Source organism: Caretta caretta, chromosome 8 (assembly GCF_965140235.1).
Source record: "Caretta caretta isolate rCarCar2 chromosome 8, rCarCar1.hap1, whole genome shotgun sequence".
Classification (NCBI taxonomy): domain Eukaryota; kingdom Metazoa; phylum Chordata; order Testudines; family Cheloniidae; genus Caretta; species Caretta caretta.
In genome coordinates this window covers 636,871-757,694 of record NC_134213.1, presented here as the reverse complement: position 1 = coordinate 757,694, position 120,824 = coordinate 636,871, and the positions used below count along the sequence as shown (strand labels likewise).

The window sequence follows — 120,824 nt, the reverse complement described above, 5'->3', positions numbered from 1 at the left end:
TGTGTGCGTGTGTGTGTTAGCGCGCGGCGATTGGCTAAGCCTGGCCCCTGCAGTGTCAGAGGAGTCTGATAGGTCAGGGAGCTGCCAATCATCCTAACGCAATCTCAGTGCTTTCGCGGATTGGACAGTCATGAGCTAGGTGAGGAACGGACCCCGCCTACCAGGCGGAGCAGACACCTGATTGGAGGCCCAGCTGCCACTCTGCCGCGATGCGGGTGTGACCCCCCCATAGGAGCCGGGGGACGCGGGCACCTGGGAGACGGGCCGATAGATCCGAGCGTCGGGGCCGCAGCCCCTGCCCCGGCGGCCTGACTGAGTCCGGCCCCCCCGGCCCCCCGCTGCCTTTCCCGCCGCTCCGGGGCCCGCTCCGGGACCCGCTCCAGGGCCCGCTCCGGGACCCGCTCCGGGGCCCGCTCCAGGACCCGCTCCAGGACCCGCTCCGGGGCCCGCTCCAGGACCCGCTCCGGGGCCCGCGGCCGGTGTGCACCTTGCTGCTCCAGTTAATGGGTGAGTTCCCCAGGTGCCCCGAATCCCCCTCTTCTTCCTGCGGCTGCGCACTGCCCCGGCTGCTGCGCTGACACCATCGAATCCTCGAAGATCCGGGTTGGAAGGGACCCCAGGAGGTTCCAGTCCCACCCCCTGCCCAGAGCAGGACCATCCCCAGTTAAATCACCCCAGCCGGGGCTCCGCCAAGCCTGAGCTTAGAAACCTCCACCACCTCCCTAGGCAACGCATTCCAGTGTCTCACCACCCTCCTAGGGAAACAGTGTTTCCTAATATCCAACCTGAACCTCCCCCACGGCAGCTTGAGACCATTACTCCTCGTCCTGCCCTCTTCCACCACTGAGAACAGTCTAGAGCCATCCTCTCTGGAACCCCCTTTCAGGTAGTTGAAAGCAGCTATCAAATCCCCCCTCATTCTTCTCTTCTGCAGGCTAAACAATCCCAGCTCCCTCAGCCTCTCCTCATAAGTCATGTGTTCTAGACCCCTAATCATTTTTGTTGCCCTTCGCTGGACTCTCTCCAATTTATCCACATCCTTCTTGTAGTGTGGGGCCCAAAACTGGACACAGTACTCCACATGAGGCCTCACCAATGTCGAATAGAGGGGAACGATCACGTCCCTTGATCTGCTCGCTATGCCCCTATTTATACATCCCAAAATGCCATTGGCCTTCTTGGCAACAAGGGCACACTGCTGACTCATATCCAGCTTCTCGTCCACTGTCACCCCTAGGTCCTTTTCCGCAGAACTGCTGCCTAGCCCTTCGGTCCCTAGTCTGTAGCGGTGCATTGGGTTCTTCCGTCCTAAGTGCAGGACCCTGCACTTATCCTTATTGAACCTCATCAGATTTCTTTTGGCCCAATCCTCCAATTTGTCTAGGTCCCTCTGTATCCTATCCCTCCCCTCCAGCGTATCTACGACTCCTCCTAGTTTAGTATCATCCGCAAATTTGCTGAGGGTGCAATCCACACCATCCTCCAGATTATTTATGAAGGTTATTTATGAAACCCCCTCAATAGTCGCCCATCTTAGTGCGTGCGGCAGAGTCAGGCTGGGGCCCATGAAGTGGGGCATGGGGAGAGGCAGGGTGGTAACTGGGGTGTGGGGAGGGGCAGGCGGTAGCTGTGGGGCAGAGCAGGCAGTAGCTGTGGGGCTGGGTGTTGGGAGGAGCAGGTGGTAGCTGTGGGGAGGGCAGGGTGGTAACTGGGGTGTGGGGAGGAGCGGGCGGTAGCTGTGGGGCTGGGGTGTGGGGAGGAGCGGGCGGTAGCTGTGGGGCTGGGGTGTGGGGAGGAGCGGGCGGTAGCTGTGGGGCTGGGGTGTGGGGAGGGGCAGGTGGTAGCTGTGGGGCTGGGGTGTGAGGAGGGGCAGAGCGGTAACTGGGCTGTGGGGAGGAGCGGGCGGTAGCTGTGGGGCTGGTGTGTGAGGAGAGGCAGGGCGGTAACGGGTGTGGGGAGGGGCAGGTGGTAGCTGTGGGGTTGGGATGTGGGGAGGGGCAGGGCGGTAACTGGGGTGTGGGGAGGGGCAGGCGGTAGCTGTGGGGCAGTTTACGTCTGCAGAGCATTTACCTGGGGCAGCTTTGCTCGGTGGTATACCTGTTCTGGGCTCTGCAGTGACTGATGGACAGCACCTCACTGTTCATTGTCTGCAGAACTTCAAGATGACAAAGGCCAGTTTTCTAGAAATCTGCACAGCACTAACCCTGGAGGGACGGTGTGAGAACATGAATGTGAGAGCTCCCCTCAGTGTAGTGACACATGCTGCCATTGCCACCTGGAAGCTTCCCACCCCCGATTAGCTACTTCCTCTCATACGCAAACATCCCAGCTCGATGTCCAGTGTTTTGTAACCACACGATGGCTTTTGTATTGAGGGAATCTAGGCATGGTAGACGGCCCTCCAGAGGTCGGTGTGACAGGTTGGACCTCCCTTCTGGGGTGCCTCCTGATGTACTGGGGTTTCACTGAGCCTAACTGCTCCACTAGCCTGGGCTCCCTGTTTTGCTAAATTAGGCTCTCCAGCCTCAGGCAGCACACACACGGTAGGTAGGGATGCATCAGTTGTACAATCATTACACAGAGTCTGCAAACAGCTCTCTATGGGATGACTCAGCTAGGAAATTGCCCAGCACTCACGTGCAGATCCCCTCTGGAAAGTACACCCAATATACCATTGTCTTGCATGGTAGAGAAATCTGTGCAGTATAAGCACATAAATTCACCCCCTTCCTCAATGTGGAGGAAGATAAGCACAACTTCTTGCCCCCCGCCCCCAGTTATAAATGGCACAAACTGTGTTTACTAATAAACAAAAACAAGTTTATTACATATAAAAGGCAGATTTTAAGTGATTATAAGCAATAGCAAACAGAACAGAGCAGATTACTAAGCAAATAAAACAAAAGACACATACTAAGCATAAGATCTTAAAGAGACAGGTTTCAAGAAGTGGTAGCTGTGTTAATCTGTATCAGCAAAAACAAAAACGAGGAGTACTAGTGGCACCTTGGGAGACTAACAAATTTATTTGGGCATAAGCTTTCATGGGCTAAAATCCACTTCATCAGATGCATTTGTTAGTCTCTAACGTTCCACTAGTACTCCTCATTGTTTTTAGAGGAACAGCCGTGTTAGTCTGTATTCGCAAAAAGAAAAGGAGTACTTGTGGCACCTTAGAGACTAACCAATTTATTTGAGCATGAGCTTTCGTGAGCTACAGCTCACTTTGGTTTCAAGAAGTAATTTTTCACCCAAAATGTTGTTTTAGGCAAGTTGAAGAGTTTCTGTAGCTTAGAGTTCCCCGTATTCTCTTTACAGACTAGATTCCTGTCTTAAAAAGAAAAGGAGTACTTGTGGCACCTTAGAGACTAACGAATTTATTTGAGCATGAGCTTTCGTGAGCTACAGCTCACTTCATCAGATGTTTACCGTGGAAACTGCAGCAGACTTTATATACACACAGAGCAGACTTTATATACACACAGAGAATATGAAACAATACCTCCTCCCACCCCACTGTCCTGTCTTAGTTTGGACTCAGCCCTTGCCTTTCGCTCAGCTCAGTTCCTCTGTCTTGTCAGGTACTTTCAGCAGTCTGTCTTCTTGGGCAGGAAGGCAAAGGAGAAGAGTCCTGTTCGCCTTACTCCCCAGCCTTAAATAGAATTTACATAAGGCGGGAAGCCTTTGTTTCCAGTGGAAAAGTACCAGCAGTGTCCAGGGTGGTGTTTAGTACCAGGTGACAGGACCACCTGACCTAGTAGTGTCACAGCTACGTCCCAGGACCCCTCTCAGTAAGGAGAGAGATTAGTATCTTCAAAGTCTCATTGTTTCTTCCTAGTGGTCCATCAAGGCTGATGGCCTGTTGCCTGGTGGGTGTCTCCCAAATACACACACAGTTTTAATTGTTACATAGTCAATATTCCTAACTTTAGATACAGAAATTATACATGCATACAAACAGGATAATCACATTCAGTAAATCATAACCTTTCCAATGAAACCTCACATGACCCATCTTGCATGAAATATATCTGCTATGCCATATTCATATCCTACGGATATTTCCATAAAGAATATGGAGTATAGCGTCAAATCGGGTCGGGCACTTTTCCACCCTGAGTTATAGTCTGTGATGCTGCCCCATACTCCGCATGGGAAGGAAACCAGGCCAAGTGAGTCCATGGTTGTGGCAATTCTGGTTGAGCCAGAGAGTAGCCTGTTGAGCTTGGTCCAGCATCCACAATCAAGTGGACAAGAAGGCAGGTGCAGTGATGGATTCCTGAATTGACACCGAGGCTTCCACTCTGTAGGGACTTGATTTTCGGTTCCCTGGTGGCACTGATCATCCAGGCACGGGAAAGAGCTGAGAGTGTGTGAGTGGCTGTAGCATCCGATGAAGTGAGCTGTAGCTCACGAAAGCTTATGCTCAAATAAATTTGTTAGTCTCTAAGGTGCCACAAGTCCTCCTTTTCTTTTTGTAGCAAAGGAGTGTCAAGAGATCAACCTCAGCATCCCATCCTGGACCACAAGGGTGGATGCCTCTCCTGAATATGAGCAGCCCTTTGAGCTGACAGTGTGGTGTTCCCTGTCTGAGAATGGGGTGGAGATAGCGATAGGATTCGTAGCGTAATGGAGATGTAATTGTGTGCTTGGACAGCAGTGACAGATGAAAAGAGACTTAACAGCTGGCAGAACTGTGTGCCAGCACGTACAGACTGGAGTTGGTGTATAGTTGAAACAGCCACTAGCAATGCGAGGTGCTAAATTCATCTCTGTCCTGAATCAGACGAAATACCTGATCTTGGGTGCATCATCCCCTTCTGAATCCAGCTGGATCAACCACCTCATGAATCTGCATCAGGATTAGTTCTTCCCTCAGTTTATGGGGGAAGACAGCAGATAAATCAGGCAGTAGCTCATTGGGTCTGTCAATGGTTTCCCCATCTTGAGAACAGTTATGACCTTTGCTCTATGCTGGGCTTTTGGGATGCTGCAGTTCTGGGTATAACCAGCTTTTGGTGACTGGCCCCAAATGAGAGACAAACTCGTTGTGGATGTTATCTAGCCCAGGAGCCTTGTTTGGCTGCAGTTGATGTATAACTATGTCGAACTCTTGGTCAGTGAAAGAAGCCATGAGGTTTGTGTCTACACTCGGAGCCTGCCATCTCTCATCAACCACTATGTCAGCTGGATGGCTGAAAGCTTTGTCCTGATTAGGAGCCCTGCCATTGGCTAGCTGGGATGTGATGGAGTTTGCAGATTGGGTATTCCCTCTTGTCCAGATGAGAATCTCTGCACAGTCTCTTAATCATTTCCCAGGTGGTGTAGCTGGAATGTGTGAGATTCAATTTGGACACAGTTTCTATCCTGCACTCTTGCCTGGTTTGATCTAGAAGGTGAAAAAGGTCTCTACTTTTGTCAAAAACTTCCTGTTGAGTCTTGGTGGATTTAAATGGTTGATATAGTTTGGCTGCAGCAACCGGTTGGGTGATGGTAGATCAACTATCAGGGCTGTTGTCACGGAGGTTTGTGATGCTATGAGGAAGATGCTGCTGTTCTGGGTCAAAGCTTGACAATGCACAGGAAGCTATTGCTGGTTCTGCAAGGATAGGGTTCCCAAACTGTCTGGGGCTGTTTAGGGGACACACACCCTTATTCTTTGTCCTCTACACCAGGCCAAAGACAATTAACAGGAAGGAGTGTTTCTCCACGGTGTTGTAATGTTGATCACCATGGAAGATTCACCAGTGTTAATGTGGGGTGTCTGGAAAGATCCATGATACCAGGATCTATAGAAACTCGGGCTTGCTTGCTGCATAGACCATTATGGACATTAGCGGAGTTATGATTCCTCCTGTCATTCTGGAAGACACAGCTTACCCTTTGCTTCTTTGGCTCCTGAAGCCTTTTAATGGATGCTTTGCAAGAGAAAAGGAGTACTTGTCGCACCTGAGAGACCTAACAAATTTATTTGAGCATAAGCTTTCGTGAGCTACGAAAGCTTATGCTCAAATAAATTTGTTAGTCTCTCAGGTGCGACAAGTACTCCTTTTCTTTTGCGGATACAGACTAACATGGCTGCTACTCTGAAATCTGTCGCTTTGCCAAGAGAAAGTGGTTTAATTTTACCTAGAGTAGCTGCAGAATGACAGTGGAGTGTGTGTTTGAAGGCTGAAGGGAGGGTGGTGGTGCCTCATGACAAGGCTGGATGTTTCTCATTATGGGTCTCATGTGATAAGTGCCTTCTGTATTTTGCATAACATCTGTGAGATTCATAGATTCTCAGGCCAGAAGGGACCATTGTGATGATCTAATCTGACCCCCTGCATAGCGCAGGCCACAGAACCTCCCCAAATAATTGCTGCAGCAGATCTTTTAGAAAAACATCCCATCTCCATTTAAAAATTGCCAGTTATGGAGAATCCACCACACCCCTTGCTAAATTGTTCCAGTGGTTAATTCCTCTCACTGTTAAAAATGTATATCTTATTTCCAGTCTGAATTTATCTAGCTTCCACTTCCAGCTATTGTGTTATCCCTTTCTCTGTGAGATTGAAGAGCCCATTATGAAATATTTGTTCCCCTTGTTGTTACTTATAGACTGCAATCAAGTCATCCTTTAACCTTCTCTTTATTAGGCTAAATACGGTAGAACCCGGTTTATCCGACCCTCCATTATCCAGCTCTCTATATTAACGGAACCGCCCGCTCACACAGGTCCAGAAGCAGATCTCTCGTGTGGCCACTAGATGGCACTGCAACCTCGCATTTTTCCGGATTATCCAAATTTGTGATGATCCGATCTGGCCCCATTCCCAATTAGATCAGATAAATGGGGCTCTGTTAGAGATTGAGCTCCTTGAATATATCACTACAAGAATCTTTTCTAATCCTTTGACCATTCTTGCAGCTCTTCACTAAATCTCTCCAATTTAGCCACATCCTTCTTGGATTATAGACACCAGAACTAGACACAGTTCCAGCAGTGGTCGCACCAGGGTCAAATGTGGAGGTAAAATAACCTCCCTGCTCCTACTCGAGATTCCCCTGTTGATGCACCCCAGGAAGGCATTAGCCCTTTTGGCCACAGCATGACACTGAGAGCTCATGTTCAGCTGATTAGCCACCATGACCCCCAAATCTTTTTCAGAGTCGCTGCTTCCCCAGCTAGAGTGTCATCCTGTCCCCGCACCCAGTAAGTATGGCAGACGTTCTTTGCTCCTAGGAGTACACATTGACAAGTAGTCAAATTAAAATGCCCATTGTTTGATTGCGCCCAGCTTACCACATGGTCCATATCCCTGTGAATCAGTAACCTGTCCTCTTCGTTATTTACCACTCCCCCAGTTGTTGTGTCATCTGCAAACTTTATGTAACCCAGCTTTGCAGTGTGGCTGCAGCCTTCTCCCTTTTCTCCTCTGGGGTTTGGGTCCTGGGCTCACCTATAAGGGTGCCTGGTGCCTCCACCCAAGGAAACCCCTCCCAGTGCAGAGAACAAGAGGGCTTGTCCCTTGGGAAAATATCCAACACCCAATCTCATCCAGAGGCATGTCAGTCAGAGCACAACAAACTCAAATAGCTATCCCAAGGCCCAGAGTAACTGGTGTAGGGAACTCAGGGCAGGGGACAATGAGCAAAGGGATCAGGATGATAAAAGCCAAAATGAACAATACACAAACTCTGCCCCTCCCAACATTTACAGCCTGTGCCCCCTCCCAGCACCTGGCTGGGGAAGCAGTGAGCTCAGGCTCGGGCTCTGAGGGATGGTGCAGCGCTGCAAGCAGGGGCTTCTTAAAACAACAACAAACTAAACAACCAGGGGTGTTCTTACAGTGTCCCTCCCGATGGTCAAACCGTCCTTGCGGCTCTCCGGTCTGGGTTCCAGTGGGCAGCTAGGCCATGGCCAGGACTCGCCTCCTGGGTGTCTGCTCTCAGCTGTGATGACACTGTTCAAACCCCCACAGGGCTCAGAGTCTTCCCTTAGGATGGGCAGAAGCCCCCCCCCCCGCTGTGACTCGTCTCTCCCTGTTCCACTCCAAACACAGCCCACATGGAAGGTAAAACCAAACCCTTGTCTCTAAGTTCCAGCACATCATTGGTTCTGGTGGTGCTGCCAGCTAGTTCTAGCTCCGCCCTAAGCCTGAGGCACTCTGGGAAATGGAGTCCTGAGCCTCTGCCACCATTACCACTGTAGACCAGGGGCTCAGAGCACCCCTGCCAGAGGGGTTACATTTAACAATGCTGGCTTTACGGTTTCTTTCAGGTTGTTAATAAATACGTTCAATAGCACAGGACCAAGAACTGATCCCTGTGGGACCCCACTAGCATGCACCTGCTCCATGCTGATTCCCCATTCTCGATTACATTTTGAGACCTCGCAGCGAGCCAGCTTTTAGTCCGCTGAATGTGGGCCCTGTGAATGTCGTACCTTTCCAGTTTTTAAATCAAACGCCATGTGGCACCAAGTGAAATGCCTTGCAAATGTCCCAGTCTATTACATCAGTGATTACCTTTATTAACCAAACTAGTAATCTCATCTAAAAAAGATATCAAACTAGTTTGACAGCATCTACTTTCCATAAACCCACTTTGATTGGGATTAATTATATCACCCTCCTTTAATTCTTTATTCATCCAGTCCTGGCTCAGCTGCTCCATTATCGTGCCTGGGATCAATGTCAGGCTGACAGGCCTATAATTATGGAGGTGATACCATTTACTCTTTTTAAATATTGGCACAACATTAGCTTTCTTACAGTCCTTTGGAACTTCCACAGTGCTCCAAGACTTATTGAAAATCAACATTAATAGTCCAGCAAGCTCCTCAGCCAGCTCTTTTAAAACTCTTGGATGTAAGTTATCTGGACCTGCTGACTGAAAAATGTCAGGGATGCTGTTTAACATCATCCTGAGACAATGAATGTAAAGAGTGTTATCACATGATAGGACTACAACATCTGTTTTTTCCCCCTAATACTGAACAGAAATATTTATTGAACACTTCTGGCTTTTTTGCTTTATTATTGCTAATTCTACCATTTCCATCTAGTAATGGACCAGTACCAGTGTTTGGATTATTTTTGTTCCTAGTTTACTTCAAAAAATACCTTCTTATTGTCCTTAACTCTGCTCGCTGTAGATTTCGCCTTGTGTCCCTTTGCTTCCCTTATCAATTTGCTACAATTCCTGTCTTCTTGAGTTATATTACAATCAACTTATAGAATCCTAGAATGTCAGGGTTGGAAGGGACCTCAGGAGGTCATCTAGTCCAACCCCCTGCTCAAAGCAGGACCAACACCAACTAAATCATCCCAGCCAGGGCTTTGTCAAGCCTGACCTTAAAAACTTCTAAGGAAGGAGATTCCACCACCTCCCTAGGTAACACATTCCAGTGTTTCACCACCCTCCTAGTGAAAAAGTTTTTTCTAATATCCAACTAAATCTCCCCCACTGCAACTTGAGACCATTACTCCTTGTTCTGTCATCTGCTACCACTGAGAACAGTCTAGATCCATCCTCTTTGGAACCCCCTTTCAGGTAGTTGAAAACAGCTATCAAATCCCCCCTCATTCTTCTCTTCCGCAGACTAAACATCCCCAGTTCCCTCAGCCTTTCCTCATAAGTCATGTGTTCCAGTCCCCTAATCATTTTTGTTGACCTCCGCTGGACTCTTTCCAGTTTTTCCACATCCTTCTTGTAGTGTGGGGCCCAAAACTGGGCACAGTACTCCAGATGAGGCCTCACCAATGTCGAATAGAGGGGAACGATCATGTCCCTCGATCTGCTGGCAATGCCCCTACTTATACATCCCAAAATGCCATTGGCCTTCTTGGCAACAAGGGCACACTGTTGACTCATATCCAGCTTCTCGTCCACTGTAACTCCCAGGTCCTTTTCTGCAGAACTGCTGCCAGGCCATTCGGTCCCTAGTCTGTAGCGGTGCATGGGATTCTTCCGTCCTAAGTGCAGGACTCTGCACTTGTCCTTGTTGCACCTCATCAGGTTTCTTTTGGCCCAATCCTCCAATTTGTCTAGGTCCCTCTGTATCCTATCCCTATCCTCCAGCGTATCTACCTCTCCTCCCAGTTTAGTGTCAACTGCAAACTTGCTGAGGGTGCAATCCACACCATCCTCCAGATCATTTATGAAGATATTGAACAAAACCGGCCCCAGGACCGACCCTTGGGGCACTCCACTTGATACCGGCTGCCAACTAGACATGGAGCCATTGATCACTACCCGTTGAGCCCAACAATCTAGCCAGCTTTCTATCCACCTTATAGTCCATTCATCCAGCCCATACTTCTTTAACTTGCTGGCAAGAATACTGTGGGAGACCGTGTCAAAAGCTTTGCTAAAGTCAAGGAACAACATGTCCACTGCTTTCCCTTCATCCACAGAGCCAGTTATCTCGTCACAGAAGGCAATTAGATTAGTCAGGCATGACTTGCCCTTGGTGAATCCATGCTGACTGTTCCTGATCACTTTCCTCTCCTCTAAGGGCTTCAGAATTGATTCCTTGAGGACCTGCTCCATGATTTTTCCAGGGACTGAGGTGAGGCTGACTGGCCTGTAGTTCCCAGGATCCTCCTTCTTCCCTTTTTTAAAGATGGGCACTACATTAGCCTTTTTCCAGTCGTCCGGGACTCCCCCAATTGCCATGAGTTTTCAAAGATAATGGCCAATGGCTCTGCAATCACATCCGCCAACTCCTTTAGCACTCTCGGATGCAGCGCATCCGGCCCCATGGACTTGTGCTCATCCAGCTTTTCCAAATAGTCCTGAACCACTTCTTTCTCCACAGAGGTCTGGTCACCTCCTCCCCATGCTGTGCTGCCCAGTGCAGCAGTCTGGGAGCTGACCTTGTTCGTGAAGACAGAGGCAAAAAAAGCATTGAGTACATTAGCTTTTTCCACATCCTCTGTCACTAGGTTGCCTCCCTAATTCAGTAAGGGGCCCACACTTTCCTTGACTTTCTTCTTGTTGCTAACATACCTGAAGAAACCCTTCTTGTTACTCTTAACATCTCTTGCTAGCTGCAACTCCAGGTGTGATTTGGCCTTCCTGATTTCACTCCGGCATGCTCGAGCAATATTTTTATACTCATCCCTGGTCATTTGTCCAATCTTCCACTTCTTGTAAGCTTCTTTTTTGTATTTAAGATCAGCAAGAATTTCACTGTTAAGCCAAGCTGGTCGCCTGCCATATTTACTATTCTTTCTACACATCGGGATGGTTTGTCCCTGTAACCTCAATAAGGATTCTTTAAAATACAGCCAGCTCTCCTGGACTCCTTTCCCCCTCATGTTATTCTCCCAGGGGATCTTGCCCATCAGTTCCCTGAGGGAGTCAGTCTGCTTTTCTGAAGTCCAGGGTCCGTATTCTGCTGTTTTCCTTTCTTCCTTGTGTCAGGATCCTGAACTCGACCATCTCATGGTCACTGCCTCCCAGGTTCCCATCTACTTTTGCTTCTCCTACTAATTCTTCCCGGTTTGTGAGCAGCAGGTCAAGAAGAGCTCTGCCCCTAGTTGGTTCCTCCAGCACTTGCACCAGGAAATTGTCCCCTACATTTTCCAAAAACTTCCTGGATTGTCTGTGCACCGCTGTATTGCTCTCCCAGCAGATATCAGGGTGATTGAAGTCTCCCATGAGAACCAGGGCGTGCGATCTAGTAACTTCTGCGAGTTGCCAGAAGAAAGCCTCTTCCACCTCATCCCCCTGGTCCGGTGGTCTATAGTACACTCCCACCACGACATCACCCTTGTTGCTCACACTTCTAAACTTAATCCAGAGACTCTCAGGTTTTTCTGCAGTTTCATACTTGAGCTCTGAGCAGTCATACTGCTCTCTTGCAAACAGTGCAACTTCCCCACCTCTTCTGCCCTGCCCTGCCTGTCCTTCCTGAACAGCTTATATCCATCCATGACAGTACTCCAGTCATGTGAGTTATCCCACCAAGTCTGTTGTTCCAATCACATCATAATTCCTTGACTTTGCCAGGACTTCCAGTTCTCCCTGCTTGTTTCCCAGGCTTCTTGCCTTTGTGTATAGGCACTTGAGATAACTTGCTGATCGCCCCTCTTTCTCAGTATGAGGCAGGAGCCCTCCCCTCTCACGCACTCCTGCTTGTGCTTCCTCCCAGTATCCCACTTCCCCACTTACCTCAGGGCTGTCTCCTTCCCTTTCTTACATTTGTTTTATATACATGTTTTTGCTTTTTATAGCTGCCTTCACTTCCCCACTAAACCAGATTGGTTTTTAACCAATATGGCCTTCTTCCTCAATTGTGGGATTGTGGCTTTTGGAGCACCTAGTAAAGTGTTCTTAAACAACTGCCAATTACCATTCATATTTTTCTGATTAAATTCTTCCTCCCAGCTGATTTGGCTCAGAAGCTTTGTGAACCTGGCCTTTTTAAAGCACAAAGTGTGTGTGTGTGTATATATATATATGTGTGTGTGTGTGTGTGTGTGTGTGTGTATATATATATATATATATATATATATATATATATATACACACAATACATCTCTTACTGATCTGGACTTTACTCTGTTTGCACTTTATAAATGTGATCAAATCATGATCATGTGTAGCTAAGTTACCATTAATTTTTAGTTCTTTGATCAGTCCCTTTATCTGTAACAACAATATTAATATTACGTCGTCTCATAGATTGTGAACACTTAAGTGATTAGATGCTTGGAGGTCAGTTGATGGAGGCCACATTGCAGCCGCTGGGCCCGGAGCGCCCGACGCCGGCTCAGGCTTCCTTGGTGCGTAGTGCCCTGGAGCTATCAGGAGACCCAGCACCGGCGAAGCACCATAAACTGTTGGCCCCAGAGCACCAGGTGAGGCCCCGGCACCGATCGTCTTCCCTTGTGCGGCCCGTGGTGCAGCCTAAAGGAAGACGGGGTCATTCCCCGCACAGGGGGCTGGTGCCTCCCAAGGCACTGAGCACCGACAAGAGCAGGAAGGACACGGTACTGGCGCTGACATAGGCGGTCCCGGCGACACAAGCTCCACTGAGCCCAGACCTAAGTGAGCTCAGTGCGGACGGTGGGCAAGTCACTCAGTGCAGCAGTCCCGGTCCCTGCACCAACATCAGACGGTGCCGGAAGCAACAGTATCCAGGCCTCCAGCATCCCCCCAGCTTAGACCAGAGAGTCTGGCACCGAGCCCGGTGCTGTCCCATGGACTCCGCCCCAGCCTGAGCCGGGGGCCCCTGCCACAGGAAATGGGGAGCAGGAGGACCAACCAGAGGGGGTCAAGCAGCAGCTAACCTCGTCTTCCCCCCATGAGGCAGTGGCAGGTACAGAGGTATCTGGCCCCCCGCCAATAGACCATAGAGCCCACCAGGAACTGCTGCACAGAGTTGCCCAAAATTTGGGATTGCAGGCTGAGGAGACGGTTGAGCAGGAGGACCCCATGGTGGACATTTTGAGCCCCGAAGGTCAATCCAGAATAGCGCTCCCGCTCATTAAAACCATTCAGTCCAACTATAAGACTATATGGTAGACTCCAGCGCTCCAACGGCTAAAGGAATGGAGCGTAAATACTTTGCCCAATCTAAGGGCTATGAGTTCCTCTTCTGCCGCCCTAGTTCATGCTCCCTGGTGGTCTCGGCAGTGAACGAAAGGCAGTGCCATAGACAGCAGGCCCCAGCTCCTTAGGCCAGGGAGGTGAAACGCCTGGACCTTTTTGGCAGAAAGGTGTACTCATCGGGGGGCCTTCAGTTGAGGATTGTGAAACAGCAGGCCATCCTCAACCGGCACAATTTCAACTCCTGGGTGGCGGTGGGGAAGCTTAAGGACAGCCTCCCGCAAGGTTCCCAACAGGAGTTCACGGCCCTGGTGGGCAAGGCAGTAGCCAAGACCTCTCTCCAGGCCTCCCTGGATTCGGCAGACGCGGCGGCTAGAACAATCGCGTCAGGGTGGTCATGAGGCGCTCGGCATGGCTCCAGGAGTCAGGCCTGCCCCCTGAAGTCCAGAATACACTCCAGGACCTCCCCTTGGAAGGGTCCGGCCTCTTCTCTGACCAGACAGACGCGAGGCTGCATAGTCTCAAGGACTCACGGGCTACGCTTAAGTCACTGGGTATGCACACCCCGGCGACCGAGAGAAAGCCCTTTAAGCCGCAGCCTCCCCCTCAACGCTAGTACCAGCCTCGCCGTAGGCATGAGCCTTACCGTAGGCGAGGCAGGGATAACAGGCGCCGGTGTAACAATAATGCGCCGGGCAGAACCAAGGCCATCACAAACCCCCGCCGGGCACTAAGCCAGGCTTTTGAAGGTGCACTCGAGGACAGCACACCAGACCAGTCACCGGATCCGTCCCTTTGTTTCCTGAACCGCCTGTCCCGTTTCTCCCGTGCATGGTCCACCATTACGTCAGACCATTGGGTCTTACGCATGGTGCGGAACGGGTACTCGCTGCAGTTCGCCTCCCTCCTCCTCTCCCAGCCCCCTTCCCCGTCCCTCTTCAGGGACCCCTCTCACGATCATCTCCTAGAGGAGGAGGTCCGCTCGCTGCTACGGGCTGGGGCAGTAGAGGCAGTGCCTCTCAGCCTAAGGGGGAAGGGGTCCCGGTACTTCCTCATCCCCAAGGCCAAAGGGGGCCTTCGCCCCACGCTAGACCTGCGCGGGCTAAACAAATTCCTGTCAAGGCTCGGTTCCTCATGGTCTCACTGAGCACCATCATCCCTTCCTTGGATCTGGGGGACTGGTACGCCGCCCTCGACATGAAGGACGCATACTTTCATATCACCATTTTCCCAGCACGTCAGCGGTTCCTACGCTTCACCGTGGGCCGAGAACATTATCAGTTTGCGGTTCTCCCGTTCAGTCTAGCTGCGGCCACAAGGGTGTTCACGAAGTGCATGGCGGTGGTGGCGGCCTTCTTACAGAGGCAGAGAATCTGGGTGTACCTGTACATCGACGACTGGCTCCTGGCGGGCCAATCCGAGGCGGAGGTGCGGGGCCATGTGGAGGTGGTTCTCAGGGGGCTCTATGTTTCCCCACCCAATGGTGGGGCGGTTTCTTAAAGGGTTGGAGAGGGTGTTCCCATACTCCCGCCCCCCAGTCCCTCCATGGAACCTTAATCTGGTCCTTTCTAAACTCATGGGACCCCCTTTCGAGCCCCTCGCTACCTGTTCCCTCCTCCACCTTTCCTGGAAGGTGGCGTTTCTGGTTGCTGTTACCTCGGCCAGAAGGGTGTCTGAACTGAGGGCCCTCACCTCTGAGCCACCGTACACAGTATTTCACAAGGACAAGGTGCAGCTCCGGCCACACCCCAAGTTCCTCCCTAAGGTGGTGTCCCAATTGCATCTGGGCCAGGACATTTGTCTGGCGGTGTTCTTCCCGAAACCCCATACAGACCCGAGTTACTGCAGCTTGCACACGTTGGATGTGCGTCGAGCGCTGGCGTTCTACTTAGAGCGCACCAAGCCCTTTCGCAAATCCGCACAGCTGTCTGTGGCTGAGAGGTTAAAAGGCCTCCCAGTGTCGGCACAGCAGATTTTGTCTTGGATTACAAGCTGCATCCGGGGGTGCTATGGGCTCGCAGGTGTTCCGGCCCTGGCCGTCACGGTCCACTCGACCAGGGCGCAGGCAACTTCCACGGCGTTCCTGGCACAGGTCCCGATCCAGGAGATCTGCAGAGCAGCCACCTGGTCTTCGGTGCACACCTTCACGGTCTTCGGTGCACACCTTCACGGTCTTCGGTGCACACCTTCACGACCCACTACGCGGTCAATTAGCAGGCCAGAGAGGACGCAGCGGTTGGCAGAGCAGTCCTCCGAGCAGTTGTTCCGTGACTCCTCCTCTCCTCCAGAGGTAAGCTTGTGATTCACCTAATGTGGAATGGACGTGACCAAGCACTCGAAGAAGAAAAAACAGTTATTTACCTTCTCGTAACTGTTGTTCTTCGAGATGTGTTGTTCACATCCATTCCACCCCCCCACACACACCCCTCTGTTGGCGTCGCTGGCAAGAAGGAACTGCAGGGGGTAGGGCCGGTGGGGGTATCTATGCGGGGCTCAGTGGTGCCACTCGGGGGGCCCCAACAGAGGCCGCTAAGGGAAAAAGTTTCCAACGCTTGTGCACGCAGCGCGCGCACCTAATGTGGAATGGACGAGAACTGCACCTCTTGAAGAAGAACAGTTACGAGAAAGTGAGTAACCGTTTTTTCTTTACGCAACACACAGTCAACTTGTGGAATTGGCCAGGGGATGTTGCGCAGGCCAAACAAATAACAGGGCCAAAAAAAGTACTGAGTAAGTTCCTGGAGGAACAGTCCATCCTGTCTCCCCCCCCCCTTCTCCTGCTGGTCACAGCTCACCTTCCCTGATCGCTCTCGTTACAGTCTGTATGGTAACACCCATTGTTTCGTGTTCTCTGTGTCTATAAATCTCCCCACTGTATTTTCCACTGAATGCATCCGATGAATTGAGCTGTAGCTCACGAAAGCTTATGCTCAAATAAATTTGTTAGTCTCAAAGGTGCCACAAGTCCTCCTTTTCTTTTTGTCAGCAGACAGAATACTGGGCTAGATAGCCCACTCATTTGACCCAGTGTCAGAGGATTGGTGCTATGGCCCCAGCTTAACAGTATCGAGGAGAAACCCCTTCTGTGTGCCAGACCCGCTAGGGTAAGTCTCCCAGCTTCATCACTTCCTTAGACTGGACCTCTGGGCCTACAGCCCCCTGCTCCATCCCGTGAGCTCCCGGCAGCACGTCCCACCGAGACAGACCCTGCTAGAGACTGGTCCATGCACTTCCGCAAGCATTTGCAGTGACATTCGCACAGCATTATCAAAACAGCAGGCAGCCTTGGGTAGCCCAGAGGAAGGAAGGGTAAAGCACAGTCCAATCTGGCCAGCCCAGAGCCCAGCCAAGCTGCACTGAACCCCTCAGTTCAAGCTCCATCTCTGTCTGACCTGTGCCCCGACTGCTTCCCGCAGCCCACATTTCACACCCTGGTGCCCCCAGTCCTCCGCTTCTCAGCCCAGAACGAAGCAAGCCACATCCCTCTGGGGCCTTAGTTGCTAAGTGTCAGTGTCCAGGCCATTGGATCTGCCATTGTCTCCTCAGATGCTCCCCAGATACGGGGACGAAGGCCCAGCCACTTGAGCACCATTCACACTTGTGTCTTAGCCTGTCCTAAAAGCAAACAGACACCTCCCCCACACTGAGTAACAATGTAGCATATAGGGGAAACTGAGGCATGCACTGGCTCTATAGAGATATTACAAACGATTCCCACTTGGTCACATCCAGTATGGCCCTCTTATCTCTGTAAGCAATATGATCCCGCCTCCCCCCATTTCTCACCACCCGTCCCCCTTCCCAGCTCACCCCTGTGCGAGCCAGCGCAGCTCGCAGGGCAGCTCAGCCCCTCCTTTGCTGGGCAGTTCTGTGGTGTCAGGTGCATCCATTCAGGAATCAGATTGCTGCACCCCCAACTCTAAGCACTGTGCTTCGTCCCTCCCTGGGTGCCAGCCCGCCCCTACACCGCTCCCGAGGGGACTCTGGCCTCGGGTCTGAAGCCCCATTGCTACATGGACCAGCCGGCCTCCTTCCAGCGCAACCAGGAATGCAGGTTGGCTCCTGTGTCTCCCCTGCACAAGGAGGTGTGGACAGAACTGGCCATGGACAGGAGCCTGAGTGAGAGAAGCGCTTTTGGCAGCTCAGTGAGGGCGCCGGGTTTCCTGGCTGGGAGCAGACACTGATGCCAGGACACTAGGCATACCAAGCATGGGCTAGGGCTTCTGCTGCATGAGACAAATTCAACCCCCCCCCTCCCCCACCCCACCCCCCACACACACCCTCCCCAGGGCCTGTGACCATTCAGCCATTCAGCAGCATAAGCCAACCCAGCTCCACAGGAGGGAAATCTAGGGCCCAGCTAGTGACAGATCCCATGGCACCAGCTACATGGGATAAAACCCCAATGGAACACCCCAGGACAGGTTCTTTGAACAACCTGCTGTGGGCCCAGGGATCCCAGCATGAGCGGCCACTGAGCAGGACCTAGCCGGTTCCCCCCCTCATTGAGGAAGGGGCCTGCTCCACCCACTGGTCCAGTGCAGAACAGAACGGTCAACTCCAGCCACCTCGACACCCACAGCAGCAAACCGCGCGACACTGCCCAGCACCGGCGAGTCGGCAATGAACCCAAACGGAAACCCAATTCACCCCTTTCCATCCTCGCTGCTCGGGAGCAAACTAGCTCCAGGGATGCTCCCACTGACAGGCCAGCAGGTGCCCCCAGTCGACGGGGCCCTGGGAAGAACAAGCTGGATCCTGCCCGGAAGGAGACAGTCACAGCGACCTGCCCACAGTACTGGGTGTCAAGTTAGTGTAAGCGAGGGACGGTCCCGCTATTGTAGGGAACTTTCCTGGCTTATACATGATCCCAGGGAAATGGACTAGCGAAAGGATCTGAGTCCTCGCTCCCCCTTCCTTTACCAAGAGCCCTGCCTGATCTCAAGGGCTCCCCTTCCACTCTCCTGTGTGGCAGAGTCCTCGTAACCCCGACAAGGCTGGACCCAGGATTCCTGGGGGGCTCAACCCCCAACCTTGCCGTGGTCACTTAGGGCAGGGGCTAGGGTGTCCCCACTCCAGCGTGCTCTCTCTGCACTGGACACTTCCCTGACCCACTGATCATTACCTACAGTTCAAAGCAAATACAATTTATTAAACAGCAACTAACTAAAAAGGAAAAAATGGGAAAGGTTGAAGGAAAACCCATCACCCTGCTCTGTGGGCTCAGTGGAACCATGTGACGAAGTGGGACTGTTCTTAATGTTTCCTCTGAATAGTGTGGGGGTGCCTCAGTTTCCCCTAGGCAGTTCTTAAGTATCTAGGTGATGGGGTAAGGGTGTATGACCACTGCAGAGCCCTAGAGGGCAGGTGTGTGCAGGAGTCTGGACACAGAGAGAAAAGGAGTACTTGTGGCACCTTAGAGACTAACCAATTTATTTGTCTCTGGAGTGCCACAAGTACTCCTTTTCTTTTTGCGAATACAGACTAACACCGCTGCTACTCTGAAACCTGGACACAGAGAATGGCCGACACCCTGTTTCCTGGCAACTGATGGCCTGGGCCCTTCCCCCCTGCAAGGTGAGAGCTAAAGGGTTGGAGAACAAAGGAACCAGGTGACCTCCTGGCCTGGGAAAGGGGAAAGCCCAGGGGAGGAGGGGCTGGAGGGAGTTTCAGTTTGGGGCTGGCTGGAGACATGGAGTGAAGGGCAGACGTGATGGTCTGGCTCACTGCCTCCAAAATGGACCCAGCTGAGGGGTCCGGTTCTCTACATCTACAAGCTCTGTTTTAGACCATGTTCCTGTGGTCGAATAAACCTCTGTTTTACTGGCTGGCTGAGAGTCCCGTCTGACTGTGGAGTTCGGGGGCAGGACCCTCTGGCTTCCCCAGGACCCCGCTTGGGTGGACTCGCTGTGGGAAGCGCACGGAGGGGCAGAGGAGGCTGAATGCTCCGAGGTCAGACCCAGGAAGGTGGAAGCAGGGTGAGCTGTGTGTCCTGCAGACAGTCTGCTCACAGAAAGGAGACTGCCCCAGAGTCCTGCTGGGCTTCATGGGGAGCAGATCCAGAGCATCTCCCAGGGATTCCGTGACAAACCCCAAACAGCCGGGGCTGGAATGTCAGGGAGGTTCACGGTCTGTCCCTCACACAACCCAGGCCTCCTGCCCAGGCCCTGGCTGTGCTTCAGGGATGCTGCAGGCTAGACACTTGCTAGGAGACAAGGGAGGCTGCTGAGAGCTGGCAGAATGCCTTGTGGGCACCAGAATGGCGCCAGCTGCAGGGGCTGCTTTGGGCAGAGGGAGGGAGTGGGGAGGAGTCAGAGCAAAGCTGCACACTTCCACAGAACGCAGGCAGCAGGAGGCTAGTGTCACTGTCTTCACGTGACAGCTGGGGAAACTGAGGCATAGAGAGGGGAAAGCTTGCCTGGGCATCCTGCAGAGACAGCAGTGACTAGCCTCAAGGAGCTCGTTCCCTGCCTGCGTTAGCCTCTTGACCAGTCTCCCTGCAGTGTAGCATAGACTCGCCTGTGCACCCTGGAGGGTAGAGCTCCTGTTCCGAGGTGGGGCCAGCCCCTCCCTCCTTTGCCCCCCAGGGTACTGGACAGATCCTGGTGAGGGGGCTAGTGCACTGGAGCAGCCCCAGCTGGTACCTCAGCTGAGAGGCGCCGCCTCTTCTCTTTCACCAGCACCTGCCCCACTAGTTCTTCGCATCATGATTTGCTCTGAGTCTCAGCTGCACAAATTAGATGCTGCAGCAGCTTTAATCTGACCAGTCAGGGTTCCCGGCTGCGGGACAGATGGGCCCAAATTAATCTAAGCCTCAGGAACCAGCTGCCCAGCCCTCCAGCCTGCTCTGCATGATTATGTGTGGGTGCTTCCTATTATCCTCCGGCAGCCACTTCCGGACCCGGGAGCTGGGGGGGCCAGAGCCAGGGGGCTGGGGGAAGGGCAGTCTGCGCCCCTACAAACAGTGTCAGTGCGAGGCCGGCTCTGCAAGCCATACCTGGGACAGCCCCACAGAATCGCTGTCTGTGTGGGGCCAACAGGGGCCAGAGCATGCGGTCTGCCCGGCCTCCCCCAGGGACTGGGCGGGAACAACATTAGTGCCCACAGGGACCCTGTAGCACCAGCACTTGTCCTAGCCGACTCGCCCCGTCCCAGGACCCATGGTCACATGCGCTGTGCCTGGTCTCAGGGGGCAGCTCCTGGCATCAGTGGGGCGGAGGGGCCAAGCACAGCCTGGGGAGGCCGGGCCATCCATGGAGGGAGTGCTCCTTGCTCGGCTGCACCTGCCCTGCACCGTGCCCCCGTCAAACACCCTCAGCTGCCGTGGGTATTTTTAGAAGCAAAGTGCTGTTTAACTGTGAACTGCAAAAGACCAGCCATGAAGGGAAATGGGGCAAGGGCCGATAGGGGAGTTAATTCCTGGAAGCACCTCTCTCCCTCCCTGTGGATGAGCAAGGCACCACGGAGCCAGCTCTGACCATGGGGCCAAGGAGCAAGGCTCTTCCAGCTGCACAGAAGGAAGGGTGGAGGGCATGCCATGCCAGTGCCATGCAGGGGAAGAGGCTGTGGGCTGCAAGCAGGGCCAGAAGTGTCAGCACAAGCCCCCTGCCCCCTCTACGCCATCCCAAATGGCCTGGCTCCCTCTCCCACTGACCTTTCTCTGCCACTTAGGCCTGGGGCAGCCATGGCTCGGGCTTTGGCCGGGACCCAGTGGGGCTCACCAGCTGTGCAGGGACCGGACAGCACTTGGATTGCACTGGGGAGGCAGCTGGGGCCCTGCACTCACCCCCAGGGCTCCCCAAGGGCCAGGCCACAGCAGAGCTAACATCCCCTCTCTGCCCCCTGCCCATCCATGCCCTAGCTTACCCCTTCCATGCCTGGGGATTGGCCCAGGGAAGATGCTTCTACAGGAGAGTGGGGAGGGGGAGTGGAGACCCTGCAGATGGGAATGTAAGACTGGGGGGCACTGGGGAAAGACCGTGAACAAGGAATGAATACAAATGTGGGATCAAAACACTCCAGAAACATGACCCGTCAGGAAGGCTGCAGGAGGGTGCCAGGTCCTTGGGCCAGGGGACTGGACCAGGTGATGGATGGTGCCAGGTCCCCGGGCCGGAGGGCTGCAGGGGGCCCAGTCCCTGGGCACAGCATCTGGGTAATGTCTATGGTGCACCCCCCCAGCTAGTGGCCCAGGCAGGATCCAGGCTCGGTACTGGGTGGGGGCTCTGTTGTGCCCAGGGTGAGCTCTTTTGGAATGATGCTAGAGAAGTGTGGTGGGTTTTCAGTGCTGATGCTGCAGTGGCCTGGAGGCAGCCCCACCCAGGCTCCTGCCTCCAACAGAGGCTGGGGCAAGGGTGGTGCCAGGAGCTCTGTAACAAGCAGCCCCTGGGAAGTTTGCTTCCAGCTGGCTGGTCAATGGGTGGCCCAGGCCTGGCAGGATGGGCCCTATCCCGCTCCAGGGCAGCGGTGCATTGCTGGAAGGCAGGCCTCAGCCAGCCTGGCCCTGTAGAACGGCTCTGAGCCATGGCCTCTCTGTGCTTGGCAGGGGAAGCCGGCCAAGAACATCGCAGACCCCAGGAGGACCTCGCCATGGAGCCCCCCAGCTAACAGCTCAGTGGCCGTGCTGTGCGTGGCGGGGACGGAGGTCCAGTATCTGGTGCTGCCCATCATCTACTGCACGGTGTGTGTCCTGAGCCCGGGCAGACCCTCTGCAGCTGCCTGGACAGCAGGGCCCAGGCACTGCCCGGCTGTGTCTTCATCTACACCCTAATCCTCATCGACCTGCTCTTTGCATTGTCACGGCCACTGCAGACCATGTACCACGCCCACCGCAATGACTTGCTGTCACGGGGTCCCCAGGCGATGCTCTGGATCTGCTCCCACAAAGCCAGGCAGGACTCTGGGGAAGTCTCCTCTCTGGGCGTAGCCTGTCTGCAGGACACACAGCTCACCCGGCTTCCACCTTCCTGGGTCTGACCTCGGAGCATTCAGCCTCCTTGTGACGAAGTGGGACTGTTCTTAATGTTTCCTCTGAATAGTGTCGGGTGCCTCAGTTTCCCCAAGGCAGTTCTTAAGTATCTAGGGGGTGGAGTAAGGGTGTATGATCATTGCAGAGCCCTAGAGGGCAGGTGTGTGCAGGAGTCTGGACACAGAGAATGGCCAACACCCTGTTTCCTGGCAACTGATGGCCTGGGCCCTTCCCCCCCTGCAAGGTGAGAGCTGAAGGGTTGGAGAACAAAGGAATCAGGTGACCACCTGGCCCGGGAAAGGAACAAAGCCCAGAGGAGGAGGGGCTGGAGGGGGTTTTCAGTTTGGGGCTGGCTGGGACATGGAGTGAAGTGCAGACGGGGTTGTCTGGCTCACTGCCCCCCAAAATGGACCCAGCTGAGGGGTCCCGTTCTCTGCACCTGCAAGCTCTGTTTTAGACCATGTTCCTGTCGTCTAATAAACCTTCTGTTTTACTGGCTGGCTGAGAGTCCCGTCTGACTGCAAAGTTGGGGTGCAGGACCCTCTGGCTTCCCTAGGAGCCCCGCCTGAGCGGACTCGCTGGGGGGAAGCGCACGGAGGGGCAGAGGATGCTGAATGCTCCGAGGTCAGATCCAGGAAGGTGGAAGCTGTGTGAGCTGCGTGTCCTGAAGACAGGCTGCTCACAGAAAGGCGACTACCCCAGAGTCCTGACTGGCTTCATGGGGAGCAGTTCCAGAGCATCGCCCAGGGACTCCGTGACAACTGGTGGCAGCGGTGGGATGTACTGCACCCCGTGGATGGTGCTTCCTGCAGTAAGTGACTGGGGAGCAGTAACACGAAGGGGGATTGCCGAGGACTAGGCCTGCTGAAGGCTCAGAGAGGAGCAGTTTCGGGGGGCGGTTAACCCCTGGGAGTGTGTGACCAGCGAGAAGGACTGTGCAGTAGCAGGGTTCCCCTGGGGATTGCAGCGAGCAGTCCAAGGGGCGGAGGAGTCTGCTGCTCGACCCTGGCAAAGAGGGGGTGACCTCGAGAAGGGCTGGCACACTAGGGGTTCTCCCTGGAAACCGTGGGGAGCTGAGAACACACGGACCTGTGAGTCCACAACAACTTGGGAGGAGCGGAGTGATGGCCTGTCACTGTCTCCTTAAGAAGGACATTGTAACCCTGTGCAAAAAGAGAGGGTTGAGCTTTGGAAAGTTCACCAAAGCAGAGTTAATCGTGCAGCTGGAGGAGGATGACCGCTCTAAGGAACAGATTCCTGACCCCAACTGGGGCTATAGCAGGATCTGGGAGCAGCTGGAGCGGGAGCCAGGCATCGCCAAGACTCCTGTCCCCGATCGGGTTCCCCATCGGGGGATCGGAGACGGACGGGATTGGAGCTGAGTCTGAGAGAGCAAGAGGACTGTGAGAGACAGCGAGAGCCCGAGAAAGAGCTGCAGAAGCAGCAGCAGGATGAACTGGCGGTGGGGGAGTGGAGAGGCCTAGGGGACCTCCCAGGGGTGAGTGGGGATAGATCCCGGGGGGCCAGTTCCGCAGGGAACCTCGAGACTAAATTGCTGCCCCTGGTTAAGGATGGGGGGGAGGTGGATCCCCACCTCACTGCCTTTGAGCAGGCTGGAGATTTGAACTAGGGGGACCCTGCGGAAAAGCCCCGGTGTCTAGCTCCCTTGCTGGGTCCCAAGGCCATAGACTCCGTCGGCCAGATGGTTGGGGATGTGGACAGGCTCCCACTCCTGACCCCAACCTATATGTCTGTGTGGAGTTTCCTGGGGCCAGGCCCCTCGGACCTCCAGTGGGAGCGGAAGGTGATGGTCAATGGGGAGACATTCTTGGGGTGGCCAAAGGGCATGGGCTGCATAAACCTTCCCACATGCGGCCTGCGAGTGCTATCGACCACCCCTGACCTAAGGGAGGGCGTGAAACTGGAAGGGCCTGGTGTAACTCCTACCAAGGAATGGGAGAGATGCTGGGGCATCCATGGGAACGTTGGTGGCTTCGAACTTCCCCAGGTCACCGGCTAAAGTGACCCCGCTCAGTTCGATCTCGAAGGGGGGAGAGATGTGACGAAGTGGGACTGTTCTTAATGTTTCCTCTGAATAGTGTCGGGTGCCTCAGTTTCCCCTAGGCAGTTCTTAAGTATCTAGGGGGTGGAGTAAGGGTGTATGATCATTGCAGAGCCCTAGAGGGCAGGTGTGTGCAGGAGTCTGGACACAGAGAATGGCCAACACCCTGTTTCCTGGCAACTGATGGCCTGGGCCCTTCCCCCCCTGCAAGGTGAGAGCTGAAGGGTTGGAGAACAAAGGAATCAGGTGACCACCTGGCCCGGGAAAGGAACAAAGCCCAGAGGAGGAGGGGCTGGAGGGGGTTTTCAGTTTGGGGCTGGCTGGGACATGGAGTGAAGTGCAGACGGGGTTGTCTGGCTCACTGCCCCCCAAAATGGACCCAGCTGAGGGGTCCCGTTCTCTGCACCTGCAAGCTCTGTTTTAGACCATGTTCCTGTCGTCTAATAAACCTTCTGTTTTACTGGCTGGCTGAGAGTCCCGTCTGACTGCAAAGTTGGGGTGCAGGACCCTCTGGCTTCCCTAGGAGCCCCGCCTGAGCGGACTCGCTGGGGGGAAGCGCACGGAGGGGCAGAGGATGCTGAATGCTCCGAGGTCAGATCCAGGAAGGTGGAAGCTGTGTGAGCTGCGTGTCCTGAAGACAGGCTGCTCACAGAAAGGCGACTACCCCAGAGTCCTGACTGGCTTCATGGGGAGCAGTTCCAGAGCATCGCCCAGGGACTCCGTGACACTCCTCTGCCCCTCCGTGCGCTTCCCACAGCGAGTCCGCCCAGAGGAAGCCAGAGGGTCCTGCCCCCCAACTCCACAGTCAGACGTGATGCTCAGCCAGCCAGTAACACGGAAGGTTTATTAGACGACAGGGACATGGTCTAACACAGAGCTTGTAGGTGCAGAGAACAGGACCCCTCAGCTGGGTCCATTTTGGGGGCAGTGAGCCAGACCATCATGTCTGCCCTTCACTCCATGTCTCAAGCCAGATCCAAACTGAAACTCCCTCCAGCCCCTCCTCCTCTGGGCTTTGTTCCTTTCCCTGGGCCAGGAGGTCACCTGATTCCTTTGTTCTCCAGCCCTTTAGCTCTCACCTTGCAGGGGGGAAGGGCCCAGGCCATCAGTTGCCAGGAGACAGAGTGTCGGCTATTTATGTACCTGGCCCTTTGCTCTGCAACAATTACACTGTCACGGAGTCCCTGGGCGATGCTCTGGAACTGCTCCCCATGAAGTCAGTCAGGACTCTGGGGTAGTCGCCTTTCTGTGAGCAGCCTGTCTTCAGGACACACAGCTCACACAGCTTCCACCTTCCTGGGTCTGACCTCGGAGCGTTCAGCATCCTCTGCCCCTCCGTGCGCTTCCCACAGCGAGTCCGCTCAGGCGGTGCTCCTGGGGAAGCCAGAGGGTCCTGCACCCCAACTTCGCAGTCAGACGTGACTCTCAGCCAGCCAGTAAAACAGAAGGTTTATTAGACTACAGGAACATGGTCTAAAACAGAGCTTGCAGGTGTGAAGAGAACGGGACCCCTCAGCTGGGTCCATTCTGGGGGGCAGTGAGCCAGACAACCACGTCTGCACTTCACTCCATGTCCCAGCCAGCCCCAAACTGAAAACCCCCTCCAGCCCCTCCTCCTCTGGGCTTTGTTCCTTTCCCGGGCCAGGTGGTCACCTGATTCCTTTGTTCTCCAACCCTTCAGCTCTCACCTTGCAGGGGGGAAGGGCCCAGGCCATCAGTTGCCAGGAAACAGGGTGTTGGCCATTCTCTGTGTCCAGACTCCTGCACACACATGCCCTCTAGGGCTCTGCAATGATCATACACACTTACCCCACCCCCTAGATACTTAAGAACTGCCTAGGGGAAACTGAGGCACCCCCACACTATTCAGAGGAAACATTAAGAACAGTCCCACTTCGTCACATCTCTCCCCCCTTCGAGATCGAACTGAGCGGGGTCACTTTAGTCGGTGACCTGGGGAAGTTCGAAGCCACCAACGTTCCCATGGATGCCCCAGCATCTCTCCCATTCCTTGGTAGGAGTTACACCAGGCCCTTCCATTTTCACACCCTCCCTTAGGTCAGGGGTGGTCGATAGCACTCGCAGGCCGCATGTGGGAAGGTTTATGCAGCCCATGCCCTTTGGCCACCCCAAGAATGTCTCCCCATTGACCATCACCTTCTGCTCCCACTGGAGGTCCGAGGGGCCTGGCCCCAGGAAACTCCACACAGACATATAGGTTGGGGTCAGGAGTGGGAGCCTGTCCACATCCCCAACCATCTGGCTGACGGAGTCTATGGCCTTGGGACCCAGCAAGGGAGCTAAACACCGGGGCTTTTCCGCAGGGTCCCCCTGGTTCAAATCGTCAGCCTGCTCAAAGGCAGTGAGGTGGGCATCCACACACCCCCCCTCCTTAACCAGGGGCAGCAATTTAGTCTCGAGGTTCCCTGCGGAACTGGCCCCCCGGGATCTATCCCCACTCACCCCGGGGAGGTCCCCTGGGCCTCTCCGCTCCCCCACCGCCAGTTCATGCTGCTGCTGCTTCTGCAGCTCTTTCTCGGGCTCTCGCTGTCTCCCACAGTCCTCTTGCTCTCTCAGACTCAGCTCCAATCCCGTCCGTCTCGATCCCCCGATGGGGAACCCGATCGTGAAGACCCCCGTCTGGTCGGGGACAGGAGTCTTGGCGATGCCTGGCTCCCGCTCCAGCTGCTCCCAGATCCTGCTATAGCCCCATTTGGGGTCAGGAATCTGTTCCTTAGAGCGGTCATCCTCCTCCAGCTGCACGATTAACTCTGCTTTGGTGAACTTTCCAACGCTCAACCCTCTCTTTTTGCACAGGGTTACACTGTCCTTCTTAAGGAGACGGGGACAGGCCATCACTCCGCTCTCCCAAGTTGTTGTGGACTCACAGGCCCGTGTGTTCTCAGCTCCCCACGGTTTCCAGGGAGAACCCCTAGTGTGCCAGCCCTTCTCGAGGTCACCACCTCTTTGCCAGGGTCGAGCTGCAGACTCCTCCGCCCCTGAGACTGCTCGCTGCAGTCCCCAGGGGAACCCTGTTACTGCAAAAGTCCTTCTCTATGGTCACACACTCCTAGGGGTTAACCGCCCCCCGAAACCGATCCTCTCTGAGCCTTCAGCAGGCCTGGTCCTCGGCAATCCCCCTTCGTGTTACTGCTCCCCAGTCACTTACTGCAGGAAGCGCCATCCACGGGGTGCAGTACATCCCACCGCTGCCACCAGTTGTCACGGAGTCCCTGGGCGATGCTCTGGAACTGCTCCCCATGAAGTCAGTCAGGACTCTGGGGTAGTCGCCTTTCTGTGAGCAGCCTGTCTTCAGGACACACAGCTCACACAGCTTCCACCTTCCTGGGTCTGACCTCGGAGCGTTCAGCATCCTCTGCCCCTCCGTGCGCTTCCCACAGCGAGTCCGCTCAGGCGGTGCTCCTGGGGAAGCCAGAGGGTCCTGCACCCCAACTTCGCAGTCAGACGTGACTCTCAGCCAGCCAGTAAAACAGAAGGTTTATTAGACTACAGGAACATGGTCTAAAACAGAGCTTGCAGGTGTGAAGAGAACGGGACCCCTCAGCTGGGTCCATTCTGGGGGGCAGTGAGCCAGACAACCACGTCTGCACTTCACTCCATGTCCCAGCCAGCCCCAAACTGAAAACCCCCTCCAGCCCCTCCTCCTCTGGGCTTTGTTCCTTTCCCGGGCCAGGTGGTCACCTGATTCCTTTGTTCTCCAACCCTTCAGCTCTCACCTTGCAGGGGGGAAGGGCCCAGGCCATCAGTTGCCAGGAAACAGGGTGTTGGCCATTCTCTGTGTCCAGACTCCTGCACACACATGCCCTCTAGGGCTCTGCAATGATCATACACACTTACCCCACCCCCTAGATACTTAAGAACTGCCTAGGGGAAACTGAGGCACCCCCACACTATTCAGAGGAAACATTAAGAACAGTCCCACTTCGTCACATACACCCCCTGCCTTATCCCACCACCTAGAGACATAAGAACTGCCTAGGGGAAACTGAAGCACCCCCACACTATTCAGAGGAAACATTAAGAACAGCCCCACTTCGTCACACCTGCCTTTCGAGGATGGCCTGTGCAAAGCCACCAATGCCCTCTTCCTGGCCAACACGTGCAGCTGCACCCTCTTGCTGGTCTGCATATGCCTGGAATGCTACCTGGCCGTGCTGCACCCTGCCCACTTACCTGCAGCCCAGAGGCTGCTGGGCCGGGTGGCTCTGTCCCTCGCCATCTGGCCACTGATTGGGGTCAGGCTGTTGACTGTCTTCTCGTCTGGCTCCGTGACCAACCGCTTCCCAGATGCATGCACAGACGGCATGGAAAACTTCCCTGCCCGCATATGGAGCAGGCAGCTGGCAGCCACGGCCCTGGCTTCCGCCGCACTGGGCTTCTTCCTCTTCCTCATCATCCTGGCCTGCTACATGGCCATCGTCTGGCACATCCTCAACCTAAGCAACTCCTCGGCCAGGGCCCGGGCCCTGAAACAACGTTCCCTCTGCTCCATCCTGCTGGTGCCTGGCCTCTTGGCCCTCTGCTTCCTGCCCTTCCACCTCGTCCATGCCCTGCACACCTTGGGCAGATCGACGTCATCCCAGCGCCCAGGATCCCGGGCTCCCGCGCTTCACCGGCACCGCTCAGCGTGCGGGCATGGCCCTCGCCAGCCTCAACTGCTTCCTCAACCCGCTGCTCTAGGACTTCAGCATGGGGAGTGTCCAGTGGCGGCTGCCCTGCCAGAGCAGAGCCTCCATGGGCCTCGGGGCTGGGCTGCAGCCAGGCAGGGAATGCGATGCAGCAGCCCAGACCGGGAGGTCCCCTCTGCTGGCACGGCTTGGCCCGCTGAGGGTTCTGGGGCGGCAGAGGGGCTTAATAGCTTCCCAGAGAACCGTCTGGCATGAGTGGGAGAAGACTGAGGCTCGCCAGGGCCCCGCTCCACCGAGCACAGGGGCAAGCAGACAGGCAAGAGGCCAGTGATGGCAGTTAGGGCCGCAGGGAGGCCGAGCACAGGAGGACCAGCTCACGTGAGGGGGGTTGTAGCAGCTGTGCCAACAGGGCTCCGTGTGTGCAGCGCTGGGGGGCTGGGCTGGGCCTGCAGCCCCACCTCCCCACCCAGCACCCACAGAGCACTGCTGAGTAAGATTCTTCTTCCTGCTCACTGGCTCCCGGCTGCCTCCTGCTCAGGGCCGGGGGGGAGGGGAGTCACTTGGCACCTCCCTCACACCAGGCCGGCCTGGGCAAGTCCTCTGCTCTTTCCAGGAGCAACAGTGACGGACACGGGCACAGAAGGCAGGGGGCACAGGGGCTGCAGCACAATGGGCAGCCAGACATGCAGGGCAGGGCATGCCCTCCGGGGTATGCTTGGTGCCCAGCATGGGACAGCCTAGCCCTGCCTTGGGTGCCCAGGGGCAGGGGCTTCCTTCCCTGGGGCAATGGAGCACCGGCCCTCCTTGCTGCTGACCCCACTGTCTGTGCAAGGCTGCAGTTCCCGTGGCTTGCAGAGCTGCCTCCCCAAGACAGGCTCTAGCTCAGCCAGGCGCACGTCAGACAAGCCCTGAGCCTTGCCCTGCCCCAGGTGTGGCGCTGAGGTGATCTGCTGGCGTCGCTTGTGGGGCAAGTGGGCCTTGGCACTGCAGTCTGCTTCTATGGCTGCATATTCCAGCCAGGCAAGAGCAGGAGCCAGGCAGATGCTGGCCCTGGCCAGGTCAGGGCAGTGCTCTTTCCCCATGCCACAGCCTAGCACCCCGACAGCAGCAAGCCGGTCTCGGCTGGCAAGGGGCATCTCCCAGGAGCTGCCAGCTCCAGGGCAAGGGGAAGGCCAGCCCGGCCCTGCCAGTTGCCTTGTAGCCCCTCGCTATTCTGGTGGGGTGAGTCCTTGTTTGGTTGCTGGGCAGTGGGCAAAGACAGGGTCACAGCACCCCAGGGCTGGCCCTCTGTGGCCGTGCAGCGCAGATTGCTCTCCCAACCCAGGGCTGGGGGAAGCTGGGACCATTCCTCAGCCCTTCGTGAACATTCACCAGCTCATCCCCCAGGCCCAGCACTCTCATTTTACAGGTGGGGAAACTGAGACAGCGAAAGGGGAAGGAGCTGGTGCAGCGCACGGGGGCAATGAGATTGGGGCACAGGACTTCCTGTCTCTCAGGCCCCTGCTGTCACCCTGGAGCACACCCAGACACAGCCCCCGCTATCCCTGCCCCCCAGCAGCCCTGGTTAAATCCCACCCTGTCACGGAGTCCCTGGGCGATGCTCTGGAACTGCTCCCCATGAAGCCAGTCAGGACTCTGGGGAAGTCTCCTTTCTGTGAGCAGCCTATCTGCAGGACACACAGCTCACCCGGCTCCACCTTCCTGGGCCTGACCTCGGAGCATTCAGCCTCCTCTGCCCCTCTGTGCGCTTCCCACAGCGAGTCTGCCCAGGTGGGGTCCTGGGGGAGCCAGAGGGTCCTGCCCCCCAACTCTGCAGTCAGACGTGACTCTCAGCCAGCCAGTAAAACAGAAGGTTTATTAGACGACAGGGACATGGTCTAACACAGAGCTTGTAGGTGCAGAGAACAGGACCCCTCAGCTGGGTCCATTTTGGGGGGGCCGTGAGCCAGACAACCACGTCTGCCCTTCACTCCATGTCCCAGCCAGCCCCAAACTGAAACTCTCTCTGGCCCCTCCTCCTCTGTCCCTTTCCCAGGCCAGGAGGGCACCGGATTCCTTTGTTCTCCAACCCTTTAGCTCTCACCTTGCAGGGGGGAAGGGCCCAGGCCATCAGTGGCCAGGAAACAGGGTGTCGGCCATTCTCTGTGTCCAGACCCCTGCACACACCTGCCCTCTAGGGATCTGCAAGGATCATACACCCTTATCCCACTGTGACGAAGTGGGACTGTTCTTAATGTTTCCTCTGAATAGTGTGGGGGTGCCTCAGTTTCCCCTAGGCAGTTCTTAAGTATCTAGGGGGTGGAGTAAGGGTGTATGATCATTGCAGAACCCCTATTCTCTCAGGGGTTCAGCTTGCAGGGATCTGCAGACAGAGAGCGGAGTCAGCTGTGCTGGATGTGACGAAGTGGGAATGTTCTTAATGTTTCCTCTGAATACTGTGTGAGTGCCTCAGTTTCCCCTATGCCTTTCTTAAGTATCTAGGTGGTGGGATAAGGGGGTGTGATTGTTGCAGAGCAGAGGGCCAGTGTGATGGTGTCTGCACAGAGAATGAACTGTCTCCTGGCAACTGATGGCCTGGGCCCCTCCTCTGCAAAGATGCCAACTGAAGGGGTTGGAGAACAAAAAGATCAGGCGGCCTCCTGGCCTGGGAAAGAGACAAAGGCCAGAGGAAGGGTGGGAGAGTTTCAGTTTGGAGCTGGCTGGGGAAATGGAGGGAGGGCCAGATGGGGCTCTAGCCTCCCTGACCCCCAAGATGGACCTGACTGAGGGGTCCTGTTTCCTGCACATGCAAGCTCTGTGTTAGATCATGTTCCTGTCGTCTAATAAACCTTCTGTGTTACTGGCTGGCTGAGAGTCACGTCTGACTGCGGAGTTGGGGGGCAGGACCCTCTGGCTTCCCCAGGACCCCGCCTGGGCGGACTCGCTGTGGGAAGCGCACGGAGGGGCAGAGGAGGCTGAATGCTCCGAGGTCAGACCCAGGAAGGTGGAAGCCGGGTGAGCTGTGTGTCCTGCAGACAGGCTGCTCCCCGAGAGGAGACTTCCCCAGAGTCCTGCCTGGCTTCATGGGGAGCAGTCCCAGAGCATCGCCCGGGGACCCCGTGACACTGGAGGCCCCAGAGGGCGCAGGTACAACGGCTCAAGGCTGGGGGGGCGCCAGGGCCAGGATCACCAGGCTCTGCCGGGACCTAGCCCTGAGGCCTGGACGAGTGCCTAGGAGGGAGCTGGTCTGGGTAGAGCAGTGGGAGGGGCCGGTGGAGCCTGTTGTGGGTCCAGGACTGACTTAGGGTTGGGCGACCCCGGGTGACCGCCCAGGGACACCATAGCCAAGGGGGCGCTGTCAGCGTAAAGACAGAAACTGCTCCCGGCTGGCAGGGGAGCGCCATGGGGGGAGAGTGCCCAGATTTCTCCCTGCTTCCTCCCGGCGGAGGAACATGGGGTGGGGGGGTGAGTGGTGATGCACAGATGCTGCTCGTCCCACCGCCAACATTCCTCTGTGCCCCCCAGGGGGCTGGGGGTGGGGAGGAGCAACACCAAGCGCTCTGGCCATCCAGCTCACTTTTCCCACCTGGGCTGGGCTGAGGCATCAGGAGCTGCTGCTCTCTGCCCTGCCCTTAGGCAGGGAAAGTGACCTGGCTGCAGGGAGCCCTGGCAGCGCTCCTCACTCCCCCCTCACAGCCCCCTAGGGGCGCGTGGGCTGGAGGAGCAGCGTTCGGGGGCGGGGGAGTGAGCAGCAATGCCAGCAGATCCATCTGTGCATCCAAGTCACTTTCCCCACATGGGTGCAGGGGTTAGGGGTTCAGGGGGGTGGGGCACCCCCAGGGGCAATGGGGGGCATCATGCCCACAGGGGGACAATGGGGGGCACCATGCCCGTGGGGGCTAGGGGTGCAGAGGTGCTAAAATACAAGTTCACCCAGGATGCCATTTTCCCTAAGCCCAATCCTGGGTGGGTTAGCGAAGGGCAGTGGGACATGTGGCTGGAGCAGGGAAATCTTATTCCCCTCCCACCCCCCCGGAGGGGTCACTTGGGCTTGCATTGGCCGCCGCACCAGTCAGTCTCTTGTCCTCCCCACAGCGAGTCCACTTGTGGTCCCGGTCGTAGTTCTTGGTGGTGGCACACCTGCCGTGGGAGGCGACAGTGAGGAGGAGGAACAGTGTGCGGCCAGGGTGCTTGGCCTGGTCCCTGGCTACACGGGAGCTCTCTGGGCATTGCGTGGAACATGCTGCCCAAGGGGCCTGTGGTGGTGCCAGGCACTGTGCCCTCGCCCTGGGGCCGAAGCCCTACCCCAAGGATGTGAATCCCAGCTCCCCAGAGGGCTCTGGTCTCCCTGCCTCTCCCGCCTGGGGCTGCTCGTGGGCATGGAGAGGGCAGCTGTCCTGCCTGCCCCCACACTCTGCCCAAGAGCACTCTGTCAGGATGTCACCCTCCCGCAGATGAGGGCCGAAGCAGGGCCCTTCTTTGGCGTTTGGGGTGCAAGGACGGGGCAGAAGGCTCTTACCAGGACTGGCAGCCATGCAGGCCGTCCCGGAGGCAGGAATGGTGCATCTTGCGCTGGTAGCGGAAGGGGAAGTGGCAGGGCTCCCCACTGGCTGCTGTCAATGCAAGGCAAGGGCAGAAGCAGAGCTGTCCTGAAACAGTCCTCCCCGGGGGGCTTCAGGCCCCTTCTCTCCCCCACCCCTGGCAGGAGGGAGGGATGGACAGTCTCCCTCTGCCCCCATCTCACCAAGTGGAAACCAGTTCCCAGCCCTGCCCCAGCCCCGGGGGGAACTGCTCCCAGGGGCTGCCTCTGCTGCCCTGTGCTCGTGCCAGTGACCTCCCCCAGGGCAGCCCCTCTAGCCCCGCCCCTCTAGCCCCCAGTGTGGGCAGGCCCAGGCAGCAGCGGGCACGTGCTCTGGCATCCAGGACCCCCAGGCGCCAGGCTGGAGCTGCTCTCACCCATGACAGACACTCACCCTCGCCCTTCATGCTCGGCGGGGGCTTGGCACCCCAGTCCTGCGGGACAGAACCCAGTGAGCACGTGCAGCGAGCCTTGGCCGCCGGTGCCCCTGTCCTGTGTGCCCCTGGGGACAGGGCCTAGCACGCACCTGGCTCTGAGGTGCTGCTGCTCTCTGTGGCCGTCTAGCTCTTCCCCCCCCGGGGGGCCTCATGCCCCCTTCTCCGGGGGCAAAGCAGGGGCCGTCCCTGGCCAGAGAGGAGTTGAGAGCAGGAGCCAGGGCCAGCGGCTGCCTGGACTGTCCCTCTCCAGCTGGAGCCAGGTCAGAGCATCCCTCTGGGCTGGCCCCCCACGTAGCACTGGGTCGCCCCAGGGCCCCCAGTCTCACAGGTGCAGGTGCTGGCAAGGAAGGAAGCCGGGGTCGGCATGCAGGCCAGCCCTGGGGGGGGGGGGCACAGCAGGGAGAGCTTTAGTGGGCGGCAGGCTCTGGGGTGCATCTGTGCTGGGAAGGGCAGACCCAGGAGAGCAGCCTCCTGCCATGGCTGGGGGCCCAAGTGGGGGACGTGCCTTATGTAGGGCAGTGCCTTGGCTCAGAGGGGTTGGGGGAGATCTTCATGCTCAGCGGACGAAGGCTCACACTTAGCGGGGGAGGGGAGGGTCCCTTGGGCACACACTTAGCGGGGGAGGGGAGGGTCCCTTGGGCACACACTTAGTGGGGGAGGGGAGGGTCCCTTGGGCACACACTTAGCGGGGGAAGGGAGGGTCCCTTGGGCACACACTTAGCGGGGGAAGGGAGGGTCCCTTGGGCACACACTTAGCGGGGGAGGGGAGGGTCCCTTGGGCACTGTCACGGAGTCCCTGGGCGATGCTCTGGAACTGCTCCCCATGAAGCCAGTCAGGACTCTGGGGCAGTCGCCTTTCTGTGAGCAGCCTGTCTTCAGGACACACAGCTCACACAGCTTCCACCTTCCTGGGTCTGACCTCGGAGCATTCAGCATCCTCTGCCCCTCCGTGCGCTTCCCCCCAGTGAGTCCGCTCAGGCGGGGCTCCTTGGGAAGCCAGAGGGTCCTGCACCCCAACTTCGCAGTCAGACGTGACTCTCAGCCAGCCAGTAAAACAGAAGGTTTATTAGACGACAGGAACATGGTCTAAAACAGAGCTTGCAGGTGCAGAGAACGGGACCCCTCAGCTGGGTCCATTTTGGGGGGCAGTGAGCCAGACAACCACGTCTGCACTTCACTCCATGTCCCAGCCAGCCCCAAACTGAAAACCCCCTCCAGCCCCTCCTCCTCTGGGCTTTGTTCCTTTCCCGGGCCAGGTGGTCACCTGATTCCTTTGTTCTCCAACCCTTTAGCTCTCACCTTGCAGGGGGGAAGGGCCCAGGCCATCAGTTGCCAGGAAACAGGGTGTTGGCCATTCTCTGTGTCCAGACTCCTGCACACACCTGCCCTCTAGGGCTCTGCAATGATCATACACCCTTACCCCACCCCCTAGATACTTAAGAACTGCCTAGGGGAAACTGAGGCACCCCCACACTATTCAGAGGAAACATTAAGAACAGTCCCACTTCGTCACATCTCTCCCCCCTTCGAGATCGAACTGAGCGGGGTCACTTTAGCCGGTGACCTGGGGAAGTTCGAAGCCACCAATGTTCCCATGGATGCCCCAGCATCTCTCCCATTCCTTGGTAGGAGTTACACCAGGCCCTTCCAGTTTCACGCCCTCCCTTAGGTCAGGGGTGGTCAATAGCACTCGCAGGCCGCATGTGGGAAGGTTTATGCAGCCCATGCCCTTTGGCCACCCCAAGAATGTCTCCCCATTGACCATCACCTTCTGCTCCCACTGGAGGTCCGGGGGGCCTGGCCCCAGGAAACTCCACACAGACATATAGGTTGGGGTCAGGAGTGGGAGCCTGTCCACATCCCCAACCGTCTGGCTGACGGAGTCTATGGCCTTGGGACCCAGCAAGGGAGCTAGACACCGGGGCTTTTCCGCAGGGTCCCCTTGGTTCAAATCGCCAGCCTGCTCAAAGGCAGTGAGGTGGGCATCCACACCCCCCCATCCTTAACCAGGGGCAGCAATTTAGTCTCGAGGTTCCCTGCGGAACTGGCCCCCCGGGATCTATCCCCACTCACCCCTGGGAGGTCCCCTAGGCCTCTCCGCCCCACCACCGCCAGTTCATGCTGCTGCTGCTTCTGCAGCTCTTTCTCGGGCTCTCGCTGTCTCCCAGGGTCCTCTTGCTCTCTCAGACTCAGCTCCAATCCCGTCCGTCTCGATCCCCGGATGGGGAACCCGATCGTGAAGACCCCCGTCTGGTCGGGGACAGGAGTCTTGGCGATGCCTGGCTCCCGCTCCAGCTGCTCCCAGATCCTGCTATAGCCCCAGTTGGGGTCAGGAATCTGTTCCTTAGAGCGATCATCCTCCTCCAGCTGCACGATTAACTCTGCTTTGGTGAACTTTCCAACGCTCAGCCCTCTCTTTCTGCACAGGGTTACAATGTCCTTCTTAAGGAGACGGTGACAGGCCATCACTCCGCTCCTCCCAAGTTGTTGTAGACTCACAGGCCCGCTCCCCACGGTTTCCAGGGAGAACCCCTAGTGTGCCAGCCCTTCTCGAGGTCACCACCTCTTTGCCAGGGTCGAGCTGCAGACTCCTCCGCCCCTAAGACTGCTCACTGTAGTCCCCAGGGGGACCCCATTACTGCACAGTCCTTCTCGCTGGTCACACACTCCCAGGGGTTAACCGCCCCCCGAAACCGCTCCTTTCTGAGCCTTCAGCAGGCCTGGTCCTCGGCAATCCCCCTTCGTGTTACTGCTCCCCAGTCACTTACTGCAGGAAGCGCCATCCACGGGGTGCAGTACATCCCACCTCTGCCACCAGTTGTCACGGAGTCCCTGGGCGATGCTCTGGAACTGCTCCCCATGAAGCCAGTCAGGACTCTGGGGCAGTCGCCTTTCTGTGAGCAGCCTGTCTTCAGGACACACAGCTCACACAGCTTCCACCTTCCTGGGTCTGACCTCCGAGCATTCAGCATCCTCTGCCCCTCCGTGCGCTTCCCCCCAGTGAGTCCGCTCAGGCGGGGCTCCTTGGGAAGCCAGAGGGTCCTGCACCCCAACTTCGCAGTCAGACGTGACTCTCAGCCAGCCAGTAAAACAGAAGGTTTATTAGACGACAGGAACATGGTCTAAAACAGAGCTTGCAGGTGCAGAGAACGGGACCCCTCAGCTGGGTCCATTTTGGGGGGCAGTGAGCCAGACAACCACGTCTGCACTTCACTCCATGTCCCAGCCAGCCCCAAACTGAAAACCCCCTCCAGCCCCTCCTCCTCTGGGCTTTGTTCCTTTCCCGGGCCAGGTGGTCACCTGATTCCTTTGTTCTCCAACCCTTTAGCTCTCACCTTGCAGGGGGGAAGGGCCCAGGCCATCAGTTGCCAGGAAACAGGGTGTTGGCCATTCTCTGTGTCCAGACTCCTGCACACACCTGCCCTCTAGGGCTCTGCAATGATCATACACCCTTACCCCACCCCCTAGATACTTAAGAACTGCCTAGGGGAAACTGAGGCACCCCCACACTATTCAGAGGAAACATTAAGAACAGTCCCACTTCGTCACAGGCACACACTTAGCGGGGGAAGGGAGGGTCCCTTGGGCACACACTTAGCGGGGGAGTGTCCCATGAGCTCACACACTCACTGTGCTACACAGAGTTGATGTGAATTGCCCCAGCGAGCCGGGGGTGGTGCTGGGACTAGAACCCGTGCCTGGCTCCTAGCCCTACACGCAGCGATCCAGGCCACAGGCCTGACCTGGGCACTGTGAGCCAGGACTAGCCAGGGTCCAGTGGGACGCTTTGGGGATTAAGGTTGCATGGGGCAGGGAGGGACTGGGGGTCATGGTCGGAGGGGCCTGGGGGTCAGCAGCTTGGGGGCGCTCGGCGTGAGGGAGGGTTGAAGCCAGAGTGAATTGTTGTGATCCTCGGGGGGGAACCTTGCCGGGACGGTTGCCCCCGGACTGAGCAGCAGAACCAGCAGCAGGGACATCATGGCGCTGTGCAGGGCAGGGGCTGCGCCCGGTCCTACGCAGAGCAAACAGTCCCCAGTCCATCCAGCCCAAAGCAAAGGCATCCCGACACACAGACCGCCCCCCCCGCCCGAGACCCCCCCACTGCCCGGCGTCCCGACACACAGACCTTCCCCCCGCCCCCCCCGAGAGACCCCCCAGTGCCCGGCGTCCCGACACGCAGACCTTCCCCCCGCCCCCCCGAGAGACCCCCCCAGTGCCCGGCGTCCCGACACACAGACCTTCCCCCCGCCCCCCCGAGAGACTCCCCAGTGCCCCGCGTCCCAACATGCAGACCTCCCCCCCCCGCGGAGACCCCCCCACTGCCCGGCGTCCCGACAGGCAGACCGCCCCCCCCTGCGGAGACCCCCCCCACTGCCCGGCGTCCCGACACACAGACCTTCCCCCCACCCCCCCGAGAGACCCCCCAGTGCCCCGCGTCCCAACACGCAGACCTCCCCCCCGGCCCCCCCCCGCGGAGACCCCCCCACTGCCCGGCGTCCCGACACAGCTCCCGGGCAGGTGCTGGGGTGCTCTCCGAGTACCTGCAGGAAGCTGTGCCCCTCATTATCCCCCACGAGCAGTGCCGCTCCCCCGGGCTGCATGGGGCCAGGGTCACCGCGGACATGTTATGTGCCAGCTACCTGCAGGGGGGCACCAACGCCTGCCAGGTGAGACAGCTGAGCAAGAGGTGCCGGGGGTGGGTCAGCTCCGATCTGGCTGCAATTCAGGAAGGGGCAGCCTCTCCAGTAGCCCCTTTGTGAGCTGAGACACTGCTTTGTCACGCTACCCTGAGCACCCCCACCCAGTGCTGGGCACCCCCATGCCAGGGGGAGGAGCCCTGGGCACCCCCATGAGACAGACCACCCTCTGCACCTGATTCACACGAGCGGGCCTTGCTCTCCAACTCGCTGCCAGTGACTGGCAGTGTGCGGCAGGGTGGCGCTGGCTCATCCTTGGGGAATCCGCCTCAAAGGGGAGAGCCAGGGGCTGATTTCCCAAGGGCACTGGTATGCCCTCTCTCTCCCTGCTGTGCCCACCCTAAAGCCATCAGGGGCCCCCGTCTGCCGCGCCCACCCCCAGTGCCAGCAGGGCTCCTGTCTGCCACGCCCACCCCCAGTGCCATGAGCCCCCTTTGACTGCACTGCAGGGTTCCCCAATGCCATGGTGCCCATGGGGAGGGGCCAGCCCCAGGCCTGCCAGCTGCTCTGAGTGGTGGAGCGGGGCCTGCCTCCTCTGACTGGTCCCCTTGTGCTACAGGGAGGCTCTGCCGTGCCGTTGGTGTGTGAGGAGCAGGGCCGGGCCACGATGCACCGGATTGTCAGCTGGGGTGTGGGCTGTGGAGAGCAGGACAAGCCCAGGATCTACACCAACGTGGCCCGCTACCTCGCCTGCATACAGGGTCACGTGGGCTGGGGGGCCCAGAGCAGGATCTGCCCCCTATGCCCACCCAAAAAACCCCCTGCCTGGGGGCTGTCACACCCTCACTTGGCCTCTGCGTCTCTGGGGGCACACCCCATCAGCTGCCCAGGTGCCAGAACCTGGTGATGACTCGCTCCCTGGTTAGCGCCCGAGCCCTGGAGCAGCTGGTGCTGGGAGCTGGAGCTCAGGGAGGGACTGAGCAGCTGGAGGGAGCCACCTCTGCCCTTTCAGAGCAGCAGGGGCTGCGGGACCAATGGATGCTTGGTCTTCACACTCTGGGGGCTGCCGGGCCCATCGGGGCAGGATGCTCTCAGGGAGCCGAATGGGGAAGAGCTGGATGCGCAGGTGCAAAGTTCCCCAAGCTCCAGCCAGGATCGAGACTTGGCCCCTCCACGCACGCCCAGCCTGGGAAGTCTCTGGGTGTGCCTGGCCGGGCGGGCAGCGTGCGGGGACACTGGAGGCTGTGGAGGAAGCTGATCCTGCTCCCCATGGGACAAGGGATTGTTCCCTGGCGCCGAGCCCACCCTGCCGCACCACAGGGCCTGGGAACTGGAGCAGCCAGGATCTTGGAGCTGGGCCTGTTTCCACGGGATCCAAACTTCCGCGCTGGCAGCTGGTTTTAGCCAGAGGAAGATTTGATGCTTGGGGATTTTCTATTTTGAGCTACAAAGCTGGAGAAGCTGGATGGTGACTGACCCCTGCATGTCTGAGCTGAGCAGCCAGGCCGGGCTCTGATTGCAGCCCAGCCCCCAACTAGCCCGGCCTGGCCCCGATCTCAGACCAGCCCCCAGCCAGCCTGGCCATGATTGCAGCCCAGCCCCTAATTGACCCAGCCCAGCTTCAGTCCTAGCCTTGGGTTCAGCCCTGGCCTGCACAGTGTAGGCTTAGTGCAGACCCTGTCCTGGCCCAGTTCAGACCTGGGGGGTGAGTGGTAGGGGTAGGGTTTAGGGCTGGGCATGTGGGAGGTGGGGGCAGGGAAGTCCTACAGAGCAATCTCCTGAGCAAACCTTGCACTGATGTCACATGCTGCCCCTGGCGGGCACAGTCCCGGGCATCACTACCCCAGCTTCCTCAGGCCCCGCTCCCCTGGCCTGCCTGGGCTGACCCCTCCCTGCACCCTCGGGCGCTGGCAGCTGCTCAGAGACTTTCCCTTTGAGATGTTTACAGGATGCACGTTTCAGCTGTTGCCAGAACCCTGTCCCCGTGGAGACAGGGCCTTCCAGAGAGGGGACCTGGGGGCATGGTTATCTGCCCCCACACACGCACACTTTGGGGAAGCAGATCTCCCCAGGAAGCTACCCTGCTGGGCGATGGGAAACAGCCCAGGTAGGTGAGCCATGGAGCCAGAGTGGCTGACTCCTTGCTGCCCGGAGGCTGGGGAGGGGGTCACCTGGCCTCCTGCTGCTCAGAGATGGGGGGGTGTCCCAGCCCCACGCCGCTATTTAGGGTCTCAGGAGAGCCCCAGGTGCTAGGCTGCTGACAGGGCCCAGCCGTGGTGCCGTCACGCCAGCCCAGCTCCCTCTCTGGAGGCACTTGTGGTGTGCGCCCCGTTCCAGGCCCTGCTCTCCGTCCAGAGCCCAAAAATAGCTGTTGAGCTGGACCCAAGGTCAGAAAACGGGGCCATGCATCTGTGAGCTGCTGCCCCTGTTCCCCCAGGCCTGAGGGACTTCTCCTGAAGCCCCCTTCTGCCCCACCGTGCCTCAGCCGCTCCTGTGCCCCCCGCCCAGCCGCTCCTGGCAGCTCTGAACTCCTGCAGAGGGGCTGCGGCACAGCAAGCTGGGGCCTGGGGTTCCCGTATTTCGGATTCCCGCAGAGAGGACACTGCCTCGGGGAGGGGAGCTGGGGGCATAGCTGGGGGGTATCTGTGGTGGGGTGACTCGCTGGAGGCGGAGGCCAGCGTCACTCCCTGTCACGGTGGCAGGGCGGCTGGTGCAAGCCCGGGGTGCAGCACCAGCTGTCAGTCAGCGCCTCCTTGCCGGGACCTCCCTCCCCAGGGCTGGGAGCCGGGCCCTGGGTGGGCAGAGCTGGCAGCTTTGGCGGCAGGGGAATGGACCAATCAGCCGCAGAGGCAGGGGAGGGACCAATCGGCACTCTGCTCTGTGGAAAGCCCGGACATTGCCCGTTATTTGACAAACCTGCCAGCCAGAGAAAAGGGGCCGTGTCTGGAAGCCCGGATGTGGGGTAACCCGGCCTCTGGGCAGCTGGGTAATTTGGGCTAAGCTCTGCCCAAGCCCATGAGGTGGGCAGGGAACAGCTCCTGGGGCCTTGTTCCCACCTGGGGGGCAGCACAGTTTATACCACACACCGTTAGCCTGTGGAACTCCCTGCCACAAGAGAGCATTGGGGCTAAGAAAAACTAGGCTTCAGGGCAGACTCAGCTGTTGCCCTGGCCAATGAGAACAGCCATGGACATTAGAGAGTAAAAACAGAAGGGCCATGTTTTTACTCTGTAATGACCAGCTCCAGGGCACGAGCCAGCTGCTAACTCTGTGGGCAGGTTCCCCCTCCCTGTCAACTGCAGGGGTCTGGCACCTCCCTCTGCAGCAGCTGGTGCTGGTCTGTCAGTGACAGGACCCAGGACTGGGCGTTCCTGTGTCCCTCTGGAACAGCCTGCAGGAATCCCTAGGGCTTAGAACCCCCTCCCCCTCCTGTAAGAGGGGCTGACCAGGGCAGGCTCAGGCCTGGCTCCAACCTGCCAAGATAATTGCCCCACACCGGAGGGGCAGGACATGCCAGGGCTCCCCGAGCCGCTGGACGTGTCCCTCCCTGCGCCAAGCCCTCCCCACACTGCAGGGCACTCGGGCCGAGTCCAGGCGCACGGCCATTCTCTGCCGAGCAGAGCCTGCTGCAGAGAGAACAGGGCCTTTGGGGCAGATGGAGGGGACGCCCGTGGGGGCCATTGGTCCCCTAGGCCAAGCACAGGACCAGTCTGCTGCCTGATCTCCAGGGCCAGGCTAGGCCCAAACACCTCCACCCTGGGACTGTGAGACCCCCACACCCTCCCCGCCAGGGCTCAGATTCAGGCTTCTCCCTGTGTGCCCCTGAATACCAGGGTAGAGAGAGCTCCTGCTCCCAGTGCTGCCTCTGCTGGCTGGGCAGGGGCACCCTTCCCCCAGGGGTGCTCATGCCAGTGCTCAGCTGCTGCCTGGGACCCCATGGGCCCAGCCTGGACCAGGAACCAGAAATGGAGCCCCAGCCCAGCCCAAGAGCCAGCTGGTGGAGTCCTGGCCCAGCCCAGGAGCCGGATGCTGGGGCCCGGCCCTGCCCAAGAGCCAGGCCTGGCCTGTGATTCAGTCTCTTTTATTAAAATACCCAAAATCTGCATTTTTGAAAATACCTGAAAACTAAAATTGGCAGCTAGAGTTTCCAGCCCCCCTCCACTCACAGCCTGGGCCACCCAACCCATAATTCCAGAACTCCTAAACCCCAGGCCAGGACACCAGCCCCACACCCAGGCTTGTCTCCTGTGTCATATAGCCCAGGACAGGGAACCCCAGCATGGGGGCTGGAGGCCAAGAGCAGTTTGGTACCCAGCTGGAAATGATCTCAGCCCAGCACGGGGCAGTGGTGCAGGGGCCTTGCTGGGGTCTGGCCCGGCGGGGGAGCAGTGCCAGGGTCCAGCCCAGGGCGGGGGCACTGCGGGGCCTTGGAGAGGAGCCTGCGGAAGGCTCTGCGGAAGGCTCTGCGGAAGTCCCTGTTGAAGACTGTGTAGATGACTGGGTTGAGGCAGCTGTTGCAGTAGCCAATCCAGAAGAAGAAGCTGAAGAGGGGCTTGGAGATGCGGCAGCCGTCCCTGCACAGCGACCCCAGGCTGTAGGTGAAGAAGAAGGGGAACCAGCACAGGACAAAGGCACCGATCACCAGGGCCAGGACAAAGGTGAACCTGCGCTCCCGCGCCTGCACCAGCCGGCTCCTGGAGATGGACATGCTCTGCTGCTCACTCCACCGCCGGGGGCCTCGAGCCAGTGCCCAGGAAGGCCTCCTGGGCCTTCTCAGGCTGGCATTGGCGCCATTGGCCTCCTCCTCCGCCCACTGCCTGGAGGGACGAGCTGGCCCCAGCTTGTGGGCACAGTGGCTGCCCTGCTCTGTGCTTGCGTCCCGCTCTGCAGGGCTCCGGGTGGCAGTGGGCAAGCAGGAGCTGGCAGGGGAGGGGCGCTGGCCCATGCCAGGCCTGGCGGAGATGATGCCAGAGCACCTGTGCCTGGTGATGTAGTAAATCCTGCAGTACACAGCGAGCATGATGAGGCAGGGGGCGAAGAAGGAGGCGGTGCAGGAGGCCAGCACGTACCAGGTGTCGTCGTTCAGCAGGCACTCCTTGGCCTGTGGCTGGGCCGTGAACAGGGCCGGCAGGGAGACCAGGCCAGCGATGGCCCACACGGCACCGATCATGCCCTTGACTCTGCTGCGGCTCCTCTGGAGGTTGAACCTGGCGGCCCTGGTGACGGCCCAGTAGCGGTCCAGGCTGATGGCGCACAGGTGCAGGATGGAGGAGGTGCAGAAGAGCACGTCCAGCGCCAGGTAGAGGCTGCACCAGAGGCTGCCGAAGCCCCAGGAGCCCAGCAGCTCGTTGGCCAAGGAGAAGGGGATGATGAGGGTGGCCACGAAGATGTCAGCCGAAGCCAGGGACACCAGGAAGAGGTTCTGCGGGGCCTTGAGGGCTCGGCTGGTGCAGACGGCCACCACCACCAGCGCGTTGCCCAGCAGCGTGGCCAGGATGACAGAGAGCACGGCCAGCAGGATGAGCGCCGAGGCCAGGGGGGAGTGTGGAGCCACCCCCAGCTGCCCTCTGCTGCCGTTTCCTGATGTGTTGAGGGGAGCAGGGGGGGTGCTGGCATTCTCCATCCCAGCTACATTCCCAGGCCAGGCCGGACCCTCCATGCAGGGAGCTGCCCCTGGGAGGGGGCAGCACAGCCCATGCCCGCCTGGCAGGCCGTAGTGTCCTCACCTGCCGACAGCCCCGTGTACGCCAGAGGAGCGGGGCCAGCCCAGCGCTGCCTTTCCTGGCCTGGGTGCCCAGATGGCACGGTGCCGTGGTCAGATGTCTCCAGTGCCCCAGGGGGAGGGGGTGGTCCCAGCACGCAGCAGAGCCAGTGGGGGTCTCACCCAGGTGCTGGAAAGGTCTGTCCTCCCGAGGGCTGCTGCCCTCTTCCTTCCCGTCCCCTCCTGCTGGGGGAGCCGGCGTGCAGCGGGCCAGGGGCATGTGGATCCCGGCAGCACTGCTCCAGCAGAGCCCTCAGCTCTGAGCAGCCTGGGCCCAGCCCCAGGACGGGAGGGAGGGGCTGACATGACTGGCTGGAGACCAAGCAGCTGCCGGCAATGGGGAGGAAGTTTGCTGCCAACATTTAAAGGGGCCGGGAGTTCCTGCCGTGCCCCCTGCCCCCAGGGCACTGGGCACCTCCAGCCCCAAGGGGGGCAATAATGGGGGGAGGGGCAGAGCAGGAGGATGATACTGGGGCCTGGGCAAAGCTGGTGGGGGGGAACAATACTTGAGGGGAGGGACTGGGGAGCTACAGAGGGGGGGTGATACCAAGGGGATTGCAGTGGGGGGCTAATACCTGAGGTGTGGGGGAGGGGCCCAGTGAGGGGGATGATACTGGGGGAGCACAATAGGGGGACAATATGCAAGGGGGAGGGCCCCAGTGGGGGGCAATACTGGGGCTGCACAGTGGGGGGGACAATACCTGAGGGGGAGGGGCCCAGTGGGGGGATGATACTGGGGGTGCAGCACAGCAGGAAAGGGCCCCAAGGTGGGATTCTGCCTGGCTGACCCCCCCATCCCCGCACATTGGCGGAGGGTTGCCCAAATTGGGGGCTGGGGGCAGCTGGTTTGGGCTAGGAGGAGCGCACACTGCCAGTCCTCAGGGGACCCTGGGCACTGCCAGGGCTGTCTGCAGCTCCCTGCTGGACAACCCCCTCAGCCATTGGCATGAATGGGAATGCAGCAGCCGCAGCTCTGGGTCCCTGCACTCTGGGGGGCATTTGGGGGTTGGCCTGGGGCAGTGGGTCTGGGGTCTGAGCTCTGCCCAGCCCTGGGGCCCTGCTGGGGGTGGGGGCCACATGGGGAACAGCCCTGGGGCTCCTCTGCATCCATCCCAGCCTGAGATGGGACACAGGGCTCAGAGAACTGGGTGGGGGGCCCTGGGAGCTGGACGGGGGTGTGGGGAGCTGGGCGGGGGCACCAGGAGCTGAATGGGGGGCACTGGGAGTTGGGGAGGCAGGGTGCAGGGAGCTGGGGGGGGCACCGGATGCTGGGGAGGGGGGTGCAGGGAGCTGGGGGGGGGCACAGGGAGCTGGGGAGAGGAGTGCAGGGAGTTGGGCAGGGGGCACCAGGAGCTGGGGATGGGGCGTGAGGAGCTGGGCAGGGGGCACCGGATGCTGGGGAGGGGGCACGGACAGCTGGGTGGGGGGCATGGGGAGCTGGGGAATGGGGTGCAGGGAGCTGGGCGGGGGGCGGGGGGAGCTGGGTGGGGGGCACAGGGAGCTGGGGAGGGCGCACCAGGAGCTGGGAAGGGGGCACCGGATGCTGGGGAGGGGAGCGCAGGGCGCTGGGTAGGGGGCGTGGGGAGCTGGGCGGGGGGCGTGGGGAGCTGGGTGGGGGGCATGGGAGGGGACACCAGGAGCTGGGGAGTGGGTGTGGGGAGCTGGGCGGGGGGCATGGGGAGCTGGGGAGGGGAGCGCAGGGAGCTGGGGAGGGGGCACGGGAAGCTGAGGAGGGGCCCTTTCTGTGACACTGTGGAGTGGGGAGGGCTCAAACTGTTTCCAGGGCACCTCTCTGGCCGGCCGGAGACCGGGGGGCATGGCAGGATGGCAGGGAGTGGTGGGAGGGCGGAAAGGGTTGAAAAGCAGAGGGGAAAGCCCAGCCCCCCAGTGGGTGAGGGGGCAGTGCCCCGGCACCCCTCTGCACTGATTGCCCTGGCAGGGAGTGAATAGCGAGGGGGGAACACTGCCAGACAGGATGGACAGACAGACAGACATTGCCCTGGCAACACATGCACCGCGGGCGCCAGCTAGGGACACGTCCTGCCACCAGCACGTGGGCAGCTCCTGCCCCTCAGGTCTGCTCTGGCTGGGCAGCACGAGGCACAGACGTGTCCTAGGGGCGCAGAGGAAACAGGCTAAGGGCTGACACAGCCACCTCCATGGGGCAGGCACCCCACCCCGGCCACTGCCCACTGCCCGGCCACCCTCAGCCCCCGCCTGGGCACTGCCCGGCCACCCTCAGCCCCCACCCATGGCTCTGTCCTGCCACCCTCAGCCCCCACCCAGGGCTCTGTCCTGACACCCTCAGCCCCTGCCCGGGCACTTCCCGGCCACCCTCAGCCCCCACCCAGGGCTCTGTCCTGCCACCCTCAGCCCCCACCCAGGGCTCTGTCCTGACACCCTCAGCCCCTGCCCGGGCACTTCCCGGCCACCCTCAGCCCCCACCCAGGGCTCTGTCCTGCCACCCTCAGCCCCCACCCAGGGCTCTGTCCTGCCACCCTCAGCCCCTGCCCGGGCACAGCCCTGTCACCCTCAGCCCCCACCCATGGCACTGCCCGGCCACCCTCAGCCCCTGCCCGGGCACTTCCCGGCCACCCTCAGCCCCCACCCAGGGCTCTGTCCTGCCACCCTCAGCCCCCACCCAGGGCTCTGTCCTGCCACCCTCAGCCCCTGCCCGGGCACAGCCCTGTCACCCTCAGCCCCCACCCAGGGCTCTGTCCTGCCACCCTCAGCCCCCACCCAGGGCTCTGTCCTGCCACCCTCAGCCCCTGCCCGGGCACAGCCCTGTCACCCTCAGCCCCCACCCATGGCACTGCCCGGCCACCCTCAGCCCCTGCCCGGGCACTTCCCGGCCACCCTCAGCCCCCACCCAGGGCTCTGTCCTGCCACCCTCAGCCCCCACCCAGGGCTCTGTCCTGCCACCCTCAGCCCCTGCCCGGGCACAGCCCTGTCACCCTCAGCCCCCACCCATGGCACTGCCCGGCCACCCTCAGCCCCCGCCTGGGCACTGCCCGGCCACCCTCAGCCCCCACCCATGGCACTGCCCAGCCATCCTCAGCCCCCGCCTGGGCACTGCCAGGCCACCCTCAGCCCCCACCCATGGCACTGCCTGGCCATCCTCAGCCCCTGCCTGGGCACAGCCCTGTCACCCTCAGCCCCCACCCATGGCACTGCCCTGCCACCCTCAGCCCCCACCCATGGCACTGCCTGGCCATCTTCAGCCCATGCCCCTCTAGAAGCTCCTGGCCCCTTTCTGGGCTCGGGGTCCTTGTGGGTGCATCCAGACCCACCTGAGGCTTGCCAGGCACATGGCCCGGGAGCAGGGTCTGCCTGGTTCCTGGCCAGGGCAGGCTCCTCGGGGCTGAGACAGCGAAGGAGACGGCAGGTACCTGGGAGCCGCTGGCGTCCTCCTGGCTGGGGAGAGACTTCTGGGGCGTGTGGAACGCCTGGGAAGAGAGCACGGAGCGCACAGCACGGGCCGCAGAGCCAGAGCCCCGCCAGCCCCAACCCGCGGGAGGGGAGAACCAGCCCAGCCCGGTGTGGGTCCTCAGAGCCTCCCGCCATGGAGAACCAGCCCGGACTGGTGTGGGTCCTCAGAGCCCCCCGCCCCGCCATGGGAAACCACCTCGACCCGGTGTGGGTCCTCAGAGCCTCCCACCCCGCCATGGAGAACCAGCCTGGCCCGGTGTGGGTCCTCAGAGCCCCCCGCCCTGGAGAACCAGCCCAGCCTGGTGTGGGTCCTCAGAGCCCCCCGCCATGGAGAACCAGCCCGGCCCGGTGTGGGTCCTCAGACCCGCCCCCTCCGCCATGGAGAACCAGCCCAGCCCGGTGTGGGTCCTCAGAGCCCCCCGCCCCCAGCACCATGGAGAACCAGCCCGGCCCGGTGTGGGTCCTCAGAGCCCCCCGCCCCCAGCACCATGGAGAACCACCCCTACCTGGTGTGGGTCCTCAGAGCCTCCTGTCCCGCCATGGAGAACCAGCCCGGCCCAGTGTGGGTCCTCAGAGCCCCCCCCCCCCCCCCCCGCCATGGAGAACCAGCCTGGCCCAGTGTGGGTCCTCAGAGCCCCCCCCTCCCCCGCCATGGAGAACCAGCCCGGCCCAGTGTGGGTCCTCAGAGCCCCCCAGCACCATGGAGAACCAGCCTGGCCCAGTGTGGGTCCTCAGAGCCCCCTCCCCCCCACCATGGAGAACCAGCCCAGTCCAGTGTGAGTCCTCAGAGCCCCCCCAACCCCATGGAGAACCAGCCTGGCTCAGTGTGGGTCCTCACTCAGAGGCCTCCCCACCCACGGAGAACAAGCCCTGGCTAGGCATGGAGTCCCTGCTCAGAACCCCTCCCACCTCTCCCGGCACTGAGCATCCCATGGGGGCTGATTACCTTCTTGGCAGCCTGGATCTCCTCCATGGACTTGGAACGGCCTTTCCCGCTGTCAAAGTCAGATTCAAGACTCACTGAATTTGTCAGACCACTCTGTTTATTACCAAAGCGCTTTGCCAATGCACCCCCCTGCAAAAGCTCAAACTAACTTATTTATACAAAAAGAAAAGGAGTACTTGTAGCACCTTAGAGACTAACCAATTTATTTGAGCATGAGCTTTCGTGAGCTACAGCTCACTTCATCAGATGTTTACCGTGGAAACTGCAGCAGACTTTATATACACACAGAGATCATGAAACAATACCTCCTCCCACCCCACTGTCCTGCTGGTAATAGCTTATCTAAAGTGATCATCAGGTGGGCCATTTCCAGCACAAATCCAACCCAGGAACTTATCCTTGCAACAAAGCCCGTTGCCAATTGTGCCCACATATCTATTCAGGGGACACCATCACAGGGCCTAATAACATCAGCCACACTATCAGAGGCTCGTTCACCTGCACATCCACCAATGTGATATATGCCATCATGTGCCAGCAATGCCCCTCTGCCATGTACATTGGTCAAACTGGACAGTCTCTACATAAAAGAATAAATGGACACAAATCAGATGTCAAGAATTATAACATTCATAAACCAGTCGGAGAACACTTCAATCTCTCTGGTCACGCAATCACAGACATGAAGGTCGCTATCTTAAAACAAAAAAACTTCAAATCCAGACTCCAGCGAGAAACTGCTGAATTGGAATTCATTTGCAAATTGGATACTATTAATTTAGGCTTAAATAGAGACTGGGAGTGGCTAAGTCATTATGCAAGGTAGCCTGTTTCCTCTTGTTTTTTCCTACCCCCCCCCCCCCCAGATGTTCTGGTTTAACTTGGATTTAAACTTGGAGAGTGGTCAGTTTAGATGAGCTATTACCAGCAGGAGAGTGAGTTTGTGTGTGTATGGGGGTGGGGGGGATGTGAGAAAACCTGGATTTATGCAGGAAATAGCCCGACTTGATTATGTAAAGAGTTGTCACTTTGGATGGGCTAGCACCAGCAGGAGAGTGAATTTGTGTGGGGGGGTGGAGGGTGAGAAAACCTGGATTTGTGCTGGAAATGGCCCACCTGATGATCACTTTAGATAAGCTATTACCAGCAGGACAGTGGGGTGGGAGGAGGTATTGTTTCATGATCTCTGTGTGTATATAAAGTCTGCTGCAGTTTCCACGGTATGCATCCGATGAAGTGAGCTGTAGCTCACGAAAGCTCATGCTCAAATAAATTGGTTAGTCCCTAAGGTGCCACAAGTACTCCTTTTCTTTTTGCGAATACAGACTAACACGGCTGTTACTCTGAAACCTGTCATTATTTATACAAAGAAGCCAAAGCCAATTTAACATAGGAGACAAAAGGAAGCAGAAACTGACAAATATACATACGTATCTTATTTGCATACTCGCAAAAAGAAAAGGAGTACTTGTGGCACCTTAGAGACTAACCAATTTATTTGAGCATAAGCTTTCGTGAGCTACAGCTCACTTCATCGGATGCATAACGTTTACCAATCTCCTAGCTCAGTAGGAGCTCTAAGTTAATTAGTTTGAGGACCCATTGTCTCACACTCCTTAATGTTTCTCTTCCTGACAATTATATTTCAACAAACTCTTCAAGAAGCATTTCTTTTATAATTTCAAAATAATTCATTCTACTTTCACACCGCCCTGCCTCTGTGGGGAGCTGGGTGGCTGCTGGGGACACAGGAAGGGCCCGTGTCTTACAGAGGGGAACACTCACGCCACAGGACCCTCGGCCGGCTCTGGCTAGCCCAGCCCAAGCATCGCTGGCCACATGGCGGAATCAGCAGCTGGCTCCAGGTGCAGGTGGTTCGGGTGGGCACCAGCTGCCAGGACCCCTTTCAGCCAGCCCTGTTGCTCCTGCAGCCACTTTGGGCTGGGCGCCGTGTACAGAGCGTTGTGGAGCACTCTGCAGCCATCCCATAATGTGCCCGCAGCAGCTGGCAGCACCAGGGACAAGCAGAGTGCATTGTAGGGCATTGCGGTCAGCGCTGACTCCGCAGGGCACTGCTCCTTTCCGCAGGAGTCCCCTGTGATGTGACACCCCATATTCTTCAGAGACGTCTTGTTATGATATGAATAGGGTACAACTAAGATCTGTTTTATACTATATAGGTCATGTGAGGTGTCATTGAAAAATTATGATTTACTGAATATGTTTATCCAATTTGTATGCATGTATCATTTCTGTATCTAAAGTTAGGAATATTTTCTAGGTGCCAGTTACAACTGTGTGCTTGGGAAAGCAGACAGTAAGCAATCAGCCTTAATGGGCCATTAGGAAAAGACAATGAGTCTTCAAAGATGTGGATCCCCCATCTTCCCAGGAGTTCCTTCCTGTGGACCTTGCAAATAAACATCGTCTCATGGTTGCTCTAACACCTTGGACACTGCTGGTACTTTTCCACTGGAAAGAAAGGTTTCAGAGTAACAGCCGTGTTAGTCTGTATTCGCAAAAAGAAAAGGAGTACTTGTAGCACCTTAGCCCTGGTCTACACTAGGACTTTAGATCGAATTTAGCAGCGTTAAATCGATTTAAACCTGCACCCGTCCACACAATGAAGCCCTTTATTTCGACTTAAAGGGCTCTTAAAATCGATTTCCTTACTCCACCCCTGACAAGTGGATTAGCGCTTAAATCGACCTTGCCGGCTCGAATTTGGGGTACTGTGGACACAATTCGATGGTATTGGCCTCCGGGAGCTATCCCAGAGTGCTCCATTCTGACCGCTCTGGACAGCGCTCTCAACTCAGATGCACTGGCCAGGTAGACAGGAAAAGAACCGCGAACTTTTGAATCTCATTTCCTGTTTGGCCAGCGTGGCAAGCTGCAGGTGACCATGCAGAGCTCATCAGCAGAGGTGACCATGATGGAGTCCCAGAATCGCAAAAGAGCTCCAGCATGGACTGAACGGGAGGTACGGGATCTGATCGCTGTTTGGGGAGAGGAATCCGTGCTATCAGAACTCCGTTCCAGTTTTCGAAATGCCAAAACCTTTCTGAAAATCTCCCAGGGCATGAAGGACAGAGGCCATAACAGGGACCCGAAGCAGTGCCGCGTGAAACTGAAGGAGCTGAGGCAAGCCTACCAGAAAACCAGAGAGGCGAACGGCCGCTCTGGGTCAGAGCCCCAAACATGCCGCTTCTATGATGAGCTGCATGCCATTTTAGGGGGTTCAGCCACCACTACCCCAGCCGTGTTGTTTGACTCCTTCAATGGAGATGGAGGCAATACAGAAGTAGGTTTTGGGGACGAAGAAGATGATGAGGAGGAGGTTGTAGATAGCTCACAGCAAGCAAGCGGAGAAACCGGTTTTCCCGACAGCCAGGAACTGTTTCTCACCCTAGACCTGGAGCCAGTACCCCCCGAACCCACCCAAGGCTGCCTCCTGGACTCAGCAGGCGGAGAAGGGACCTCTGGTGAGTGTACCTTTTAAAATGCTATACATGGTTTAAAAGCAAGCATGTGAAAGGATTACTTTGCCCTGGCATTTGCGGTTCTGCCTTTGCAAAAGGTTTCTGGGGAGGGCAGCCTTATTTCGTCCTTCATGGTAGGACACTTTACCACTCCAGGCCAGCAACACGTACTGGGGAATCACTGTAGAACAAAGCATTGCAGTGTATGTTTGCTGGCATTCAACCAAAATCCGTTCACGCGGTGGGAGGAGGCAAAATGCGACCTTGTAACGAAAGCACATGTGCTATGTATGTAATGTTAACTTTCAAGGTTTACCCTGAAAGAGTGTAGCCACTGTTTTATAAAATGTGTCTTTTTAAATACCGCTGTCCCTTTTTTTTTCTCCACCAGCTGCATGTGTTTCAATGATCACAGGATCTTCTCCTTCCCAGAGGCTAGTGAAGCTTAGAAAGAAAAAAAAACGCACTCGCGATGAAATGTTCTCCGAGCTCATGCTGTCCTCCCACACTGACAGAGCACAGACGAATGCGTGGAGGCAAATAATGTCAGAGTGCAGGAAAGCACAAAATGACCGGGAGGAGAGGTGGAGGGCTGAAGAGAGTAAGTGGCGGGCTGAAGAGAGTAAGTGGCGGGCTGAAGACAGGGCTGAAGCTCAAAGGTGGCGGCAGCGTGATGAGAGGAGGCAGGATTCAATGCTGAGGCTGCTGCAGGACCAAACCAGTATGCTCCAGTGTATGGTTGAGCTGCAGCAAAGGCAGCTGGAGCACAGACTGCCACTGCAGCCCCTCTGTAACCAACCGCCCTCCTCCCCAAGTTCCATAGCCTCCACACCCAGACGCCCAAGAACACGGTGGGGAGGCCTCCGGCCAACCAGCCACTCCCCCACAGAGGATTGCCCAAAAAAAAGAAGGCTGTCATTCAATAAATTTTAAAGTTGTAAACTTTTAAAGTGCTGTGCTTAAAGTGCTGTGTGGCATTTTCCTTCCCTCCTCCACCACCCCTCCTGGGATACCTTGGTAGTCATCCCCCTATTTGTGTGATGAATGAATAACGAATGCATGACTGTGAAGCAGCAATGACTTTATTGGCTCTGCAAGCAATGATTAAAGGGAGGAGGGGAGGGTGGTTAGCTTACAGGGAAGTAGAGTGAACCAAGGGGCGGGGGGGTTCATCAAGGAGAAACAAACAGAACTTTTACACCGTAGCCTGGCCAGTCATGAAACTGTTTTTCAAAGCTTCTCTGATGCGTACCGCGCCCTCCTGTGCTCTTCTAACCGCCCTGGTGTCTGGCTGCGCGTAACCAGCAGCCAGGCGATTTGCCTCAACCTCCCACCCCGCCATAAACGTCTCCCCCTTACTCTCACAGATATTGTGGAGCACACAGCAAGCAGTAATAACAGTGGGAATATTGGTTTCGCTGAGGTCTAAGCGAGTCAATAAACTGCGCCAGCGCGCCTTTAAACGTCCAAATGCACATTCTACCACCATTCTGCACTTGCTTAGCCTGTAGTTGAACAGCTCCTGACCACTGTCCAGGCTGCCTGTGTACGGCTTCATGAGCCATGGCATTAAGGGGTAGGCTGGGTCCCCAAGGATACATATAGGCATTTCAACATCCCCAACAGTTATTTTCTGGTCTGGGAATAAAGTCCCTTCCTGCAGCTTTTGAAACAGACCAGAGTTCCTGAAGATGCGAGCATCATGCACCTTTCCCGGCCATCCCACGTTGATGTTGGTGAAACGTCCCTTGTGATCCACCAGAGCTTGCAGCACTATTGAAAAGTACCCCTTGCGGTTTATGTACTCGGCGGCTTGGTGCTCCGGTGCCAAGATAGGGATATGGGTTCCATCTATAGCCCCACCACAGTTAGGGAATCCCATTGCAGCAAAGCCATCCACTATGACCTGCACATTTCCCAGGGTCACTACCCTTGATATCAGCAGATCTTTGATTGCGTGGGCTACTTGCATCACAGCAGCCCCCACAGTAGATTTGCCCACTCCAAATTGATTCCCAACTGACCGGTAGCTGTCTGGCGTTGCAAGCTTCCACAGGGCTATCGCCACTCGCTTCTCAACTGTGAGGGCTGCTCTCATCTTGGTATTCATGCGCTTCAGGACAGGGGAAAGCAAGTCACAAAGTTCCATGAAAGTGCCCTTACGCATGCGAAAGTTTCGTAGCCACTGGGAATCGTCCCAGACCTGCAACACTATGCGGTCCCACCAGTCTGTGCTTGTTTCCCGAGCCCAGAATCGGCGTTCCACAGCATGAACCTGCCCCATTAGCACCATGATGCATGCATTGGCAGGGCCCATGCTTTCAGAGAAATCTGTGTCCATGTCCTGATCACTCACGGGACCGCGCTGACGTCGCCTCCTCGCCCGGTATCGCGTTGCCAGGTTCTGGTGCTGCATATACTGCTGAATAATGCGTGTGGTGGTTAATGTGCTCCTAATTGCCAAAGTGAGCTGAGCGGGCTCCATGCTTGCCGTGGTATGGCGTCCGCACAGAAAAAAGGCGCGGAACGATTGTCTGCCGTTGCTCTGACGGAGGGAGGGGCGACTGACGACACGGCTTACAGGGTTGGCTTCAGGGAGCTAAAATCAACAAAGGGGGTGCCTGTACATCAAGGAGTATTTCAGGCAGGACTGCACGGAGGGTTCCAATAAGAAATGGTGCACCTAAGTTATCGTTGTTATTGGAACAAGGAGGTTAGCCTGGCCTCTGATTGATACATGGCTAGATTTACCTCGCTGCACCTTCTCTGTGAGTGACTGCAGTGTGACCTAGAGGAATGAGTCCCCTAGACAGGGGAGGAGGCAAATGAGTACAAAACAAATCTGGTCTATTTCTTGTTTTGACCCACTCCATCTATCTTTTACATCTTTGGCTGGCAGCAGACGGTGCAGAAGGACTGCATGCCATCCACATCTCATGGCTGCTTGGCAGAAGATGGTACAGTACGCCTGCTAGCCATCCCCATCTCTTGCCTGCCTGGCAGAAGATGGTGCAATACGACTGCTAGCAATCCTCATCTCTTGCCTGCCTGGCAGAAGATGGTACAGTACGACTGCTAGCAGTCCGTATCGCCTGCCTGCTCACCATAAGACGGTTCAATAGGACTGACTGCAGGACTAAAGAGAATGACCTGGTCAAGTCACTCCAAATTTAGTCCCTGCGCCCATGTCTGCCCAGGCGCTCCCAGCCGACGCGGCCAGGAGCACCTCGGACACGATGAGGACGACTACCAGTCGTATTGCACCGTCTGCTGCCAGAAGGCAAGGGGTTGCTGCTACTGTGCAGCAAAGCCGTACCGCGTCTGCCAGCACCCAGGAGACATAGGGTGACGGTTACCTGAGCGGGCTCCATGCTTGCCATGGTATGGCGTCTGCACAGGTAACTCAGGAAAAAAGGCGCGAAATGATTGTCTGCCCTTGCTTTCACGGGGGGAGGGAGGGAACGGGAGGCTGACGATATGTACCCAGAACCACCCGCGACAATGTTTTAGCCCCATCAGGCATTGGGATCTCAACCCAGAATTCCAATGGGCAGCGGAGACTGCGGGAACTGTGGGATAGCTACCCACAGTGCAACGCTCCGGAAGTCGACGCTTGCCTCGGTACTGTGGAAGCGCTCCGCCGAGTTAATGCACTTAATGCACTTAGAGCATTTACTGTGGGGACACACACACTCGAATTTATAAAACCGATTTCTAAAAAACCGACTTCTATAAATTCGACCTTATTCCGTAGTGTAGACATACCCTTAGAGACTAACCAATTTATTTGAGCATGAGCTTTCGTGAGCTACAGCTCACTTCATCAGATGTATACCGTGGAAACTGCAGCAGACTTCTCTGTGTGTATATAAAGTCTGCTGCAGTTTCCACGGTATGCATCCAATGAAGTGAGCTGTAGCTCACGAAAGCTCATGCTCAAATAAATTGGTTAGTCTCTAAGGTGCTACAAGTCCTCCTTTTCTTTTTACTGGAAAGAAAGGCTTCCCGCCTTATGTAAATTATCTTTAAAGCTGGGAAGCAAGGCATTCAGCACTCTCCATTTACCTCCCCATCCAAGAAGGGAGATGGTTGAAAGCACTTGCAGAAACCAAGGAACTAAGCTACGGGAAGGCAAGGGCTGAGTCCAGGCTGAGACCAGGGTCTAGCCTGTAAAGAGACATAACTGGAACTCTGAGCTGCAAAAAGTCTACAACCTTTCTAAACAACGTTTAGGGTGAGAAATTACGATGTGTGACCTGTTTCTGTAGTGTATGAAGCTTAGTTTGTGTGCTTTGTTCTGTTTGCTATCCCTTATATCCACTTAAAATTTACCTTCTGTAGTTAATAAACTTATTTCTTGTTCTTTTCAAAACCCAGTTTGTGCAATTCACCCCTGGGGAGGCAAAAAGCTGTGCATCTCTCCACCTTGAGGGAGGGGGAGATTTTTATGAGCTTGCATTGTGCAAATCTCTCTGAACAGCGCAAGACAATATTATTTTGGGTTTACACCCCAGAGGAGATGTGCACATGAGTGCTGGATATATCCCTGGGCTGACTCTTCCCACAGAGTTGATTTCAGTCTGCGTCTGCAGCTGGCTGAGGCCTTACCTGTGTGTGCGCTAGGGAAGGCTGGAGGGCCTGGCACAGCAAGGACAGGGGGAGGGAAGCCAGGCTGGTGGAACGGGCGGACGCAGTGGGACCCCAACACATCAGGTAGCACCCTGGACGGGGGTCCTAACAGGCACACCCCCCATGCTGCAGCTTGGCTGCACTGATGCCAGAACCCCCTTCTCCTTCCACCGCGAAAGCCCAGCCTGGGTCCAGGGCCTGACGGGTGCTGCAGTGACAGGCTCAGCACCTCTGCCCGGCTGCAGGCCCCCCAGCCTGTGGTACCTTTATGCCGGGCTCCATGGCTCTCTGCTCCCCAGCTGCACTGAGGGCTCACTCTGGCGCAGCAGAAGGCACTGGCCTGCGGTCCTGCAGGAGAAAGCTTGTCATGGGACTGCCAGCAACTGCCGGCTCTCCCTGCTCACAGCTGTCTGCCCGTCTGGCCTTGTGGGCCAGGGACCGGGTGGGGCTCAGGGACCCAGTTCAGTTCTCAGCTCCACCATAGCTTGCGCGACCTAGCAGTGTCTGGGCTGAGCTCCGGCCCTGTGACAGCGAGATGATAACCGGCTCACGTGTCTGACTGCAGGGCAATGCTGCCAGGGCAGGGCCTGCTTCCCTGTATCCAGGCACCACCACAATCCCAGCAGCAGACAGCCCAGCCGCTGAAGGGTTCCAGTGAATGCACCTGGCCTGGAGGCCAGCAGCTCCAAGGGAGCCCAGCCGTGGGGCCGGGCAGAGCTGCTCGGACCACAGGGCGGGGAGGGGCTGTTTCTGATCAGCCTTGGGGGGGCCAGGAACGCCCAGCCAGCCCTGCCCCCCGCTCCACCCACCTGGCAGTGTAGCCGGAAGTAACCATGCAGCATCCCTTGCCCGCTTCCTTGGTCCTATCCGGCCCCCATGTCCACTGGCTTCCAGCCAGGGCTGTTCGCTGCGGGTGAGCCTGGCCCAGGAACAGCTGCCGCGTGGTACCTTGGAGGCCATCTCCATGGGGATAAGGAGAACTCGCCAGGGTAACTCTGCCTGGTACCTGGGCAGGGCCAGCAGGTCTGATGGCATCTACTCCTTGGGGGCACAACAGGACAGGGCGAACCCAGACCCCACCGTGGGGGAACCAAACCCCACCAGGCCCCCTGCAGCCTGCACAGCTAGTGGGATTCCCAGGATGTTAATCCCTCCCTCCCCCATTTACCCAGCCTTTGGCACTAGGGTACAGGCTCCCTGGGGCACTGCTATGCTACCCTCACTGGCTCGCAGACCTGCCCCACAAGTGCCCTGGGGAGGTGGGTGGATCGGATGCCCCCCAGGATCCCAGGAATATCACTATCCAGATTGGCAGCAGCATCACCCCGAACTAATGCCCCCGCCGCCAGCTCCATGGGGAGAACTGAGCTGCCCCAGGACCTGCCCAGAGTAGGCGGGTCCTGCCCTTGCACAGAGCGAGGGGGAGGCAGCCTTGGGACCAGGGCACAGCTCAGTGAGAAAACAGGTTCCTCGCCCATGTCCGAGCCATGACGTCCTCCCGACGCACTCACCCCCTGCTGGGTGCCTGTTCCACAGCTGCTCCAGGCTGGCAGGGCAGCTCGATCCCCACCTGCCTGCACACCCCACCGGCCCGCATAGCCAGCCTCTCAAAAGCTCCCTGCCGCCCGGTGCCCGCTGTGCGGGGTGGGGCACATTGGCTGGGGGGCTCAGCAAAGAGCAGCACCGTCGGTCAGTGACTAAAGCATCCACCCCAGACTCTCTCTCCTGCTTCTCTGGGGCAGAGCAAAGGGTCAGTATGAAGCCCCTGCCCCAGGGATGAGGCTGCGGCTGCAGCTGCCTCTGGGCTGAAACACAGCGGCTACTGGTCAGCACATGGGAATGTGCTCAGCCACTTACGCTGGAAGTGAAGTAGAAAGCTACAGGGAGAAGGGACAGTAGAATAAGCACCTACCTCCTGCAAACTCCTTCACCACCCCTGGCCAGGCACCACAGCGCCCCCTAGCGCCGCCCTGGGACAGACCTCGCCCCGCTCCCTGCGGCACAGCGCCCCCTAGTGCTGCCCTGGGGCCCTGGGACAGACCTCGCCCCGCTCCCTGCGGCACAGCGCCCCTTATCACCGCCCTGGGGCCCTCGGACAGACCTCGCCCCGCTCCCTGCGGCACAGCGCCCCCTAGCGCCGCCCTGGGGCCCTGGGACAGACCTCGCCCTGCTCTCTGCAGCACAGCGCCCCCTAGTGCTGCCCTGGGGCCCTGGGACAGACCTCGCCCCGCTCCCTGCGGCACAGCGCCCCCTAGTGCTGCCCTGGGGCCCTGGGACAGACCTCGCCCCGCTCCCTGCAGCACAGCGCCCCCTAGTGCTGCCCTGGGGCATTGGGACAGACCTCGCCCCGCTCCCTGCGGCACAGCGCCCCCTAGTGCTGCCCTGGGGCATTGGGACAGACCTCGCCCCGCTCCCTGCAGCACAGCGCCCCCTAGCGCTGCCCTGGGGCCCTGGGACAGACCTCGCCCCGCTCCCTGTGGCACAGCGCCCCCTAGTGCTGCCCTGGGGCATTGGGACAGACCTCGCCCCGCTCCCTGCGGCACAGCGCCCCCTAGTGCTGCCCTGGGGTCCTGGGACAGACCTCGCCCCGCTCCCTGCGGCACAGCGCCCCCTAGTGCCGCCCTGGGGCCCTGGGACAGACCTCGCCCCGCTCCCTGCGGCACAGCGCCCCCTAGTGCTGACCTGGGGCCCTGGGACAGACTTCGCCCCGCTCCCTGCGGCACAGCGCCCCCTAGTGCTGACCTGGGGCATTGGGACAGACCTCGCCCCGCTCCCTGCGGCACAGCGCCCCCTAGTGCTGCCCTGGGACAGACCTCGCCCCGCTCCCTGTGGCACAGCGCCCCCTAGTGCTGCCCTGGGGCCCTGGGACAGACCTCGCCCCGCTCCCTGCGGCACAGCGCCCCCTAGTGCTGCCCTGGGGCCCTGGGACAGACTTCGCCCCGCTCCCTGTGGCACAGCACCCCCTAGTGCTGCCCTGGGGCCCTGGGACAGACCTCGCCCCGCTCCCTGCGGCACAGCGCCCCCTAGTGCCGCCCTGGGGCCCTGGGACAGACCTCGCCCCGCTCCCTGCGGCACAGCGCCCCCTAGTGCTGACCTGGGGCCCTGGGACAGACCTCGCCCCGCTCCCTGCGGCACAGCGCCCCCTAGTGCTGACCTGGGGCCCTGGGACAGACCCTGCCCCGCAGCACCCCCTGGCGCAGCAATGGGTCACTGGAGATGCACTGATGAGGGGAGTGTGCCCTCTCGTGAAACCCCCTACAGCCCAGCTCTTTGCAGTATCACCTGCCATGGTCTCTGCTGCCCCTTGCCCCTCTGCATGGCCAGTCATGCCCCCACCCCTGTCTACCGGCCTGGTCCGTAATCCCTGGGCTGTGCAGCAGGCTGCAGGCAGCTGGTTGCCTCTCCTACTCCCCATTCACACGCAGCCCGATGAGGTGCTGTCACATGCAGACGAGGGCAGCCAATGCGGAGCAGCCACCTCCGCAGCTGCCCTTGGCATGCAAAGCAGCACCACAGCCGGCAAGCTGATGTGGCCTGGAGGGCTCTGGGCTCCCCTCGCAGCCCCACAGCTACCCCCCAATGGGCATGGGGTCTGGCTCCCAGGAGATGCAGCCTGTCCAGCCGGCCTGGGCACTGGGGACTCCTGTACCCTGGAGCTAGTGCAGGGGCTGTCACTTGCTGGGAACAGCCAGGCCCTGCTGCAGCCCTGTAGCAGCTGAGGGTTTGGGGTTTGCTTGCCCGCACTTCTGGAGCTAAACAGGGGCAGGTGTCTGGCCGAGACCCCAGTGAGACGCATTGAAGGGCCACCCTAGGGAGCCACTCCTGCCCTCGACACCACGCCAAAGTGCCTCCCCATCCTCCTCGTCCTGACGCGCCACCATCCCCCTCCCCACTGGCAGGTTATCCCAGGGAGCCTCCTCCCCCAGGCAGCTGCCAACTCTCCATGGCCCCCTCTGTGCAGACATAGGGAGCACTGATCTGGGGGCTGCAGGCTCCCATCCCCTGTTGTCCCCGTGGCAAGGACTGGTGACAGAAGCACAGAGGCGCTGGGCCACGCAGGTTGTTAATCAGGCATATCTTACATCCCAAAGTGCTTTACAAACAACTGACATTCAAACTATATACAGGCTCACTTCACTTGCCACTGAGATGCAGCCACCTCTAGCGTGGAACGTGGCAGCTGTTTAACAACTCACAGCAACACTACACAACAGTTTAGGACAGGAAGTGGAGAATACTGTAGTTTCCTGAAACCGCCAGAGCAGTTTAGGGAGGCAGGATTTGGCCAGGGCACTGGGACTGACCCCAATTCAGCGCTAGCTCTGAAGAAAGTGCAGCATGGGGCTCAGTGCAGTTCAGAATGGACAGGTGGCTGCACCAGTGCAGGATCCAGGGGGCAGGGGGCACCCGCCCCCTTTCGGGTGGGGTTGGCATCGCAGGGGCCATGCTGCCGCTCAGAGCTCTTGCTGGGGCCAGCATCCTGCCCCGGCAGCTGCAGGAAGTCGGGCAGGACCAGGACCTCTTTAGAGAGCAGCCCACGCTGGTCGTTGGCCCTGCAGCTCTGGGCACGGTTCAGCAGCTCCACCAGTCCTGGGGGAAGGAGGGGAGAGTGAAGTCATTGGGCAGAGCCAGACTTCCCCAGAACACTCCCAGACCCCTCCCGTGCCCCAGAGCCCCCATCCTGCCTCAAACTCCCCTCCCCTGCCCAGAGTCCCCATCCCACGCTCAGACTCCCCTCCCCCACCCCAGAGCCCCCATCCTGCACTCAGACTCCCCCTCCCAGTCCCCATTTGCCCCTGCACTTCCCCACCTCCCACGTTTCCTTCTGACACTGAACATACCACAGACGCCCTCTGCCCCCAGCACCCCAGATATGCCCCCTGTGTCCCTGCCCCCTGCACATGGTGCTGGTTTAAGAGCGTGCCAGATGCCAGGGCTGCCCACCTTCCAGGTCATACGTGCACCGGTTCACGCCCCTCGGGGCTGCTGGCCTGGACCTGGTGAAGGATGGCGGCACCTCTGACAGCATGTCTGCTTCCACCTCTGTGTCTGTGGGGGCGCCCTCCTGGGAGTGGGGGACAGAGCATGTGAGGAGCAGGAAGAGTGAGCTGGCAACCCCAGCCCAGCCCGGCAGGGAGACCTGCCTCCCCTTCATGGCACAGAGATGCCCCAAAGCCAGCCTGGCCCAGAACTGTACCCTGCTCCAGCCACGGGGCTCACCGCCCAAGTGAGCCAGAGAGCTGCACTCCCAGGGACTCCCAGCCCAGCCCAGCCTCAGCGACAGCCTGGGCCTAATCTAGTGCTGCCCTCCTTTGCTGGGGCACCCCCTCAGCCCCCCTGCCTGGGCCCCTCTTGGTGCTCAGGACTCACCTTGCACCGAAGGGGGGAAGTGGCCACGGCAGCGTCACTGGCACCCGTCACTTTCACTTCTGCAACACAAGCACCGCAGCGAGTCAGGCCCAGAGCCTTCTGCCCGCGGGACAGGGCAGGAGCAGACCACCTGCCATTGCAGGAGCCCGGGCCCCCCAGGGAAGAACGCAGCACCACGATAACTGTGGAACTCACTGCTGTGGGATTTCACGGCGGCCAATAGCCAAGGCACATGGCACCCCACTGGTGCAGAAGCTGGGGCTGACTGGGGAGGAGGAAGATACCCGACTGCCCAGGCCCACACAGTGCTGTGCGGGGCCCACAGGGCCCTGGGCTGGACACAGACTTAGTGCTGGCCTGGATAGGCGGTGGGACCACGGGGGTGCTCCAGCCTGGCTGCTCTGCCCTGCAGGCCATACCTGTTGCAGCTTCCAGGATGAGCTTCTGCGCAGCCACGGTGCTGACCAGCTTCTTGAGGTCCAGGGCTCCCGGCTCCCCCTGCTGCAGCAGAACAGAGTCGGGGAGGGTTGCATGGGATGGCGCATAGTGGGGAGCAAGAGCAGGCTCTGGCCATGGTGTGAGGGGCAGTGAGGGCACAGGCCACACAATGGCTGGAGGTGTGGTCCCCTGGGGTAGGAGCTCTGCCCACAGGAGGGCAGGCAGGCAGCCTCTGGGGAAAGTCATGTAGCCAGCCCCAGGCTCCATGGGTGGGGCACTGCCTGCAGGACAAGGCACAGTCTGGCCTCTCCTACCTGAGCAGGGCTGAGTTCTGCATGGGGGCAAAGGACTCCCTAAGATCTACCCCTGCAGCCCCAGGTGGGTGCTTATGCCCAGCACTGAAAGACAGCAGCCCCCTTCTGCAGGTTCCTAGGACTCCACCAGTGCGGGGGAAGGCAGCCCCCTGCCCAGGCTGCGGGCCAGCTCTCACCCGCCGCAGCAGTGCCCGCTCCACGTCCACACCATACTTCCTCAGCACGGGCTGCAGCGCCTCCAGTAGGCACTTGTTCGACTTTGCGGTGATTCGCACAGTTTTACTGAGGGGGGAAATTTCCAGCCTAGGAAGACAGAGATGAAGGAAACACATGGGCCATGCATGGCAGGATGTGGCAAGACCTGGTGGGGTGAGACAGCATCTGGAATGATGGGGCAGGGCTGAGCCTGGCAAGGCGGGGTGGGGCAGGCAGGAGCTGAGGAGGTGGGGCTGGGCAGGGCAGAGCCGAGCAGGGTGGGGCAGGGCAGAGTGAGCCTGGTGGAGCTGCACTGGGCACTGGTGAGCCCAGGCTGCCAGATGCCCGCTCCAGGCATGTTCATCCTGGGGTGAAGCCGCCTTCGCTGCCAGTCAGGATGAGCCCTGCCAGCACCTGCGGCGCCCAGGCCAGCGTGTGCGGGGGCGGGACAGAGCCATGCTCCCATCTGCTCTTCTGAGGGCCCACCCCAGAGTCGGGGAGGGTTGCCACCCCAGTGAGCTCCTCGCACTTAGCACCAGAGCCGCTGCCTCAGTCCCATGGCCATGGTGCTGGTGCCATGGGGAGCCGGGGCGTGGAGCACGGGGAAGGTTTGGAGAGGCAGTGATATGCAGAGCCAGTGCTGCAGGTGCTGGCCCCATGTTCACAGGGTGCAGCAGCATCTGTCTCTCCAGCAGCTGCTACTCACTCGAAGCTGATTCTGTTCTCCAGCTTCACCTCCTGGTCCATCAGAACCACGCTGTCCTGGTCCAGCACCAGCGCCTTCTGGGAAGAACCACGCCAAGAGGAGACACGTCAGAATCAGGAACACGGCTCCACCTGAGACACAGACCCTCCCACGGCCCTGGCACCGCCCCCCAAAGCCCTGCCTCATGGAATTCCGGTCTGCAGAGAGGTGCCTCAGGTGGGCAGCGCCTGTCAGTGCGGGGACCTGGGGTCCCTCGGGCGAGGCAGCTCCAGGGCCTGCTCCTGATGCAGCCCCCAGGCCGTCCCTGGCCTGCGCAGCTCTCTCCTCCCCACCCCAGGACTGTCCCTACCTGTTCGTTGCCAACCAGGTAGACCTTGATGTCAGGGAGGCTAAAGCCGCGCTTCTCACAGAGGCCTGCCAGCATGTCGCGGATGGAGACACCAGCCCGCACCGAGGCCAGCGAGGCCGTGCCATCCGGCAGGTACACACAGCAGTACTTGCTGGGCCTGGCCTGCGGGTCGGGCTCTGCGCCTCCCAGGCTCTTCCTGTGGCTCTGCAGGGGAAGAGGCGGCGTCAGCCCGGTGGGCGGCGTGGCTACGCAGCAGGTCCCGCGGCAGGGCACTTACCTCCGCCTGGGAGCTGCTGGCCATGCTGCTGCTGCTGCAGGATGATGAGAGGAAGCCCAGGTCCAGGCTCGCAGAGGAATTCAAGGAGCCCTGGGACTCGCGCCACAGGGACAAGCCCCCATTGCCGTCTCCCACCTCTAGGACAGACAGACAGACGGACGGACATCAGGACAAGAGGCCAGCTCCAGGGCCCTTTGGGAAGGGACAGCCACAGGCCTGAGGGGCTACTGAGATGGCAGCCAGGTGGGGCCCAGCATGGGGTTTACCTGTCCACGAGGGCTCTCTCCGCTCCCCTCTCCTGAAGGACCTCTGCGGGCTCCTGCCAGCACAGCTGCCGGCCACTTCCACCCCTAGCGGCAGGGACTTCCCCGGCTTCAGCTTCACCTTCTAGGGGACAAGAGAGGCAGATCTTAGCTCAGGGAGCTTCTGGGGCTGCCCCCCCGAGAAAGGGAACCCCCATTGCCTCCCCACTTTTGAGCCCCCCTTGGCTCCTGAGCAGAGCTGGGTGATGAATGGGGGAGCCCTTCCCTGCTGGCATGCTGGAGGAGCAGCCAGGTGTCACGACCCCAGGTGCCAGGTGTGACGCAGCAGGGAGGGGGGAGAGTTGACCTGGGAATGTGGCAGGGGAGTTTCACTGGGGATGGGAGACCTGAGAGCCTGTAACCTGAGCCAGGACAGGGCAGGGGAGGTAACACCTCTGCCCGGGAAACTGGACAAAGGCTGCAGGAGAGAGCCTGCTGGGGGGTTTTGGTTTCAGTTTGGTGCTGGGTGGAGGAACGCAGGGAACCCCAGGGCTGGGGTCTAAGCTCCCTGCCCCCCAGAAGGACTTGACTGAGGGGTCCTGGTTGTACCCACAAGCTCTGTTTTAGACTGTGTTCCTATTGCTCAATAAACCTTCCATTTTACTGGCTGGCTGAGAGTCACAGTGAATCCCAGGAAGAGGGGTGCAGGCCCCGGACTCCCCCACACTCCATGACAACTGGTGGCAGCGGTGGGATGTACTGCACCCTGTGAACGGCACTTCCTGCAGTAAGTGACTGGGGAACAGTAAAACGAAGGGGGATTGACAGGGACCAGGTGTGCTGAAGATTTAGAGAGAGACGGTTTCAGGGGGTGGTTAACCCCTGGGAGTATGTGACCAGAGAGAAGAACTTTTGCAGTAACAGGGTCCCCCGGGGGATTGCAGCGAGCGGTCCCAGGGGCGGAGGAGTCTGCAGCTCGACCCTGGCAAAGAGGTGGTGACCTCAAGAAGGACTGGCACACTAGGGATTCTTCCTGGAAACCGTGGAAAGTTGCACAGGCCTGCGAGTGGCCAGCAGGGAGCTGTACGCTAAACGCCTTAAGAGTGACCTGGTGGAGCTGTGCAGGCAGAGGGGGCTGCGCATTGGGAGGTCCACCAAGAAACAGCTGATTGCCCACTTGGAGGAGAGGGATCGCTTGGATGACCCGATCCCTGTCCCTGAGGGAAGCCGCCCGGCGGACGCAGCGTGGGCCCTGGGGCCTGACCGGGCTGGGAGGGGTCAGACTGCTGCCAAGGACATCCCGAGACCCTTCCTACCTATGCCTAGGGGAGGGGTAGGGGGAAGCCCAGCGAATACTGAGGACACCCTGACCCCGGCAGCCAGCAGGGGATCCTCCCAGTGGAGCTCCCCATCCCTGGAGCGGATGCGGCTGGAATGGGAGAGGGAGATGAAAATGAGGGAGCTGGAGGATCATGAAAAACAACGTCAGCATGAGGAGAAGCAACATAAGCATGAGCAGGAGGAGAAGAAGAAACAGAGGCAGCATGAAGAGAAGCAGAGACAGCATGAGCTGGAGCTGGCCAGGCTGAGGAGCAGTGGGGCCCCGGCTGCAGTGAGGGAGGGGAACCCAAGACTGCAAGGAGCTTTGATAAGTGCTTCCTGGCCCAGCGTAAGGAGGGGGAGGACATAGATAGCTTCCTGACAGCCTTTGAGAATGCCTGCAAGATGCACAGGGTTGACCCTGCAGACAGGCTCCAGTTTCTCACCCCCTTACTGGACCCCAAAGCCGTGGAGGCGTACAGTCGAATGACAGGGGCGGAGGCAAGGAACTACGAACTGTTCAAAAAGGCCCTGCTCCGTGAGTTTGCGCTGACCCCCTGAGATGTACCGGAAAAGGTTCCTGAGTCAGCGTAAAACACCTGAGGTCACATACCTACAACTGGTCAACCGGATGCAGGGATATGCCCACAAGTGGACGGCTGGGGCCCAAGCTAAAGAGGACCTGCTTGACCTAATCGTACTGGAGCAACTGTATGAACAGTGCCCTTCCGACCTGAGGCTGTGGTTGGTGGACAAAAAGCTAGAGAACCCCCAGCACGCAGGGCAGCTGGCCGATGAGTTTGTGAACAGTCGGTCAGGGGGTAGCAGGGAGGAGTCCCAAAGGAACAGGCCCCCCACGATGCAAAAAGAGAGTCACCATGGGACCTCCCAGCGGGGAAATATGGAGAACCCCCTCCCAAGGGGAACACCTAGCGTCAGGACCATCCGACCCGCTCGAGGGGACCAACATGACCTGAGCTGCTATCACTGTGGCCAGAGAGGCCACGTACGGACCCAGTGCCCCAGGCTCAGGGACAGACTGAGCAGACCCAACCTACCCAGGGTTAACTGGGTAGGGACCCAGCTGGACGAGGGGCAGATGGCCCAGGCAAGGGGGGCTGCCAGCTTACCACCTGCTCAGGAGGGAAGAATACCCCAGGCCAGCTCCTCCAGAGGGCTGGATGCTCTGGACTCAGGGTTCTCGGTTTACAGGGTGGGTGCGGGGCTCTCCCTCCGGAGAGAGTGCCTTGTTCCCCTGGAGGTGGATGGGAGGAAGGTCGATGGATACTGGGATACGGGCGCGGAGGTGACGCTGGCCCGGCCCGAGGTGGTGGCCCCAGATTGGGTGGTGCCCAACACCTACCTGACCCTGACAGGTGCCCGTGGCAAGGGTACACCTGAAATGGGGGGCCAAGGCGGACCCCAAGGATGTGGGGGTGCACCACCATTTCCCCACTGAGGTTTTGATGCGGGGGACCTAGAGGACTGGCCAAGCAACCCCCAGACTGCCCTGGTTGTGACCCGTAGCCAGAGCCAGCAAGGGGCACTGCTCCCTGACCTCGGGGAGGGTACCGCACCGGAGGCGCAGGACCCTTCCCTGGTGGGGAGGGAGCGCCGAGGGGCACGGCTCAGAGAGGCGGAGGCCTCAGACCTGGTCAGTGAGAGGGAGCCGGTCCCCATCCCTTCCCCAGCCGCTGAGTTCCAGGCCGAGTTGAGGAAAGATCCCTCCTTGCGGAAGCTCAGGGACCTGGCCGACCTCAGTGTGGTACGGACCATGAGGAGACGTTGCCAGGAGAGGTTCCTGTGGGAGAAGGGGTTCCTGTACCGAGAATGGGCTCCCACAAGGGAAGTAGAGTCCTGTGGGATCCGGAGGCAGCTGGTGGTCCCCCAGAAGTATCGTCGCAAGCTCCTGTCCCTGGCCCATGACATCCCCCTCGCAGGGCACCAGGGAATCCGGCGCACCCGGCAGAGGTTGCTACAGAACTGTTACTGGCCCGGGGTCTTTACCACGGTCCGGCAGTATTGCCGATCCTGTGACCCCTGTCAGAGGGTGGGGAAGGCCCGGGACAAGGGGAAAGCGGCTTTGAGACCTTTGCCCATCATAGAGGAGCCTTTCCAAAGGTGGCCATGGACATCGTGGGGCCTCTCAGCAAGACGACCCGGTCGGGGAAGAAATACATTCTGGTGGTGGTAAATTTTGCCACCCGCTACCCCGAGGCAGTGCCCTTAGCTTCCATTGAAGCAGACACCGTGGCCGATGCGCTCCTGACCATTTTCAGCCGAGTGGGGTTCCCCAAGGAAGTCTTGACAGACCAAGGCTCCAACTTCATGTCGGCCCTGCTCCGGTGCTTGTGGGAGAAATGTGGGGTCCGGCACGACTGGGCCTCAGCTTATCACCCCCAGTCCAATGGGCTGGTGGAGAGGTTCAATGGGACGCTAAAGATGATGCTGAAAACCTTTATGAACCAGCACCCGCAGGACTGGGACAAATACTTGCCTCACCTGCTGTTCGCGTACAGGGAGGTGCCCCAGGAGTCTACCAGATTTTCACCTTTCAAACTGTTATATGGAAGGAGGGTAAGGGGCCCCCTGGACCTGATGAGAGACGAATGGGAGGGGAAGGCCACTCCCAATGGAGAGTCAGTGGTGGAGTATGTCCTGATCTTCCGAGAGAGACTGAACTCATGGGCCTGGCCAGGGAGAATCTGGCCAGAGCCCAGAAGAAGCAGGTCTGGTGTGACTGCATGGCACGGGCCCGTGCCTACGCCACCGGGGATCTGGTGATGGTTCTCATCCCCGTGAGAAAGAACAAACTACAGGCCGCCTGGGAAGGCCCTTTCAAGGATGTCCAGCAGCTAAATGAGGTAAACGATGTGGTGGAGCTGTCGAACCGGGCGCACCACCGCCGGGTGTATCATGTGAATATGATGAAGCCATATTACACCAGGGGGAACGTGGTTTTGGCCATGTGTGGACATTGGGCAGAGCACAGAGATGACCCTTTAGTAGATCTATTCCCTGGGACCAGAGCTGATTCCCCCCTGGAAACAATTCCCCTCTCAGATCAGCTAACCCCTGCCCAGCAAGCTGAGGTCAGGGGGGTGCTGCATCCGTGCCAACAGCTGTTTTCCAACCAGCCTGGACGCACTAATCTGACTGTCCACCGGGTGCAGACAGGGTCACACCCGCCGATAAGATGCTCCCCCTTCCAAGTCACAGGGAAAACTGCTCAGGACCTGGAAAGAGAGGTCAGGGACATGCTGGCTTTGGGGGTGATCCAGCCATCTGCCAGCCCTTGGGCCTCGCCGGTGGTGCTGGTCCCCAAAAAGGATGGGTCGGTCCGGTTCTGTGTGGACTATCGGAAGCTCAGTGCCATCACTGTATCTGATGCCTACCCCATGCCCAGGTCTGACGAGCTCCTAAACAAATTGGGAGGAGCTCGATACCTTATCACCATGGACCTTACAAAGGGCTACTGGCAAGTGCCGCTGGATGCAGAGGCCCAGCTGAAATCGGCCTTTATCACCCCTCTGGGGCTCTACAAGTTTCTGACCCTGCCTTTCGGCCTCAAGGGAGCGCTGGCCACCTTCCAGCGCCTGGTGGACCAGCTCCTGAGGGGGATGGAGAGTTTTGCCGTGGCGTATATTGATGACATCTGTGTCTTTAGCCAGACCTGGGAGGACAACGTGTCCCAAGTTAGACAAGTGCTGGACCGACTCCAGGGGGCTGGGCTGACTGTAAAAGCGGAGAAGTGCAAGGTGGGGATGGCGGAAGTATCTTACCTGGGCCATCGGGTGGGGAGCGGCCACCTAAAGCCGGAACCAGCCAAGGTGGAGGTGATCAGAGACTGGCCCGCTCCCCACACCAAAAAGCAGGTCCAAGCCTTTATTGGGATGGCAGGATACTACCGAAGATTTATGCCCCGCTTTAGCGCCATAGCCACCCCCATCACTGAGCTATGCAAGAAGGGGAAGCCAGACAAGGTGGTCTGGACCGAGCAGTGCCAGGAGGCTTTCCGGGCGCTGAAGGAGGCTCTGGTCAGTGGCCCAGTTCTGGCAAACCCAGACTTTGACAAGCCCTTTATGGTGTTCACCGATGCCTCAGACACGGGACTGGAGGCGGTGTTAATGCAGGAGGATGAAAAGGGGGAGAGACACCCCATCGTGTACCTGAGCAAGAAGTTGCTACCCCGGGAGCAACACTATGCGGCCATCGAGAAGGAGTGCCTGGCCATTGTGTGGGCCCTCAAGAAACTAGAGCCCTATCTCTTCGGGCAACACTTCACCGTGTACACCGACCACTCTCCCCTGACGTGGCTGCACCAGATGAAAGGAGCCAACGCCAAACTCCTGAGGTGGAGCCTGCTCCTGCAGGATTATGACATGGATGTGGTCCATGTGAAGGGAAGGGCCATGTCCTGGAGAGGGGGCCCTGAACTTCCCCAGGTCACTGGTCAGAGTGACCCCGCTCAGTTCAGTCTCGAAGGGGGGAGAGATGTGACACATCAGGGAACGGGGAGTGTTGACCTGGGAATGTGGCAGGGGAGTTTCACTGGGGATGGGAGACCTGAGAGCCTGTAACCTGAGCCAGGACGGGGAGGGGGAGGTAACACCTCTGCCCCGGAAACTGGACAAAGACTGCAGGAGGGAGCCTGCTGGGGGGGTTTTGGTTTCAGTTTGGTGCTGGGTGGTGGAAAGCAGGGAACCCCAGGGCTGGGGTCTAAGCTCCCTGCCCCCCAGAAGGACTTGACTGAGGGGTCCTGGTTCTACCCACAAGCTCTGTTTTAGACTGTGTTCCTATTGCTCAATAAACCTTCCATTTTACTGGCTGGCTGAGAGTCACAGTGAATCCCAGGAAGAGGGGTGCAGGCCCTGGACTCACCCACACTCCGTGACACCGGGTCACACTGCCACTCAAATCTGGCCCATTTTGGTTGCATGGTGCCCACAATTGCAGTCCTTCCAGCAGCCCCACCCCTGGGCCCCACTGCTGGGCTGGGGAGCTGGACCTGGTACCTTGCCAAGGTCGGGTGGGGGGCTGCTGTTCCGGGAGTGAGACCGCAGGTCCGGGAGCGGCTGTCCCTCATTCTCGGCCCTCACACACGCCTGGTACAGCAGGGACTTCACGAAGCGTGCGTAGCTGTCAAACTTCATCAGGTTAAAGATCTGAACCAGGAGAGGGATGCACTTAGTGCCATGCCTGTCCCGTGCCCAGCGCCTGGCATGGCCCCCGGGCACAGACCTGGTTAGCCCCTCCCCCCGCCCGGCACGGTCCCTGGGCACAGACCTGGTTAGCCCCTCCGCCCGTCCAGCGCCCGGCACGGCCCCCGGGCACAGACCTGGTTAGCCCCTCCGCCCGCCCGGCACGGTCCCTGGGCACAGACCTGGTTAGCCCCTCCGCCCGTCCAGCGCCCGTAACGGCCCCCGGGCACAGACCTGGTTAGCCCCTCCCCCTGCCCAGCACCTGGCATAGCCCCCGGAGACAGACCTGATTAGCCCCATCTCCCATCCAGCACCTGGCACGGCCCCCGGGCACAGACCTGGTTAGCCCCTCCTCCCATCCAACGCCCGGCACGGCCCCCGGGCACAGACCTGGTTAGCCCCTCCCCCTGCCCAGCACCTGGCACGGCCCCCGGGCACAGACCTGGTTAGCCCCTCCCCCTGCCCAGCACCTGGCACGGCCCCCGGGCACAGACCTGGTTAGCCCCTCCTCCCATCCAGCGCCTGGCATAGCCCCCGGAGACAGACCTGGTTAGCCCCTCCCCCTGCCCAGCACCTGGCACGGCCCCCGGGCACAGACCTGGCTAGCCCCTCCCCATGCCCAGCACCTGGCATGGCCCCCGGGCACAGACCTGGCTAGCCCCTCTCCCACCCAGAGCCTGGCACGGCCCCTGGGCACAGACCTGGTTAGCCCCTCCCCCCGTCCAGCACAACCCCTGGAGACAGATCTGGTTAGCGCCCTCCCCCCGCCCAGTGCCCCAGGACGGCCTAGGCCCCCTCATACTCTCAGAGGCAGAGGGACAAGTCCCAGAGTCAGGAGCTCTGGAATACTGCCCACTACTCCCAGCTGAGAGTTGGGGGAGGGGATATGTCCCCAACTCGTCCATCCTGAGTCTTGGGGGATGGCTCCATGGCCCCTCTCACCTGGCTGGGGAGCTGGGCAGGGGCAATGCTCACCTGGAGCTGTTGGACTCGGAACATGTCAGGAGTGGGCATGGCCAGCATTTCCTCCCCGATCCAGGCCTGCCGGTCGATGTTAACAGGGCTGACTGAGTGGCTGGACAGGAACTCGTCATAGATCCGCCGGGCCTCCTGGGCCAGCTGGGGAGACAGAGTTATCACGGGGGAGGCCGAGCCCCCTTGCCAGCGTGCATGGAAGCACACGCAGAGCAGGGTCACCAGCCAGTCTCCAAGCGCTGGCAACACCTTGCACTGAAAACCTTGGAAACCCAGTGTGACATCGCACGCCATAATGCTTTTTAGAAATATGCTTATGAGTGAGAATATGACATAACTGGAATATGTTTTATGCTAGATATGCCATGTAACATATCTTTGAAAGGTTATGTTCTACTGAATGTATTCATCCTATTCGTATGCATGTATCATTTTTATATCTGAAGTTACGAGCATTGGCTCTACGCTTGTACTTAAAGTGTTTGCTGTAGAAAGCACCTAAGGCAGATTTGGTCAACATAGTGTGAAGGGGTTACTCAAGTAAATGGAAGTTTACTAACTTTGGCTAACAATGGACCTTGATAGACGCCAATCCACACCTGAGCTTTCCTGGGAACATTCAGGCTAACATATGGGCAATGGCTTGGCCTGTAGAGAACTGAGTCATGCATGGACATGTGACTTGCCCATGTGACTTCAAAACTCCATCTTGTAGCTATAATTGTACACCGGGAGAGGGGTTTCCACCCACGAGAGGAGCTATATAAGCCCCTGGAAATCCCTGCATTTTGTCTTCAGCTGGCACAAGAGATAGCCTCTCTACCCCAAAGAAATGCCTGAAATAAACTGGAACAAAGGACAGTAACTGCAGGGGTGTGAGTGATTGCTGAACCCAGACTTGGAGGAAGTCTAGTCTGTCAAAGAAGTTTATTGGAACATCTTTGAGGGTGAGATTTACCTGCATTTAGTTTCTTACTGTAGTAGGCTTAGACTTGTGTGTTTTATTTTATTTTGCTTGGTAATTCACTTTGTTCTGTCTGTTATTACTTGGAACCACTTAAATCCTACTCTTTATATTTAATAAAATAACTTTTTAGTTATTAATTAACCCAGAGCAAGTAATGTAAGTAATAAATTCCTGGGAGAGCAAACAGCTGTGCATGTCTCTCTATCAGTGTTATAGAGGGCAAACAATTTATGAGTTTACCCTGTATAAGCTTTATACAGAGCAAAATGGATTTATTTGGGGTTTGGATCCCATTGGGAACTGGGTGTTGGAGACAGGAGCACTTCTCAAGCTGTCTTCAGTTAAGCCTGAAGCTTGTGGTGGATGTGGTTCAGACCTGGGTCTGTGTTTGTAGCAGGTGAGTGTGTCTGGCTCAAACAAGGCAGGGCACTGAAGTCCCAAGCTGCCAGGGAAAACGGGCTCAGAGGTAGTCCCAGCACATTAGGTGGCAGTTCCCAAAGGGGTTTCTGTGACCCAACCCATCACACCCAGGAACGGCCAGACTGGGCCAGTCCTGCGGGCCCAGCAGCCCTTCCCTGCTGCACCCAGCACCAGATGCTCAGAGGAAGGTGTAGGACCCCTGCTCCTGACCCCTAACAGTCAGAGACTGGCCTAAGCCCCAAGGCAGGAGGTTTTAGCCCTTCCAAATGCCATCTGTACTGTTATAGCTCTGCATACCTGTTATCCATTCACATGGCCAGCTCCTCTCAGGCTCTCACTAGTTCTTGGCCTCACTGACAACCTGTGGCAATGAGTTCCACTGGCTATTTACACTTGGGGGTGGGGGGAGGATTACCTTTGATCAGTTTTGAATTTCCCCTTGTTCTTGTATACCTGACAAATGGTCCCGAGGTTCCATCTCTAGACAATGACCCCATTTCCTCATCTTGCTAAGGGAACAACCCCCATCTGTTCTGTCTCTCTCCAGCCCTTGATTATTGGCATTGTCCTTCTCTTAGAGCCCATCAGTTCTGCACGGCCCGCAGGGGTGATCGGTGCAGCACACAATGGCCAAGGGAGCTCCGTGCTGTTCTCCATCCCCTCAACCCATTAGCTATTGGCTGCAGCTCCCCTCAGGGTCTCCACTGAGCTTCCTACTGATGCCCAAGTCCCTTCGGATGCCCTGGCATGTGCTTCCCTGCGGGGGGCAGCCCAGGTCCGAGCCTCAGCCTATGCTTTGTGTCAGGAGTGGGGCATGGCCAAGCCCCTAGCCCTCCCCTGGGCCTGGTACCTGCTGTGTGTTCCTGGCTGGGATCTGCTGGAATCGCTCACACGCCTGCCAGAAGTAAACGTTCTCAGCGCTGAACTCCTTCTTCAGGAACTCCTGGGGAGCAGGAGAGGAGCACGGTGGTATCAGCCTCACCCATGCCACTACCCTACGGGGGGGCCATCCCAGCCCATGCCCGGGGGGGCCAGCCCAACCCTCCCCCAGGGTGCCAGCCCAGGCTCTGCCCCCCGGCCTCACGCTGTCTGGAGTCCCTGCACAAGCCAGCAGATGGAGAATGGGGGGAACTGAGGGGGGTGGGATGGGCCCGGCGGGGTCTGACAAACCCTGGCACTCACAGTGAAGTAGGTGACGGCCACCCGGTCCTGCAGCAGCGTCTCAAAGGATTCGGCCCAGCTAGCCACGGGCAGCTCTGCAGCGCAGCCTGCGTTCTGGGAACCAGGCAGGCTGTGTACACTGTGGCTACTGCCACGGGCCCCGGAGCTGTTTAACTCTGAGATGCAGAAAGAGAGGTCAGGCCCTGCCCCACTCCCTGGAGCCAGGCCTGCTCCCCGCCCAGCCGGAGGGGACAGCATGGGGAGGCGCTGTCCTGGCAGGGCAGGGCCGGGAGCCCTAAAGCCAGACACTCCAGAGCAGGGGCGCCAGATCTAGGGCCCACGGGCCACACTGGACCTGTCTGACACGTCAGAACCACCAGGACGCTGGCAGACAGGGCAAGAGACTCTGCCAAACATGACCTGAGCAGGAGCACGGCAGCTGCAGAGAGCCTGGGACAGCTTGGAGAGGGGCGCATGACGTTCAGCGGGCCTGGGCCCTTGGGCTCAGGTACGGGCGAGTCTCCTGGTCAGGAGAGGGGCATCAGCCTTTGCCAGCAGCCCAGGGTCCAGAGGGAGGTAGGCAGGCACTGGGCAGGGGTCCGGGCACTGTCAGAGGGGCAGCCAGGCTAGTGCCTGTGCATCCAGCCATCTCCTGAGTGACGCAGGAGGGGAAGGATAGGAGGGAGCTCTGCCCCCCACAGGGAGTCCCACCTCACCCCCCATGGCCCCCGGAGCTGTGGGTGAGCCAGGCAGGGGCTCTGTACCATCCAGCTGAGCAGCCATAAGGGCTCCTGGCTCCCACTGGGGCTGGGCACTGAGTCAAGCTGGTTACCACTCTCCGGCTCCTCCTAACGCCACCCCCACATCTCCCAGGCAGGGTGTGACTCACCTCCGTCTGACACAGCCAGGCCCTGCAAGGACAGGAAGAGGAGAGGTCAGCCAGGATCCCAGGCCCTGCACCCTGCAGCTATGGAGAGCAGGGAGGCCAGCCCAGGCAGCCCTTGGGGCGAGGGATGAGTCAGCCAAGGAGAGTGCAAGGACACCGGCTGCCAGGTGTCTCCCCGCCAGGGTGCTTGGTCTGTGCAGGAGCCATTCAGTGCTCCCATGGAGCTGGGATCCTGCAGGGCTGGGGCGGGAGTCAGCTGGCAGGCTGGGCGCTCTCTGGCCTGCCCTCCTTGCTCAGCTCAGTGAGGTGATTGAGAAAGGGCTGATGCTATCAGCTGTGACGCTGCAGCTGGGGGGGGGGGGGGGGAGAAGTGTAGCAGCCTCCAGGGGCACAGGAAGGGGAGGGACGGCAGGAAAAGGGAGAGGAAGCCACAGCCTCCAGCAGGCCAACAACTGCAGGCCACCTCCCAGCTCTGGGGCTGGGGGAGACCCCAAACCCCTTAATGTGGGCATTTCTATGGGGCAGCACCCAGCCAGCCAGCTAGGGCAGACACCCCGCCCTCCCCAAGAGCTCCTAGACGGGGCTCATGGCACAGACCAGGGGGAGTGCTGTACGCTCTCTCCCAGCTAATGTCTGGAGATGCCGCCCCCAGCAGGCCAGGCCCAGCCACAGCCCTGCCAGCCCCTGGGCACCCCGGGCTCCTAGCTCTGGGGAAACGGCTGCCAGGCACCCCTTTTAAAGCCGGGCTCACGTCCCAGCAGCAACAGAGAACTGCTCCCCTCCTGGGTGCTGAGGAGAAGGGCTTTGCACAGCATGGGGGGCTGCCTGTGATGGGGTGATTAGGTCCTATGATTAGGTCACAGATCTTGGGAGACAGGCCAGTCCTTGCTTACAGACAGCCCCCCAACCTGAAGCAAATACTCACCAGCAATCACACACCACACAACAAAAACACTAACCCAGGAACCTATCCTTGCAACAAAGCCATTGCCAACTCTGTCCACATATCTATTCTAGGGACACCATCATAGGACCTAATCACATCAGCCACATCATCAGGGGCTTGTTCACCTGCACATCTACCAATGTGATATGTGCCAGCAATGCCCTTCTGCCATGTACATTGGCCACACCAGACAGTCACTACGTAAAAGAATGGACACAAATCAGACGTCAAGAATTATAACATTCAAAAACCAGTCGGAGAACACTTCAGTCTCTTTGGTGACTCGATGACAGACCTAAAAGTCGCAATATTACAACAAAAAAAACTTCAGAAACAGACTCCAACGAGAGACTGCTGAATTGGAATTAATTTGCAAACTGGATACAAATAACTTAGGCTTGAATAAAGACTGGGTCATTACACAAAGTACAACTACTTCCCCTTGATAATTTTTCCCCTACTGTTACTCTCACCTTCTGGTCAACTGTTGGAAATGGGCCATTATGATTATCACTACAAAAGGTTATTTTTTTTCCTCCTGCTGATGATAGCTCACCTTAATTGATTAGTCTCGTTATAGTTGGCATGGCAACACCCATTGTTTCATGTTCTCTATGTATATAAATCTCCCCACTGTATTTTCCACTGCATCCGATGAAGTGAGTTTTAGGCCACGAAAGCTTATGCTCAAATAAATTTGTTTCTCTCTAAGGTGCCACAAGGACTCCTCGTTCTTTTTGCTGATACAGACTAAGACGGCTGCCACTCTGAAACCGGTTAGACATTGGACCCCCAGCTCTGCCCTGCCCGCCTGCTACCCCTGCCCCAGACTTCCCACCACAGCTCTGCCCCACCCACCTGCTACCCCCGCCCAGACTCCCCACCCAGCTCTACCCCGCCCGCCTGCTACCCCCGCCCAGACTCCCCACCCAGCTCTGCCCCACTTGCCTGCTACCCCCGCCCCAGACTCCCCGCCCCAGCTCTGCCCTAAACGCCTGCTACCCCCGCCCCAGACTCCCAACCCCAGACTCTGCCCCACCCGCATGCTACCCCCACCCCAGACTCCCCACCCCAGATCTGCCCCGCCCGCCTGCTACCCCAGCCCAGCTCTCTCCTGCCCACCTGCTATCCCCACCCCAGACTCCCCACCACAGCTCTGCCCCACCCACCTGCTACCCCCGCCCAACTCCCCACCCAGCTCTACCGTGCCCGCCTGCTACCCCCACCCCAGACTCCCCACCCAGCTCTGCCCCACTTGCCTGCTACCCCCGCCCCAGACTCCCCACCCCAGCTCTGCCCTAAACGCCTGCTACCCCCACCCCAGACTCTGCCCCACCCGCCTGCTACCCCCGCCCCCCACCCAGCTCTCTCCTGCCCACCTGCTATCCCCACCCCAGACTCCCCACCCCAGCTCTGCCCTGCCCGCCTGCTCCCTCTGCCCCGGACTCCCAACCGCAGACTCTGCTGGTGCACCATGATCGCAACCTGCAGCCACCCCCACCCCTATTATTCCATGCCCCCCCAGCTGTGCTAATGCCCCTCAATCCCAACCCACAGACTCCTCCCACCCCTCCACTATTTCAGCCCTGGGTTCTGCACACACCCGGTGTTGCCAGGGAATCCCACCGGGGCTGCAGCCCCATGGCCCCAGCCTTCCTGGCCTAGTCCCTACCCAGCATGCCGAATTGTGCAACAGGCTGGTCGGGACCCGGCTCAGACTGACAATGCTGCTTCTGCCCGGAGCGGGTGGCTCTGAGCTGCTGGTGTCTCTGGAAGGCTGCCAACACCTGTCACAGACCCCACAGGTCCCAGCAGCCACCCCAGCCGCCCATGGGCAGGCTGAGGACCTCACTGTCTCTGGGCCCATAGCTCAGTGCCTTCTGAAGGCAGGCAGAGCAATGTAGGGGAGGGAGGATGGGCTGCACCGAGCCGTCCTTGGGGCAGGGGAGCCCAAGACAGCATCTCCCCAAGGGGCAGGGTCCCTGCTCACCGTTCCCGCTCTCTGGAGCAGAGTGGCCCAGGGTGGGGGCAGAACCCTGGGGCTGGGGCCTCCTAGTGACCGGCAGCCTCCAGCCAGGAGCAGATCCGCTGGTGGGGGGGGTGCAGCCCCCCTTGTCCCTGGGGGAGTCTTGCCGGCCAGGGTGAGCCAAGGACCACAGAGGCTGGGTGTGGCTCGGTCGCACCTCCAGAGCAGCTGAACTCCGTTCCTGCCCACGCGCCCCCAGCAGGCCGGGCACTCACCATGTGGCTGCTTTGAACACCCAGGTGCTTTGCCTTCCCAGGCATGCCTCAGTGGGGGGCTGTGCAGGCAGGGAGCATGGGGCTCGGCGGGCAGGCCCCGCGCAGGCCAGCAGGCTGCGGGCGTCCCCGGCGGGAGGAGCGGCACGGCACGCTCACTGCCAGGATCACAGGGCTGCTCACTACCTCTTTTTGCTACCGCAGGAAGTGTCACTATGGAAACCAAACCACAGCTAGAACTGGGGTTTGCAGAGGAGCCTCCCTCCCTGTAGCACAGCCCCCCCCCCCCCCCCGCGAGGCCAGCCCCCCGCCCCAGGGCCGCACGCCCCGTGGCCCAGCTCTGAACCCCAGCACCGCCGCTCCCGCAGCAGACAGGGCCTGGGCGCTCAGAGGTGGCAGCTGGCCCTGGCCGAGGCCCCTGCAATCGAGGAAAGGAGAGCCACAAACGCAGGACAAAGCCACGGGGCTCACGGGAACATCCTGCTGACGGGCATAGGGTCAACTCAAGTGATGAGAACCTGGAAAGACCAGATCCCTCTAAGGTACGGCAATGTCAGAGCCCCTCACCGCAGCGTCTGAGCCCCTCACAGCAAGTACCGCGTCCCCCTCGCCCCTGTTGCTCCCCTGGGCAGCAGGGCTGGGCCCTCGCCCCCGTCGCTCCGCCGACACCCCGGCCAGCAGGGCGTGGGTGCTCAGGACCATAACCTCCTGGCTTCTCTCGGAGTCTGCTGACCAGCTCAGTCTGGGCCCAGGATGGACAGCTCGTCCAGAGGCTGCACCACTTCACCGGGACTGTCACTGCGTTCTGCTGTGTAGCACCTGTGCACACCTCCAGCATGTCCTCCAGCCCCACTGCCTTCCAGGGCTCTGGCGCCGTACCCAGTGCACCTGCTCCCTGCTGGCATGGGCCCTGCCTGGGGGCTGCTGCTCTCACCTCTGTCCCATAGGGCGTGGCAGATGGGCTTGGGTGACCTGCCTGGAAGGCTGGTCCGGGCAGCCAAGGCCCCTTGATGCTGGGGGGAGTTCACCTGCCGTGGGTCTGGGCTGGCTCCTCCCCTCAACTGGAACACAGTGGTATCACCGGGGGGCTCTGAGCCTCACGGACCCTGCAAGGGTGGGAAAGGGGCTTTGCCCCAGGCTGTTCTCCTTCCCCTGTGGCTCAGGGCTGGGCCGGTGGGAGCGGCTGGCAGGCTGGGCGACAGCTGGCTGGGGGATTTTCCTAGGGAGGTATTTAATGCTGTGGGTAAATGGAGGAACAGCAGCTAATTCAGGAGCTTTAATCCTCTTGACCGTGCTGGCGAAGGGACGTGTGTCAGGCACGCAGCCGCGGGACGGGACCTGGCTCCGAGCCCAGAGAAGCACCCAGTGCCCTGCACCCTACAGAGGATGTAGAGTCTCCTAGACCATGGGTGAAGTACAGAAGGTAAGTGGGGCCGGCTCCCAGGTAGGTCACTGTGGGGCTGCCTCACAGGAGGGTGGGTGCTCAGTGTGACTGTTCCAGCATTGGGACCTGGGAACCCCAAACCCTCCCCGCTGAGATGACAGAGCCGGTGCCTGGTACTCCCAAGAGCGGGACCTGTCAGTGTGTGTGGGATGGGGGGCACTGGAAAGCTGCACCAATTTAATCTCTCCAGAGCGAAGCAGCAGCTGGAGGGCAGGGCCTAGGCAAAAGGGGGCAGAGCCTGGCTCACAGTCAGCAAGGGGGACAGGGCTGGGATCAGCAAAGTGGTGGGAGGCCAGGAACTGGGATGGCCCTGGGGCACCAGGATGGAGTCAAAATACACCATGGGGCCAGAGGCTGAGAGCTGGGATGGGGCCAGGTGGCTGGGGGCCTGAATCAGGCTGGGATTAGCCCAGGGCTCTCATGGGGCCTGGCTTGAATTGCAGATGAAAAACCTGCTGAGCAGCAGTCCCAAGGGATGGGGGCAGCAGCCCTTGGCTTGGTCCCATGAGGTTCTGGGGCCAGCCCCAATTCTCTCCACGATTCCCTACAAGCCTCCCCGCCTCCATTACTGCCACGCTTCTGTGCCAGCTATGGACTGGCTCCAGAGCGTCACTCTTAGCACAACACAGCCGCTGTGCTACTCATGAGACCCTCTAACGTGCCGCCCCGTCTGCCCGAGGGCGGCTTGAGAAAGGTGCCTTACAGCTGAACAGTAAGGGACAGTACCCCTCCCCCTTTCAGTGCTACATTTCTACCGTGTCCAGGATTTATAGTGGCACGCTGTCTCTGAAGTGCTGTATGGATCACTCTATTAAGTATCCAGGTGGCATACTGGCTTTCTAATTACGTGACCTGAATGTGTAACAACTTGGTCCTCTGCCTATCCGTTAGTTTCACCGACTGGCTGTAGCAGGTTTGGAATCTCTGAGTCTTCTTGTTCTGCGCCCACCATTAGTAGAGTTTGCTCCATTGATGGCTCTTTCCAAGGAACAAACTGTAGATGTTGATGGTTTCTGTTGAACTCTCCCCAGTCAGTCTGGATCACATGTGGTCTGGGCGATGAATTCTTTTTCTTTACAGGAGCTGGAGTTGTCAGGTTTTTTTCCTTCATCAAGTTTGCCACGAACATGGTCCCCAGGTGCTAGACCCGGCAGTTCTCTGAGTGATGTCTGTTGCAAAGCTGTTCATAAGCTCTTTAGCCTTTTGATCCAGTTGGGCTGCTCTCTTCATGTATGGCCATGCTGGAGATTGTTCCAACTTTGGAAAGGAACCTGTCGCTCTGAGTTGTCTTCCCATCAGGAGTTGTGTGGGGCTATCTCCAGGAGCTGCTATTGGTGTTGATCTGTACCTCAGAAGAGCAAGGAATGGATCTTCCTCCTGCGGGATTTTCTTGGCTGCCTGTTCAGCTCTCTCAGCCTCTCCATTTGCTTGTGAGTAATGTGGGCTGCTAGGAATGAGAGCAAAGTTGTGTTTTCTACAGAATGACTGAAATTCTGCAGCAGTCAGATAGGGTCTGTCGTCCATCACTAGATGCTCTGGAGTATGGAAATGAGCAAAAGTGCACTTCAGTTTCTCGATAACACTGCAACATGTTATGTCTTTCAAGTATGTTATTTCTGTACACCTGGAAAAACTGTCAATGACAATAAGATAATGCTGTCCTCTGAACTGGCATAAATCTGCAGCTAGTCTCTTCCAAGATCTGTCTGGCAGGGGCGTTGTTGAAGATTCTTCGTGTTGTGTTCGGCAGTGTTCACATGCTCTACTCTATTCTTTATGCCCTTGCTGATACCTGGCACCGACACCGACTGGATGGCCCGTTCATGGCATTTAGTTAGTCCTTTCTGTCCTTCCTGGGTGAGGCTTAGGATTTCTCCTCCCCTTTTGTTGGAATTACAGTGCAGTTGCTTTTAACCATGAGTCCATTTGACTCACTTTAACTGTCTATGTGTTACGAAGCGTGGGGGAGTCAGGGCCCTGTACCCTTGTTTCCTGCAATTCACATTCACCGTGACTCTCAGCCAGCCAGTAGAACAGCAAGTTTATTAGAGACAACAGGAACACAGTCCAACCCAGAGCTTGCAGGCACAAACAGGACCCCTTAGTCAGATCCTTCTGTGGGGTAGGGAGATTAGACCCCCGCTCTGGGTCCTCTTCCCTAACCCATTCCAAACTGAAAGAAAAACCCTTCAGCGTCTCACCCAGAATCCCCCCAGCTCCTCCTCCAGCCTTTGTTCAGTTTCCCGGGCAAAGGTGTCACCTGGCCCTAACCCCCTCCTGGCTCAGGTTACAGGCTCTCAGGTCTCCCATCCCCAGTGAAACTCCCCTGCCACATTCCCAGGTCAACACTCCCCGTTCCCTGCTGCATCACATCTCTCCCCCCTTCGAGACTGAACTGAGTGGGGTCACTGTGACCAGTGACCTGGAGAAGTTCAGGGCCCCCTCTCCGGGACAATGCATCCACTATCAGGTTGGCACTTCCCTTCATGTGGACCACGTCCATGTCATAATCCTGCAGGAGCAGGCTCCACCTCAGGAGTTTGGCGTTGGCTCCTTTCATCTGGTGCAGCCAGATCAGGGGAGAGTGGTCGGTGTACACGGTGAAGTGTCGCCCGAAGAGATATGGCTCTAGTTTCTTAAGGGCACATACCATGGCCAGGCACTCCGTCTCGATGGCTGCGTAGTTCTGCTCTCCGGGTAGCAACTTCTTGCTCAGGTACACGATGGGTGTCTCTCCCCCTTTTCATCCTCCTACATTAACACTGCCCCCAGCCCCATGTCTGAGGCATCGGTGAACACCATAAAGGGCTTGTCAAAGTCTGGGTTTGCCAGAACCGGGCCCCTGACCAGAGCCTCCTTCAGCACCTGACCAGAGCCTCTGGGGCTCTGAGTTCCTGACCCTGCCTTTTGGCCTCAAGGGAGCGCCAGCCACCTTCCAGCGCTTGGTGGATCAGCTACTGAGGGGGATGGAGAGTTTTGCCGTGGTGTACATTGATGACATCTGTGTCTTTAGCCAGACCTGGGAGGATCATGTGTCCCAGGTTAGACAAGTGCTGGACTGACTCCAGGGGGCCTGGCTGACTGTAAAAGCAGAGAAGTGCAAGGTGGGGATGGCTCAGTGCCGTCTTGGGTCCACCCTCACTCACTGCAGCCGGAGGCTTGCTGATCCTCAGCCTGGCCAGCTCCAGCTTATGCTGCCGCTGCTTTTCCTGTTCTGCTTGCTCCTTCAGCTCATGCTGATGCTGCCTTTCGCGGTCCTGTTGCTCCTTCTCTTGATCTTCCAACTCTCTCAGTCTCATCTCCCTCTCCCATTCCAGCCGCCTCAGCTCCAGGGATGGGGAGCTCCACCGGGAGGATCCCCAGCTGGCTGCTGGGGTCAGGGTGCCCTCGGTATTCACTGGGCTCCTCTCAGCCCCTACCCTAGGCATAGGCACATTGAGTCTCGGGATGCTCTCGGCAGCCGTCTGACCCCTCCCAGCCGGGTCAGGCACCGGGACCTACACTGCCTCTGCTGGGCTGCTTCCCTCAAAGACAGGGATCGGTGCATCCAAGTGATCCTTTTCTTCCAGCTGGGCAATCAGCTGCTCTTTGGTGAGCCTCCCAGTGTGCAGCCCCCTCTGCCTGCTCAGCTCCACCAAATCGCTCTTAAGGCATTTAGCATACATCTTCCTGCTGGCCACTCGCAGGCCTGTGTGCTCTCACCCCTAGTGTCCCAGCCCTTCTCCAGGTCACCACCTCTCTCCCCGGGTCAAGCCGCAGACTCCTCCGCCCCCGAGACTGCTTGCCGCAGTTCCCAGGGGGACACCGTTATTGCGACAGTCCTCGCTGGTCACACAGTCCCAGGGGTTAAGCGTAGCTCTTCCACCCCCCGAAACTGCTCCTCTCTGAATCTTCAGCATGCCTGGTCCCCATCAATCCCTTTTCATTTTACTGCTCCCCAGTCATGTACTGCAGGAAGCGCCATCCATGAGGTGCAGTACATCCCACCGCTACCACCAGTTGTTAAGAAGTGTGGGGGAGTCAGGGTCCTGTATCCCCGCTTCCTCTGCGATTCACATTCACTGTGATCTCTCAGCCAGCCAGTAGAACAGAAGGTTTATTAGAGAAGACAGGAATACAATCCAACCCAGAGCTTGTAGGCATGAATGGGACCCCTTAGTCCGGTCCTTCTGGGGGATAGAGAGCTTAGTCCCCATGCTCTAGGCTCTCCCCTCTTCCCTAGCCCACTCCAAACAAAGAAAACCCTCCAGTGTCCCAACCAGCCTCCCCGCAGCTCCTCCTCCAGCCTTTGTCCAGTTTTCCAGGCAAAGGTGTCACCTGGCCCCAACCCCCCTCCTGGCTCATGTTACAGGCTCTCAGGTCTCCCATCCCCTATAAAAAATCCCCAGCCACGTTCCCAGGTCAACACTCCCCCCTCCCTGCTGTGTCACACCATGTACCACAAAGTAGTGTCTTGTAATGTCCTTTAGATACTTGGGCCAGCCGGTCCTAAGGGAGCGTAGAGCTGCCTGAAGTTGCATGTCTGCTGAGGTTGGTTTTCTGTAGCAGGTCTAGCCTCTTTTGTGACGCTGGTCTTTGTGTGCGCACAGCATCCACATAGGCCTTTACAGCATCTGTGAGCTCGGGTGGTTCATGCAATGCTGGCTCTCTCACAGAGTGTCTGCAACCAACCGATTTTTCCCAGGAACATACTCCGCAATCGGGTTACATTGTATTAACCTTAGCAAGAGATGCTGGCATCTCCGCAGTGCTTGATCCAGGTCTTTTCCGTTGAGGAGGGTAAGACAGAGTTCACTCACGACTGCAGCGCCTCCTGCTGGCTGTCCTGGGGATTAGCTCTGCTAGCCGGTGGATCCTTTTCTGGTGGTGTCTCACTGCTGTCACTCCCGCCCCAGGACTCATGTCACTCCCAGGAGCGTGCACCTTCTTCGTGACCCAGCTCTCTGGACGTGTCGTGCTCTGATCTCCCCGCTTCTGGGGGCCTGCAGTCTGCTGACGTCCAGCCACTTCCCTCAGTGGCTATCACAGACAATTTTCTGGCCACTTCTTCAGTGGCAATCAGCGGGGGGGACCTGGGCCCACCTACTATTCTGAGTCCCAGCCCAGGGACCCTGTAAATGGCAGCCACGTGCTGCATCCCCTCAACCTCTCAGTACCTTTCCCTGGGCCATTTCCCCATGGCCCCCAGCACCCTCTTTGCCCTTCCCTCAGGGCATCAGCCTGCAAATTCCCACAGCCAACCCAGAGCTGTTTTTAGCTCCCCCTGGTCACTGCTAGTAGCACTGCTCTGTCCAGGGTCCTGGCTCTCCTTCCTCTGCTAGGAGCCTGGCCTGACCTTCCCTCCTCAAGCTCCAGGCAGCTATGGAAGCTGCTCTGCCCTGCAGCTCTTCTTCTGTGGGCCTGCCAGGCCCTGATTGGCTGCTCCTCACAGCCCCTCTATAATTGGCTGCCTCCTGCGTAGACTCCCTAGGGCTCTATTAACCCCTTTTGGGCCAGTGTGGGGCAGTCACCCCATCACAGAGGGCTACAAGTGGTTTATGGTCTGTTATCAATGTAAGAGAATACAATCCACATAGATCTCTGTAAAGTTCTCACATGCTTGCCAGCCACTCCTTTTCAATCTGTGCCGATCATTTTTCCACTTCTGTGAATGTGCAAGGGCAAAATGCAGCTGACTTCTACTCAGAGCCACGTTGTTTGCGACAATTCACCACCTAGGCCAGAGCTCCTTGTGTTTCCACTGGTCCCCATTGTGGGTTTATTCCCATAGAACTTGAGAGCTAGAGCTATTGAGGTAATTTATTTTACCCTTTGAAGACAATTTCTTGATTTGGCCCCATAGCCAAGATGTGTTGGACTTCAATAGTTTATTCAGTGGTTTTGTCACTGCAGAAAGGTCGTGTGGGTACCAAACAAGGTAATTCACCAGCACCAGCAGGCGTCTCAGTTCTGGTACATTCAATTCTCAAATTACTTTTCTTTCTCAGGTCTAGGACTGATTCCATCTTTGTTTATTGTCTCAGTTTGGGGTAGTCAGAAAACAAACTTCTCCTTGTTTAGCTTTAGTCCAGACTAAATGATTAGCCTTGGGACCTCAACAGTTTTGGTGTGTTCTTCCCTCAAAGACCCATATATCAGAATATTGTCTATGCAAATGACAACTCCATTTGTGTTCATTAACAGTTCTGCCATCTTTCTTTGGAAAATTTCAGGCACACTGGTAATCCCAAAGGTAATATTGGAAAGCAAAATCTACCAAAGGGTGTGATAAATGTAGTCAGTTTAACACTTTCTTTGGCTACTGGAATTTGCCAGAGTCTCCTTGAGGCACCCAGCTTGGAGAATCCTGTACTTCCTTTCACTTTGGGGAGGAAATCAGCCAGTGCTGGGAGGACATATTTTTTTCCCTTACAACTGCTTCACAGAGTCTTAAGATCCACACCGATTCGTATTTTCCTATTTTTCTTTATAGCCAGTACCATTGGGGCACACCGTGCTGTTGGCTCAGAGATTTTTCTCGGTTATGCCAATCCATTTAATTCTGTTTAACTCAGTTTCCACTCTATGAAGTAACTGGATTGGAATCCTGAGAGGGGTATGTATGCTCTATGGTGCAGCATTGTGTTTTAGGATTATCTGTACTGGATCTCCTTTCAAAAGTCCAATATCATGAAATATCCCATCAAGTTCTTCCACCTTTCTCACTAGGCCATCCTGGCTGCCATGCTGCGGCTGAGGAGGCTGTTGGTCTGTGGTCCTTTCATCACATACACACTGAGTGCTCAAGCTTGTGTCTTTGAAAGCTATTTCTGTGGTGAACTGGCCCACACAGCTCACAGTACCTCCAGGGCTAGTCAGAGTGGGTTGGGTGACTTCAGCTCTGAGAGGGGTTGAAGGTGATCATAAATCACTTCTGAGATGGCGGATGTCAGCTCTTCAGTCAATTTTCAAGTCCAATTGTCTTGCCATAAATATTCAGTTTCACTCTCCAGACAGGTTCTATGTCATCACGTGTGATAGATCCCAGAAACAATGGCTCTTGGTTGTCTGATATCAGTCAACTCCCTGACTGCACCCCCAGCATGTCTTCTGAACCAGCTCAGACCCACCCAGCCAAGGATTCTGCAGCACCCGAGGCATACCTGGGGGGCTCTGGGATGCAGCCCCATCCACACAGGGTCCCCTTGTCCTTGCAGGGGCTGCTCGCTGTCATCCAAAAGCTCAAGGGCTCTGTGGAGCAGGAACTGCGGATCGTCCTGCTGGGGCTGGACAATGCCGGAAAAACCACACTGCTGAAGTGCTTGGCATCGGAGGAGGTCAGCACCATCACCCCCACGCAGGTAGGTGCAGAACCCCGGACCCAGCGCACAGTGGATGAGGTGGGCTCTCCTTCCCTGACTGGACTTACAGCCTGGTTTGCTTCCCTGTGCAGGGGTTCAACATAAAAAGTGTGCACTCGCATGGCTTCAGGCTGACCGTCTGGGACATCGGTGGGCAGCGTGCCATCCGCCCCTACTGGAAGAAGTACCTGGGCCACACAGACATACTGGTGAGCATGGGGCCCAGCCCCCAGGTAGGCAGGGCTGGCCCAAGGGGTGAGCGAGCCCCACGGCCCCATTCACAAGGCAGTGTTGGATGCTGGACCGGCTGGGGTCTAATACTGGGGTTCCACAGCAAGAGCCGTTGCCCCACCTGCAAAGGGAGAACTGGGGGGCGCCCACCTGAGGTGCCTGGGGGACACGGTGCCCATAAAGGTGGGACTGGCAGGGTGCCAGGGGAGCAAGAAGTGAACAGATGACTTTCCCTTTTGTTCCTGTGGCAGATTTACGTCATTGACAGCGCTGACAAGAAACGCTTTGAGGAGACCGGGCAGGTACGATGTGGCTGTGCCCCCGATCAAATTTCAGGGGCCTCCCTGAAAATACACTGACTTGTGGGCAGATTGCTCTCTTGACAGTGCATGTGCTGGGGCAGGTCACAGGTGTGCATGCTTCTGGGGGTCTTTGGGACCAAGCCGTAGCCATGTGCTGGAGCAGCTGCTTTGCCCAGTATAACAGTGTGTACTGGCCATTTAAGACTTTTCTGGGGAGAGGGCAGTGGCGAGCTGGAGCCGGTTCGCACAACCAGTTGTTAAATTTTGAAGCCGGTTTAGAACTGGTTGTTAAAGGGGTGGCCAAACTCCGGCCCATGGGCCACATCCAGCCTGCAGGACTGTCCTGTCCAGCCTGCCTGAGCTCCTGGCTGGGGAGGATCCCCTGGCTGAGAATCCCTATTTAATTTTCACTCACCTGGCGGCGCTCCAGGTCTTCAGCAGCACTTCGGCAGCAGGCCCTTACTTGCTCCAGGTCTTCGGCGGCAGGTACTCCAGTGCCGCCGAAGACCTGGAGTGAGTGAAAGACCCGCCGCCGAAAAGACCCAGAGCGACTGAAGGAACCGGTTCTTCAGATTTTGGCAGCTTATCACTGGGAGAGGGAGGTATATCTATGGGGTGCAGAGAGAACCAGGGTTGTTCACTACTCATTTCTGAGAATAAGCTGGGCTGGACCCCCATGCCTGCTGAACCTCCCCCAATCCCCCACAGAGGGATTGCTGGAAAATGTATCTGAGTGGTAGCCGTGTTAGTCTGTATCAGCAAAAAGAATGAGGAGTACTTGTGGCACCTTAGAGATTCACAAATTTATTTGTCAAGTCTCTAAGGTGCCACAAGTATTCCTTGTTATTTTTGCTGGGAAATGTAGTTCCCTGGCAGCCAGTTGTATCCTGAGTTGAAGGAAGGCATGGCAGGCAGCAAAGGGGCTCGTGGTGAGGAATGTTTCCTCCCCAGCTCATGAGCCCCATGATACTGATGGGACCTGAGGTCACAGAGTCCAGGACAGAGCCAGGACCTTAACCCACATCCCAGGCCATAGTCAGAGACCAGGGTCAAGGCTACCCACTGTCATGGAATCCCCAGGCGATGCTGTGGAAATGCTCCCTGCGAAGCCAGTCAGGACTCTGGGGCAGTCTCCTTTCTGCGAGCAGCCTGTCTTCAGGACACAAAGCTCACACAGCTTCCACCTTCCTGGGTCTGACCTCGGAGCATTCAGCATCCTTTGCCCCTCCGTGCGCTTCCCACAGCGAGTCCACTCAGGCAGGGCTCCTGGGGAAGCCAGAGGGTCCTGCACCCCAACTTCGCAGTCAGACGTGACTCTCAGCCAGCCAGTAAAACAGAGGTTTATTAGATGACAGAAACATGGTCTAAAACAGAGCTTGCAGGTGCAGAGAACGGGACCCCTCAGTTGGGTCCATTTTGGGGTCAGTGAGCCAGACAACGTCTGCACTTCACTCCATGTCCCAGCCAGCCCCAAACTGAAAACTCCCTCCAGCCCCTCCTCCTCTGGGCTTTGTTCCTTTCCCGGGCCAGGAGGGCACCGGATTCCTTTGTTCTCCAACCCTTTAGCTCTTACCTTGCAGGGGGGAAGGGCCCAGGCCATCAGTGGCCAGGAAACAGGGTGTCAGCCATTCTCTGTGGCCAAAGACCCCTACACACACCTGCCCTCTAGGGCTCTGCAATGATCATACACCCTTACCCCACCCCCTAGATACTTAAGAACTGCCTAGGGGAAACTGAGGCACCCCCACACTATTCAGAGGAAACATTAAGAACAGTCCCACTTCGTCACACCCACCGGTTACACATGCTGGGCTTTCCCTTTGGAAGGGGACTGATGTCAGGAAGGGCTGTGCCAATTCCAGTCAGCCTCAGGGAGGGTGAAACTCCCTGCCCTTAGGGGTTTGGCCTCTGGCCCCCAGAATCCTGCTGGGTTGACAGTGTCCCTGGGATCCTTGCAGAGAAAGTGCCAGCTCAGTGACACTTGGTGAGGGATGTCCCCACAACTCATTATCCAGATCCCACATGTGTGACAAGGTGGGTGCAAGCCCCTAGAATGAGGCTTGGGCAGCAGAGCCCGGCAGCTGTCTGCGCTCAGGGCCGATGGCTCGCTCTGTCTCTCGGCAGGAGCTGGCGGAGCTGATTGAGGACGAGAGTCTCACGGGGGTCCCTTTGCTGGTGTTTGCCAACAAGCAGGATCTGGCAAGTGCAGCACCAGCTGCAGAGATCGCAGAGGGACTGAACCTACCTACGTACCGGGACCGCCAATGGCAAATCCAGGCCTGCTCAGCCCTGTCTGGGGAAGGAGTCCAGGTATTGGGGTGAGGGCCAGAGGAAATCCCAGGGTTGGGGAGGTCAGCGAAGAAGCCTAGGGCCCAGTGATGTGGCAAAGAGACTCCCACAAGGAATCAAGCCAGGGGACGCTGAGAGGGGCCAGTGCTCACACGAGTCTCTTGTTTTTAATAGGATGGGATGAACTGGATTTGCAGCCAGATCACAAGCCGGAAGAAGTGACTGAATCAAATTGCAGTTCGCACAGCCATGCTCACCAGCTCCCAGAGATTCCCAGTAGTAGGCCCTCTCTGTGCCCCTAGCCCCAGGCTGCTGAGCTCAAAGGGCCTTTCCTGGCCAAGCTCTCATTGCTCATCAGCTTCTCTGCAATGCCTCATCCTCCTGGGTTTCGTTTGGTCACTGGTGTATCTGCAGTTCCTGAATTGTGGAGGGCACTGGCAAGCCTCTAGATCAGCGTTTTTCAAAGTTCCGGTTGCGACCCAGCACTGGGTCGCTCTGGCCAGCACTGCCAACTGTGACATTAAAAGTCCTGTCGGCGGTGCTGCCCAGCAAGGCAGCCGTGTGTGTACCTGTTCCAACACCCCGGAAGCACCCCGGAAGCAGCCAGCAGGTCTGGCTTCTAGGCGGGGGGCCACGAGGCTCTGCGCGCTGCCCCCATCCTGACTCTGTACTCCCATTGGCCAGGAGCTGAGGCACTGCCTGCAGCAGAGAGCCATGCGGAGCCAGACCTGCTGCTGGCCACTTCAGGCACATCATGGTCCACGGATCTAGGACAGGTGGGAAGCTTGCCTCTGCACACACCCCGTGCCCCAATCCCCTGCCCCAGCCCTGATCCGCCCCCTGCACCCCAAACCCCTCATCCCCAGCCCCACCCCAGAGCCTGCACCCCCAGCCCAAAACCCTGACCCCCTCCTGCACCCCAATCCTCTGCCCCAGCCCTGAGCCCCTCTCACAGCCTAAACCCCTCATCTCCAGCTCCGTTGGATCACAGGCATCAACAATTTTCTTCAACTGGGTCGCCGGAAAAAAAGTTTGAAAACGACTGGTCTAGACCTGCAGTTCTCAAATTGTAGGTCGGGACCCCAAAGTGGGTCACAACCCTGTTTCCATGGGGTTGCCAGGGCTGGCATTAGGCTTGCTGGGGCCTGGGGCTGAAGTCAAAGCCTGAGCCCCACTGTCTGGGGCCAAAGCTGAAGCCCATGGTTCTCAGGCTTCAGCTTCATCCCTGGGCAGCAGGGCTCACATTACAGGTCCCCCTGCTCAGGGTTGATGTCCTTTGGCTGTAGGCCCCCTCCCCAAACCCACATAGGGCAGTAGGGCTTGGGTGGTCTCAAGCTTCAGTCCCCACTTTGGGATCATATAGTAATATTTGTTGTCAAAAGGGAGTCACGGTGCAGTGAAGTTTGAGAACCCCTGATCAAGACCTAAAGTCCAGCCGGGCTCTCCGTAGTGTGGTGTGCAATTGTTAGGAAGGCTGCAATTTTATGCATGTGTGCACAGCGCAACCTTACACATATAGTGCATGCAAAGTCACACAGGGCGCAGGAGGTCATTGTGTAGAGCGAGATGGCATCCTCCATGCATTTCTGGGGGGCGGCCGGAACCATCCCCTGGGTACAGACAGTCAGGAAGTCAGAGTCAGCACATAGCCACACAGACAGCACGCTACTGCAGTGGCTTAACCCACAGGCTACGTTACTTATCTGTACCCCTGCAGCATCCCGGCAAGCCGATCCCACAAGGCAACGCTGCCTCAGAGTAGTTACTGGGAACCGGCCGGTTCAGAGCAGCCCAAGGAGCTTCTGAAAGCCCGGACCCGAGGGGCTGCCTGAAGCCAGACAGTCCCACGCCGAGCCCACTGGCTCTGTACAGTGACATGACACCCGCCGGGCATGGGCGTGCGGGGGCTGCAGCCTGCACCGCAGTGAGAGGGGGCCGGGGAGACACTGCCCCCACCCATCCCCTGCCCCGGCCCCTCCCGCTGCCCCCACCCAGCCCCTGGTCCTGGCCCAGCCCCAGCCCCCACCCAGCCCCAGCCCCTCCCGCTGCCCCCACCCAGCCCCTGGCCCTACCCAACCCCTGCCCCTCCCGCTGCCCCCACCCAGCCCCTGGCCCTGGCCCTGGCCCTACCCAACCCCTGCCCCTCCCGCTGCCCCCACCCAGCCCCTGGCCCTGGCCCTACCCAACCCCTGCCCCTCCCGCTGCCCCCACCCAGCCCCTGGCCCTGGCCCTACCCAACCCCTGCCCCTCCCGCTGCCCCCACTCAGCCCCTGGCCCTGGCCCTGGCCCTACCCAACCCCTGCCCCTCCCGCTGCCCCCACTCAGCCCCTGCCCCTGGCCCTACCCAACCCCCGCCCCTCCCGCTGCCCCCACTCAGCCCCTGCCCCTGGCCCTACCCAACCCCTGCCCCTCCCGCTGCCCCCACTCAGCCCCTGCCCCTGGCCCTACCCAACCCCTGGCCCTCCCGCTGCCCCCACTCAGCCCCTGCCCCTGGCCCTACCCAACCCCTGCCCCTCCCGCTGCCCCCACTCAGCCCCTGCCCCTGGCCCTACCCAACCCCTGCCCCTCCCGCTGCCCCCACCCAGCCCCTGGCCCTGGCCCTACCCAACCCCTGCCCCTCCCGCTGCCCCCACTCAGCCCCTGCCCCTGGCCCTACCCAACCCCCGCCCCTCCCGCTGCCCCCACCCAGCCCCTGGCCCTGGCCCTGGCCCTACCCAACCCCTGCCCCTCCCGCTGCCCCCACTCAGCCCCTGGCCCTGGCCCTACCCAACCCCTGCCCCTCCCGCTGCCCCCACCCAGCCCCTGGCCCTGGCCCTACCCAACCCCTGCCCCTCCCGCTGCCCCCACCCAGCCCCTGGCCCTGGCCCTACCCAACCCCTGCCCCTCCCGCTGCCCCCACCCAGCCCCCGCCCAACCCCAGCCCCGCCCGCTGCCCCCACCCAGCCCCGGCCCCGGCCCCGGCCCCGGCCCCGGCCCCTCCCGCTGCCCCCACCCAGCCCCGGCCCCGGCCCCTCCCGCTGCCCCCACCCAGCCCCGGCCCCGGCCCCGGCCCCGGCCCCTCCCGCTGCCCCCACCCAGCCCCGGCCCCGGCCCCGGCCCCGGCCCTCCCGCTGCCGGGGGGCGCTTGCAGCTCCGCGGGGCCGGCCAGGCGGCGCCCAGAGCCCACGCGGGTCGCCCCCGGGCCAGGGCTGGGTCCGCGGCCGACACCCCCCAGCTCCGCGCGGGCCGGGCCGGGCTGCCCCGGGCTCCCGCCGGCCCGCGGCCCGGGCTCTCTCGGCACCGCCAATAAAGCTGGCTGGGCTCCGCGGCGGCTCCGGCTGAGTCATTGGCGCGCGGGGACCCGGGCGGGGCGGGGCGCTGCCGGGGGAGGGGCGGGGTCACGCGCGGCTCGCGGTCCGTGGGGAGGGGCGGGGTCACGCGCGGTCCGTGGGGAGGGGCGGGGTCAATGGCGCGGGAGCCGAGCCGACGCCGCAGAGACGCAGACAAACCACAGGCCAGGGGCGCCGCGGCCCGACAGGCCTAGCCCAAGTGCATGCCGGGAGTTGTAGTCCCCCGGGCGAGAGCCTGCTGGAGAAGCTATTCACGCCCCACCGTCCCAAGTGCATGCTGGGAGCGGTATGAGCCTCGTTAGCCCCGCCTCTCGGCTGCCATGGATACCGCGCGTGACTTGGAGCTCTCGCGCTAGCTGCGCTGCGTGGGGGCGGGGTCTCCCCCGGAAGCCCCGGCCGGCCGGGCTCTAATTGGAGGGCTGGCGCAGCCTTTGCTGGGAGTTTCCGGGGAGGCTGATGCGTTCCGGTTCCGACCGGAAGCAGGGGGAGCGGGATGGCGGCGGGTCCGGGCGGAGGCGGCTGCGCGCGCCGCGGGCGGTGGGGCCGAGGCTGCCCCGTGCGCGGCCTCTTGTGCGGGGCGCTGCTGCTGCTGGCGCCCGGGCTGCGGCGCGGGGCCGCCGAGCTCACCGACGGGAACAACGAGCACCTGAAGCGGGAGCACTCGCTGACCAAGCCCTACCAGGGTGAGGGGCAGGGGCCTGGGGGGAGCGGGGCTGGGGACGCCCCGCTCCGACAGGCCCCGCCCCGCTCCGGCCGCTTCTCCCCTACCAGGGTGAGGGGCAGGGGCCTGGGGGAGCGGGGCTGGGGACGCTCCTCTGGGACAGGCCCCGCCCCGCTCCGGCCGCTTCTCCCCTACCAGGGTGAGGGGCAGGGGCCTGGGGGAGTGGGGCTGGGGACGCTCCTCTGGGACAGGCCCCGCCCCGCTCCGGCCGCTTCTCCCCTACCAGGGTGAGGGGCAGGGGCCTGGGGGAGCGGGGCAGGGGACGCTCCTCTGGGACAGGCCCCGGCCGCTTCTCCCCTACCAGGGTGAGGGGCAGGGGCCTGGGGGAGCGGGGCAGGGGACGCTCCTCTGGGACAGGCCCCGGCCGCTTCTCCCCTACCAGGGTGAGGGGCAGGGGCCTGGGGGGAGCGGGGCTGGGGACGCCCTGCTCCGACAGGCCCTGCCCCACTTCGGCTGCTTCTCCTCCTCCGGGAGCAGGGCAGAGACGTTGGGAGGCTCGCTGGCCCCACCTTCCCATTGAGTCCTCACAGGCCTTTCTCTGGCGTTTGTCCAGCTTGGCCTGCCCCCAGCACGGTCACTCTCTGCAGCTCCCAGAGCCGTTGCAGCCCTTCCCTCTCGGCTTAGCTTGTGATCTCTGTTGTACCGGTTCTCTCTGCTCTAGGGGTTGGTTCCAGTTCAATGCCCCTCTGGGACTTCCAGGGGAGCACAATGCTCACCAGCCAGTATGTCCGCCTGACTCCTGATGAGCGCAGCAAAGAGGGCTCCATCTGGAACCGTGTGGTGAGTGCAGCCTTGAGATGGAGGGGATTCCATCTGGGTAACTCGGGAGCTGGAGTTCCAAACCCTGAATGAGGGTGAACGCTGCAGCTTCTGTGGGGGCTATAGCTGATGTCCTTAAAAGGAAAGAGAGAGGGTGCAATGGCTAAGAAGTTCTGTCTGGGAGTCCCCATGGGTGGGGGAGGTGTCCATGAAATGCTATCCATGGTACTGAGTGTGATTCCTTCTCACAGCCCTGCTTCCTCAAGGACTGGGAGCTCCATGTCCACTTCAAGATCCATGGAGCAGGCAAGAAGAACCTACACGGGGATGGCTTTGCCCTGTGGTACACCCAGGAGCGCCTCATGCCAGGTACATAGTAGGGGATGGTGCATGCACTCCTAGAGGGAGAGGTGTCTCTCCCACTGTGGGGGCGGGGTGGGCAAGTTTCCTGTCATAATGGATTCTACACTTCATCCTTTCAGTAATTGCCAGCAGCAGCTCAGGAAGGGGAAATGTAACTAGTGTGCCACAGAGCACTGGGGTGCTCCCTTTTGAGTCTCCTTCTAGGGTGCAAAGAGTGGGGGTTGCCAGTCCACTCTGCTGAGTATCTCTGTCCAAAGTCTGAGAGACAAGGTGGGTGAGGCAATATCTTGTATTGGACCAACTGCTGTTGGTGAGAGAGATAAGCTTTCAAGCTACACACAGCCCTTCCTCAGGTCTGGGAAGCTAACTCCAAAGTAAAAACAACGAGGAGTCCTTGTGGCACCTTAGAGACTAACAAAATTATCTGGGCATAAGCATTCGTGGGCTAGAACCCAATTCTTCAGATGAATGGAGTGGAAGATACAGGAGCAGGTATAAATACGTGAAAGGACAGGAGTTTCCTTACCAAATGAGGGGTCAGTCTAACGAGACAATTCACTTAGCAGCAGGATACCAAGGGAGGAAAAATAACTTTTGAAGTGGTAATGGGAGTGGCCCATTTCAGATACAGATACATGATCCAGTTCTGCGGTGACCTGGAATCCTACTTTCGGCATCTCTGACTCAAGGAATATTTCCAGCACACCTCTGAACAGCACACTAATCCACAGAAACCTTCCCACCAACACTACAAAAAGAAGGATTCTGCGTGGACTCCTCCTGAAGGTCGAGAAAACAGACTGGACTTCCACATAGAGTGCTTTCACCGACGTGCACGGGCTGAAATTGTGGAAAAGCAGCATCACTTGCCCCATAACCTCAGCTGTGCAGAGCACAACGCCATCCACAGCCTCAGGAACAACTCTGACTTCATAATCAAAAAGGCTGACAAAGGAGGTGCTGTTGTCATCATGAATAGGTCGGAATATGAACAAGAGGCTGCTAGGCAGCTCTCCAACACCACATTCTACTGGCCATTGCCCTCTGATCCCACTGAGGATTACCAAAAGAAACTCCACCATTTGCTCAAGAAACTCCCTGAAAAAGCACAGGAACAAATCTGCACAGACACATCCCTAGAACCACAATCAGGGGTATTCTATCTGCTACCCAAGATCCATAAACCTGGAAATCCTGGACGCCCCATCATCTTGGGCATTGGCACCCTGACAGCAGGATTGTCTGGCTATGTGGACTCTCTCCTCAGACCCTGCGCTACCAGCACTCCTAGCTATATTCAAGACACCACTGACTTCCTGAGGAAACTACAGTCCATTGGTGATCTTCCAGAAAATGCCATCCTGGCCACTATGGATGTAGAAGCCCTCTACACCAGCATTCCACACAAAGATGGACTACAAGCCGTCAGGAACAGTATCCCTGATAATGTCACGGCAAACCTGGTGGCTGAACTTTGACTTTGTCCTCACCTACAACTATTTCACATTTGGGGACAATGTATACCTTCAAGTCAGCAGCACTGCTATGGGTACCCGCATGGCCCCATAGTATGCCAACATTTTTATGGCTGACTTAAAACAACGCTTCCTCAGCTCTCGTCCCCTAATGCCCCTACTCTGCTTACACTACATTGATGACATCATCATCATCTGGACCCATGAAAAAGAAGCCCTTGAGGAATTCCACCATGATTTCAACAATTTCCATCCCACCACCAACCTCAGCCTGGACCAGTCCACATAAGAGATCCACTTCCTGGACACAACAGTGCTAATAAGTGATGGCCACGTAAACACCACCCTATACCGGAAACCTACTGACTGGTATACTTACCTACATGCCTCCAGCTTTCATCCAGACCACATCACACGATCCATTGTCTACATCCAAGCTCTAAGATACAACCGCATTTGCTCCAACCCCTCAGACAGAGACAAACACCTACAAGATCTCTATCAAGTGTTCTTAAAACTATAATACCCCACCTGCTGAAGTGAAGAAACAGATTGACAGAGCCAGAAGAATATCCAGAAGTCACCTACTCCAGGACAGGCCCAACAAAGAAAGTAACTAGCAGTCACCTTCAGCCCCGAACTAAAACCTCTCCAGAGCATCATCAAAGATCTACAACCTATCCCGAAGGACAATCCCTCACTCTCACAGATCTTGGGAGACAAGCCCCCATCCTGAAGCAAATACTCACCAGCAACCACACAACAAAAACACTAACCCAGGAACCTATCCTTGCAACAAAGCCATTGCCAACTCTGTCCACATATCTATTCAGGGGACACCATCATAGGACCTAATCACATCAGCCACACCATAAGAGGCTCATTCACCTGCTCACCTACCAATGTAATATATGCCATCATGTGCCAGCAATGCCCCTCTGCCATGTACATTGGCCAAACTGGACAGTCTCTACACAAAAGAATAAATGGACACACATCTGACATCAGGAATCATAACATTCAAAAAGCAGTAGGAGCACTCTCTGGTCACTCAATAACAGACCTAAAAGTGGCAATTCTTCAACAGAAAAACTTCCAAAACAGACTCCAGTGTGAAACTGCAAAACTGGAATTCATCTGCAAACTGGACACCATCAGATTAGGCCTGAATAAAGACTGGGAGTGGTTGGGTCATTACAAAACGTAAACCTAATTTTCCCCAATACTAATTTCCCCCTACTGTTACTCATACCTTCTTGTCAACTGTCTGAAATGGGCCACTCTCATTACCACTTCAAAAGTTATTTTTCTTCTCTTGGTATCCTGCTGTTAAGTAACTTGTCGTTAGACTGACCTCACACTTGGTAAGGGAACTCCTGTCCTTTCATGTATTTATACCTGCTCCTGTATCTTCCACTCCATGCATCTGATTAAGTGGGTTCTAGCCCACGAAAGCTTATGCCCAAATAATTTTGTTAGTCTCTGAGGTGCCACAAGGACTCCTCCATTGTTTTTGCTGGTACAGACAAACACGGCTACCACTCTGAAACCCAACTCCAAAGTGTGTGTCAAGATTCGCCTCTATTTGCTGTCTATGGCAAGCTAGGGTTCTGAGCTCTGAGCCATGCCTCACTTCATGACTTACCCTGACAAAAGCTGGGCTGGTTTGTCCCTGTTGTATAACATGTGGCTTTCGCTGCTTCTTCTTGGTATCAGTCTTACTAGTCTCTAACACCTAAGATCTCCAATAGCGCTTTTCTCTATAGAAGTTACTTGTAACAATGAATTAAAGACTACTTAGTCACGTTGCTTGGGTAGAAGCGGCTTGAAAGATGTGATTTTTCTGGGTGGGAGCATCTCATAAAACCCAGCTGGCGGATTTGATAACTGCCTTAGTCTGTTCATTAAAAGCATAGCCAAATGTTTGACTACACTTGCTGATTGCTCTTAAAAATGTTCAAGAGCCCAAATAATAAACTTAACAAAATTTATTTTCTAAAGACCAAGCATTACAGTACGAAAAGTAAACATTTCCCTCCTTTTGGGAAGCAATTCTTGTCTTGTAGCATGTTCACCTTACACAGAATGTGCGCTTCAGGGATACGCCCCCAAAACCACTTCTATGTAGAGAACAGTTGCTGACAAGTAACAAAGCATTTTATGAGATACCTAAGATTCAACCCACCAATTTGTACCAGTTCCTGAACTTATTGTTCTGTACCTTTATTTTATCTTTGTTTTGGACATTAACATTCCAGGTATTGATCCATGAAGTTAGCTGCCCAGCTCATACCAGGGCAGAATATTAATGGATTTTGCCTTTGACAGTATTCCTATCCACTTAGGCCAAATGCTGAGTTGTCCTGTTCAAAGGTATTGTGCAATATACCAGTGAATAAGAGTGAACAGCATTGTTGGGGAAAAATAGTACAAGTCAGTTGGCATAAATAGCCAACACTTATACACAGAGTATTCATAACATGCACTTCATAGATAGTGGTAAAAGTAATATGTATAACACACGTTGGTTAACAATGGGGTGAGACGTTCACCAGAGACTGGTCACTGCAATGCAGAGTTGGAGGGTTCTTAGTGCCCTTTCTCCTTCATCTCTTGTTGAGTTGGAAAAGTAAATCTGCCTTGTGTATCATGAGGGGTAGGTGTGATTTGAAGATCTGTGTAGCCCCTTTGTCAGAGCACTATTAACCTTGTGCTGCTTTTCTTCTCTAGGCCCTGTCTTTGGTAGCAAGGATAATTTCCATGGCTTGGCCATTTTCCTGGACACATACCCCAATGATGAAGCAACAGAGGTAAGTGGTGACAGGAAGCCTGGGGAGGTCTCAGGCTCCTGGCAGCATGGACAGGGCTCATTGTGACTAGCACCAAGGAGGTGTCTTTTCTTGCTATGTGGTCTTAGCACATCACCTGTTGTGGGAGCAAGGGGCTGTGGCTAGCCTGACTGTACTTCCTGCAGTGGAAGGGAAAGGAAGAGATGTATGTAGTAGGAAAAAGGGGAGGGTAAGGACATGTTGAGTCACTAGCACACGCCAGATTTCCTAGCTAGAAAGAACCTATTTTCAGGGTCTCTGATTCCTGCTGACCTAGGGGAGAGATGCAAGGAAGAAACACGACCCTCGTGCCACTTACTAAATACATAAAGGAAAAACTTAAAATTGCAGATCAAAGAAAATCTGCCCTGAGTTCCCCCACTTCATCCAGGTTTCTTAGGGAGCTTTCAGCCCTTATGATGATTTAGTAAATGTCCATTGTTAGATCATAGGTTAATCCTGCCAGATTAGTCCTGCCCTTGGTTGCAAACACACACGATGGAAATGGAAAAGAATAGTAAAAGGAAAACTTTTGTCTAATCGTTCCTGTACTAACTCTTAAGACCACAGCTCAGCTTGGCAGAAAGCCATCCAAAACGTGCAAAATCTTTGTTGTTGATTCTCCTCCTTTCTCCCATGTGTGTGCAAGTCTTGTTACATCTTCTGGCTGCCATGGTAACTTTCATCTAACAAGATCCACTGGCTCCATCTTCTCTGTCTCATCAAACACAAGCTGCTTGTCTTCACTTTCAAGGCCCTTTGTGGCCTCTCCCCACTACCTGTCCTCCACTAATGATCTTTGGATGCTCGCATCTGAGTGATTCATGATGCCCACTTCCACTGCTCGTTTGTCTACATTTTCAAATGAACACCTTTGTGCTTTCTCCCATGCTGCCCCTCGTATTTGGGAGGAGCTTTTCCTGAGCATCCGCAAAGCTCCTTCAGTATTCTCCCAAAGGCTCTCCTTTTCTGTGATGACTGCAAAAAAAAACCTTGACAATGGTTAAGCCACTAGTGTGCAGAGACCGCTGCCTTTTATGCCAACCAGTATTGTCTTGTTTGCTTGTACTTCCACATCTGTCTATGACCATCTGATGTCTCTTGTTTTATACTTCAATTGTAAACTCTTTGGAACTGTGCTTGTACAGTGTCTAGTACAGTGTGATCCTAGGTGCTACTGGAATCCAAGTAATAAAAATAATCAAGATCTGAGGTGGCCCATCCTGTATCGAAGGGGTCAGAAGTATGTTAGGGAGGAGGAAAATGCTAGGAGGGATGTTTATTTCTCACTACAAACCTGATTGAGCAGGTCCTTGTCTGTGCTCAGGATGGGCAGGCAGAAAGAACTGCTCCCTTGCTTGGAGCCTTCCTAATTCTGTGCTCATCTGATCATTTTGTGTGCTCCAACTGAGACACTTGGGAAATGAATGGCCTAAGGACTGGATAGAAGGATCTCTCTGTATCTGTTTCCCTCAACAAAATACATCCTGACGTCAACCTAGAAAAGAACCTTTGACTTATTTGCTGCTCTTCTTCATTAGGCCCCTTTAGGCAAAGCCATAGCTTCAGTGCCACAGGGGATGGCAGGTCTGTGCCCCAGTTAGGTGCCTAGTCCTATGGGGTATGCACACGGGCCCTGTTAGGTGGAGGTTCAGGCTTGTGGGACACATCTGTCCCGAATGCAGATCTCTCCTGGCCTGTAGAAGGCTCAGAGTAATGTTCTCCTTCTCCGCACCTACAGCGTGTGTTCCCATACATCTCTGCCATGGTGAATAACGGCTCCCTGGCCTATGATCACAGTAAGGATGGGCGCTGGACAGAGCTAGCTGGCTGCACGGCTGATCTTCGAAATCAGAACCATGACACTTTCCTGGCAGTTCGTTACTCCAGGGGCCGGCTGACGGTGAGATGTGTTCGGAGATGGCGCTGAGCTTCATGCCTGTTGTAGGCTCTCTGAGCCGTGCAGTTGAGTTTGTGCTGGGAAGGATAGTGGTGGGAATGGCAGCACTGCCAAGGCCAAGGGGTGATATGCTGAGAAAGGGCTGTCCTCCCAACACCTGGATCAGCCAACCTGCCCTCTTGCCACTGTGGCTCTAGAGAGGGTGAGGCTGGGCTGGGCAGGGCTCTGCACCGTGGTGCTAGAACAGAAGGGGCCAAGGCTCTCCCACTTTTTCAAAGTAGACTTTTGCTGGGGCAGACCCACCCCCTTCCCCTCCTCTTCCCAACCCCCTCCCCCAGGACCCACCACCAGGCTACTGTGGAGTCCAGCCGGGGAGGGGAGCCCGGGCAGTTGTGGGAGCCGTGCATGTGGACCCTCCACCTGCCTGCATGGGGTGGGGGGGGGGGCTGACAGCAGCTCTTGGCCTGTCCCCCGGGCTCCCAGCCCACTGGAAGTAGATGGTCCATGACTCTGTGCCGGCTCACCACAGCTGCTCATGTCTCCCCCTGACCTGGCTGGGTGGGGCAGGCCTCAGAGCCACAGCCCGGCCATGCTAAGAGCCGCACAGGCCGCTGTGGGGAGCTGCAGTCTGGACCTTCTGCCTGCCCTGGGGGGCCGGGAAACAGGCCAGGGGCTGCTGTCGGTGGACACCTGACACCACCGGCAGGTGGAGGATCCGTGCCGTGCCTCCCCACAACTGCCTGCGCTGCCTTTATGGCTGGGCTGCAGCTCTAAGGCCCCTGCTGGAGCTGGGTCAGGGAGAGCCACACAGGTGGCTGTGAGGAGCCAATACAAACCCCCCACCGACGCTTACGATGGGCCGGACATGGAGCCAGGGCAGGGAGCTGCTTTTGGCCCTGGATGGGAGGTGAGGTGGGCTCCCTGGCCCCACTCCTGCTTCTGGCTTCAGAAGGCTCTGACGCCCTTGGTTCTACGCCCTGAACTGACATTGCCTTTTCCTGGCAGGTGATGACCGATGTGGAGGACAAGAATGAGTGGAAGAACTGCATTGACATTGCAGGAGTCCGACTGCCCACTGGCTACTTCTTTGGGGCTTCTGCTGGCACAGGGGACCTGTCTGGTGAGAGCACCTTTTGAATTGGAATATGTTCTCAGCCCAAGCCAGCTCTGGGGCATGGTGCTGTGGGTGGAATGGCTTTCCAGTGCTTTCTTGCAGCAGGCTGAGCACTTGGAGTACTTAACTGTGCAGGAGAGGAGACAAGCAGCCTGGGAAAGAGAGCAGGCTCTTTGGTTAGGCAGCGGGGGAAAGCCTCCCCAGTGGAAGCCAGGTCTCTGAGTCAGGGAGGGTGGGCCTGAGGGAGACCAGGACATGGCAGAGCACGAGAGGAATCTTTTCATGTGTCTTTGAGGGCATGCAGCTCAGAAAGGGCTGTGCCAGCATCTAATAATTGATGCTTGTTTCCTAGACAATCATGACATCATCTCAATGAAGCTATTTCAGCTGATGGTACAGCATCCACCAGAGGAAGAGAACATCGACTGGACAAAGATTGAGCCCAGTGTCAGCCTCCTTAAGTCACCAAAAGGTGAATCTTCTGGGCTCTGGAGACCCATGATAGATGCTTCCTGTGTCATTCCTTCAGGCCTGCTGAGCGCTGACCTAAATAAACCAATGCTGGGCCCTCAGCCACAAGCAGTGTGAGATCCAACACTGCATAGCATCCCTGGTGGGAGGGCATTTCTCACATACAGCTTGGGGGTGTACGGGGATTTTTCTACCCCAGCCTGCGCAATGGGATCTCCCTGCCTGCTCTTAACACAGTAACGATAGACATGTGACATTGACTTGTCCAAAAGCCACCCTCTTGGGAGGGGGATTTGGCAGATCAGCATTAGCCCGTTCATTAACTATGGGAGATCCCAAGCTCAAGGTGGAATAGGAGACTTGGTGGAGGTAAATCTCTCTGCTCTAAGCCTTGTTCTTTCCTGTCCACAGACAACGTGGATGACCCGACAGGGAATTTCCGAAGTGGGCCCCTGACTGGCTGGAAGGTGTTCCTGCTGCTGCTCTGCGCCCTGCTGGGCATCATTGTGTGTGCTGTGGTGGGGGCCGTGGTCTTCCAGAGACGGCAGGAGCGGAACAAGCGTTTTTACTAGTGAAGGAGCTGGCCCGGCCCCGGCCCCGGCCGGGATCTTTTCTATGGGGGATTGTACAAAACTCTGGTTTCTAAAAAGCTGTTTTTGGAGAAATAACAGAGTTCTGGTATCTTGTTTCTGCCTTGGCTCCTCCAAGGTAGCGTGTGTCGAACAAGCAGGCAGGGGTGAGCGAGCCCAGCCCTGCCCCGGCTCCGAGGGTGGGGCACAGCGCGTGTCTGCGGGGGGGCGGGGGGCACGTCCCTTGGCTCGTGCCGTGCTGGCCGGGGCCGCCCCCAGAGCGGCCCGGGAGGGGGGTGAAAGTCCGCTGCCAGCCGAGCCTGGCCGGGGGCCCCGCGAGGCCTGTTGCCGGGCTCGCGCCGCGCGGGCCGCCGGGAGCTGCAGTCCCGTCCCGTGAGCTGCGCGCGGCATGACGTGGCGTTTGGTGGGACGCGGCGCTGAGTGCGCAGGGGCTGCCGGGAGTTGTAGTCCCGTCCCGTGAGCTGCGCGCGGCCTGACGTGGCGTTCGGCGGGCAAGATGGCGGCTCCCGGCGGACTGCTGGGCCTGGGCCTGGGCCTGCTGCTGCTCGCTGGCGCCGTGTCCCGCGGTTTCGGCCTCTACTTCCACCTGGGCGAGACGGAGCGCCGCTGCTTCATTGAGGAGATCCCGGACGAGACCATGGTGATAGGTGCGGGGGGCGCACCGCCGGGGCGAGCGGGGGGGGGCAGCATGGGGTTAGGGGGCGGGGGGGGGTAGGTGCCATGGCGGGGGAAGGACAGCATGGGGTTAGGTGCCGGGGGGGCAGGGGGTAGGTGCCATGGCGGGGGAAGGACAGCATGGGGGGAGGTGCCGGGGGGGGGAGGGACAGCATGGGGTTAGGTGCCGGGGGAGGGAGGGGTAGGTGCCATGGCGGGGGAGGGACAGCATGGGGTTAGGTGCCGGGGGGGGGAGGGGGTAGGTGCCATGGCGGGGGAAGGACAGCATGGGGTTAGGTGCCGGGGGAGGGAGGGATAGGTGCCATGGCGGGGGAGGGACAGCATGGGGTTAGGTGCTGGGGGAGGGAGGGGGTAGGTGCCATGGCGGGGGAGGGACAGCATGGGGTTAGGTGCCGGGGGGGGGGGGAGGGGGTAGGTGCCATGGCGGGGGAGGGACAGCATGGGGTTAGGTGCCGGGGGAGGGAGGGGTAGGTGCCATGGCGGGGGAGGGACAGCATGGGGTTAGGTGCGGGGGGGGGGGGGGGGGGAGGTGCCATGGCGGGAGAGGGACAGCATGGGGTTAGGTGCCGGGAGGGGAGGGGAGGGGACAGCATGGGGTTAGGTGCCGCGGGGGCAGGGGGTATGGAGATAAGTGCTGCGGGGAGACTACTGGGGACTCTGTAGTGGGGAATAGGAGGAAAGTTCGGGGGGAGGGGCGGGTACATGGGCATGGTGCTGGGGGCTATGTGTTTGACCAGGGTGGTTCTCCTAGTGTTGCCTTCCCCTGCAGGGAATTACCGTACCCAGCTATATGATAAGCAACGGGAGGATTACATGCCTGCCACACCTGGGCTTGGCATGTTCGTGGAGGTGAAGGACCCTGATGATAAGGTACCTGGGTTGGGGAGAGAACATACTGGTACTTCTTTCAGCCCAGGATCAGAATAGGTGCTCTGGTTCCCCAACCTGAATATGCTCTCCTACCCATCCCATGGGGCCCAAAAGCTACAGCATCACGGTAATGGGACTGAGCAGCCCAGAGCCAGTGCCCATGGTGAAGGGCACCCCTTCTGCATCTGCTTTGAGTTCCACTGAATTGTCTTACCTAGGCTCTAACTTTGATTCTATGAAACAGAGCAACCATAGGAGTGGAAAGGACTTTGAGAGATCATCTAGACCAGTCCCCTGCATTCCTGGCAGGACTTCGTATTATTCTAGACCACCCCGACAGGTGTTTGTGTAACCTGCTCTTAAAAATCTTCAGTGATGGAGATTCCAGAACCTCCCTGGACAGGTGCCACACCCAGACCATTAAGGCTTTGTCCATGTATCCTGTTGACTCGAGACACGACATTTCCCTGGTTTGAAATCACCATAGATACTAGTGATTCTGCCTTGGCTGTCTTTGCGGCACGTGGGCAAGCTGTGGTTTTAGGTCTATCTGCGTGATTTTCTATTGCTGTCTGGTTCTGAGAGGTTTTTAGCAACATGATGTTGAATCTAGAAAAGAAGCCCTTGAGGAATTCCACTATGATTTCAACAATTTCCATCCCATCATCAGCCTCAGCCTGGACCAGTCCACACAAGAGATCCACTTCCTGGACATACAGTGCTAATAAGCAATGGTCACATAAACACCACCCTATACCGGAAACCTCCTGACCGCTATTCCTACCTACATGCCTCCAGCTTTCACCCAGACCACACCACACGATCCATTGTCTACAGCCAAGCTCTACGATACAACCGCATTTGCTCCAACCTCTCAGGCAGAGACAAACACCTACAAGATCTCTATCAAGCATTCTTACAACTACAATACCCACCTGCTGAAGTGAAGAAACAGATTGACAGAGCCAGAAAAGTACCCAGAAGTCACCTACTACAGGACAGGCCCAACAAAGAAAATAACAGAACGCCACTAGCCATCACCTTCAGCCCCCAACTAAAACCTCTCCAGCGCATCATCAAGGATCTAAAACCTATCCTGAAGGACGACCTTCACAGATCTTGGGAGGCAGGCCAGTCCTTGCCTGCAGACAGCCCCCCAACCTGAAGCAAATACTCACCAGCAACCACACAACAGAACCACTAACCCAGGAACCTATCCTTGCAACAAAGCCCGTTGCAAATTGTGTCCACATCTATTCAGGGGACCTCATCACAGGACCTAATAACATCAGCCACACTATCAGAGGCTCGTTCACCTGCACATCTACCAATGTGATATATGCCATCATGTGCCAGCAATGCCCCTCTGCCACGTACATTCATCAAACTGGACAGTCTCTACGTAAAAGAATAAATGGACACACATCAGATGTCAAGAATTACAACATTCATAAAATTAACTTTAGGCTTGAATAGAGACTGGGAGTGAGTCATTATACAAAGTAAAACTATTTCCCCTTGTTCACCCCTCTCCCTCCCTCCCCCCACTGTTCCTCCGATGTTCTTGTTAACTCCTGGAAATGTGCTGCAAATGGCCCACCTTATCACTTCAAAAGGTTTTCTCTCCCCCCACCCCACTCTCCTGCTGGTAATAGCTCATCTTAAGTGATCACTCTCCTTACAATGTGTATGATAAACACCCATTTTTTCATGGTCTGTGTGTATGTAAATCTCCTCACTGTATTTTCCACTTTATGCATCTGATGAAGTGAGCTGTAGCTCACGAAAGCTTATGCTCAAATAAATTGATTAGTCTCTAAGGTGCCACAAGTACGCCTTTTCAGTTTGAACTACGAAATTAGAAAAATCTCGTTTTTAGCTGCTTCTCTGCAGAGTCAGCTGCTCTAATCAGTGCAGTGACTGCTGACCCCTGTGGTACATAGTGCCCACTCACTTCCAGTCATAAGAACAGCCATACTGGGTCAGACCAAAGGTCCATCTAGCCCAGTATCCTGTCTTCCGACAGTGACCAATACCAGGTCCTTCAGAGGGAATGAACAGAACAGGTAATCATCAAGTGATCCATCCCCTGTCGCCCATTTCCCAGCTTCTGGCAAACAGAGGCTAGGGCCACCATCCCTGCCCAGTCTAGTTAAACTCCATGATCTAAGATCGTAGACTTCTTGATGGTCTGGTCCTGAACATAGAGCTCCATCTAGGACCAACCTTCCTTATCTGGCAGTTCCCATTTCCTCCTCCCCAGTGCATTTGGTTGGAGCCCCGCTTGTTTTGAAATTGCTAATGAACAGATTCTAAGGTTCAGTAGAATGGAATCTCAGGAAAGCAACTAACTGAAATGCTGATCTGGCCCTGTGCTCTTAGCCCGATATGATGCTTTAACTGTCACCTGGGCAGATAGCACAGGGGATTTGAAGACGGTCTCTAGCCCCTGTAAATCTGCCTTGCTACCTAGATCTCACCACTAAACAATTTGCTTTGGGCAGACAGACCCTTTAGCTGTAGTACCAAGTGTTCTGCCAGAAAGCTTGATGCACCCTGCTGTCAGACCCACAGACGTACTGCATTCAAATTCTCCTGGATTGGTTGTACTCTGGAGCCTGCCATTACTGCCCTGTCCTTCTCTTCCAGGTCATCTTGTCGAGGCAGTACGGCTCTGAGGGCAGATTCACCTTCACCTCGCACACTCCTGGAGAGCATCAGATCTGCCTGCATTCTAACTCCACCAAATTCTCCCTCTTTGCAGGGGGTATGCTGGTAAGGGGGGCCCATGCGGGACAGAGAGGGGAGGGGTGGCCCAGTCCATGTAGCATTGTGCTGGGGCAGAACACCTGATTGTGTTCTCTTGTCTTGCTGCAGAGAGTACATCTGGATATCCAGGTGGGGGAACATGCAAATGACTATGCTGAGATTGCTGCCAAGGACAAGCTGAGTGAGCTGCAGCTCCGGGTGCGGCAGCTCATTGAGCAGGTGGAGCAAATCCAGAAGGAGCAGAACTACCAGCGGGTGAGGAACCTGAAACAGCCTGGCTAGCCCAGCGCTCTACACGGGAGATGCAGCAGGGGCTGTGTTAATGGTTGGGGAAGGAGGTTCCTGGGAGGGGGGCCTACCCAGCTGGACAGTGACTATTAGAGAGTTCTGAGGGCCATGAGAAGCCACTGACCTCTGGGGCCTGGGAGGATCTCTGATTCTCTGACCTGTTGTTGTTTCCTTGCTGCAGTGGCGAGAGGAGCGGTTCCGCCAGACCAGTGAGAGCACCAACCAGCGGGTTCTCTGGTGGTCCATTGTCCAGACCCTCATTCTTGTTGCCATTGGTGTATGGCAGATGAGGCACCTCAAGAGTTTCTTTGAAGCCAAGAAACTGGTATAAAGAGGGCACACAGCATAAGCAAACAGCCCCCTCTCAACAGAGCCAAATATCTGAGTTTCAGCAGCTTGGACTGGTCACGCCCACCTTCCCCCAACTGTCCAGCTGACTGGGCTAAGTGTCACCTGCCTCCACCACTTCCCTCACTTCTAGTTTGGGTGGGATTTCCTTGTATTGGTTTGTTATGGCGTTTCAGTCACTTGCATTCAATCTGTGGTGCTTACGTGGCCCCATTGGTGTACTATCTGAGAGCCTCAGAGTCTTTAATACATTTATCCTCAGCACCCCTGGGAGGCAGGCATGGCTGCTATTGTCATGTTACAGATGGGAACTGAGCCCCACAGACTAAGTTACTTGCCTCAGGTTCTGCACAAAGTTTCTGGCAGAGCAGGAACTTGAATCCAAGTCTCAGGCTAGCACCCTAACTACTGGACCGTCTTTCCTGGGAATAAGGGGTAGAGTGTTTATCCTGCATGGATTCCTCTGAGGTACACTAACCTTCTCCAGGAAGTCTGGGCCTTCCTTCCTCTGAGTGGCATTTGAACTCTCTGGGAATGTAGGTGGAGTCTGTCTGTCTGCCTGTGGATTTCCTCCTGTCCCAAGGCTCACCCCCTACAATGAGCTGTGCTCCCCTTTCCAAGAAGGCTGGAATCCTCATCCCTTTGACTAGAACCACAAGTATTTTCTTCCAGCCAAGAAGCTGGTATAAAGGGAGGCAGAAGCTTGAGCAAAAGCTCCCTTGTACACAGAACCTTCAGCCAGGTGCTGAAATCTGCATGACTGTGTCCTGAACTGGCTGCTCTATGGTGCCATTGGATCACCCCAGAGAGGACAGAACTGATTGTGATGGCACGGGGGGCTCTGCACTACCACGCCACCCTGAGGCTCCTGGTCTGTCCCAGTACTGAGTGTGTATTAATCTGTGTAAAATGCATAATGTGAAGGGACTGTACAGGGGTTGGAACTAGCTGCCTTGGGGCTGAGGCAACAGCATTGTGCATCTGCTATGGGTATTTCCAAGGTGCTGATCACTGTGGAATAGAAGGACTGTGGGATTAGAACCCCACAAGTTTCTGTGCAGGGATGGCTGCGTATTTTAGTGTAGTATTTGTTTTCCTATTTTGCTAGTAGGGATCTGGGCACACAAGGCAAAGCTGTCCTGTCTTCCCCCTTCAGCAGTCATTCCTTTCCTAGGTGGTGTAAGTAAGTGTGCTACTTAGCACCATTCTCTGCCGCTCCTAGGGGAATGGTGAGGGGTCATACTCAGCTTCCTGTTCCGCAGCGCTGCAGCCAGCTCTCCCCTTCCAGGGGGCTGCGGGGCATCCCTGGTCCCAGCCTGGTGCGTGTGCAGCAGTGAAGTAGACGGGTTGGTGCATCCTTTCTCTGTACAGCGGGGAGGCAAAGGGGGTGTTGGGTCACTTGCTTACTGACTTTTGAGTACTTTGTCTTGTATCGTGGATTCTTAATAAAGAGCGCTCTGAGGACGGGCTTGTGTGTGTCCCCAGCTTCTTGCTTGCTGAGCCTGCTCGGTGGAAAAGGGAGAGGGAAGTCTTTCTCCTCGGGCCTGGCAAGCTGCCCCGTGTATGGGGTGGCGGCGGGCAGCCCTTCTCTCGGGTTCCTGTGACGGCACGTGGCCCTCCCGGGGCACGCCCGGCCCGGGCCGCTGACGTGGCGGCAGGTCGCGCCCCCTGGAGGCGGAACGGCGGGGCCGGGCCGTGTTGCCGGGGGACCCCGCTCGGCGCCGGACCTGGTGCCTGAGCCAGCGTGTCCGGGCAGCCCCGGGCCCGGGGGAGGGAGCCGGGAGTCGCCCCCGGCGCCGCTCGGGAACATGTTCCCGTCCCGCAGGAAGCCGGCGGTGTATGGCCGGGAGGGAGCCGGGTGAGAGCGGGGCGGGGTCTGTGGGGGGCAGGGAGGGGGTGGGGGAGAGCGGGGCGGGGTCTGTGGGGGGCAGGGAGGGGGTTGAGGGGATCGGGGCAGGCGCCAGGGGGCAGGGAGGGGGTGGGGGAGAGCGGGGCGGGGTCTGTGGGGGGGTTGGGGGAGGGAGAGCGGGATGGGGACTGTGGGGGGGGATCGGGGCAAGGAGAGCGGCACGGGGTCTGTGGGGGGGTTGGGGGGGATCGGGGCAGGGAGAGCGGCATGGGGTCTGTGGGGGGGGATCGGGGCAGGGAGGGGGTTGAGAAGAGCGGCACGGGGTCTGGGGGGGGGTTGGGGGGATCGGGGCAGGGAGAGCGGCACGGGGTCTGTGGGGGGGGATCGGGGCAGGGAGGGGGTTGGGAAGAGCGGGACAGGGCGGCGGGGGGGTTGGGGGAGGGAGAGCGGGATGGGGTCTGTGGGGGGGTTGGGGGGATTGGGGCAGGGAGAGCGGCACGGGGTCTGTGGGGGGGGATCGGGGCAGGGAGGGGGTTGAGAAGAGCGGGACAGGGCGGCGGGGGGGTTGGGGGGATCGGGGCAAGGAGAGCGGCACGGGGTCTGTGGGGGGGGATCGGGGCAGGGAGGGGGTTGGGAAGAGCAGGACGGGGTCTGTGGGGGGTTGGGGGAGGGAGAGTGGGATGGGGTCTGTGGGGGGGGATCGGGGCAAGGAGAGCGGCACGGGGTCTGTGGGGGGGTTGGGGGGATTGGGGCAGGGAGAGCGGCACGGGGTCTGTGGGGGGGGATCGGGGCAGGGAGGGGGTTGAGGAGAGCGGGACAGGGCGGCGGGGGGGTTGGGGGGATCGGGGCAAGGAGAGCGGCACGGGGTCTGTGGGGGGGATCGGGGCAGGGAGGGGGTTGGGAAGAGCAGGACGGGGTCTGTGGGGGGTTGGGGGAGGGAGAGTGGGATGGGGTCTGTGGGGGGGGATCGGGGCAAGGAGAGCGGCACGGGGTCTGTGGGGGGGTTGGGGGGATTGGGGCAGGGAGAGCGGCACGGGGTCTGTGGGGGGGGATCGGGGCAGGGAGGGGGTTGAGGAGAGCGGGACAGGGCGGCAGGGGGGGTCTGTGGGTGGAGGAGTAGGACGGGTCGGACTCTGGGGGGCTGGGAGGAGGTCTGAGAGCGGCGGGGGGCAGCGCACTCTGGGCCTGGGCCCTGACTCCCCCTTGCCCCAGGTCCCACCGGCTGCTGGCCCTCCTGCCACAGAAGTGCTCCGTCTTCCAGCTCTTCTTTGTCACGCTACTTCTGGGCTTTGCCTCACTGCTGTGGCTGCAGCTCAGCTGCTCGGGCGACGTGGCCCATCGGGGCCGCGGGGCAGCTGCCCCTGACCCCCTGAAGCCCTGCCCCCCGGAGTCCCGGGCCCCATGGGCTGAGGACCTGTCGTGGGGCCCCCACCGCCTGGCGCTGCTGATCCCATTCCGGGAACGCTTCGAGGAGCTGTTGGCTTTCGTGCCCCACATGCATCACTTCCTCAGCAGGAAGAGGATCCGCCACCACATCTTTGTGCTCAACCAGGTGGATCATTACAGGTATGGTCCTTTGCCACCCACGGAGCTAAGCTCTGCCCCAGGTTCTATCCCTGTGCTGCTGAGCACTTTGGAGGCCCCAGGTACCAGGCTTGGAGCAGCCCCTTCCCCAGGGCATTGTTTGTACTACGGAGGGTTCTAGACTCGCTCTGTGACCCCGAGCAACTCACTTTGCACCCATATCCCAGATTTCTCAGCTATAAAATGGGGATCACACTCTCCTCGGATGGGGGAATTTTGACCTTCAGGGCTTAGTGAGGACTATTTCTTTTCTCTTTGCTGGTCTGAGCATGTGGGGACTGGGGAGAGCTGGGGTGTGAGCAGCTGGAATTTCAGCTACTCTGAGCCTGGAGGTGGGCCCAGTTTTGTAGACGGTGAAGGGTTATGATAGTCTGTGTGGAAGAGCCTGTAGAAAGGTAAAGGGTTATTTTCCTTCTCCATCCTCCTTTCCCAGGGCCAGACCTGAGCAGGAGAGGCAGATTTAACTGTAGGCTTCTAGACTTTCTTCCTGACTATGAGCGCTGTGAGGCTGGAGCTCTGAGGGCCAGGGGAAAGCTACAAGATGCAGTATTCGCTAGTGTCCTCAGAACAGCCTTAATACTCCCCCGTATGCCCACCCATCTGGGTCATCCCTTCCAAGAGCCCACTTTACCTGGATGGTGGTACCAGTGTTTAGCCCCTCCCTGCTGGCCACACCATGTTGGCTTTGCCTGTCCTCCAGGTGGCCCTTACAACATGCCAGCCACACCAATGCTTTGTCTCTTACATGTCATCTCCTTGCTGAACATCTCTCCAGTCTCCAGCCCACTTTCCCAAAGGGATTCCCTTAGAACAGGCACTGACTGTTAGTTGCTTTAGCCCCTTACTAGCCATAGTGGCCAGGTGCTACTGACCCCCCTGCATGGGTGTAGTTTCAGTGTTGAGTTGCAGCACCTGGGGCCTGAGATCCCAGCTGTGAAGCCAGGAGAGACTGCTGGTGCATAGGGTGGGCTGGGTAATGATGTAACGGTGACTAAGCCTGTCTGGAGGATGACTGAGCCTCCTGCTGCTGCTGCGTCTACGGAAGGCCTGATGCTCCTGGTGCTGGGACAAGATTTTCCTGGTGTCTTGAGCAGGTTTAACAGAGCATCTCTGATCAACGTCGGCTTCCTGGAGAGCGGCAATGACACTGATTACATTGCCATGCATGACGTCGACCTCCTGCCCCGCAACGAGGCGCTGGACTACGGCTTCCCGGAGGCAGGGCCCTTCCATGTGGCATCCCCAGAGCTGCACCCACTGTACCACTACAAAACCTACGTGGGCGGCATCCTCCTGCTCACCAAGCAGCACTATGAGATGGTAAGTCCCGGCGCACAGTGGGGTGACGTCCTCGTCTGTTTGGGGGAGGATTGCTTGTTCACGGATCACTTTTCTCCACCCTGGAAATATGAAAGGGGCGATATGAAAGGGAGGGAGCTACAGGGTGTGTTAGGAATGGGGGCTCATGGGCTGAGCTGGTTGGGCTCTGTCTGTGGTTCCCTGGGCTCTGGCCGTGGCTCTCCCCCATGGGGCTGCTCTCCTGCCTGGCTGCAGAGGTTAGGCTGGGTTTGTGCATCAGGCAGATGCTGAGGGAGGGGGACATCACAAGCTTCTACCCCTGTGACACACTCTCATTTCAGTGCAATGGGATGTCCAACCGCTTCTGGGGCTGGGGGCGAGAGGATGATGAGTTCTATCGCCGGATCAAAGGAGCTGGCCTCCAGGTAGGGATCCTCTCCAGGCTCCTGGCCAGAGAAAACACCCTGTTCCCCAGGCATGGCCACCAGGATCTTTGCCAGTGCCTGGGAGAGGACAGCCTAGCTCCCTGCTGGCCCCTCTGCCTAGCCTCCCGCAGGTCCTGCTGAGCCCAGGGGAGGAGGTGATGGGGTGCAGGAAGCTTTGGGCCTGGGCACCTGGCTTAGGGCAGGGGCTCCAGTGACTAATGCACGCTCTGCTCTCCCCCCCAGCTTTTCCGCCCCTCGGGAATAAAGACTGGATACAAGACCTTCCAGCACCTGCATGACCCAACCTGGAGGAAGCGAGACCAGAAGCGCATTGCTACCCAGAAGCAGGTGTGAGCTGCTCCCTTGGGGTGGGGCAGGGGCCCTTCTGACCTCTGCACTGGAGGGGAGGGGAGAAGGGGCACCTAGGGAAATGGTGTCTCTTTGTGACCTGCATGCGGCTGCATGGGTCTGAGCCAGCCCAGCTTGTTGCTCTAGCCCTGTCCCTGCTGGCTCTATGCACTGTCCTTTCTGCTGTGTGTGAACTGAATGCCGTGTTGTCTTCCTCAGGAGCAGTTCAAGGTGGATCGGGATGGGGGGCTGAACAATGTGAGGTATCAGATCGAGTCCCGGACGGCGCTGAGTGTGGCTGGAGCTCCCTGCACTGTCCTCAATATCCTGCTGGACTGTGATGCCAGCAAGACCCCCTGGTGCACATTCAGCTGAGCAGCCTGCCTGAGGCTCCAGTCATGCCTGCCATGCTGAGATACTCAGGGACCGCAGCGGGGCCATTCGGTGCAGGGCAGGTTCACTGCAGCAGCTGAGCGCGAGGGCTGGGGCATGGAGGCGACAGGCTGGAAGAGGGCTGAGGAGCCAGCCCAGCTCCTCGGTCAGTACAGCTGGGAGGGGAGAACTGAGACCAAGACACTGCGGCCCCCAGCACAGGTGCTGGCATCACGGCAGGAAGGCCGCTCCCTCCTTCCGCTGGCCATGGCAGAGCCGCCTCCGTACTCCAAGGGGACAATAAAGATGCATCAGGACCATGTGAGGTCGATGCACCTAGCCACGCCCTGCTTTCCATACCAGTGCCCATATGCCAGCCTCAGGCGGGCACCATCCCTGCTCCTCCTGCTCCTCGCTCCCCTACTGCTCTGTGATTCCAAGAGGAAGCAGAGATGGAAACTGGGCTGTGAGTGTCTGACAGTGCCCCAGCTCCCTGGCAGGCACACTGGAACTGCAGCCGTCAGGGCAGGGGGCCAGTCACGCAGGAGGCTCACAAGAAAGGTTTGGTTGATGCAGTGGGGCCCTGGGGCCCAGAACCCCATTAACACGGGCTGGGATTTCAGCAGAGAACGGGACGTATTGGCTACAATACTGCCCAGAACTTCCCATTCCCCTTCATGCGGCTTCTAGGGCCTGCTGCCCACCCCTGCTTTCTGTGGCGTAAGGTCATGTTTCTGCTGAACCCTAGCTAGTGACCATGTCACTGCTCACCTGCTGCATCCCCCAGAGCACAGCCATGCCACTGCCACTTCCCACAGTACAGACCATACCCCAGCCTTCTCCATGGGACTTGAGTGAGTATCTGGTGCCTGGGCCTCTAGTGCCCCCGGGCCCTGAAGGGACCGAGCCTGGGCCCTGCCCTCTCCCAGCTCTGGTTAGGAAATCCTGTACTGTGTGTTCCCCTGGAATGTAACGGCTGCTAATGCACAGCAGTGGTGGCATTAAAGCCAGTGAAACTATGGATGGTGTCTGTGCAAGAATCCAGCCCAGGGCTCCTCCCCAGCATCTAGAGACGGGGCTTCCTGTACTGCAGGGGGCAAGGTTCTGAGATGCCTACCCCAGGGAACAGCACAGGCCAGTGGATGTTTCTGGTTAGAGAAGGACCAGAGGGGGGTGTTTGTGTGTAATTAACCACAGGAACAACTTCTCCGGGGCCCTGGGGGACTCTCCACCACTGACCATTTTTAAATCCCAGTTGGATGTTTTTCTAACAGCTCTGCTCCAGGAATGGTTTGGGGATAGGTCTCTGGCCCGTGCTATACAGTAGGGTGGACTAGACGATCACTAAGGTCCCTCCTGACCTTGGAATCTCTGAACTGAGCCTCCTTCTTGGACCAAGAGGTTGGCTAGCCCCTCCAGCTGCAGCCAACAGCAGCTGCTCCATAGGCTGGGTTCTGCTAGCCCAAGGACCTGCAGCCCTATAACTGCCAGGCCCATGGCTTGTAGAGCCAGGACTGCTGGGCTCCACTCCTGCAGCCTCTGGAGGCTCAGTGCTGCAGAAGGTGGCTTCTTCTGCTGGGTCTAAACCTCTCACCCCCAACCTGTTTTCATTGTTATGAGATGGGGGGAGGAAGCAAAGCTAGCTCTTCCAGCCCGCAGGAGGGTTTCACTCCGTCCTTCCATGCAGCAATCAGGCCAGGCATGACAATGTCCTGCTGGGTGCATCACACAATGCTGAATGCAACAGCAACCTTGCAGCTGGAGGTCTTGGACCAGCTGTGGGGCCTGCCCACCCTCCTGCCAGGCTCTGCTTTGGTGGAAAAGCCCACTTAGCTCAGGGCCTGATATCAGCTCTTAGAGAAGGGCCATGTTCTGCTCAGAGTGGGGGGCTGCACATGGTGGGGGTGGGGGTGGGACTACAAGGCTCAGCCCATGGGCTAGGCCCCCACAAGCTGGACTGGCCCCTGGTAATACCCCCTAAAGCAGGGATCTGCTGCCCTCCTGCAATCCCCTGCAGGAGCATGAGGGAGCAGCCCCAGGGAACAGGACGGACCTGTCGCTTCATGGCAAACTCAAAAGGTTTTTTCTGCGCATCTGAACTGGCACTGGGGGTAGTTGCTGTGAGGGGGCGGGGTTCCCTCCCTGGGTTGGGGCACGTGGGGGAGGAGAGCTCAAGGGGCGAAGTGCTTAGCTCCACCCTGAGGAATGCATAACCATCATGGGACAGGTGATGGTGGGGTGGGGTGGTGGGATACGCCGGTCTGGGTTGGATAGAGGGGAAAGCTCTGGGTCCAGGAGGGAGTTAAGGGCTCAGAGGATCACCTCTAGCTCTGGCTGGGCAGAAAGTCTCCTGCCTGGGTCCATGCCATCAGTGCTGAGGGCTGGGGTGACTGATTGGTAGAGCTTTGGGTGGGGGTATCTCATGCACTATGGAATCGCCAGTCTTGCCAGCACTTCCTGCTCCAAATAGTATGAATTTGTAAAGCTCCCAGGAGTGGGAACGGAGGGAAGCCACAGCACTCGGGTCAGGGCTTGAGTCTCAAGCCAAAGCATCTCAAGCAGACGTGGCAGCCTCTGAGCAACTGTAGCTGGCACCTCTGGGCGCAGCTGTGTAGGGTGGGAAAGGCTCATCGTGAAGGCGTGTAGGGTTTGTGACCTCTGTGGGGAGCTGCCATCCTCCTGTGTCCCACGTAGGGGTGGGCAAGTGGCCTGAGGTGTCTCGGGGGAGTTGCCCAATGACTCTGTGTTCCCCTCCTCCAGCAGCTGGGATTTCTTAGGGTGCTGCTGCAGGGCGACCCACTGGTCAGGCTGGCTGTGGGAGGAAGCTGGGTGCTTAGCTGCGGCAGAGGGGGCCTGGTAGGCCCTCTCTTTGGAGAGGTAGGTCCTTAGCTGCAGCTTAGTGCACGGGGAGGGAGCCATCAGAGCAGGAGCTGCTGGAGAGGAGAGAACACAGGAGTTACATTGGGCGTGTGTCTGGGAGGAGAGAGGGGAAAGAGACTCGAGCTGGTCACTGTGTTTTGGAGCTGCACGTGCAGAAGCACTGGATGGGGGGAAGGGAAAGCCTGTAATAGGGCTGGGACTGTACCTGGAATGCTGTGCTCCTTTCCCTCTGTGTCATTATACTGTGCCCATCATTGAGGTATCTGGGTACCACGTTACCAAAGACACCTATGACTAGAGGCAGCGCCAAGAAGGGGGTGCTGGAGAGACCAATTCCCAGAGCTGGATGCCCATCTTGGCATAGCAATGGGGGAGGGATGCAGGATAAATCTACACACCTCACAAGGGGGTGAACCCCTTGGGAGAAGAGGGATTAGTTACGTGGGTGCCTGGAGCTGAGACAAGGAACAAAGGGTTGGAAATGAGTGAAGGAAAAGCTGCCCAGTAGTCCATGAATGCAGCCATGGAGGTGTGACAGAAAGGGTAGGAACCCATCGCATGGACAGATCCCTGTACAGGTGCGAACCTGCCCTAGCTGTGCTCGGGGTGTACGGTGCTCAGCATGAGCCTCTAGGCAGTACCATAATACAGAGGGGACTTACTATGACTTTCCCCTGAGGTCTGAGGATCCCAGGAGCAAGTCATCTGTGGAGCCAAGTCCAGGGCTGCCTGATCCCCTTGGCCAGCTCACTCGGCCAGCCGTGTCAGGCTCTCCCAAAGCACTCAGGGCAGAAGGCGGGGAGCACCGGCAGCATGGGGGCAGGAGTCTGCCCTAGAGGGTCCCATCAGCTATGCGGTTCCCAAGGCCAAATTTAATCTCTGAGCTCCGAGGGGGCTGGTGACATGCCAGAGAGGCACTTGCCTGTGAAAAAATCGGGCAGTGACCCAAATTCTGACCCTCTGCTGTTGGTTTTGGGGTCTGTGCAGAATTAACTGTCTTGGGGCTGTTCCCAGAGGGCAGGGGTCCACTGGCCCCCTTGTTCCTGGGGCTGAACCCCTCTGACTTGGTGGGGGGGCAAGTTGTTTGGCAGAGGGGAAGCTCCTGGTGCTGGCTGTGCTACATGTGTTGGGAGGACAGAGGTCTGCAGGGCTCTCATCGGCGCATCCTGGGATCCCCCAAGGAGCTGAGGGATCAAGGCTGGTTCTAGTGAGAAGGCCCTGCCTGGCGGTGCTAAAGGCCCATCCTGAGGGCTGCTCCTACAGCTGCCACATCTGGGAAAGGGAGGTTCTTTGGGGGTCTCCCCATTGCCAGATCAGACAGCCATTGGGTCTCTCCATTCACATAGTTGTCTGGCTCTGGACATAGCCAAATCCCTTTCTCAGGGCCTATTGAGCCGACAGTGAGGGTGAGAGACCACATCCACTGGGAACAGACTGAGCCCTTGTCTGCTCCCTGCGGCCGCGGAGCTACTCACCTCCAGTTGCATGTGTGAGGCCCACAGTGCTGCCCCGGCCATCAGTGCTGATAGATCCGGTTCAATGGGCATGCTGGAGGAGGAAGAGGAGTCCTCATCATTGGTCTGCCCAGAGGGAACAAACCGGGTCAGCACAGCAGAGTCAGATGCCGCGAGCTTTGTCTCCCTATGCCTGTTCCTTGAGGAATACTCTTAGCACTGCTGTGTCCCTGGGGCCACATGATCCTAAGCTTCTATGGCCACCATGCCCTTGTTCAATGGCTGTGTGCAGTCCTGGCAGGCTGGGCACTATCCCCCAGACCCCTCTCACCTCCTGGCTCCATAATTTCAGTGCCCACTTCAAATCGTGCTGCTAAATTGCTTTCTCTGAGAAGCTCATGGGGCAGCCAGGGTCACCCTTGGAAGCTCGGTAGCCTCCAGGATTGCAAGGAGATGTGCCCGTAGTTGAGAGGGAGGCAGGGAGTTCTGTTCTTCTCCACAGCCACTTGCCAGACTCCATAGGTCAAAATCTCCAGAGACACGTTCCAGGATAAAATGCCTATTGCTCCTGTCCCCCAGGCTGAGATTCTGCCCCCGACACTGAGGTGAGCTGTTTAACTCCCCAAGGAGCCCACCTGCTACCTCCGGGTAAGCAACGTGGTGCTAACAACAGCCATGCTCAGAGGCCCAAGATGAGGGGAGTGAAACTCCTGGCTGGCCAGAGAGATGCCACCTACCGAAGACAAGGAACGTGATTGGGCCTCATGATAAACCTTGTTTCTTCTGCCCTTCATGCTTTCATGCTGCTGCAGAACTTAGTGAAGAGGGACTGTAGTCCTTGGGTGCTGAATACTGGCTCGCTGCCAGGAGACAGGATCTGCATGAACTGGAGGTTGAGCTGCAGCTGCCCTCGCACCTTGTCAGGTCTGCCACGTCTGGATTGCAGCCTGAACCATCTGCGCCAGACAACGCCATGAACCATGGAGGAAACTGCTTGAGCCTTCACCGCTCTATTTGTCCTGAACTCACTGAGGACTGGGGCTGCGGGCAAAGGAAGCTAAATATTGTGCTGAGTCCTGCTCTTAAAAGTTATATCTTGTGGCTACACCTCACTGCCCCGGGGAAAAGCCCCCTGGCCCTGGCCACACAGGCTCCCCAGTCGTGTGCAGAGGAATTTGTGCCTTCCAAGTCCCCTGCCTGGAGGGCTATTTACTTCTGGGCCAGCATGGGATCCTCCCGTTTCAGAACTAGGGCTGGGAAAGCCCATCGTGTGTGGTGCAGCAGCTCTGCTCTCACCCACCCCTGGTTCTGGTCTCTAGCTCCCTGAGCCACTTTCTTCTGCCCTCTCCTTTCCCTCCAGCCCTTCTCCTTTCCCTGGTCACAGGCTTTCTGCACCCGAGCT

At 57.9% G+C, this 120,824-nt stretch overlaps 6 protein-coding genes across 6 annotated transcripts; 4 read left to right on the top strand and 2 right to left on the bottom strand.

Annotated features, from left to right (window-relative positions):
- Positions 1-42,918: 42,918 nt before the first annotated feature.
- Positions 42,919-45,201, bottom strand: LOC125641273 (alpha-2Db adrenergic receptor). The gene has a single exon (XM_048860954.2). The coding sequence runs from the start codon at positions 44,510-44,512 to the stop codon at positions 43,181-43,183; it is 1,332 nt and encodes a 443-aa protein (XP_048716911.2). The 5' UTR covers positions 44,513-45,201; the 3' UTR covers positions 42,919-43,180.
- A 15,943-nt stretch (positions 45,202-61,144) lies between these two features.
- On the bottom strand, positions 61,145-79,300 carry RGS14 (regulator of G protein signaling 14). Its single transcript, XM_048860934.2, has 15 exons — positions 79,109-79,300; positions 75,925-75,946; positions 75,057-75,211; positions 74,725-74,817; positions 72,488-72,631; positions 71,327-71,476; positions 65,016-65,136; positions 64,750-64,886; positions 64,473-64,676; positions 64,124-64,200; positions 63,399-63,525; positions 62,890-62,971; positions 62,471-62,529; positions 62,045-62,165; positions 61,145-61,690 (listed from the first exon to the last, which is right to left on the bottom strand). Exons 1-15 carry the CDS (start codon positions 79,151-79,153, stop codon positions 61,446-61,448), a joined length of 1,782 nt encoding a protein of 593 aa, XP_048716891.1. The 5' UTR covers positions 79,154-79,300; the 3' UTR covers positions 61,145-61,445.
- A 91-nt stretch (positions 79,301-79,391) lies between these two features.
- LOC125641277 (ADP-ribosylation factor-like protein 3) lies at positions 79,392-92,778 on the top strand. The gene is made up of 7 exons (XM_048860978.2): positions 79,392-79,647; positions 80,409-80,528; positions 87,746-87,889; positions 87,982-88,098; positions 88,372-88,422; positions 90,547-90,732; positions 90,886-92,778. Exons 2-7 carry the CDS (start codon positions 80,511-80,513, stop codon positions 90,931-90,933), a joined length of 564 nt encoding a protein of 187 aa, XP_048716935.1. The 5' UTR covers positions 79,392-79,647; positions 80,409-80,510; the 3' UTR covers positions 90,934-92,778.
- A 1,740-nt stretch (positions 92,779-94,518) lies between these two features.
- LMAN2 (lectin, mannose binding 2) lies at positions 94,519-104,339 on the top strand. The gene is made up of 8 exons (XM_048860588.2): positions 94,519-94,723; positions 95,423-95,541; positions 95,772-95,889; positions 100,089-100,168; positions 101,928-102,089; positions 103,092-103,206; positions 103,553-103,672; positions 104,083-104,339. Exons 1-8 carry the CDS (start codon positions 94,534-94,536, stop codon positions 104,241-104,243), a joined length of 1,065 nt encoding a protein of 354 aa, XP_048716545.1. The 5' UTR covers positions 94,519-94,533; the 3' UTR covers positions 104,244-104,339.
- Positions 104,340-104,582: 243 nt separating this feature from the next.
- Positions 104,583-110,679, top strand: TMED9 (transmembrane p24 trafficking protein 9). Its single transcript, XM_048860589.2, has 5 exons — positions 104,583-104,908; positions 105,706-105,806; positions 108,456-108,581; positions 108,684-108,830; positions 109,045-110,679. The coding sequence occupies exons 1-5, from the start codon at positions 104,758-104,760 to the stop codon at positions 109,192-109,194; spliced, it is 675 nt and encodes a 224-aa protein (XP_048716546.1). The 5' UTR covers positions 104,583-104,757; the 3' UTR covers positions 109,195-110,679.
- A 233-nt stretch (positions 110,680-110,912) lies between these two features.
- Positions 110,913-116,107, top strand: B4GALT7 (beta-1,4-galactosyltransferase 7). The gene is made up of 6 exons (XM_048861878.2): positions 110,913-111,069; positions 112,273-112,626; positions 113,739-113,964; positions 114,285-114,368; positions 114,612-114,716; positions 114,936-116,107. The coding sequence occupies exons 1-6, from the start codon at positions 111,020-111,022 to the stop codon at positions 115,089-115,091; spliced, it is 975 nt and encodes a 324-aa protein (XP_048717835.1). The 5' UTR covers positions 110,913-111,019; the 3' UTR covers positions 115,092-116,107.
- The last annotated feature ends 4,717 nt before the right edge of the window (positions 116,108-120,824 follow it).

Bases quoted from the DNA above. Each gene is read 5' to 3' on its own strand.
- RGS14 (XM_048860934.2), bottom strand. From the start codon at position 79,153: ATGCCTGGGAAGGCAAAGCACCTGGGTGTTCAAAGCAGCCACATG. The intron at 63,526-64,123 runs GTGAGTAGCAGC...CTGTCTTCCTAG, and splicing joins GAGAACAGAATCAGCTTCGA to GCTGGAAATTTCCCCCCTCA. The intron at 62,166-62,470 runs GTGAGTCCTGAG...CCCCACTCCCAG, and splicing joins CTTCCCCCCTTCGGTGCAAG to GAGGGCGCCCCCACAGACAC.
- TMED9 (XM_048860589.2), top strand. From the start codon at position 104,758: ATGGCGGCTCCCGGCGGACTGCTGGGCCTGGGCCTGGGCCTGCTGCTG. The intron at 104,909-105,705 runs GTGCGGGGGGCG...CTTCCCCTGCAG, and splicing joins GGACGAGACCATGGTGATAG to GGAATTACCGTACCCAGCTA. The intron at 108,831-109,044 runs GTGAGGAACCTG...TCCTTGCTGCAG, and splicing joins AGGAGCAGAACTACCAGCGG to TGGCGAGAGGAGCGGTTCCG.
- LOC125641273 (XM_048860954.2), bottom strand. From the start codon at position 44,512: ATGGAGGGTCCGGCCTGGCCTGGGAATGTAGCTGGGATGGAGAATGCC.
- LOC125641277 (XM_048860978.2), top strand. The intron at 88,099-88,371 runs GTGAGCATGGGG...TTCCTGTGGCAG, and splicing joins TGGGCCACACAGACATACTG to ATTTACGTCATTGACAGCGC. The intron at 88,423-90,546 runs GTACGATGTGGC...GTCTCTCGGCAG, and splicing joins GCTTTGAGGAGACCGGGCAG to GAGCTGGCGGAGCTGATTGA.
- LMAN2 (XM_048860588.2), top strand. From the start codon at position 94,534: ATGGCGGCGGGTCCGGGCGGAGGCGGCTGCGCGCGCCGCGGGCGGTGG. The intron at 95,542-95,771 runs GTGAGTGCAGCC...TCCTTCTCACAG, and splicing joins GCTCCATCTGGAACCGTGTG to CCCTGCTTCCTCAAGGACTG. The intron at 102,090-103,091 runs GTGAGATGTGTT...TTTTCCTGGCAG, and splicing joins ACTCCAGGGGCCGGCTGACG to GTGATGACCGATGTGGAGGA.
- B4GALT7 (XM_048861878.2), top strand. From the start codon at position 111,020: ATGTTCCCGTCCCGCAGGAAGCCGGCGGTGTATGGCCGGGAGGGAGCC. The intron at 111,070-112,272 runs GTGAGAGCGGGG...CCCTTGCCCCAG, and splicing joins TATGGCCGGGAGGGAGCCGG to GTCCCACCGGCTGCTGGCCC. The intron at 114,369-114,611 runs GTAGGGATCCTC...TCTCCCCCCCAG, and splicing joins TCAAAGGAGCTGGCCTCCAG to CTTTTCCGCCCCTCGGGAAT.